Source organism: Barbatula barbatula, assembly GCF_947034865.1.
Source record: "Barbatula barbatula genome assembly, chromosome: 2".
NCBI lineage: Eukaryota > Metazoa > Chordata > Actinopteri > Cypriniformes > Nemacheilidae > Barbatula > Barbatula barbatula.
In genome coordinates, this window is record NC_136767.1 from 21,290,742 (window position 1) to 21,402,457 (window position 111,716).

At 37.1% G+C, this 111,716-nt stretch overlaps 12 protein-coding genes across 26 annotated transcripts in view; 6 read left to right on the forward strand and 6 right to left on the reverse strand.

The window, feature by feature from the left end:
* The first annotated feature begins 12,863 nt into the window (after window positions 1–12,863).
* Window positions 12,864–15,652, forward strand: lman2lb (lectin, mannose-binding 2-like b). Its single transcript, XM_079451154.1, has 8 exons — window positions 12,864–13,128; window positions 13,502–13,620; window positions 13,718–13,835; window positions 13,923–14,005; window positions 14,136–14,297; window positions 14,377–14,491; window positions 14,612–14,734; window positions 14,836–15,652. Exons 1-8 carry the CDS (start codon window positions 12,921–12,923, stop codon window positions 14,976–14,978), a joined length of 1,071 nt encoding a protein of 356 aa, XP_079307280.1. The 5' UTR covers window positions 12,864–12,920; the 3' UTR covers window positions 14,979–15,652.
* Window positions 15,653–16,765: 1,113 nt separating this feature from the next.
* LOC306889780 (leukocyte surface antigen CD53) lies at window positions 16,766–21,688 on the forward strand. Its single transcript, XM_079449074.1, has 9 exons — window positions 16,766–16,883; window positions 16,966–17,113; window positions 17,827–17,904; window positions 19,310–19,498; window positions 19,588–19,662; window positions 19,833–19,940; window positions 20,074–20,187; window positions 20,353–20,436; window positions 20,580–21,688. The coding sequence occupies exons 3-9, from the start codon at window positions 17,848–17,850 to the stop codon at window positions 20,646–20,648; spliced, it is 696 nt and encodes a 231-aa protein (XP_079305200.1). The 5' UTR covers window positions 16,766–16,883; window positions 16,966–17,113; window positions 17,827–17,847; the 3' UTR covers window positions 20,649–21,688.
* Window positions 21,689–24,357: 2,669 nt separating this feature from the next.
* Window positions 24,358–37,785, reverse strand: araf (A-Raf proto-oncogene, serine/threonine kinase). Of its 4 annotated transcripts, none has more exons than XM_079449036.1 (16): window positions 37,741–37,785; window positions 33,988–34,142; window positions 33,597–33,700; window positions 33,393–33,495; window positions 32,991–33,142; window positions 32,854–32,901; window positions 32,609–32,753; window positions 32,445–32,469; window positions 32,160–32,287; window positions 31,873–32,075; window positions 31,543–31,719; window positions 31,373–31,419; window positions 31,055–31,173; window positions 30,827–30,958; window positions 30,003–30,137; window positions 24,358–26,916 (listed from the first exon to the last, which is right to left on the reverse strand). In XM_079449036.1, exons 2-16 carry the CDS (start codon window positions 34,093–34,095, stop codon window positions 26,776–26,778), a joined length of 1,767 nt encoding a protein of 588 aa, XP_079305162.1. In that variant the 5' UTR covers window positions 34,096–34,142; window positions 37,741–37,785; the 3' UTR covers window positions 24,358–26,775. The 4 variants fall into 4 exon arrangements, with proteins under 4 accessions (XP_079305162.1, XP_079305160.1, XP_079305163.1 ...); XM_079449034.1 differs by having other exon boundaries at window positions 32,854–32,913; window positions 37,741–37,782; XM_079449037.1 differs by having other exon boundaries at window positions 33,988–34,197; window positions 37,741–37,779.
* A 180-nt stretch (window positions 37,786–37,965) lies between these two features.
* imp4 (IMP U3 small nucleolar ribonucleoprotein 4) lies at window positions 37,966–42,523 on the reverse strand. 2 transcript variants are annotated; one of them, XM_079475327.1, is made up of 9 exons: window positions 41,779–42,523; window positions 41,379–41,487; window positions 41,183–41,266; window positions 40,972–41,081; window positions 40,627–40,759; window positions 40,280–40,434; window positions 39,699–39,793; window positions 39,535–39,608; window positions 37,966–38,456 (listed from the first exon to the last, which is right to left on the reverse strand). In XM_079475327.1, exons 1-9 carry the CDS (start codon window positions 41,779–41,781, stop codon window positions 38,344–38,346), a joined length of 876 nt encoding a protein of 291 aa, XP_079331453.1. In that variant the 5' UTR covers window positions 41,782–42,523; the 3' UTR covers window positions 37,966–38,343. The 2 variants fall into 2 exon arrangements, with proteins under 2 accessions (XP_079331453.1, XP_079331454.1); XM_079475328.1 differs by lacking the exon at window positions 41,779–42,523 and adding an exon at window positions 41,688–41,776 and having other exon boundaries at window positions 38,131–38,456.
* On the forward strand, window positions 42,279–43,651 carry LOC306905022 (trem-like transcript 2 protein). The gene is made up of 5 exons (XM_079475351.1): window positions 42,279–42,379; window positions 42,520–42,816; window positions 43,138–43,227; window positions 43,406–43,425; window positions 43,526–43,651. The coding sequence occupies exons 1-5, from the start codon at window positions 42,340–42,342 to the stop codon at window positions 43,562–43,564; spliced, it is 486 nt and encodes a 161-aa protein (XP_079331477.1). The 5' UTR covers window positions 42,279–42,339; the 3' UTR covers window positions 43,565–43,651.
* Window positions 43,652–43,792: 141 nt separating this feature from the next.
* rabl6b (RAB, member RAS oncogene family-like 6b) lies at window positions 43,793–53,553 on the reverse strand. Of its 2 annotated transcripts, XM_079475306.1 has the most exons (17): window positions 53,369–53,553; window positions 52,436–52,860; window positions 52,084–52,218; window positions 51,385–51,432; window positions 51,118–51,147; window positions 49,741–49,793; window positions 49,539–49,630; window positions 48,925–49,065; window positions 48,548–48,653; window positions 48,127–48,230; window positions 47,617–47,990; window positions 46,521–46,686; window positions 46,207–46,401; window positions 45,747–46,068; window positions 45,486–45,669; window positions 45,234–45,289; window positions 43,793–45,128 (listed from the first exon to the last, which is right to left on the reverse strand). In XM_079475306.1, the coding sequence occupies exons 2-17, from the start codon at window positions 52,566–52,568 to the stop codon at window positions 44,937–44,939; spliced, it is 2,331 nt and encodes a 776-aa protein (XP_079331432.1). In that variant the 5' UTR covers window positions 52,569–52,860; window positions 53,369–53,553; the 3' UTR covers window positions 43,793–44,936. The 2 variants fall into 2 exon arrangements, with proteins under 2 accessions (XP_079331432.1, XP_079331433.1); XM_079475307.1 differs by lacking the exon at window positions 51,118–51,147.
* A 1,502-nt stretch (window positions 53,554–55,055) lies between these two features.
* Window positions 55,056–59,243, reverse strand: tcn2 (transcobalamin II). Its single transcript, XM_079482288.1, has 10 exons — window positions 58,925–59,243; window positions 58,607–58,676; window positions 57,202–57,385; window positions 56,937–57,103; window positions 56,679–56,831; window positions 56,391–56,563; window positions 56,122–56,296; window positions 55,715–55,895; window positions 55,458–55,576; window positions 55,056–55,375 (listed from the first exon to the last, which is right to left on the reverse strand). The coding sequence occupies exons 2-10, from the start codon at window positions 58,665–58,667 to the stop codon at window positions 55,314–55,316; spliced, it is 1,275 nt and encodes a 424-aa protein (XP_079338414.1). The 5' UTR covers window positions 58,668–58,676; window positions 58,925–59,243; the 3' UTR covers window positions 55,056–55,313.
* On the forward strand, window positions 59,239–62,802 carry ccdc117 (coiled-coil domain containing 117). Of its 4 annotated transcripts, none has more exons than XM_079482304.1 (6): window positions 59,239–59,372; window positions 60,194–60,421; window positions 60,513–60,563; window positions 60,646–60,915; window positions 61,034–61,177; window positions 61,431–62,802. In XM_079482304.1, the coding sequence occupies exons 2-6, from the start codon at window positions 60,273–60,275 to the stop codon at window positions 61,678–61,680; spliced, it is 864 nt and encodes a 287-aa protein (XP_079338430.1). In that variant the 5' UTR covers window positions 59,239–59,372; window positions 60,194–60,272; the 3' UTR covers window positions 61,681–62,802. The 4 variants fall into 4 exon arrangements, with proteins under 4 accessions (XP_079338430.1, XP_079338433.1, XP_079338432.1 ...); XM_079482307.1 differs by having other exon boundaries at window positions 60,347–60,421; window positions 61,431–62,796; XM_079482306.1 differs by having other exon boundaries at window positions 59,245–59,372; window positions 60,285–60,421; window positions 61,431–62,796.
* Window positions 62,803–72,344: 9,542 nt separating this feature from the next.
* Window positions 72,345–75,009, forward strand: rnf181 (ring finger protein 181; the record flags this gene model as incomplete). Of its 3 annotated transcripts, none has more annotated exons than XM_079477343.1 (6): window positions 72,345–72,557; window positions 73,036–73,137; window positions 73,351–73,484; window positions 73,683–73,798; window positions 73,917–73,991; window positions 74,121–75,009. In XM_079477343.1, exons 2-6 carry the CDS (start codon window positions 73,052–73,054, stop codon window positions 74,178–74,180), a joined length of 471 nt encoding a protein of 156 aa, XP_079333469.1. In that variant the 5' UTR covers window positions 72,345–72,557; window positions 73,036–73,051. The 3 variants fall into 3 exon arrangements, with proteins under 3 accessions (XP_079333469.1, XP_079333471.1, XP_079333470.1); XM_079477344.1 differs by having other exon boundaries at window positions 72,416–72,552; window positions 74,121–74,885; XM_079477345.1 differs by lacking the exon at window positions 74,121–75,009 and having other exon boundaries at window positions 72,414–72,557; window positions 73,917–73,997.
* On the reverse strand, window positions 74,746–83,001 carry tmem150aa (transmembrane protein 150Aa). The gene is given in 8 exon segments (XM_079477376.1): window positions 74,746–77,774; window positions 79,605–79,782; window positions 81,034–81,161; window positions 82,077–82,144; window positions 82,223–82,309; window positions 82,387–82,434; window positions 82,819–82,967; window positions 82,969–83,001. Coding segments are annotated over 8 exon segments (981 nt in total). The 5' UTR covers window positions 82,987–83,001; the 3' UTR covers window positions 74,746–77,469.
* Window positions 83,002–88,279: 5,278 nt separating this feature from the next.
* tango2 (transport and golgi organization 2 homolog) lies at window positions 88,280–109,985 on the reverse strand. Of its 2 annotated transcripts, none has more exons than XM_079486492.1 (9): window positions 109,777–109,907; window positions 109,001–109,120; window positions 105,384–105,472; window positions 102,997–103,116; window positions 97,588–97,705; window positions 90,602–90,669; window positions 90,259–90,409; window positions 89,962–90,066; window positions 88,280–89,863 (listed from the first exon to the last, which is right to left on the reverse strand). In XM_079486492.1, exons 2-9 carry the CDS (start codon window positions 109,054–109,056, stop codon window positions 89,743–89,745), a joined length of 828 nt encoding a protein of 275 aa, XP_079342618.1. In that variant the 5' UTR covers window positions 109,057–109,120; window positions 109,777–109,907; the 3' UTR covers window positions 88,280–89,742. The 2 variants fall into 2 exon arrangements, with proteins under 2 accessions (XP_079342618.1, XP_079342619.1); XM_079486493.1 differs by having other exon boundaries at window positions 88,528–89,863; window positions 90,259–90,406; window positions 109,777–109,985.
* Window positions 109,986–110,353: 368 nt separating this feature from the next.
* arvcfb (ARVCF delta catenin family member b) overlaps window positions 110,354–111,716 on the forward strand; it is a gene marked incomplete at its 5' end in the record, with an annotated part of 157,619 nt that continues 156,256 nt past the window's right edge. For 3 of the 4 annotated variants that reach the window (XM_079486516.1, XM_079486520.1, XM_079486522.1), the window contains 2 exons: window positions 110,354–110,724; window positions 110,841–110,958. Of the gene's footprint in view, window positions 110,959–111,716 lie in introns of all 4 variants that reach the window. The other variant, XM_079486521.1, reaches the window with a different exon arrangement.

Sequence of the window (111,716 nt, forward strand, 5' to 3'; positions counted from 1 at the left end):
GCAAGAACAGACAGCAGGATAGCATATTGACGCAATTGATGGTGTTTTTAAGACTGTCACGTTAAATTAGCCCTCCCACACACCTCCCACAAGACCACCCATAATCAATCTTACATCTGTAATCTAAATACAAAAGCAGCACAACAAAAATAGTACATGATTCATCCCACTAACTAGCTGTTTTTGGCTGGCTAAGACCAAAAGAACCTTCATGCACAGTTGCTTTTTGTCTTTTGCTCTCAGGCACCATTCCCTATAAGATCATGCTGTGACATGAGAGGAGTGTGACTGCGGATTCAGCCTCTCCAAAGCTGATTCTTTTGATTGGCCTGGCTGGATTAGGTGGTGTATTCAGTTACAAGTTTTTATTGCAGAAGAGTTTTGGCTGCACATTCTGTGAAGGCTCAAAAACAACACAGTAGACCGAGTGTGACCAGCACATCAAAACATTCAATCTTTAAAGCACCATTGGTAAAGTAACTTTTCTCCATGCTGGCAATTTTGTCATTCACATATTCATAATTCAACCACATAGTCAATCCCTTGGATATCAAGCTCTAAACTCTTTTTATACTTTATAGTTTAAGACACAAGGCTGAAACAAATCAGTGCTTTTTTTGACGCTCTGTCTAGGGAAGTCCCATTAGACACACGATTCCATTGCAGGCTAATGGGGATTTAAAATCGGTATTCTTCCCCTCAAGGCATCAGCACTTTAGCACGGCTTATAGGGAGGATAGCTGGCGTCACCTTTGTGTTGTTATTTATTGTTGTACATAATGTAGGATGTCTTGCAGCAGATGGCTTCAGTATCAGGGCAGTGTTAAATTACATAAGCCGCCTACATGTAAATACAGTCTGGTGCCATTTTATTACTCTGTTCAAAACTTAAATGTCTGATCAATGTCTTAACTTAAATAAAAGGCGATATTGTTATTATGTTAAATGAGTATCCAAAATTGAAGGTCACTATTTCATTTCTTAAAATGGATAAATGCGTTTTACTTTCTCTGACGTTCATTATAGTGCAAAACACAAATGTCTCCAAGTAAAGGTATCTGAGGGAGGATGTTGAAAACTTCCCTCATGGAGAAGCAGCTTAATTCCATGACCATTGCCCAAACATTTAAGTTATTTCACGCCCGTCTCTTTAATGAGTAAATCTGTGAATTTATGACGATGATCTGCTATGACAGTTTTATGTTCTGTGCTCAGCTGCTCTGTTATGGTGACTGCGAGTAAAAAGGGAGAGACCCACACACGGGATTAAGAGAGATATGCCATCTGCGGCCGTCCACTACTGATGACTCAATCTTATGGGCAAGGGGAAAACCAGCCTGTCAGTCATTCCTACTTCAAATAGGGATGGGCAGAAATCTGAAATGTCAGTCTGAAAGTTTGTGGGAAAACTAACAGGCATTGTGTGTAACGTAATACCGTGGATAAATAGTTGCCCTAAACTGTACCACCAATTCCCCGGAATTGAGCATTTAGCACTTAACTAATGTGGAGTTGTGGCTTTTTGTGAAGGCTTTGAAGCTAAACCTTTAACAGGACGTTTAGTGTGTGAACATCATGTTGAAATGAAATAATAATAATAATCTGAATAGTTAATATTTTGTTATATACCAGACAGAAACCTTGTATATCCAAATCCCCAACTTGTCAGGAAATTAAAAGGAGACTACATCTTTACATATTTGTACTTTACATATGGGTAGAATATTTTAAGACATACATGAACGGTGGCCAACAGTATGAGCTTTCACTCAAGAAAATGAACAATTGATTTCTTTTTTTTTCTTGGTTTATTGACATTGTGCACAGCAAAATGATAAGGAACTAAAGCGCATGTAGGGCATCTGTTGCAGAAGGACAGCAATAAACCATTAAGCATAATAGTAATTCATTTTGAGCCTGATATTAAGCAGATTTTTGTAAAGGGACCGATTTGTGAAAAAAGGAAAATACAGAATATTAGTATAAGAAGTAAATTAGAGTTTGTGATACTTCTAATCTATTATTTTACCTCAACGAATGGGCAGTGAGTGGTCTCAGTGTGCCCATCTCTTAAACACCTCAGCTGTTTATTTAGAAGGTCTGCGATGAATAGCCTGTCACTAACAGACTGGTGTGACTGGAACTGTTTACACAGTGAGGTGCGAGGAATTTAGTTAAACAGTGGCACTGAGAAAGTGTGAGAAGAGAGAGAACAGTAAGAGAGCAACAGACCAGAGCTTCACATCATGGCTGCAAGAGGAACATGAAAGGGGCAAAGGGGCAAACATAGGCTGCATTGAAAATGTAATTCCATTATTTAGAATTTTCCTCTATCATCTCTATGATGAAGTAAACTGAATAAATTTGGATATCTGTTCAGTCAACAAATATGTAAGCAGATAAATAAGGGAAAAGAAAGTAAATGACAGATAAGAGGATATAAGTCATCTGTCTGTTTAAAGAAAAATATTTTCAATAACAGATACAGGAGAGCAGAATATGTTTGTAGAGAATAAGACATTTGACAAACATGTATTTTATAAACCCAATAGAAAAAATCCTCTTTAACTGTGTGCTGTGGGAATTCAGTGTTTTACCAATGATCCTTTCAAAATCATTCTTACATTTGCAAGCCTGATTTTTATTTCATGGAGTGTTAATATCCGAACATTGTGTAATTCTACTTTTTATTTCCCTATGAATTTATCAAATCATATATTATAGATATCTATTCATATTGGATATAATATATTATTGTCGCATCAACCTTTGATGAGAAGAAATTTTGTATTTGTAAAAGAAATAAGAACTGGGTGTCTGAATCTAGTAAGAGCCCGGAGGTGAAAGGTGATTTTGTTCATATTTTCCTCATTTCAGGACAAAAAAGAGAGACACAATGACAAACCCTGTACTGAAGGTTATTTTTTGTACATACTCATAGGACATGCTTTATAGAGAAATGTAGCAACGGTACGAACAATTGTTTGGCACACTCTTTGGGGTGATGAGAAAAAAAACGTTATATGTGTTTGTACTTGATAAAGGAAGAAATCGATTTCATTGCCACATGCCGCACTTCAAAAATTAAATACAACTTTCTCTCTTTTGCACGCCCATTGATCGATGTTGGGAGGTCAATGATAACTGGCAGTGTAAAATGTACTTTGATTCAGATGAAGGTCAGTCCCTAAGAAGCGATAAAACAATTCTAATACTGGCTTTGCTCAGTTATTGCTGGACGAAACTGTGTGTATAAAAAGACAGGGGCTAGTTGTCAAACAGGGAAGTACAGTATTTCACAGGGGCTCAGTAAACTAAAATTCTATGAAAGGCAAGTTTGACAGTATATCTCATTTTTGTATTAATTTAAATAAATTATATATAATCACAAAAATGTAAAAAAGTAAAATTTTGTAAATTATGTAAATACATTTTACTTTCAAACACTCTAAAGTCAAGTGTATAATGAATTATCTTCTATTTTATACTGAAATCATTTATCTGATCATTTATGTGACACATGCAAATAAAACTGACTCTATGCAGAACACTCTTTTTACAGAACACAAAGTCTGTGTGGCATGATTGTAAGTAACACTGAAATGAAATCGGAGAGATTTAGTCATAGTCACTCTTTATAGCTGATCTGGGATCAGTATTAAAGTTTTGTTTCAAAATTGTTATGGTTTGGATTTTGAAGGGGGGAAGCTGGCCTCGGATCTGCTCTTAGCGGGGCGTTGTGTGAGGCTCAGGGGATATGGCTCATTGGAACACAACTAATCCCATGAACACTCGCGCCAAAAAGACAGTATTGATGTTTTTGAGCAGTGAAAACCTACTCTGGAAGATTAGGAAAGGTCTGCCAGGCTCAGTAAACCTGTGATTAAAAGCTGGAGTAGTCCTTAGAGTATTAAACATGAATCTGAGTAATGAACCGAGAGGGAAGGGGTAAATAAAGGAAGCTTTTCGGTAAATTAACTTAGATGTAAACATTTGTTTATTTGAGGGGTCTTTCGCAAGATATTTAATGTTCAGATATATTTGAAAAATAAAGACAGAAGCTTCTAGTCTTTCCTCACTTTTCAAATTGACAATTAAAATATAAAAAAAACATTCCATTCAAAAATAACTTTTAATAAAAATATTAAAAATAAGTATTTTCTTATTATTAATCGTCATGTTTCTATTAAAGCAGTGTTATCTGGAAATGTATGGAGTCATAACAATAAAAAGTAATGTGTTAAAATCTTTTTCAGAGTTTAGTGTGAAGAAACATCAGCAGTTTTGCTTTGCATTTTTACAACGATTTTCAGATGGATGACCGGAGGACTGCTGCTAGCACAGCATCTGAATGGCTAAATCAATAAGCAGCTACACTTATACGCTTATAGCAGATATACACATTTATAGCATACTCCTAAATTACTCCATTAGTGGTAATTCTTTCAATTAAATCCTTTTGTAAACGCTTTTATCACCGGGTAAAGTTCAAGATTAAAATTAAATGGATTTAATCTGTAGCATTTATTTTATGGCGTCTGATCAATGATTGTAGTTGAGCAATGACATTTCTACGTGGGAAATGTCTTTGTGAGGTTTTTGTTTGAGTACAAACTGGCATCATCCTTTTCTTAATAGTTCTAATGTGTTACATTTATTTACACAGACCTCTTGTATTGTTCTTATATTTCTCAGTCAAGTGATTTACTATCTTTATATCAATAAGCCTAGATTGATTTTGCAATGTAATAAAGCCAATACAACTATGTTTATTAAAGCTTTGTGAAGCCCTTGGTGTGTATATTTACCAGAGTGTATGACCAGAAAAGAACAAAAAGACAAATACTTAGACAACAAATAAGAAAAAATTATTTGAGAAAAGGAAGAAAGTATTTATACAGTTGATAATTCTGTAAATATAAATATACTATTCGTTACTATTAGTATTATTAGTTGATACAGTTAATAAACAATTATAAGATAGGGATAGTTAAATAAATATTGACGCCTACCTTTTATGTGTGTTGGTGTTTGTTTGTTAATTTTAGTTTCTAAGTGTGCATACTTCAAGGTAAACATTGAACCCAAACTGTACTGGAACTGTAAACAGCACCTTGAAGAAGTCTTTTTAACTTATCACAATATTAACACAGAATTCAGTGTGATTATAAAAAGTAAATTCTTTAGAATTACTGAACACTGCTTTGAGAGAAGTTGGGTTATTGTGAATATTGTTAACCACAATGTTAATAAGTTAACATTTATTGATGTTAGATTGATTTCAAGTCTTTTTTATTCAAAAATGGTATCGGTTCATTTTAGTTAATGACTAAATAAATTTAACCTTAATGAATGGAACCTTATTGTAAAGCATTAATTTGTTTTGTATTCATTTTTAAATCGATGTTATTTAAAAAACATATTTATTTTAAAATTTGGCTTAAATAAGCATCATTGTATGTACGTCTGAATACATGTTGTGTACAGTACAAATCTTTATTTTTCCTAAGCCTTTGAATATGATCTTACTGCCTGCACAAAGGTTCTCTAAGACCACAGAAGGATCTGAGAGCTTGAGAAATGTTTGGAATTTATCATGTCTTCCTGTGAATCTGTCATCAAAATTGTCTCCCAACATCATGTTTATCCTACAGTCCTTGTGCAGTATGATCTTAGAATTTATTCTGAAGTGACTATCCGTGTCACTCCCAAAAAATATTTTATGATGCTGTTCACTTTATTTAAACAATTAATTTTGTTTAAACACCATTGTATTAGGTTTTATGTTCAAACAATTGCATTGGCTTAACTCATGTGGCTCTTCTGTCCCCCTGCTGCGGCTCCCGGCAGTCTTTAAAAGGCCCCGTTTATGCCTGGTATTGAGATGCGTCTTGGTCGTTCGGATCACAAATGGACGAAAGCGGCACATACCCGTTTACACCTGCTGCTGTAATTCGTCAATCTTGTCCACTTTTGACCACAACTGTTCCCGAAACATTCTTAACGCTATGTCGTTCATATGTTATACCTTAAGCTGTACCTTATTGTTAATACGTGTTTCCCCCGAAACCTTCTTAGTTAAGTATACCTTCTGTAAGTCATACTTTCATAGGGTTGGTCTGGAGCGCTTTTAGCTATAGCTTATCACATTTGATGGTTCATACCGCTATGCAAAAAGCAGTTGTCATGATTCCGCTATCATGTCATGTTTATTCTTGGTCTTGCAGCGGAGTCATGGCATAGCCTTAGGTTTTGTGTGAGAAAGACATGGCTTTGTTTTGATTCTGACATGCCATGTGCTTTCTCGTGTCTCGTCAGTGTTTCCCGCCATCTCGTTTCCTCGTTAACCTTCCCTGAGTGTTTCAGTACCCGCACCTGACCCTTGTTAATTATCCTTTGTCTGTCTCCCTTTAAAACATCCTCGTGTTCATTGTCTTGTGCTGGTTCGTTGTATTTGTTACCCCGTAGTAGTAGCCTCGTTGACTTTCCTAGAAGCCTTGTCGTGTATAGTACTTAAGTTTATTCTAGTCTTTGTGAGTGTTTGTTTAGTCTTAGTGTTTTATAGTTGAGTTCTAGTTGAGTGTTTAGTTTTCAGTTTATCAGTTTATGGTGTTAGTTATTGTGTACTGTCTTTTTACCCCCTCGTGGGTTTTTGTTTTCTGTATTTATTAAAGTCTATTTGTTAACCCCTTCATCCCTGTTTCGCTGCCTGCAATTGGGTTCTCACACAGTTCATAACAGCTGTTCTACATCGCAGTTTAATTTCACATATTAAATGTAATTTAGTATTCAATTTAAATTTAAACTTTAACTTAGTTTTAATTTAACTGATAAAATACTCTCAGTATAATACACTCAGTTTATTCATGTTTTCATTAATAAAATTGTCGTACACTGATGGTTGTTAGCGTTTTTAATTACAGCCTATTATCCCAAGGCACATCAGCTGGCAAACCCTTTGACAGGGAAGGCGTAGTCTATATAATGTAAATTAATGTTATGGGGAGTTGGGTCAGCAGCGAGACAGCGAAGTCCCCTGGCTCCCAGTAGGGGAGTAAATTCTGCAGCTCTTGTATCTTGTTGGCTCAACTTTTGTTTGTCGAGACAAACTTGACGGAGCTACCCCCTCAGCCCCAAAAATGCTGTATGGTCGCTTTTCTTTTTAATGCCGCGGGGAGTTTTCTGGAGGTGTTTGGGGATGAATATGGGGTGAGAAAGACCTCGTTTTAAAGGTGCGTTCACTCAGTGACAAAAATCCTGCTCCGTCATTACATACGTATGCCTTTGGCCAGGCATGACGTGATGAAGGCACATCAACACTTTGATGCAATTGGGGGTGTCCCGCGAGTGATTGGCATTCTGGATGGGATACTTATCCCTATACACAATAGAGTGAATTACGCCAATAATGTGAATCAACACAGGTCGTGGAGAACATTAACACACGATGGCAAATTATGAGAATATAAATGACCCTTTCAAAAACAAGTGAAACCAAAAAGCCAGTTAATGTAGCTGGTTAACGCAGAAAACATATGGCCGTGAGGGTGCTGGATCGGACACTTGCAAAAATATAAATACATACATTCACACACACACTATCTTTCTTTCTTTATACTATTTCAGTGAGCCCTGATAAATGCAATTTCTAATATTTATCTAATATTACCCCACGGTGCAACACGATCTCACCATCCAACTTAGCAATTCCACAATCACTCCCTCCGAATCAGCCAAGATCCTCGGAGTCATATTTGATGAACAGCTGTCCTTCAATGATCACACTGCAAAGACAACGCGATCCTGCCGATATACGTTAACTAACTTTAATAATATAATACATGATAAATGAGCCTAGATGAATGGAGAGGTTGTGATGAATCATTGGTTCGGCCGGGATTACAAGCAGTTCTGTTTTCGCAAGGTTCAGCTGCAGGTAGTGGTTGTTCATCCAGAAACAGTCGGATCGTCAGGCTTTAATGACAGGTGGAGTTGTGTATCATCTGCATAGCCGTGATTAGAAAAGCCATGTTTCCGAATGACAGAACCTAGGGATGTCTTGTACACGGAACAGAGCAATGGTCCCAGCACTGAGCCCTGAGGCACCCTTGTATTGAGATGTTGTGACTCTGAGACCTCACCTCTTCAAGATATTCTAAATGACCTACCTGAGAGGTAAGACTTGAACCATTGTAGCACCATTCCAGAGACTCCCATAGCCTTGAGGGCGACAGGAAGATGTAATGGTTAATGGTGTCAAATGCAGTAGGATGATTACACAGAAGGTAGAGGCTGTTCTTGCCAGTCTCAGGGCTTCAATGACCGAGAGTAGCACAGTCTTGGTGGAATGACCGCTCTTGAAACCAGACTGGTTGCTGTCCGGGAGGTTGTTCTGTGTGAGAAAAGTGGAGTGCTGGTGAAATACAACACGCTCAAGAGTTTTGGCTATGAAGGGGAGGAGAGATACCGGTCTGTAGTTATCCAACAGTGCAGGATTAAGAGTGGGTTTCTTCAGTAGCGGTGTAATACGGGCCTCTTTGAAGACTGCAAGAAACGACCAGTGGTGAGAGAAGAGTTGATATCGTGGGTCAGAGCAGGAAAAACCGATGGAGAGATGGCCTGGAGGAAATGGGTGGGGATGGGATCTAGAGGGCAAGTAGAATTTATGTTTAATTTCTAAAATGTTAACTAAATGTATAATGTTTAAATTAGGTAGGTTTCTAACTTCAGTCAAAGTGTCACAGAGCCAAATGACAGTCCGCAGAACATTCATTTGTTTGATTAAATAAATAGGCTAAATAAAATAAGCAGACAACAGCTTGCTCTAATGTTAATGAGGCATATTGATCAAAGTCAACAGTAAAAATCGGCAGATAGAAAATGGGAAAGTGGAGGCTTTTCCTGGCACAAGACGTCACATCTGAAGTGAATAAGAGCCGTCTTTCAGGAAAGATGATTCAGGAAATATGTTGCAAGATAATGGACTGATATTCTTCAGCTGAAAAGAAGGTTAAATTTTTTTATAAAAATTTGGTATACAGACCATTATACGATTATTTTCAATTAATTGACTATTTATAATTATGTGTTTAGGTAAAATTATAATTTTTGTTTAATTCTGTGAACTACTAACCATATTTTTCCCAAATTTCAAATAGAAATTGTGTTCCTATTTGCATTTGATTCTAGAAAATGAACCCTGGAAAAACAGGTCAAAATAACAGAAAAGATGTTCTGTATTTTTTCAGACAAGTTCATATTCAGTAATTCAACAGTAACAGTTCTTCATGTGTTTAGGGAAGGTTATTTTAATGTGATGCCCTCGATTTTCATCACAGTTTTCATGTGTCTTGCATTGCTGTTGGATGACTTTATATCAATCCTGAGGTTTGATTTAGGTGAAATTCGACTGACACTGGACTGGAATGACCACAAAACATCTAAAGCTGATTAAATAAAAATTTGGAATGGTCTCTTATTTTTTACACCGCGGTATTGCACATAAATACTCATTTAACACCATAATAAACCAATCCAATAATTAAATATTTAAACAGCCCCCATGCATTCCAACAGAATGAAAACAAAACTATGATTTATTAGTGCACTGTTACGAAGACAAAACAATATAAATAAAAACATGCACTTTCACAGTCAAGCAGACACTTAAGGAATCACCATTGGTGTGAATTATTGATTGAGAAAGGCAACGTTCTGATGAGGATTGGTTTAGAGCTGCGCTGTTTAATTAAGAAAATGTACTCATTCTCTTCATTTCCCTTTTGTCAGCAAAAACAACTCAAATGAAGAAGAGGCGCTGAGGGCACTTCAGCACAAAGAGCCCATCATCCCTCATGTGGATCTCCTTCCTGCCTGTAATTATGGCCTCTGATTCACATAGTGTGAAAATTTATGTCTAAAGGTGTTCTGAATGTCAGCTATCTGCGCTAAAATATACAAGACAGACACAGCTGCGGATAATCCCGTGGACCACAGGCAACGCAAGCCGCTACACGAAGTATTAAGTACATATTAAAGTATGAAGTATTAAGGTATTATCAAATTATTAAAAGACAGACCATTGTCAATGGGACAGGCGAGTAGATGTTATGTGTCACATTCATCGGGAAACATTGAAGGTGTTCCATTTTCAGAGTGTAAATTTAAAAAAAAATGTTTTGGTGTACTCTGTGTATACAGAAATGTTCTACAAAATGAACAGGTGCAGTCTGGTGTGAAAGGATCTGTGTCAAGGATTATAGACCCTGAGTGATTGGTGATGGAGTATTAAAACAGCAGGCGATATTAACCTCACAAATATACATTACACTGAGGTTCAGTGAAGCAGCTGCAGGCAATGGTCTACTTACTGTACAAGAACAAAGAGCCTTACAAGGGTTAAAGTTCTGTGTGTGAAACTAGTTGACCCAATTCTGGATCCCTTACACAAAATATATCGCTTTTCTTTTAGAAAGCTATTACATTAATGTGCAAAGGCCGGTTGAAAGAAATAATTGTCCTTTTGTTCTATGCACAAGGCTAAACTAACAAATTTGTCAATCAAAATGTTTTGTGCCACAGTCACAGCTGTCTGTCCAGCTTTAACTGCTATATTTGCTGAGGAGGCGCTCCTTATAACCTTAAAATAATTTTCTAGCCCCAGGATACATAATCCATAGCTGTACACCTCCTTATCTTGTCCAATGGAAAGTGCCGGCCAAAACAAGACATACTAATCATGTTATGGTTAAAACAGAAAGATATACAGACATCCTGCTCGCTAAACTGAAAGAGACATGCCGGTTTGATTCTATAATTGAAAGTCTTACGCTCCAACGGCATCCCAAGATGGACCACCCACAAATTATTCACCGAGGTTTGGATTTAAGACTGAAATCATATCCCTCCGTAGTACATTTTTTTTAAATATGCAATGTTTATAATTAAGTATATAAGTAAAAGTATTAGCAAACGTATTTATGCTTAGTAATAAAAGTGAGAAAAAAATGAATAATTTGCAAGTTTTGATTCTACTGTATCTACGATTATTTGTATTTATTTATTTATAAACTAACTGAACATGATCTTCAATGACAATATGGTAAGCCTTCATTGGATAATTAGGTTGCATTCAACCACTTCTTCATAAACCCGGAAGAGGAAGATAGTGTGTGTGAAAAGCAGAAGGGGTGCACATGAAAGTAACCTGACCTGGAGTAAAGTAAGTAACAGTATTCTCTGTCTTGCCTGATTAGGTGTGACAGCTTGGGCGTGAAAACATTCCCTATGATTGTTGTCTAAAGAGCCCATCAGACTCAAAGACTCGCTTGAGTCCAGCATGCTGTCTGCTACAGCGTGACCTCCCACTGTATACAGTTACAGATGTTGGGCTCAACAAGGAAACCTAATAGTTTAACAAACACCTAACGAAATTAGCCAGAAACCAGATTTGATACAGATCATTACAGATCATGTAATGTCTGTAATGTAGGCTACTTTGCAACTAAACTTCATGTGCCTTCCATGTTTATACACTGTTGTGCACTTAACAAAAAGGAAAACTTGAACTTTTTCATATATTAACTTAAGTGCTTTCTATCAAATAAGAAAGTGTATCATAACTTATGACCACCAATTCTGTATTGTACCTAATTTTGATATTCACTTTTTCCACTGACTGATATACAGTACTTTACACAATAAATGTAAAGCATATTTGTATTCACATTAGTAATCCATAATACTTCTTAGTTAAAAAGTGGGTTACAAAATTAACCTTTACAAAGTTTGATATGGTTTGGGTTTGGATTTAGGCCAGCTCATTATATGAGCTGCGTCACTTCTTTTACTCACTCATTCTTGAATGTCTGTATCTGGAAAAGTAGCTGTATTTTCCAACCCACTGAAGTAGTGAGGATCGGTATGCAACATATTAACAAAAAATAAGGGGCAGCTAAATCCTGTTAAAAGAGCCTTCTAGTGGAAATCTTTTTTAGAGCAGACTTTACGTGACATCTAGTGGCGAGTTATGTGAACTACAACCATTGGCAACAATAAAACGTTTTTAAATAAAGATACGTTCAAAACAAGTAACCACCTGAAAAAACGTATTATTGGAAGTAATTTCCATTAACACAAGATTCCGAAGAAAAAAAACAAGTAGGCTTCATAAAACAATAGCCTTGGTCAGCCAAACTGATAAACAGCCTTTTAATAACTGCTTCAAAAACATGAATCTCATGTTGTTCTACATGACTTTATTTATGATATAACAGTTTGTATTATATTAATAATTAGATATAATTAATCATTATTATAATGTAAAGCTCCAATTATTTACAATTCCTCACTGCCTAGTGTTGCTGCTTTTGTAAACAATACACACTTTATCTTTTAAGCAAGCAAATGCATTTACCCAAAACCTTAAATAAAGAAAACATTCGGAGCTATAAAAATGCACAGATCTTAAGGGGTTACTCTAAACATGCAGTGGTCTCGAGGTTATCAGTCACTGCATCAGCTTACCTGTCGCGATTGCATTAGTTTCGTATGCCATTGAATGACAATATTTGCATATCAGCCAGTTTAACTTAACCTTTAAATGTTGTATACAAATTCTTAAACGGTATACAATTATTTTGTACAAAACATGCTCCAGAATCTTGTTATTCACAAATTGTTTGTAAATAAATATATTTTTGAGACGATCGAAATTCAACACAGTGAATAATCTAGTTTTTTCTGAGCGTATCATTTTTTATTGGCCCACATACAAATCAAACGAAGAGCACGAAGTTTGGAAGAACACTGTGAATGGTCGACACGGTGATTGACATAACCTCCAACAAATGATCGCCGCCCACGAATGAAAACCGACCAATAGCGACAAGGGGCGGACATTTTGAAGTAAGCGAGGAAAAATGGCGACCACGGCTGGTGTGAAGTTGAATCGGAGTATTTGCATAACGATAAAGAATTTACCACACAGTCTAGTAAACAAACTTAAAGTCTATGCGCTGGTAGTTTTAGTTCTCAATTTTGCGAGTAGAAGTTACGGAGAAAACACCTTTGAAGATAGTACTTATGAATTTCTCAAGCGAGAGTATTCGCTGAGCAAGCCTTACCAAGGTAAGCGTCTATTCTTATGTGCTCTGACGTTAAACCAGCTCATGCTAAAAGTGGCACCCGTTTCAACGAGGTCGACTAGCTATGAAAAACCATACATTAGTTAGATAACAGGATGTTTCTAAGCATATTCGCAGTGTTTTTACTCTTTACTTTCCTCTCAGCTTAGTGACAGTTTAATTTCGCAACTGCAGTGATTCAATCTGACGTCCATGGGGCGGAAGTACAGGACCGGTTAACGTTATAGATGTTCTGATTACATGTTTAAGGCAAACATACGTATATATCGCAAACTGTTTGTTCATATTCATTTCGTTTCACCCAACCCTTGCATTTTATGTGAAATCTCCATAAATCTTCAACTGTATGCACGCAGGACTGGGTTCGTCCAGTTCGTCACATTGGGAGTTTATGGGTAACTCAATGATCATGCCAGACACCATACGGCTGACACAAGACCTGCAGAGCAGACAAGGAGCCGTCTGGAGCCGTATTGTGAGTCAACACACAAACCTGAAACACCACCCAGCATTAACTTAAAATATCATCTCAAACAAATATATCTAGTTCATCATGTTTTTTGTATGTGTAGCCCTGTTACATTAGGGACTGGGAACTGCAAGTACAGTTTAAGATCCATGGTGATGGGAAAAAGAATCTGAACGGGGATGGGCTTGCGATATGGCTGACCAAAGAGCGAATGCAAATTGGTAAGACGCTATCTTTAATATATTTATCATCTTTTCAAAATAGTAACATTTTAAGTGAGTTTTTATTGTTTTTTGCTGTTCTTGTAGGTCCAGTGTTTGGAAACATGAACTATTTTACTGGTCTGGGTATTTTTGTGGACACATATCCCAACGATGACAAGCAGCATGATGTATGTGCCACTAAACATTAGTATGATATACAAGATTACTTTGCATGTCCTTTATTTATACATAATGCATTTCTATTACATTATATATATCTGTTTCATGTTAATAAACAAATAATCTTTTCTTGTTCAGAGAGTGTTTCCTTTCATCTCTGCGATGGTCGGGAACGGGAGTGTCGAGTATGATCATGACCGTGATGGGCGGTCTACTGATCTTGGTGGCTGCAATGGTCACATCCGAAATGTTGATCATGACACCTTCCTGTTGATCAGATACATGAAGAACAGACTTACGGTAAGTGACATTATTGTTTTCCTCACAACGGTCGTCTTGTGGATCCATACATACCTTTATTTCCTGTTCGGTCTTTTAGGTGATGACTGATGTGGATGGGAAGCAGGAGTGGAAGGATTGTCTGGACATCCCCGGCGTGAAGCTTCCGCAGGGTTATTACTTTGGAGCCTCATCGGTCACTGGAGATTTATCAGGTGTGTATCACTAAGAAGTTCTCATCTTTTCTGCACGCCCATATCAATCCATCATATTTAGTTTATAAGAGTCAAAACTGTAAGTCACGTGTTGTTGAATTCTATGTGATTTTTTTCTAGACAACCATGACCTTGTCTCCTTTAAGCTGTATGAACTTACAGTAGAACGCAGTCCGGAAGAAGAAGAAGAAGACCAGCTTGAGATCACGTTGCCTAGTGTAGACTACAGAGTGGACCCTAATGGTAATGCATTTAGAAAACACAGCTGTATATCAGCATGTGATCTGATGAGTAGGTGGATGTATCTCACATTTGTTTTCTGTACATTTGATTTCTTCACACAGCTCAGACAGCAGATGAAGGAAGGAGCATCCTCGCAACGTTCTTTATATTTATTTTTTCAGTTTTTGCACTGGTCGTGGTGGTCGTTGTTATTCTGTTTGCGTACAATAGCTATAAAGAGAACAGACGCAAGCGCTTCTACTGAGCAAACAAAAGAGATTTACTGGCAGAAAACGGGATGAGAGATCCAACGTGAGTGCGACTGGCGTGGGCCTCACACCAACAGAAAGGACCTGAACAATAAACTTAAAGCTGTGGCCTGACTTCCACAAGAGGAAACCCACCACCTCAATTGTGATTTCAGCATCCTCTCTTTTTAAACAAAAACAAAACCTTTAAAGAGAATTTTAGCGTGTCGGTCATTGAATGGCATATTGACTATGCTTCGCTCTCCAGATCATTTTGCCGAATTTTTGTACCTGACCAGTTACACTGACCTTGGCCTTTCACCCTTAGGCTGCGAAGAAAATGTGTGACAGAGTTTACTGACGTGTATTGCGTAAAAATGCTGTGTTCTCAGGTTGTCTACTAATACCACTGTAGAAATCCCAAAAGCTTCTCTTGATTTTTTTTATAGCACCGAAATGAATCAAAAGATAATGTGAACTATGACCATGAAATGTCACAATATTAGTTTTCACTGCATTTAAGTTTTAAACATTGTGTACATTTAATTCCCTTTATTCAGTTTTCTTTCATCCACAGTCTTCAGATAAAAAAATGTTGTGTGACTGGCTGCACTGTTCAAAATTACCAGCATTTTGAAATGTGACAGACTTGTCTCAAACTTAGATTGTAATAAATTATCTTTTGAGTGTTGTTTTTTGTTACATGTTTTCAAAGTTGCACTGAACTGAATTTCTCTCTTGATTTTATGTGTCTTATCCAGTAACTTTAAACCGTTAGTTAAAGACTTTACATGGCCTTCTTTGACTATAATGTTTAAAAGTCACGATGTGCCGATGGTGATGATATATCTTAAATTCATATTGGTTAAAGGAACAGTTTACCCAAAAATGTATAATGTCGTCATTTACTCACCGTCTTGTCAGTTCAAACCTGTATGACTTTCTTCTGCAGAACACAAAAGAAGGTGTTTTGAAGCATGTCGGTAACCAAACAATGGACATACCCATTGACTTACATTGTTTTTTTTGTCCATACAATAGAAGTTAATGGATACCGCCATTGTTTGGTTATCAACATTCTTCAAAATATCTTCTTTCGTGTCCTGTGGAAGCAGGAAAGTCATACAGGTTTGAAATGACAAGAGAAGAGGGTGAGTAAATTATAACATCATTTTTTGGGGGGGTAAACTGTCCCTTAAAATAATATTGATGCACGACTGCTGCTGTGACTTTGGTAACATCATAGTTTTGTGCGCATGTGTGTATAATTTCAGTGCAAGGGGTTCACTGCAAGGGGTTTTCCTTTTATTCAATATTTTCCATAACTTCTTGTCGCTGTTGTGTACAGTTTTGCCTCATCTAAATGTAATTATTGTACACAATACAGTGATTGTTTTGCTAAATCAAACTCATCTGTCATGTGCATCTTCATGGTCATCTTAATGATGATCGACTTCTGCTGTGACCTTTCTCCCCTAGTTTTGTTTGCAAGTCTGTTTAATTTTAGTATTGCAAAGATCTGCAAGGGGTTTTCATTTTAATCAATATTTTCCATTACTTCTTTTCACTGCTGTGTACAGTTTTGCCTCATCTAAAGGTCATTGAATTGCTGTCATGTGCATCTTCATGGTCATCTCCAAACAAATAAATGTATGTTTATAATTAAATTATAAACATTAAAATTACAAACACTTTGTAAAAATGAAATTAGCTTTTGCAGTTGAACTTCAAAACTCTTTACTCTTATTTGTACTTGTGATTTTATATTTTTGCACTCCCTGTGGTAGAGACCACCTGTGGTTTCAGAACACAAATGTGCAAACAGCAATGCCTGCACTTCATACACACTGAGCAGGTTCAGCCGTTTATTACGATTATCTGTAACAACAGTATTTTGGGCTTACTGTGCATTTTGTGAATAGGTACAAGAGACAAGAAAAGTTTTTTATACACTACTTTTTACACGTTGGTTTTTCGTTCATTTCATTTAACACTTCTGCACAGCTCTGTTAAACCACCACGTCACGCACAGAGGAAGTCAGAGAAGCTCATGCCCTCCCAGAATCTGTAACAGAGTCAGAAGGGCGAGTTTGACTGTCTGAGTTGAGAACAATTCTTTGGAGTATCTTTACAGAATACATTTCTTAACAAGGTAAGACAAAATCATCTCTGTAATGGTTATGATATTTATGTTCATCTTAGATTATTACATTTCTTTTGGCAGTTGTTTTTGTTCACAATATCTTTTACAAAGTTCTAATATGTTATCAATAGTAAATAAATGTGTTCCTGTTATCAATAGCAATTAAATCTGTTATAACAAACTATAAAATATAGTTTGTTTGGTCACAATTTTAGTCAATTTGCCCCTTATAAGAATACATTTTATAATGTGTTTCATAAAACTTGCTTGATGTTCTACTGAATTTTTGTTGGTAATTTTTAGGTGTACACATGTATGTATACTCAGTTTATACACCTGATAAAAGAGGAACTTGGATAGATAAACAGCTCCTGGAGAGTTAAATGTGTCATATATCCTCAGTTCTTGTTCACGATTAGTCTTTCACAAACTCATAATTTTGGTCCCCTGTGTATCTATATGACTAAATGGTAAAAAATAACCACCGACTGTTTCTGTAAAGGAAGTTACACAGGAAACGCATCTAATGAATATGAGGCTCCATTCGTCATATTGTTTTCCATTATATCAGCACCGCCTTCATGTTGTGACACAGGATACAAGCTGTCTGACCATTAACATTGAGTCAGTCATTTTTCATGTTGTGGGTACACATAGTTTGAGAAAAAACACTGCAAGACAACCGTTTATCCTCGAGTGTAATGTGTTCGATGACTTTGCAGAATTGAGCCACTTTGTGAAAGATGTCTTGCCTCAAGTGCCTGAAGTACACCATGTGTGCGGTGAACTTCGTCTTTTTTGTAAGTATCCATTTTAGGACTGTCACCTGATGCATGCAGCTATTTCATACTTAACACCATGAATGTAAAAATGGCAGCTGGGAAACCACCACACCAGAAAAATAGTGCAAACAGTTTTTTCCGTGTAAATGTATTTTTCTAAAATGTTAAGATCATTGACACTATCTTTTACATTATACTTGAACAAGTGTACAATTCTAGAATATTACAATTCTGGAACATTACGTTCAAATCAAAAAAAATTCAGGCTAATTTAACCCAACGGTTGGGCATTTTTTTGTACTTAAAGCAGCAGTTCACCCCAAAACAAAAATTCTGTCATCATTTACTCACCCTCTTGACATTTTAATCCTGTATGACTTTTTTTTCAGCAAAACATAAAATAATTTATTCTGAAGTCAAGTCAAAGATTATTTATAAATCACTTTTTAATAAACAGCAAGTGTTTATGACGTGCTGTACATGCATGAAGAATATAATTATCAATGATACAACCAATCACAAGAAAGACAATAAAACAATAAAAGGAAGCAGCTCTCACATATAGCGTCAAATGCCAGACTATAAAAACAGCAAGTGTCTGGGCCTGTCTAATGTAGATCTTCCAGATCTTCAGGGCTGCCACTGCAAATGCCAGGTCACCCCTACTCTCCAACTTTACCCGAGGGACAGCCAAAAGCAACATCAGACCTTAGCTCTCTTAGCGGCACATACGGGTTGACTAAGTCGGACAAATATTTAGGTGCTAAACCATTAAGAGATTTAAAAAGCTGAAATCTTAAAATGAATCCTACAATGGACAGGTAACTAGTGAAGAGAGGCGAGAAGGGGTAATATGTTCCCCGCTTTCAAGTATCAGTCAGCAAGCATGCAGCAGCATTCTAGACCATCTGCAGTCTGGAAATAGAAGGCTGATTTATGCCTATAGATAGGCTATAACAATAGTCCAGACGAGTTGAAATTAAAAAATGTAAAATTATTTGAATATCTTTAGGAGACAGGAATGATTTTACCATGCGAGTTGTCTCAGTTGGAAAAAACTAGATTTAACTACAGAGTTAATCTGTTAGTCCAATTTAAAATCACAATCCATGATAGAATGTTGGTAACATTCAACCGTTGGTCCCCTTTGACTTGCATTGGTTTTGTGTCTATATAATAGAAATCAACGTTTTTTTGGTTAACAACATTCTTTAAAATATGTTCTGTTGTGTTTCCCAGAAGAAAGTCATAAAGGCTTGAAATGACAAGAGAATTAAAATTTTTGGCTGAACTATCCCTTTATCTTGAAAACAACATGAATTATAAAACATATTAAACATTTATCTGAAAAATATCTGAGGGAATTGTGTTATACATGTTAGACATTTATACAATGTTTATTTTGTTGTTATGATCCTTACAGATCTGTGGTTCTGCCATTTTTGGACTGGGCATATTTTTGATGACGACCTCCAGGTTCGCAGCACTCCTTCCCAGCCTTAAAGCTATGAGCATAGCAAACAGTCTCTTCATCACAGGGATCATCATCACCTGTGTGTCCTTCTTGGGCTTCCTTGGGTCCCTAAAGGAAAACCGTTGCCTGCTCATATCTGTAAGTCACATGCAGAATGTTTGTCACTTACACTAAAGTGCATTTTGCCAGAAGTTGACAATTTTCTCTGTTTTTGTTTATTGGTTTAGTTCTTCATTTTGCTGTTCATTCTGATGTTGGTGGAGTTGACCGTTGCATGCGTTCTGCTCATGTTTGAGGCGCAGGTTATACAACACTCTCTGATGTAGATACAGTAGCATTGTAATATTGCATTGTTAATATATATTAATATTGCACAGTAATATTGCAGTCATCTGGAACTAAATGAGGACTCGCTTATGGAAGCAGAGAAAGTTATTTCAAAGATTATCAGATTTTTTTTCTGTATGTCCAGGTTGACAAATCCATTACTGAGGACCTTAACAAAGGTTTAAAAATTTCCGTGAAGAACAGACATGAAAATAAAACCAGTAATGATGACTGGGACATTGTGCACGATGCAGTAAGTGGCCATTCGAGGCGATATGTTCTCTTATAAGTGGTTTTGCTAACACATTGCCTAAATGTTAACTACCACACACATTTCTTTCACAACATTTCACTCAAAATTTTTCCTCTAATAAACTTTTTAACAGTTTGAGTGCTGTGGGATCAACAACGCTTCAGATTGGATGGTAGGAGAAATACCAAAGTCTTGCTGCAAGTCAATTGCCTGCAGACAAAATGGTACCGCATCGTACTGGACCAAGGTAATACAGCACTCTTACCCCTCTTTATGTCAACCAAAAACCTATTCAAAACCTTTATATTACTCTTTTCTGTGGAACACAAAATAAGATTGGATGGAGGTTGGATACATATTATTACAATAACATTTTTGATTAACATCACTTGATATGTCTTACTGCATTCAGGGCTGCTACACAAAGCTAAAGGACACATTTGAAAATAACCTCTTAAACGCAGGAATCGGTGTCATTGTTGTCTGCGTTATTGAGGTAGGACATGTTTATTTAAAATGAGTGTAATGTGAGGACTAGAGCTTGTAAAGTGCAATGTTTAGAAGTTTGAATGAATAAGTGATTTTGTTATTTAGCTGTTGTTGTTTTATGGTGGATAAATAATATCTCTTGTTTTGTAGGTCTTGGCTATGTGTTTCTCCATGACCCTGTTCTGCCACATAAGTCGCCCCAGTTTACAATACAAGTGATAACATATATTTTCTTTAACAGACCTTTAATAGTTAGTGCTAACAGTAAGCACTAGCCATTACGGCCCACTATCAGTAAGACGGCCAGTAAAAGATGGCATGCAATATAATTTGTCGCATATAACATTTGGTTTAAAGCTCAACGCTAAAGTTAGATGCTGATTTGTATAGTATACACAGTGCTCCATGTGACCTTGAAGAATCTATAGATAGTGATCTATTAACCAGAAAACTATTTTGTTCACTTCATATGGTCATTGCAGATATGTTTTCTCTGGCCATTTCTTCTTTTTTAAACACAGTTCGACCATTTAAATTTAGTCTTACTGTTTTACACAACTGAAAACTTCCAAGGGGATTTCAGGCTTTAAATTTACCCTTGCATAGACATCTGAAGGTCAAGTCTAGAATAGAACAGTTGTTCCAATAATTAATCATCTTCACATGCACATCTAACAGCACTTATATTACACTGTATATAACTTCATATATATAATGTTAAGTTTTAGTTGACCTAGTATGTTCCTTTGACAGACTACACTGTATTATATATTTTTGTATACAGAACAATGCAACGCATTTTTTTCTGATACTTCCTTTTCTTACTGAAGTGAAATCGTTTGATTTCCCATAATGTCTGAAACCACACATTTCCATCTCTTCCTTTTTTGACAATTACACCAGAAGTGACAATTTGTAATTCCCATAATGTGATGCTGTATTTCATGCTCTTTAAATGTAAATGAAACAAATTAAATCTAAGTTTATCTTTACACTTGTCAATTTTACACGTGTTCAAAAAGGTTATAGTTACAGACACAGGAAGTACCACCAAGTCTGCACTTCCTACTCAAATACCCACCACGCACATACACTGCAACACGTGTTGTGGTCATGATAAGTTTAAAATATTTTTAAAGATGCTTTTTCTTATGCCATCGGATACAAAGCATAGTGAATGAATCAATAAAAACAATCAGACAATCAGAATTTAAGTTTTATTTTTAGAACAAAATTCAGTCTCCACAATATTTAGGACTCCCCCCAAAAACTAAAAAATACTAAGATTTCCTTTACATGTTTTAATATAATTTTGTTCTTTTTGAGCCACCACACAAAACATAAAAACAAATACAATTTAAAGTCATCTTTAAAAAAAGTAACTGTACATAGAATACCATTTTCGCAACACCTCTTAAGACACACATTATTGCAATTTACTTTATATATGCAAATCTAGTCTTTACAAACAAAATTGACCATTCATTTCATTTTGTTCTCCAGTAATTGTGGCTTGTACACTCCTTTGAATTTGTGCCCTTGTATACCCAAATTTGGACTTTGGACATATTCAAATTTTCTTAAAATGCTGCATGGAAAATACACCCAAAATGTCCTTCTGTTGAACAGTTTTACAACAGGGTCTTTACTTGTACTTTCAGTTAAAGATGTGCTCCAGAGATCTAAGGACAAGAAAATCCTATTTACCTGACCCAGGGTAGATAAACTATATAGAACATTTATTTATTTGTATCATTTCAAGCAAGTATCTGCTACAATTCTAATGATCTAGGCCCAGTTCTGTAGTTTTCTTTTCAAGTGATAGTTCCCAAAAATAGAAAATCTTTCATCATTCAATCACCCTTATTTAAAGAACACGGTTAACCAAACAACATGAGTGAGCATCAGTGACTTCTATATGGACACAAAACCACAGAGATTCTTGTGGATACTTTTATGAAAATCTTAAAAATTGTGTGAATAAATGATGACAGAATGTTTATTCTTATCTGATCCATCCCTTTAAAAGGTCAGTTTCTTGGTAGCCTAATTTGTGGTCATCAAAAACCAGGCTGTTGCATTCAATCCTTTAAAATTAGTCCAAATATGTTGTTTTGATAACCATTATGAAAAGAGACATATTTCCATTTTGTACTAAACAATATTATTACAATTGGTTCCATAAGTAAAATCTAATATTTGTAGAGTACCACATCATGATTCTATAAGACCCCGAAAACACAAGTCATTTTCTCTAACCCAACAACCTGTTTCTAAGTAATGACAGAGGAAGTATAAAAAATAGAACAATTGTTAGCCAGGTTTGTCCAAAACTACTTTTCCAAGAGTTACTCAAAAAATATGAAACTACATTTTATATCCCACTCACAACAAATGCAGAATACTCTACAGTAGCGTTTCTTTATGGGGGGTTTCCTCAACGCCCTCAGTGGGCGATCAGATTTTTGAAAGGGAGGCATTCAGGTGTTCTTTGGGTGCGTTTTCAAGTTTAAACCAAATATCCAAGCAAGACTAAACAATAACATGCAAAAGATTACGATCTGCATCAGGAACTGTCGTTTTAATATCGCCATGAATGTTTTTGCCCACACACACCACTTGATCCCATCACCACCACGTGACGTGCACCCAATCCTGCCTCTTCACACCTGACACAGCTTTAACCAATTATTGAAAAACAAAAATCTTATTCTCTCCGAGATGCGAGCACCACATTGACTGTACAAAAAGCGACAGCTGAGTCCTCGCCACATGGCATGTGAAAAAACACTTCAAACCGTCCACTAAAAGGCCACGGAGAGTTGAATAATTTAATGGGTAATCCTTACTTTTTGGTAGAGCACGAATAAAGGCAACTATTAGCTGTTCTGAAATCCAAACAGTGATAACAGCGAGCCTGAACACAAATTGGCATTCTCTATTATTGAACACAGTTCGTCCTGTATAGGCTACATTCAGGTTAGAGAGGCGTATAAATGTGCTGCCAGTAATGTATGTGTTTGTACAATAACATGTATGTGTTTGTACAAGTAACGTGTTATAGAACTTTACCCCTAACATAGCCACCCGTGAACAGAAAATGTGCATTTGACATCGCGAGTTGCACAGACCAATCAGCATTCAACGCGAGAGACATTGAAGATCAAACTGCTCCATAGGCTTTTGAATCATTTTCACTGTGCTTTGATGTCATATGCCAAGTGCGGCAGACACACCAAGGGCTGGTTTCCCAGACAAGGATTATCTTAAACAAGGACTAGGCCTTAAATAAGGACATTTAAGGAGTTTTTACAATCATGCCTTACAAAAAAGATTTAATGACAAAACAAGGGCACTTGGTTTTAAAATGTCTCATTGCAAGCTATTTTAATTTAAGACAGCTCTAACATTAGTTTTAGTCCAAGACTAGTCTTAGGCCCTGTCCGGGAAACCGCCCCATAATACACTGATGTAGTATCATATCAAATTTGGGATCGGCACCTCTGTCACGCAAGAGCTCTGTCGTGTGACCTTGACGTCAGCTGCGTGTAGGGGCAGATTTAACTGAATAGTAAGTGTGTAAAAATGTGAACCCAAAAGGCTAACTACAAATTTCTCCATTAGATGTTCGTAACATCTGTACCTTTCCTTGCACATTATATGACAGAATTTTGCATGAAATACTTATTAGTAAGCGTGGGAAATTCTTTCAATCAATATCCACCTCCACTCCAATGGCACAATTTAAATGAATTACATTTAACTCCATGTATGGATGCATAAACTCAGACTAATATATTTGAATCATCTTTGGGTAGGATATGAATTCTCTACTTATCAAATCATTGTCATATCTGAGCCCAAAATGTAGCCATCACTGTTTGGACTTTTCCAAACCAATAAAAAATAAATACATCCAATACTTTCTACATTGTAATATGTGTTTATTCTTGTTAGAAGATTTTATTGTTTTCATTTGCCTAATTATGAACACAAATTATTAATGACAAACCTTGTATTATACCTCTGATGGAACCACACACTGGCGCACACACATTTAGGCCTTTAAACTTACACAAATCTACACACTTTTTTACAATTAAATTTTAAGTAAAGTGAATCTAAGCTGCTTTGGGGTTTTTATGCATTTAGGAGTATTTAAACGAAGTTCAAACCTTCTACTTCACATCGTTTTTGCTCTTTGGGAAAGTATGGTAATATTCCAACAGGCCAATTAAATCTGTTATTTGACTTTCAGTGACATGCTCTTAATTTATTTATATTGGTATTTCATGAGACAAAACAAATGGATGTTTAATCCGTTTATCCCAATTAAGTGACACAGTTTAAATTACATTATGATGACAAATAATTTATTATTATTATTATTATGATGAAGACATTTAGCCCATTATTTCTGTGGGGGGCGGTATGGGACCTGGAAATGGATTGGGGGGCCCAAAAATGGTTGCGAACCACTGCTCTACAGGCATCTTATGTGAAATGAGTACAGCTCAATGGGGTACCCAGCCCCATTCAAACATTGCTAATTACCAAAGCTCTGACTTCAGTACAACTGTCAGTTATGAATCAATAAGTTACAAATATTAAGACTACATTAAACGATCGCATAAGGCCCCATCGCTTTCAGTTTCAATCGGTCTTATTGAAACCAGATAAACAGGAGGAAAATAATTTTAATACTGCTTTCTCATTGCAATTTGGTTTTGGAATTAAATTAAACGTTTCACCAGAAATGTGCTCGACGTTTGCAAATTTGGCAGCTGCTAAGGATGTCACAGGCCACCGGTTGAACAGACATAACTAATGTAAGGTAAGAACCCAGAAATGTCTCACACCACGCTGCCACTTGTGCAAAAACTAATTTAAAATTAAATCCTTAGTTAAATCTAAACTATTATTGTCAAGAATGTGTAACACCATATTAACCAGAGGTCAGTAGCGCTTCTAGCAGCCTGAATTCCAAAGTGGCCATGATGCAAGCATTGCTTTAGAACTGCAACTTCAGTTATTGCAAAATTACAGTCTAGTTTCCCAGACACACCCCAAAATCTTTCATTGTTGGGACATACAGGTAGGTCCACCCCAAATTCATGCTATTGGCCAAGGTCATTTTGTTACCTTGGTCCACTTCAAAAAGCACCACCACAAAGATCTTTTCCTGCACATAAACTGGGCTAGAAAAAACATATCGATATTGAAACAAGATTACCCACAAAGTTAAGATCATACAACACCCTCCAAAATATTGTTTAAGACTGCAGGAACACGACTAAAATTACTTTTCTCTGAGCTTTCTGTGCCAATTACTAACACAATGCATTAGTTCAAAAAACAAACTGTGTCAGCATTATTCATAGTAATCCTGTTTACGGTCATCATGTCATTTCAGCTTAGATTGTAAATGATCACTTTGTTTTAAATGGAACAGTAAACAATATTCACTTTAAAAGCAATACGTACTCAGTTCATACTAAAAAAAGGAAATGATATGCTCAACTCTCCCTTCCCCATCACTTGCACCATAACAATCTGAGCAAAGAATTGTGCCATGTTTGTATATATACACACAGTGTGTATACATATAAAGCTCACCAAAATACAGAAAAGCCCGAAAATCAAATATAGCCAAGATGAAGATATTCAAAATAATCACAAATGCACAACACAATTCTTTAGAGCACTAGTGAAATGTGCATCCGACCTTATGTGAGTGTTTTAAAAACAGTTCCCATGAGAGTTTGCCATCAGACAAAACTTAAAAGATGATTATGAAAGTAATGAAATATAAATGTCAACAAGTGATTGCAAACGAATGTATAATTTCATCACTGTGAGCAGAAATGTGACACAGATGAACGGAATGAGTGTGCTACAGCTGGAAGATCAAGTAAGGGGAACAAAAAAAAATTTCATACTGAAGTCTGCAGCTTCTTTAAAAAAATGTAACACTACTTTCCTTAAAAACATTTGCATGCACAATCATTTCAATCAACAGACCTCAAAAAGGTTATTAAGATTGTGCCAATACTATGTACTAAGTGTAATGAGAGCACAGATTATTTTCTGTGTCTGAAAGCAGCTGAACAGAATTCCACTGTCTGACATTCTCTACAAGCAGCTTTAACCACGAGCAGCCTAGAGAATTCCAGAAGCGCCAAGGGGAGACCAGGAGTGCTATTGAGTTGATAAATGTAGGTTGTGTGCGTGTGTATATAAAGGACCAATGGAACAGCTTGGGTACTCTAAGAAACGTGTGGAATAACAGGAACTAGGGATTCCATGCTGGGAATGATGTTAAGAAAACAGAGCATCTCCAGGAGTCTCACAGAGGCAAGAGAAGCGTGGTGTGGAAGAGAAGCGGGTTCAGGTCCTCGGCATGTACAGCGCGGTGTAGAGAGGGCTCGGAGGCACTCCGTTCGATTTTTGGCAATAGATCCTGGACTTGCTCAATGCTCACCAAGATCTGAGGAATATCAAGATATAGAAACATGAGAGGGCTGTACAGTGCGACATAGTGTTCAAAATAATAGCAGTGTGTTTAAAAAACTCAAAAATCCTTATAATAACTTTTATTTCAATACACAAATGCATTGGGAACACTGCACATTCTATTCTAAATCAAAACAAGAAGAAAAAAGTATAAACATGTTATTCCTCTACAGAAAGTGTAGAAAAAGGGATGTTAAGTCCCGTTCAGATTGCCTGCGAATATTCGTGTGATTGCTCGTCACAATAACGTTTTAGAATAAAAACAATATATTCTTATGAAGCCTTTCATATAGACCGCGAATATCCGCGCTGCGAAAAAGCGAAGGCTTCTTTTTCCGTCTAGTGCGACGATTCTTTCCTCATTCGCAAAGCCAAGAAACCAATAAGATGTCCAATTAGAATCGAGCATTTTACACCAAACACCTATAGCCCTTGAAGGCAGTGCGGTGGTGCTAAAGCTCAGAAAGCTGTTGTGAGAGAATGGATGTCGAGATGTTACTGTCGTTGGTGTCAGAACAGACAGAACTTTTTGACAAAAGTCACAGCGACTACAAAAACCAGGACTAAGTAGCCATGATGCTTGCGCCACCATGCTTCACAGTGCTGTGGCTTGAATTCGGTGTCGCCTGAAAAACTGTCTGTGACCCCTAGACTATGGCTGAACGATTAATTGAAATTGAATCACAATCGCAATGCGATTTGCTAATCGCAAGAGGCTGTGATGTGGACGCGATGTGAAAAATATGAAATGCGACTGTTCTGCTTTGAGTGGCATTCAGCAGAATGCACACACAGCCTGTTTCGTAATGCTCGTTTATACTCCAGTCGGCTCGACACCTAAAGTCTCCACAAGCGTATCTGGCACTATGGCCGAGGCTTGATGCTCGCGCGCAGCCTGTGTCAACTCACTCCTGGCTCAGCCTTTCAAACGAATGTAAACGGTTTTGCTTATTAAACTTGGATGAAATGAAACATTCAACACATTTTCCACTTCACAAATACTTATAAATAAATAAATCAGCCTATGTAACCTATGTGCTTATTTAATAATTCACTAACACAATAGAACACTTCATGGATTTAAGGGTTATAATGGGATTTGGATTTGTTTTAATGGAAACTATAATAGTTTACACTGGTATTTGGATTATATTGGTGTGATGTAATCTGGCTGTTGGCAACTAATAGAACAACAGTAATTCCAGTTTGAATAAAGAAATTTTGTGATGGTTTTAATGGAAACAATTAGAATTTGATAAGTATTCCCCTACCAGCCAGCAAGAATTCTTACACCACAGACTGGTTATGTGCCTATATGGACCACAGATTAGTCCTGTAACTTTAAGAAAGTACTGCTAAGTAAGTTTATTGTGTATATAAAAGATGCCATTCCATTTCAACCTCTCCACCACCATGGTCAAGACCAAATAGGTTTCAAAGTTTAGATTAGAAAATTTGAAAAACTCAATTTGCTGAGCGACAGCCAAGAAACCTAGGACTAAAAACCTTACCTCTGTGCTTGCCAACAAGGGTTTCTCCACAAAGTACAAAGTTATGTTTTGCTCGGGGATCAAATTCTTATTTCACTGAATGAAATGTAAATCAATTTATAACTTTTAGAAAAATATTTTTTTATATTCTGTCTCTATCAGTTAAAATAAACCTACCATAAAAATGTATAGACCCTTCATTTCTTTGTAAGCAGGCAAACTTACAAAATCAGCAGGGGATACAATTATTATTTCCCTCACTGTATATTCTGTACAAACTCGCATCATCCATCAACTTTTCACATGTGGAATGGAAAATTCTCCAATGGCAAGATGCTTGCTTTTGCTTTATGTAATGTAATGTTTCAGTAAAGTTATAAAATAACACATGGCCGCAGTGTTTCCCACAGGATTTTGACAGACTTGTGAAGCTGGTGACGTCATGTACTAATAAGTAAATTTGCTTCGTGTAAAGTGTTAGCACTTGATATCTTGTTTTTCTTCTACTCTCCGATCTGTCACAGTATACTGTATTTTACAACTGAATGCCACCAGCAGTCACTTTAACTGCCGCTAAAATCCTGATTTATAAACACAACATCATCAGACAAAAATTCCAATACAGTACATCTTACATTGAAAAGCGGCTATATGCTGTATGCCCTTTCTCGACAATGTGTTGCTGTATTAAGAACGCTTCTTTGATTTAAATTGTTTGATTTAACAGTTAAATGTCAAACCGCCCAAGTAAATGCATTAGGGATGCACTGATATGTACATTTTGGCCAATAACAATAACAATAACTGATAATTGTTTTAACATTGGAGGCTGATAACCGTAATATTGGCCGATATACAGTATCTAAATAGGAATATACAATTTTTAAAGACTGAAAGAAAAAGAAAAAACTGCTTTTATTTGAAAACATTCACTGCAGAAAAAAGGTAACCATTGGTTCTCTTTTTCCCCCTGAAAATCATGTACGAAGCCTTCTTTACACTTTAAACAATTCTAACCATTTAACTTTTCTGGTATATTTCTTAACTTAATAAAAATTTTTAGATAACCAGATAAATGTTCTTAATAGTCACATGTCTTATAGGTCTCAAGACAGAAAGCATACAGCAGTCAGATTCAAACAATATGCTTTTGTTCCTATAATTTACACACTTAAAAACTGTACCTACATCAACAATGTTTTGCTAATAGCAGTAAGGGAATGATCACGACAGAAAGATACTGGATTGTATTTTAACTGTGAGCAGCGTGCAGCTAAAGCAGTTTAACCTGAAGAAATATATCGGAATAAGCTGTATTATTGGCCGATACGATAACATTAAAAATGACCATTTATCGTCCGATACCGATATGGCCGATATTTTATCGTGCATCCCTAAAATGCATTGTATGGGAAATGCTGTAGCCGTCAGGTTCTTGTTATTATTTCATGTCTATACTCTTTCCAAAACAATGGAGATTTCTTACAGATCCAACTCAACGAATTGTTTAATGAGTATGCATGAAGGATTTTCAAAGTGAGCCGATAATAAGTGTAGTAACAGATTATACCTGTGGAAAGAGAGGCCGTTCATCCCGTTTGAATTTCAGACAGTCGATGATGAGCCTCCTCACTGATTTAGGGCAGTTGCTGTATAACTTACTGAGGTCTGGCGACAAGTAACCACGGCCAACCATAAAAATGATCTGCAGGAGAATAATACATGAAAATAAAACACTGCTTCTTAAACCCAGACAACACAAATGGATAAAAAAGACTAACAAACACGGATTGTACATAAATCAGATCAGAAAACAGGGTTCTGGGCACATTTTCAATGTAACCCAATAGCTGAACTGGTCGAGCATGGTGAAGTATTTTATTGAAACTGGCAAAACATGGAGTATCTATAAGAGGCCATTCAAGACATATTTTAAAATTTACTAGCGTGTACGCTGTCAAAGTCCCTCATAGAGTACAATATTGTCTCTCACACACTACTATATTGTCTCTCACACACTATTAAACTTGCTCTCACATAAATCCAACCTCTCGCGCACACCATCAAACTTTCTCATGCACAGTATCAAACACTCTCGCGCACACCATCAAACATGCTCATAATAGCATTCCTTTATCCAAGTTAACAGTAGTGTTATAGCAAACTGCAATGTAAATCGACTAACGTGGAGCGTATACACTTTTAAAATGGTAAGCAGACAATCGACTAATAAACGTTTGTTCGAAAAAGTGTTTTCTAGTCAAATAACGAATAGTCGACAGAAAGGGGGCAGCCCTAGTGTGAGAGACAGATTAGTCGTGTATGAGAGAGTTTAACAGTGTGCGTGAGTGAAGTTTGAAATATGTCTTGAATCGCCTCTCATAAGTATCTTACCTGGTCCCTGTTGTTGATATTTGAATAAGGCAAAGTCCCAGACATCAGTTCATAGAGCACCACTCCATAGCCATAAACATCAGACTGGAAGGTGTATGGGTTAGTGTCCTGCATTCTGATCACCTCAGGGGCCTGAGAAACAACAGAATTGTAGAAACATTCATAATTTCAAGGGTCCTGCAGCTGGATACTTTTGTTCTATTGATACATATGATGGCGTTTACTCACCATCCACAGGATGGAGCCACTGGGCTGTTCAACCTGCTGAGAGCCACTCCAGCGAGACTTGACCGTGGCCAGCCCAAAGTCACCGATCTTAACCGTCCAGCCCTCATGCAGAAAGATATCTGACAAATGTGCTTAGTAGATGAACGACTTTTAATAGCATACTTTCATTCAAGACAGAAGACAAGTTCAAGTCTTCCAGGTAGTCAGGGTGCAGAAACGCTGCCATCTGCTGGCAGCACATGTGGTGAACACCTGGTCTATTATTGCCAAACATCTTTAACGAAAAAGATCTCTGCTAATGGATTAAAGAAAGGATACTATTAGATTTCAAGTCCCGATGAATTATGTTCTTAGCGTGAAGATAACTGTTTAAGAAAAAAGAAGTTTATGAAATAAAACCATTGCATTATTTTTTTTATATACTTTAGTCTCATCAGTTATTCAAACAGTATCATGAAGAACTATCCTGAAAACTCAAAACTTCTTACTCCATGCCCTGTGCAGTCTGGCGAGCGACATCGATGCGGCGCATGGTGTCAAACTTGGTCTCTGTAACATGCAGGTGGCGGTATAGACTGCTACCTTCACACCATTGCGTGATAATGGCAAAATTAGGCTTGGTCATAAAACCCATGAACAGCAGAATGTTGACATGACGTGTTTTCCTGAGGAAACAGAGTCCAAATATTAGAACTGGTGAAAATGTATTGTGTAGTTGCAAATGACATCATAAAACGTATGCATATTTATTACAGATCATCGCCAGCCTTTAAAACATTTTGATTTATATCAAGATGAAGAGTAAAAGAATGACTCACCGTAAAACCTGCATCTCGTTTTTAAAGGCTTGAAGCTGCTCTGGTGTCGGCTCTGTCACTTTAAGAATCTTGATAGCCACATCTCCATGCCATTTGCCTTTGTAGACGGTCCCAAAAGAGCCGGTTCCAATTCTCTTTATCCTGGTCACCTCCCCTGAGTGCACCTCCCAGTAGTAACTGGAGTCTCTGTAACCTCCCCGGTGCTAAAAAAAACTTTAAATATCAGAACTGCTGATTGTGACAAGCAGAATCATTCGGGGTTCATATCAACTGAAAGGCACACTAACCACTTTCCTTTTATCATCAGACGACGATGACTTTCGTTCCTTGGGCTCAGAAGGGGATTTTGGAGGTCTTCTTCCCGGTGACCCTTGGTGGTGCGGGCTAGTGGAAGACTTAGGAGAGGACTCTGGTCCTGTTGAAACGATTTAAACTCACAAACTTTACACATGATGATGTGTAGCTGGATGTGTGAATGTGCAATGATGGACAAGAAACTAAAAATAAAGGAATGTGTACTTGTGCGTATAATGGCCAAACATCACATACCAAAGGCAGATACAACCACTCACCTATTGTGCTGGTTTTGAATGGATCCTGAATGAGAGTGGAAAAAAAATGAATGAATGCATGCAATGATGGAGGAGAGATGAGTGTGATGCATACAAAAAGGTTATAGTTCCTACGCTTTTTCAATAGAATTAGGACCAACTAGTTGTTGGCCGTGTTCTCTAACCTCCCTGAGGAGAGCAGCTCCTGGATCCAGCGTGCTGACCATGTGGACATTTGGTGTTGAGGTGGAGCGATGTCTCTGGAGAGACTGACTGTCCTCCCCCCTCAACAAGAGGTGAAAGGAAGAGTTAGGAGATTGCATCTCCTCTCTACAAACGACAAAACATACATTTTATTGAAGAAACCATGTCCACTAGTTCATAATTTACTACTTGGGAACAAATAATATACATATGAAGTTAAACGTACACAGACTGATCTGAGGTTAGTGATATGTGGGGTATGGTGTCTTCTGACCTAGGAACACACCTGAGAGTTCAACAGATCAGTAACTGAAATGGACCACATTTTTCATGAGATGTTAAACACAGTTGCAAAACACACACCGTTTCATGGTATCCATGTCCACACATACAGTAGGAACTTTACTGCTGCAGTGCTGGTGAAACTTATAGCCACACGTCTGACACCTGAAGCCATTGAACAAGAACTTGTGGCAGAAGTCACAGTATGCTAACTTAAAGAATGTTTTACGAACCTGTGAAAACAAGATTGTGACATGTAACAAGGAAAGATACAATTTAAAACTGTAAAATGTTTCAAAATTGCTGTAGAGATATTGACCTCTGAGCTCTGGCTTCTATCTGTTCATTTTCAATTTTAATATCATTACAATTTTAAAATGATTAGAATATCATTGTACCACATGGTTTTACCATTAAACATTATCTCTGACTCTATCCGAGAACTCCTCCACCCTTTAGATTCTGTTGCGCAAGTACACTTACGAAGTTGTGCATGGTAAGGGGAACATCATCCAGCACTTCAACCAAAAGCTCCTCCCCTACAAGGGGTGTGATGTCAGTGTTCCAATCTGTAAGCCTCTTACGGCTGACCAGAAGAGGAAAGAAAAATAAACAAAAATGTAAGCATCAACTCAAACCCAAAATGACAAAATGTCTCCCTTTACTGAAGCCTTTATGGAGACGCACCCTTCAAGAAGCCGAAAGACGGCGCAGCAATCCTGGCTCAGGCCTCTGACTTTCAGTGCTTTGCCTAGACTATCATAGACGGTCTGCCCAGGTCGAACGTTTACCTGAACACACGATTACATGATGGCATCAACATAAAACAAAACACAGAATGTGATAAATCCTGTGTAAATAGCAGTGCTTTTGTTTTAGGTTCCTGTATCTCAAGAGCATTATGTAAGAACCCAAAAGATCTGATTCCAGGGAACACACATATATACTGATAAAATGTATATATCAAATACATTCTTTGGGTAAAAGCATCTGCCATAATGCAATGTAATGTAAATGTAAACATGCACAGTGGTTGGCATACACAAATAAATAAGACATGAATTCACGAAACCCTTACCACTGTTCGTTGCTTGTTAGGAAGGTAGACACGGATGGTGCCCCCACCTCGGGGCATGTCTTCAGGGCTGGTTTCCCCCGAGGAGGAACAGGAAGAGGTGGATGACATGGTGTCTGCTAAGGGGCAGCGAGGGCCTGGCTGCACTGGGACTCAAGCTGCATGAAAAGTTCACACATCAGGTCAAAACAGGAGGGAGCTCTAATCTGTAGCCTGGGGGGGGTGAAATAAAACATGCTCAATCTGTCGACTCTTCTAGAAATATCATGGAAGTTGTCTTGGCGCAGACATAAAGAAAGAATGTCTCTTCCTTATCCTTACCGCTACTTATAATTAGGGCTGTCACAATTAAATGTCTCTTCCGGTATAGGAAATTGTTATAATGCTCTAAAACGGACAATTAAGAACCATAATGCCTATTCATTTAGACAATCATCTGACGAATTTCAGAATTCATATTTACTTCCTTAAAGCAACTCTTTGTAGTTTTTTCAACCTTAAAATTATTTCAGGGGTAGATAGGGCTGCCCCCTTTCAGTCGACTATTCGTTATTCGACTAGAAGACACTTATTCGAAAAAAAAATTATTAGTCAGTGGTCTGCTTATTATTTTAAAAGTGTATACCGTTACATGTAAATACACACCACGCTAGTCGCATTACATAGCCGTTCGATCTAACACTACCCTTTACTTGGATAAAGGAAGGGTTCAGTTTAAAAACATGCAGGATTGATAATATACAGTACGGGACTGATGTTAAAAGAGTTATTAAGAGTGCCTTATTCACTTGGAAGGGCAGAGCTCTAGAAGTGAAAATTCAGAGATTGGCAACTGTATATCATAACGATATCGATCACACGGGCAAACTGAATAATAAATATAAATTTTCTCTTTATCCGAGATGACACTTTGCGTTCATCCCTTTCAGCAATGCTTTTCACGGTTGCAAAAATGACGTTTAGAACGCACATTTTTGTAGTGTATCTTTTGCCGCTATATCCTCCAATATCTTAATTTAGAGCCAAAAGCACTTCATTTTATCCCTTTCTGCTCACGGAAGAGCAGCAAACACGTGCTTATTTTAACAACACTAGTGCAGACACGCAGAGCAGGTAAATGGACGAACAACAGAAAACAAAATGCAGCGAATATCCGTCATGTTCCCGAGTCCTGAAGTGTATCTTCAAGAGAAGTAAACACAGAAAGTAGGATATGAGAGATAATGTGAGCGAGTGGAATTGTTGTTTCACAAAATCACCAAAAATTTCTTCTAAAACAGGCATAGTTAGGGGATTGCAAAGGCAAAGGAATGGTCACCCTTACAGGGTTCCAGACTGTGGTTAAAACAGTCGCATTGATGACAAAAAAATATTATCCATTAATATATTATTTTATTATGAAATTGAGCAAATTAACTCACTTTTGAAGTGTTTCCAACGGAAGCGCCAGGCAAGCGAGAGAGAGCTCCGCAAAATCTCAAGGAAGGTGCACTTCCCGACCTCAAGAGATGCTTAGTGGCAGACGCACCCGACAGCTATATGGAATTCCGAATTTTAGCGCTTGACAAGTAACACATTTTGATCGTGTTACCAGTTTGTTACAACTATTATACGATATTTGAGATGTATAAAACATGCGCTGTTTGCTGTGACGGATTTTAATGACCCTGAGGATGAACAATGTGATATTTGAGACGTATAAAACAAAACTAATCGTGGAGAAGTTTAGGGAACGCGTTTGTTAAAAGACAACTCTGTATCATTTCAAATCTGCTCACAGCAAGAATGAACAACAAATGATCTTGTTTATTTGAAGTTATCTTTACGTTGTGTTTTGAACATGCGGAGAAGTGTTATTATTACAAACATAATAACGTAACAACCCCTTTGGTAATAATATATATAGGCTAGCCTACTTTTTCTTACAGTATAAAGACTATTTTCACAGATTTATATTTACAAATGTAAACACATTTAAAATTATTCTGTGGAATTCAGCAGACTTTCCCCAAATTTTTGAGCAGCGCTTACAAAAAGTGTGGAGATTCCGTTTAACTGATCCTTAACACATTTCTTTTGTCTGGAGCCCTGCCTTATGAACACTCATAGGGATATTTCTCAAGGCATCCTAACTGAATATGACTTTCTTCTTGAAAAACAATGTAGAGTTATATTATCACGTGTCCTTCTTACTTCCAAGCTGTAAAATGGGAGTGAATGGGGTCAATTTGTTAAGCTCCAAAAAGTGCATCCATCCATCAAGAACGTCTCGAAATGGCTGCGTGGACTGAACCGAATCAATGCGTTTGTTTAAGAGAAATATCCATATTGACAACACTGTTAACGATAATGTCTAGCTTCCATTATCCCTCTGCTGCGTGTGAACAAGAGGGTTGTTTTTCAGGCAAATGACGCAGTCGTAAATTCTAACATTCTTCATTTTAAGGGCTCAGCATACTACATTAGAAATCGAAAAAACAACCGCCTGTGACCTGATTTCGAACAAAATCTGGTCCAAACGACAATTCGTTTCACTAGTTCGAGGCAGGAACACAAACAGATATAACGAAACAACGCTTCATTTTATTTCGCTGAAATGAGGTCTACATTAAAAAATAAAACGATAACATTTGAGCAGCATGCATGCTTTTGCCTCGTCTCTTTCCTTAAGAAATACCAAAAGGTTTGCCGAGCCCTTTAGGGTTGGGCCAATAGACGATTCCATCGTCGATGGTATATAGTCGGCATCGTGAAATATGCCAATATGAAACAATGTCTTGAATAAAGGAACATTTAAACACATGTAACATCTTGGTCTATACTGAAAGACTTTAAAGACAAAAATGCAAGCATATTTAACAGAGACAAGTAGCAACATGTATTTTTGTGACTTTTAAAGTGAGCATTCTGTGGTTATCTATTCACTACCCAGTTTTTACAACATAAAACCACATGATAAATATTCCACACAACCAGAGTGATGTTCAAGAAAGAAAATAATAGACATACAGGGAACTAAAGAAACGAATACAGCAAAACACCCAATATTAAAATATATCCATGGTTCACATCATTCACAGATGATAGTACGAAACCAGTTAAAGATAAAAGTTACTGTTAAAATATCTTGGAACAGAATTTTCCAACTCAATTTCTTTAACACCCGTAGATTCACATTTAACTGGAAACTTGCATACAGTCATCTTTGATTGTCGAATGAACATGTGTAAAAGTGACACCCTATAAATGTCACATCTGCGGCAGAAAAGCAGGTGAGACGGGATGACAACGATGTTTTATACAAACCTCTTCCCTACAAATAGCCCAACCACAGAAATGTGCTGCAGCCTGCAGTCAAGATGGGCTGGCTGTTTTAAGTTTGATCTTCCATGTTACTCTAACACATGCCATACATTCTTAGATTACCCAAGGATATTGGTCAACATTATGATCCGTATTCGTTTGATAAAAAACCGGCTATACATAACTCCTCAAGCCTTGTCAGGTGCCTTTTCGTGCTAAAGGAGGGAATGCTGTGTTCATGAGGCGGAAGGGGATTAGACGACTAGCAGCTAGCTAGCTTGTGTCGCTAATGCTGACCAACCCTTCTGTTTAGTAGTTGAAAAGTCTACTAAATCTTTTTTTCAGCCTTGTTGCTATGAATGACTACGACTTACATCTGTCACGATGCTACTACAGACTACGCTGTTAGTTTAGGAAAGTGAATAAAACATTTTCTGCAAAGTAAATACTCACCTGGGACAGCCATCTTGAATTCTCTCAGTCTCAAGTCGGATCAGCAAAGAATTTCAGGGAAAGCGGAACAGCGAAATCTCGCACGCTGATTGGACGGAATCTATGATTCGCAGCCCTGATTGGGCGAATATTGTATTACATTGTAGTAACGGAACGAGAGAGGGGCGTGTGCTGCTAGTAATGATTTCAATTTTCTTTCAAGGATAAAAGAAAAAACACAACTGTGAAGGGACATCCTTTATCAATTATTGCAGTTATGCATGTTTTAATTTGATCTGAAACAGGCTGCACGCTGATATTACGTTTATTCCAACACCATTCTGGTTTGAATCCTTTAAATATAAACATCACATGTTAAGAATAATGCACAAGAGACATTGTAGTACAATAAAGACAAAAAAACACAAAGTACAGGGTAAAGTTTTTTAATGTTTAGTGACCTCTGTACAAAGGTTGTTGGAGGTTTGTCAAAAAACAAACACTGTTGCAGAGGGCAAAATGCCCTATATTTCTTCCAAATATTCAATTGAAAAAAATCCAATATAACTGCATTGTAGGTGGATTTTAACATATGTCCATGCTGAGTGACTAATACACAACTGTTTAATCCACACTCAAGAATTTCCTCTTCTTGGAAGTGCGTGTGTAAAAATGACGCCGCCATTCAATTTCTGCAGTATTCTCATTCTCCAGTGTGCCCAGCTTGATCATGTACACTGAAAAATAAAATCTCAATTATGAATATGGACAAAGAGCAATTTGCATTGACATCAATTTATAATTGAGTTCCAAATTCATATCCTAGGTAAATATGATCAAAGGCGGCTGTACTGATAAATCTGTGTCAATAAGCTTTTGGATCTTTTTTACTTTTTTAATCTAACCTTTCATTAGAGAATAATAATTTTAAATGGGGAGGGGAATGTCATTATTAAATAAATGTTTTCTCTAATACACATTGCTCATAATTAATCATACCCTTTTATTCTGTACTTTTTGCAAACTTCTTTTCGCTCGGAGTCTTCACCTATAATGCCTAATGAGTTCAGAGAACACCTGATAGGAGATCAGAGACAATTCCTTCATCCAGAATCACTCCAGACCCTTCAGATTTCTATTTGCATGTTAGGGCTTTTCCTTTTCAGTTCTCCCCACTCATTTTCTATAGGGTTCAGGTCAGGGAACTGGGATGACCATGACAGAAGCTTGGTCTTGTGCTCAGTGACCCATTTTGTTTTGATTTTAATGTTTGTTTTTAGATCAATGTCCTTTTGGAAGATCCAAACTTGGCCTATTATTTTTTTTATCCGTTGATATTTGCTAGAATCCATGATGCCATCTATCTGAACAAGATATCCAGGATCTCCAGCAGAGAATTAGGCCCAAAACATTAAAGATACAGCAGTGTATATAATTTTACACATGGGGTACTTTTTATCCCTGTGTGCTTCAAACCCATCTTGAGTGTAAACTCATTAGGCATTATAGGTGAAGACTCAGAGCTGAACTCTTGGCAAAAAGAAGGTTTCAATAAGAACTGAATAAAAGGTTATGAATTATTGCGAGCAATGTGTATTAGAGTGTAAAAATTGATTTCATAATGAGATTCCCCTACCCATTTAAAATTACTATTCTCTAATGAAAGGTTAGACTTTTGTTTTTTCTTTATTTAATAAAAGATCTAAAGGCTTAATGATGCAGATTTATTTTTATAGCCTTCTTTGATCATATTACCCAAGGGTATGAATAATTCTGAGCTCAACTGTATCTATAACCAAAAACATAATTGCTTACATTTCATTTCAAATCTGGGACCAACTTCTGTCAACTCGATGTTCTTGTGGTCAGTTTTCTTGTAGGTGTGGTGTCTGCAATATACAAAGTCATTTCAGTCCAAAATAAAACTTACCAAGTATCTTATAGCTTTAAACACTTACTACAGCAGTTAATGTAACCACCTGAAAGAGATGAAGTCATCTTTATTTGCGAACGTAATGACACGTTTGCTATCCTCTTTGGGTACAGGAAACAAATACTTTAGGATGTTAGATGCCTACGCAGAAAAAAATTAAAAGCACAACACATACATTTAGATCAGGCAGAAACCAAGCAGCTATTAATTGTTTTTTAAGAGTAAAAAGCACATATTATTATTACATACATAATTATATTAAAAAGCCTCTTCCCTTTGAGTGGATTAGTAAAAAAGACATGCCAAATGCTCTCGTGAACAGGCATCGTAGACGGAGAAGAATTTATTGGTTACAGTCATAATTTTTTTCACACACAATCTATTGTCTTTGCTTCAACAAAATTCAATTGAGATACTGCGAGCGGATGGACCAATTTAATGATGTCCTTAGTACTTTTCTGGACCTTGACAACAACTACAACCATGATGTCCATAACAAGGCCTGGAAATCTCTCGGATGTCACCTAAAATATCTTTGTGTTCCGAAGATGTGGGGAGGTCTTAAAACATGTTGGACATCATGTGGGTGAGTAAAAATAAGAAAATGTTTTCCTTTAAGACTCTTACCCTTCTGCCAAGGCGTGATGAGAAGTTGTGAAATATCAGGTGAGGGTAGGCCTCAGACATTGTGCCAATGTCTGGAACATCATGTCTCATCACCACATTATACATTGTGAAGTAGGCTGTTGGTCCAAAAGGAAGATGAGATACCACCAAACCATCTAAAAAAGTAAAGTATAAAAAACACACATGAAAAAGACTCAAATACTTTCCCTGCTATACCCATAATTCAAGGCTGTACCATTAATTAAACATGAAAGTATTAAACTGAATCGGAAAATAGAGCGATTGACAAAGCAAAAACAATACAACACACAAACTGGATACTTGTACACTGTAAACCGTGTTTTTACCTGGCTGGCCTCTTGTCTCGTGGATGATGACAAGGTCAGTGACGTTGTTGGCTTTGCAAGCATGCACTAATGTTTTAACCTCATGGTTTCCTCTATTCATACGCTGGGCCCCTGGGAACATAAGCTTCATTTCCTGCATGAAAAAAATACCACAAATAAAATAACCACAACCACGCCATTTCTAAACACCATTTAGAAAGACAGTTTCCCTCTTCTCACTATGGTAACATGATCACAAAAGCAAAACATCTCTGGAAGAAAAATTTGAACTGTCTAAAATTATTTACACAACATTTGCTAATATAGACACTTTAGGATAAGTTAAATGTAAGTGGTGTAACAAACTTTGGAAAACATCTTGAGTCTCGAGCTCGGGTCTCTGGATGTTGTGACCATGATTTTAGGGTCTTCCACTCCGGCCCACTTGTACTCATCATCCATATGAGAGCTGACACCTAAACAATATGAAGAAAAAAGATAATCAAATTTAAATGGCAGACAGGTTTCAGCAAAACAGTCTTCTGATACAAGCATATAAAAAATTAGATCAACTCACCTTCCCCACCCTCATCATCAAACTCCAAAAGTTTCTGTAATTCTAACGCCTCCTTCCGAACCTCAGTGGGTATAAGACGATTTTCTGTAAAATATAAGAACGACATCGTAAAGTTACAAGTCCAAATGATAGCAGACAGATTACACGTAAATAAAAGACGAGAATGAACCGACGACTGATACGGATTAAGTCTCACCATCTAAAGCAGATTTGACCTTCTGTTTCTTCTCTTCGATGGTTCGCAATCGGTCCTCCTGAGCTTTTCTGTACAGGTATTCTTTCCTCAGTCTCACCTCTCGCCGCAGCTTATCACGAAAAAAAAAAAAAACACCGCCTCCTTAGTAAACATTTAACAGTTGACAAGAAGACAACCAAACCAATAGCTGAAAGAAAAGGTTTGTAACATATCCAGTTTGACCACACACAACAGCACAAAAAAGTCGTATTGCATTGCGTAACAAGTAACGTTAAACAATAATACTCTTAATATCACGACACGACATACCCCGTATTATTACATTTAAGCGAAAAATCACAATTATGTCTTATTAAGTAACGTATAGTGGTCAAATAAAATAGCAGAAACTAGAACTCACCATTTTCAAGGTTTACACGTGACGATACAGCCTCACGGGCTACTAATGCGACTTCCTGTTGGACAACGCGCTCATCCAATCACTGATTGGGACCAAAATGACGCGTTATTTCAAAATAAAGGTTCAAAATCGCCCCTGTCAATTGGCGGCTCTACAAAATTAAATTGACTTTAGAATCCACGTTTTATGCGTAAAAAGAATAACATAATACGACATTAACCTGACTCAAACACACTAAAAAATATGCAATACAGCTGAGGAGTTTAAATATGTATACATTTTAAATTTACTATATGTACCACACTAGTAAAATCTGATTTATAAATATGCTTAATAGAAAAAACCCTACTAATCTGTTTAATAGTGAAGTTCAAATCCGTTACACTCCGAAAACGGTTGAAGAATGCAAAAATAAATGAATAAAAAAGTGAACTAACACCAAGTTCCTGCTATTTATGGTTGTGGCTAGTTATTTCCTGTATGTGTTTCCTCCTTAAGCCATCATAAGAGCTGTAAAAACCCTTACACACTTAAAATTCAGTCTGCCTGCCTGCCACTACGATGATCCTATTAACAGCCTTTTTACTAATGATGATAACAGGTAAGCCAAATAATTATCTTAATAGTTAATTTCGTATGGCTATTTTTGCAAATGTACACACTTTTCTATGGACAACATTTGTTTCCGAAAAACCATATCATAAAGAATGAGCATAAACTCCAAAATAATTTTCTCCTCAGGACACAGTACATCAGAATATGTTCACAGTCTTCGCTGCACCTATGAGTCTAAGAAGAATGTGTCTGACACCAGAATATGGTGCAAGAGAGATGCCCAGAACAAAAGCTGCTGTACAGGGTTTGCATTTAGGCCAGGTGTCAGCACTTTAGAAGGTGGGAAAATAAACGTAAAGGATGACGGAAAGTCCTTTGTTGTGTCCATGTCGACACTGACTCAAGGCGAGGGAGTCTACTGGTGTGGGTTGCTGGATAAAGACAAGAAATCCATTGTTAAACTGAGCGAGGGTAACTTTTACCGTAAGTTGAAAGACTACCTTTTTCTTTCTTCAGTTCATATTTTGAATTAAACAGTTTCTTTGTTTTTTACCAAGTGTAATACAAATATATAATACAAAACATTAAATATAATTTATTAGATATAATACATTACATAAATGAACAGAATACTTTGTTTAACTCTTTAAAAATGTGTACAAAGATTGCTTCAATACAATAATTTTATTTAAAAATTTACCAGTATTACAAAATGTTATTACATTTCATTAAACTTATTACAATTATCTTAATTTTTTTAATAAACATTTTATCAAAGTTAATCTTAAATGATATCTCTTGCAGCTCCGCTCAACTTTTTCTGGTCCATACTTCGCTGGATTATATTTATTTTGCTTGTTTTGATGTTCATCTCAAATTACATTTACGTAAACAGTGAGTGCTCTAACATGCTCTTCGTTAAACATGACATAATAGTCAAAATACTTTTTTTATTGTTATTTATAAATTATTACTGATACTTTAATTGTACTTTAAAATTAAAATGTTGCAGTATTAATGTTTAATTTAATGTTCTATTTGCTAATCATAGAATTTTTATTTCCTAATTTAGGGAAATATGGAAATGAAGAAGTAAGATTTAAATCCTTTAGCTCATTAGATTGAGTTTTTCTAGTCTACAGCTGGGAACGTTGAAAAAAGTAATTTTTAACTAAAATCTTACATTTTGCAGAACACAAATGAAGACATTATGATGCGGGCGAAGGAATAAAGTTGGTACATTGTACGAAGACATGAAGAAAGCATGGTCTGGCACAGTTCTTAATGTATTTGTTTGTAAACTTTTTTAATGTGTTTTAAAATCTTTAAGGAACTGAAACTTCATATGAAGTTATCTATAGACCTTGAGGGTCAAGAAATACGCATCTGTTGTTAACATAAGTTTGTGTCTAAATAAAAGTAAACTATATGCACCTCATGGAGTAACAAAACTCAATGTGAATTTATGAAAGCATTTAATAAGCATTTAATCTTTTTTCATTTCGAACATCGGCAGCATCAAAGACTTTACAGAAGCTTTCAGTAAGAGCACAGAATACAACCAAAAATATAAAAATACAGCCACTGAATTTAGGTTTCGAACAATTAAATTTCAACAAAACATAATTTAATTGACAAAGTATTAAATTATTTTAAATAAGGCAGTGACAAATCTTAAATCATACCTCTTTCTGTTATTCATCATCACCATAATCCAATAACAGGACAAAAACAGATGGAGTGCAAAAAAATCAAATTCTACAAACAGAAGTAAAGGTAGGACAAATTTTGCATAACCACACTGCATGTATTGTTCATTAATTTATCTAAGAATAGATTATTGGTCCAGCGTTGCATTTTGAGCGAAGGCTCCTATAAGGCATTTCCTGAATTTAAGACCAATTTATTTGTTGTCGTATCTACTCCTGTTTTGACATAGTACATCCATGTATTCACCAGATCTGCAAGCCTGAACTGTTACATTGCTTAAATATATTAGGGGAAAACCATTACTCCTACCATGAAATACAGTATATTTTTTTTAAACACAGCAAAACTACACAATTGCAATCTTTCAGAACATCTATACATACTAATAAAGCAAAAGAATCTATGAAAACTCTTGTTTTAGAGTGGTAGTGGTTTACTTAGGAAATGCATTCCAAATATCAAAACAATTTGAAAACGCATAAAACCAAGCATGTAGACTTTACGTAAACTGAAGGTTACGATGAAGTGACAAATCGTTTCTATCTGAAAAATACAAAGGCTATATAACATGCAACATGTAAAATGTAGCAGTTTTGCATGGCTTTTCCATTTATTGCAGATTGAGCCCAAAGAATGCGGACTGCCCCTCCCCAACCCACTCCAGGTACGGTTGGAGTGTTTTTGGCAAATGGAAAACCAGTGTGCAACATTTTGGAATCTGACAGTAAATGAATCCAACTGTCATTTATTTCTTGTCATGTCACAGTTTAATGCTGGGCTGACAAATAAAGCATTTGTTGTTTTTCGACAATGCTTGTTTTCGTGTTTTATTACGAGCTTGTGATGTCGATGCACAAATATTTCATTACCAGAGAAGTGTGTATAGTTGAGCATTACAGTTCCTCATAGTCACCATCTTCTCTTTGAGCCGTGCCTTCTTCACCAGCCAGAAAAGATTCAAGATCTTCAGTTTTCTTGCTTCGTGATTTTCTTTTTTTCTTCTCTTTTTCATCTCCAGTTCCTCCTGCCTCGTCTTTCTCTTTTTTCTTGTGTTTGTGTTTCTTCTTGCTGCTCTTTTCATCCTCCTACAATAAAAGATAAACCAAATCAGAAAATAGGACAACAGGATGAATGATTTTAAGAATGATTTTAACTATAATCCAGTAACTAAAATTCTAAGTATAATTCACCTCTTTACTCTTCTTTTTCTTTTTCTTCTTTTCTTTAGGATGTTTGCTTTCTTTTTCTGTAACAAGAAAGACACAAAATAACCTAAACACGTTGGAATATTAAAGCGGTAAGCCAAGAGAAGCGGTGTGCTAAAGTGATAGTGATCTGATTAAATGAACAATCTGGTTCATCGAATCAGAACATAAAGTCCTATAAGCTTTATATTACAACACATTCTTATAGTTTCCTTTTACATTATTCAAGTAACTTGCCATCTTGGTCCTCGCTGCTGTCTCTACTTTTGATTGACCTCTCCTCGATACCGAGGCCAAAGAGGTCTTCATCGTTCTTGCTTTTGAAGGACAACACAGTAGGTTTCAGGGGCTCCGGGATTTTAGCCATTGAGATGTCATCATCAGACAGATTGGGTAGATCATCTCTAACTGGAAAAGAAACCTTAAGCAAACAAGACAAATGGTTATTTAAACTATCCATCTTGTCACATGTTTAAAATGTATCAAGTATAATGTCACCTTAGTCACTTTCTGAACAACTTCTTCCTCGCTCTCAAAATCAGGGTCATCCATGACGAAAGAAAGCATCTGTTTGGCCACCGGTGCATCTTGGTCTGTGTCGGAGGACTCGGCCTGAGCTGACCTCTCCTTCTCTTTTATGTGCTGTGCTTGGGGCTCTGCAGTTCCTCCTGATTCTGATGCCGTTTGCTGTGGTTGAGTAGCGTTTACTGCAATAGGGTTAAGCATAGAAGTCTCTACGTTCTGATTGTTGACCTGGGCCTGGATCAAGGGGTTTACAGATTGCGGTTTATCTTCCAGTAATAATGAATCCAATGCGTCCCTAAATGACCGATCAATATTATTATTGCCATGACAACCAGACTTTGATTCAAGTAACTGTTAGAAGAACTAAGTGCCTCATCTGTTCATTATCATAAATCTGGTAATAACAAAGAGCAGGAATTCCTGCCGTGCTTACAAGTGTTTGTGAGGTTCAAGATCCAAATATTCATCCTGTTCTACAGTAGGTTTTGGACCCTCCTCATCACTGGAGATAGTGATATCCAGGTCTTTATTGGTAACAGATCCTCTGGGCTCCAGTTCTACATCATCTGGGTCCAAATCATCCTGGAACCCAGTGACCATAGGGTTACCCTCTCTTCCTTCACCATCACTGAAATAAACATTGTACAAAGAGTAAATAATAATAAATGAAACTGACCAGGAACAGATGTTTAAAAACACAACCAAATAAAGAATTATAGTTAAAAATGAGAATCCCAATGATCTTGCCTGTCACTGTCTCCAATGCCTGTTGCAGATGGCTGATTATTCATGGCGTGTCTTGTGTTAGAAGGCACACTGTCGTCCAGGAAGCTTTTGTCTAGTCCCTCTTCTGGCACAAAATCATCCACGCTCTGAACAGCAGCAGGAGCGGCTGAAGCTGCTGCTTCGGACTCTATAAAAATCAAAGGAGTGAGACATCACATGATCTGTGGCAAGACATATGCAATGTCATGTACAAAGAATCCATTAATCAGCCTTTACCAGCAATATTTTATACTACAGTTTTTAATATGCATATTTACTTTATTGTCAGTTGTTAATATACTCATCCCGTTAAAGGACCAGTGTATGAAATTTTGTGACATCGAATTCCAACCAATGGCTCATTCCGTCCCTCCCTTTCGAAGTACTACGACGGCTGACATAGAACAAAGACGTCGTCATGTTGTCGCTTCTTTGCCTAAGGAGATAACGTATTTACGAAACGCGCTCTATAGGACAGTTTGTCCGTTTAGGGCTACTGTAGAAGCAACATGTTGAATTCCATGTGAGGGGACCCGCAGTGTATGTAGATAGAAACAGCTCATCCTTAGGTAATGAAACCATAACGCTTCATAACGTCTGTAGTTATGTATGTTATTGTGCATTTCTGTCAATAGATCCTCCCAAAAATGACAAACTGGGACTTAAGTGGGGTTTGGAAGTGATACAACCTCTCTAAACCTCTGGAAATAAGTCTTGTGACTTTCTACTGAACCACAATACACCCTTATGATCTGCACGAGTCCTAATCCGTTCAATTTTTTTCACATCCGTGTGGCTCTGGAAAATCCTCTTAAAGAGTGTGTGTGTGTTAATTCCTCTCAAAGTCCCTCTTGGAATTGACAGTATTGGGTCAATCTTTAAACAGTGAGTCACTGAAACATTTTGAGAGGAAAGTCCTAAAACTGTTAAACCTAATATTTGATATAATAAGTACACTAAGATGTAACCTATAATTTTTTCATTCAGCTTCATCAAGGCAAAAACTCAAGAACATCACACCTTCACCTGAACGACATAAAGAGACGAGCACCAAAAACAACACAGCACAAGAACTCACCTTCGGTGACATCTGAAGGCTCCTGGATAGAAGCTGTGCCAAAGAGCCTTGAAATGAAGCTGCGTTTCTGGGGTTGAGGAGCCGAAGCCTGCACTGGAGCACAAACAGCAGGGCTGGGGTGCGCGGGAGAAGGGGAGGGAGAACAAGCAGGCGCTTGGGTTGAGGGAATAATAGGAGGAGGAGGGGAAGGTGACGGAGACTTCTGGGTCTGGGAAGGAATGGGTGGCTGCTGGGGGCTACAGGGGCTGGAGCTGCTGGTGGAGAATCCACTCTGAGGTACGACGGGAGACTGCGAGCCGGAGGACGGGCTCTGTCCATTGGCAGGGCCGGGGGAGTTGTAGCCTTTACCGCGAGACTCAATCATTTCCAGGAAACTGCAAGTTATAACAGATCATAATAGTCTACACGATGCATACATACACAATGTGGCTTTTGTGAGGGACTGTATAATTGTATTTGCATAGCATGTCAGTGATATCTGCACATGAATGGTATATTTTAAAACCTTACATATCATAGTTCTGATCTTCTGTCTCCTGTTGGACTGTTAGCTCCTCTAGCGTGGCATCAATGTCCAACTGATTGGTCTCTAGTTGCCGAAACAGGGTCTCTCGCTGTAAAGGTTACATCATAATTTAAAATGAAAAACATAAAGACACAAGTTCCCTTTGTTACTCTTTCTTTCAATGAGTAGTGTATAGTAGTGGTAAATAGCCTAAGTTGCCAAGTTAGTGGATGCTGGGTAAGACCACTAATCTCCTTTTTGTTGGGCACATGACACAAACATGGGCTTAAAAACTAACACCAAATCCATGGAGGATGTTAAAATGTTATGTATTTCTTCTAGGACAGGGTTAACTTTTGATTTAAACCACACTGTAGTAAGTGTTTAATATCAGTGATATTTAGAGACTAGAGCATTGACTCTCACCTGAAGCTGTAAGAATGGAATGTTGAAAAATCTGTGCAAATATTTCAAACCAAAGCTGTTCTTCATGGATGATTCTGCATAATGGATGTAGGAGGAGCCAAGGGGCCTACACAATTATGGAGATACAAGAAACCATAAAAACAAACAGCAGCACCATATGCCTGAATTACAAGCTTAAATCTGACAGGTGGGATAATCAAGGTTTTAAATAGATTTTAAATCAGCTAAATCAGATTTAAAAAATCAGCCAATTTCCAGACCAAAGTTAATTCACTGAAACAGCATTCACTATTGGCAATTCATTTTACCACTTTAACATGATGCAATTTAAAACAAAGAGAATTTCACAACACATAGAAACATAGAAAGGACCCAACCTGTCAAGGCCAGAAATGAAGTCACGGATATCATCAGGCAAGACGACTCTGTGTTCTCCCATGTCACGAAAATTACCAAGAACACAAACCGGCACGTGAGTGGGTACCTTAGGCAGCTCCCGCAGAATATAATTGTAAGTCCTACAGAAGCATTAAACAGGGTTATGTTAATATGTATAAATGTGTGTTCTTTGCACATAACTCCATAAACCATGCATACAAAGTAACTTACTTTGAGAAATACACACAGCCAACTATTTTTATTATTATAATGTTTAATAATAATTTGATCTACAAAAAACGATAAAAGACAAGTCAGGCTGCTATATGACAGCTATTGAACAGCTGGCAGTTCTGAGGGAGTAGTCACTAGAAATGGTAGTTGACGAATAAATCGTAAATGTGTCCTATGGTGTCACATAGCAAAATTTACAAAACAAACTGTTTTAATTACATCGTTTATATTATTAACATTCAGTTGTATCATATTTTTATCATCTAAAATAGCATCAGAGAGATTTATCTTTATTTTTCTAAATTTATTAGGACAAATTAGCATATTCGTACCCAGATGCGTCACATGCCAGAATAACTGAGTGTCTCTGTTCACCTACCACTGTTTGGTGATGTCAAACATCAGGATCACACCATTGCAGTTCTTATACACGTCCAGAAACTCAGCATCCAAAGCCATTTCACTCTCTGCCTGTTAAAGGCACAGAGACATTTAAAGGTACATCCTTAAATTCCTGCAAAAATTAAGGCAGCGCCCCACGTAGAATTAAAAAAAGGATATAACAATTTTAATTGATTTACCTCTTGTGGTTCATTCTCCAACTTCAAGGTTTCACCCCTTTTTTTCCCCTTGCCTAAAAAATGGCACATCACAGAATATATTACTGAAAGTAATAAGTAAACATATAGCATCAATTCTGAAATTAGTTTGAAAAAACCTAATGTCATTAACTGTTATCAACAGCCAACAGTTAACTGTTAACAGCCAACAAAGTTTTAACTGCACGCAAGTTTGTGGTGTTTCCTTTCATACAGGAACTGATATAAGCGATACGAGTTCAAGTTCTGTAGTGCCTTTGAACCACACATCATCAGTAGATACGTTGGGCAAGACGCATGTGCAGTTTTATCACACAGCTGGTCAACACAAAATGTTTGCACTCAGATAATATACAGACGTGCTCAAATTTGTTGGTACACTTACAGCTCATTAAAATAATGCTTCATTTCTCCTGAAGAGTGATGCATTTGAAAGCTATTGTATCATCATATATTAGTATCTCATAGAATAAAGCAGAGAAGCTGTGAAAAGAGATGAATTATTGCTTATTCTGCAAAGATATTCTAAAATGGACACATTTGTTGGTACCCCTTAGAAAATATAGTACATAATTGGATTATAGTGATATTTCAAACTAATTAGTTTCTTTAATTATTATCACACATATCGTATCGAATCTTGTAATCAGTCATTCAGCCTATTTAAACGGAGAAAGGTAGTCACTGTGCTGTTTATTATCATCGTGTGCCCCACCAGAGAAAGCAAAGGATAGAATTGTCTGAGGAGCTCAGAAAGAAAATAATGGACAAGCATGGCAAAGCTAAATGCTACAAGACCATCTCCAAGCAGCTTGATGTTCTTGTGACAACAGTTGCAAACATTATTAAGAAGTTTAAGATCCATGGATTTGTAGCCAACCTCCCTGGGCGTGGCCGCAAGAGGAAAATCGACCCCAGATTGAACAGTCCAACAGGATAAATGATCCAAAACACAGGTAAAATCATCCAAGAATGGATAAAAAAAACATTGGACTATTCTGAAGTGGCCTTATCTGAATCCTATTGAACATCTATGGAAAGAGCTGAAACATGCAGTCTGGAGAAGGCACCCATCAAACCTGAGGTTGTGCAACAAATATAAGGTTAAAGGTCCCATCATTTCTGTCCATGACATTTTCATTTGTTTTATTACTTACAATTGAATAAAAAAAATCTAAAGCAAAGTCTGATTTCTATTAAACATGGAATAAACAATGGTGGGAGCCAATTTTTCTGCACTTTCAGAGAAAATTGTGAATTCTTTGTTTATTGTGGAGGGGTACCAACAAATTTGAGCACGTCTGTAACAAACAGACACTAAGTACAAGCCGATAGTCTACAATCTATGGAGTTGCTCACCTACACCTTCAGGAATGGGGATTTTTTGGCCTGGTTGGATAGCAGGTAAGAAAAATACCGTTAATATAAATGATTGGGGAAAATGGAAGTTGAAATGGCTTCATGTGTGACTATTAGAATGAGACGGAGGATATAAATGCAAGATGCAGTATCTGGTTTTGATTAAGTTTTAGAGATATTAGAAACACATAAATCGGTGATGAATTTGATGTTCACATGACATGGAATGTACAGGAAATCAACATAAATGGAGTAGTGAAAACGAACCTTTATCTACCACGTCCCACACCTCCACCTTCACGACATCATCAGTAGCTGAGGAAATATGAAAGACATCAGGGCAGTTCTGCGGAAAGTAATGTCACTTTTTTTACAAAGTTAATCTGGTTTGCTTTGTGGCTTTAGTTATATACATCTGAAATGTACTACATAAATGTAAACAAATACAAATCTTTAATGTCATAGGAACCAATGAGAGAGAATATATAATACTACTGTGTGGATTCAATAGAACAAAGAACAGGCAAAAAGATGTGCTTTCGAATGAGCATAAAAGTGACTTTGAAGCCATTAAATATGTACATGTACAGCCAAGCCTGGTATCAAAGTCAAATCATTAATTACAATGACCATGTTACATCATGTGATTATTAGGTAAAAAGTAATAGATGGATATGAATAGGAAAAACACACATTCTAGAAACCACTATGCCTCTAATCTTATACACTATTTAATGCTATAGATCTACATGTCTAATCAATTCATCTTGTGTTCAGAAGCAGCTCATACACCATCTATTTACCTTGATGCAAATCTATTTTAATGAATGAAGCATGGATAGACAGAAATACAAATACGTGAAGTTAAAGAATCATTTTATTTTTCAAACTTAAGTGCACAGGTGCATTTCTATTATTATGCTATCTTCCCTATAAAATACATTTCCAAGGGAAAACCAGCCTTACTTTTGTAATTCCAGTGGATACTAGTGGCCTGGATTTCCTGAGTGGGGATGTATTCTTCCTGAAACTTCTTGCCCTGGAGCCGATGCCAGAGGGTGCTCTTTCCTGTGTTTCTATCTCCTCTGATGACTATTTTCACTGTAGTGCAGACAGAAAACACGCAACATGTTAGAGCATGTGATAACCTTATCTCTAGCACACAGCACCCAGAGGCACGAATAACAAAGCTTCACAGATTTGTTATGACAAGTTGTGATTAGCTTTCACTAGCTTCATTCCAATTCGTATCTGTTCACCTCAATAGAAGGTTCAATAAAATCAAATGTGTTGCTTTGCAAAAGTATTGGTGACTTACTGTTGTACTGAACTCCTTTGGCGAATCGTCTCTGCAGACTCTGGTTCATGGACTGTAGACCGACAGGAATGTTCTTGTCCTTTACCTGACCAGCTGTCTCAGAGCCAACCAGCTTCTTTAGAGCGGAAAACATCTTTGCCTCTAGATGTGCCTTATAACTATAAATGTTCTAGTGTCGAACAGGCCTCTATGGTGTACTTTCCTCGTCTGTCTGTGGATGGACAGTTTTCTTGCAATGCTCATTAATCATTTTAACATGTTTGTGAGACAAGTAAATCCTCCTTTGGAATAGCATAACATCTTAAAAAATTCTTGATATATCTAGACGTTCATCTCTGGATACTTTGCCACAAAATTGTAGCACTATTGCAGTCCAGCATCACAAAGGTCTTCATTCAAGTGCATGGGGAGATAGTCATCAGCTTCTGCAGCAACAACATACAGGGAAAAAACATGGGTTGATGTCATGGATTGCGTCACATACTGTAAGCACAGCAGCTTAGACGCTGCTATTATGGTTCTTTCATATAATTTCTCTGTCAAATGTTGACACGTTGCCCTGCATTAACTCTGATTTGCAAGGATGCTTGTCGCTTATGCAATAAAACCTAGCGAGCTGTCCACGTACTGTGGAACCCATTTTTGCTGCCAAGTTGGGCAGCTCTGTATGGATTGATTCACAATCTGACATTGCAATTCTATCATTCCAGAAATATTATTTTACGTTTATACTTTCATTACTCATATGCAATATATAATAAAACAGCTTTTATAAAAAAATCAAGAACAAGTGTTTATAGAAAAGCTGCAATGATCTGAGAATCTGATATTTGACAAATGCATCTAACGTTAGCGATACACATACTAGCCTGCTAACACGGAACTGACAAACTGTACAAATTTTGACCTGATTTGTGATGTTATTGTACTTACACCGCAGTTGAAGTCTATAATAGAACTGAACGATTAACGTTAGTTTCAGCGTTTCGGATTTTACATTTCTGCCACACTGTGCAGTGTGTTCATACTAAAGCATTAGCAGCTGTACACATCGTAGTGCTACGCTGTATCGGTGAAGTGCACTGTGACTTGCACACACAGCCTCGAAATTTCAAAGTAAAAGTCACAATACAATCACGCACATAGATTTTTTTTCATTATTTACTCACTCTTATGTCATTCCAAAGTATAATGTAAATCTAAAATAATATTTAGGGTTCGAGCCCGTATTTGTCTGCTTTATTATTCTTCGTTATTATTCTTCCATAAAACTGAATGGGCAGCCCAAACCGTAAGGCCGACAGAGCTGAGACTCGGTCAGATGGTAGTAGTCCTTGTCGCTACTCAGATACAAGGACCCAGCCAAATCGGCCCATAGGTGGCGCTACAGCGATGAAAAGCGCGTTTGCGCTCGTAACCCCTTAACCGTTTGTCGCACACCCAAGTGTTTTATATCATTGTAATCATTGGCTCTAAACTTAAAAAACGTATATCTCCGATTTTCAAATTTTCCCGCTAATTTGCATTTTATGCAAAAATAGATAAATGAACTAGTCCCTGGATTTTTGCCCGATCGGATCGGAACCAAACCAACGCTGTTGAATTCTGTGTGAATGTAAATAATTATCAAAAAAAGTTGAAATTTCGATTCACTGTTGCTAGGGGCGCCAAAACGTCTGAACCGGAAGTGGCATATTTTACTAAAATTGCCATAACTCTTTATTTGAGATACCCCGTTTGAGATATCTTCACAAGTTCAACTTTTAAATTTGCGTGACCATTACAGGGTCCTTTATTATATTCAAGTGAACGGTGTACCTGAAAGCTCACTACTCCTTAACAAATAATCCAATTGACTTGCCATTAAGTAGTTACAATCATACATCTTATTACACTTAACACGCATGCAAAATATGATGGTGATCGGACAAGGGATACGTTTCCTGTCTCACGGGAACTCAGTGTTAGACATATAATGCATTATACATTAAACATTGCTCCATATTTACACATCTATAAATATAGAACATGTCTGGCTGGTTGTAAGATGCTGTTTTGCTAAAATTAACACACACCTTTATTATGTACACCAGTTTAATTGCATGTAAACCCAAATTGTTACTCAGCCAGTCACATGGCAGCAACTCAATGCATTTAGGCATTTAGACGGGATCATTTCTTAAATGGATGTGACCGAATGAACCTGTAAGGATGATTCCCCTGAAGTGTACTATATGTGCATATGTGTGTAATCATGCGTAGTGTCTATGAACCGTTGCTGACCGTATCTATAGTTTTTCAGGCGTTGGGAGTATCGTCCACTTGGGTGTTTTAGGATGAGAGTCCTCGGCCTACTTGATGAAGGCAAAGCTGCTTTAGATGCCTTAAAGTGCTCGAACCCACTAAAAGTTGCAGCTTTAATTCCTTTTGTATTCGACAGAAGACAGAGTCATATATGTGTTTTGAACCACATGAGGAAGAATATGACATATTTCTTTATTATTGGGTTATTCCTCTAAATGGGTATATTTCTTTAGCTAAATGTTTATTTGCTTTGAATTTGGGGTGATGAAGTAGTGTGTAGTTTAAACATTTTATCTTCATGGTGAAAACTAATGCCTTTGCATTGTCAAAATATTTATAATCTTTAATGTTTGTTTATTTTAAATGGTAGTCAACATACTTAAAAATATACAAGTTTGATCTTAAAGATACATTTATGTAAAATCAATACGACCAATACATTACGGTACAAATTTTTGTTCTGTTTCTTCAAACAACAAATTCTGGAAAATTGAGATGGATTAAATTAAAATCAAGGTCCTCCTATGTCCTCGTACTCATTTCTTCCTCCATTCGTCTTCCTTATGCAAAGGTCTCAGTATTCAGTGTTCTTAATGGAGATTTTTTGCTCCGAGTCAATTTTATAGTCTTTGATGGCTGAGGAGAAAACATTGCAGTTAAAGAAAATCAAGACAGTTTGAGATTATACAACCAAGATTCAGTAAAATGTGTTTCTTACCCTGTGTCAGAGAAATGCCATCTGAGGACACGTGCCAGTATCTACGATCACTTTGACGGGCTTGTTCGTCATTCACCACACTGAGAAATGTCCCCCATAAGCTCTCTTCTGTGTTGAAGCTGTAATGAATATCAGAAGAATCTCACAAAGTAAGTTCTGATTTAACACATCAAGCAGATATTTGCTTGGTTTTTGACAATATATTTCAAATGAAACATTAGATTAAGTATCATTATAAATAGCTAATCCAAACTCACATGAATCCTCTTTGCTTTTCTTGGAGAAGGCTGAGGGCTTGAAAAAGTGAAGAGCCCACGGGTACATGAATTGAATAGACAGATGCTTCACCACTTGATTTTATGACTTCCACCTGTAGAGAAACTCTTCCATGATCTTTGAGAACTTCTGCATCACTGTCAGCATCCAAAACAAGAGTGTCTAAAAGAGGGACATGAAACCCAGAAACACAAACTTATAGTATTAGGAATTAGCTATGTATGACTAAGTCATTTTTTTAAACACAGTTAAACTCACAGATTTTATTTTCCATATATATTTTGTAATAACTGTGCTGTGTTTTACTTAAAATGTTCTTAACTGTAATTTCACAGTTAAACATTGAAACATTTTATTATGAAGCTGTAAGTGGATGTGCTGTACGCACCATCCTCGTTGCGACATTCTTTGTTCTTCAGTTGGAGGTAAGATTGCTTCTGTAGGGCAGGCAGGACCTGGGAGATGGCCATGGTGTTATGGTAGGTTCCCTTTCTAGCATCTACCTTTAAAGCCTCCAAGGAAGGGCCAAACTCATCCATCTGACTACCCATAGCCAACAAGGCCTTGAAACAGACAAACCCGAGAACTTTTATTCTTGTGATAAAATTATTAATAGTTACTGCATTACGTTATGTGTACAAATAACGTTTATTTTACCTGTACTGCAGGTCCAGTGCTGAACTCATTGCCCATGTGGCCATCAGCTCTTTTAGAGTCAAGAAGCCTTTGCTTAATGGTGGCAAGGGCCCTGTCCAGCTCATCTACATCTTTAACAGAAGTTCCCTCATCTTCTAGACATTGGAGGGCCATGCCTGCCATAGCATGCGAGTCTGAGGAGGTGACAGAGGAGGTCATATTCAAATGTACAGTGTGATTTGTCTTTAATTGTCTTGATTTTGGACAACTTGGAACATATCCACAGCAAAAAGAAGACATTAAGCTTACCCACACATAAGGACTCTCCATGTTTAATCTGTCCATTTTCCACGGCATGGATGAGCTTGTGGCTCACATGGGCATTTACTCTAATGCCACTCACACACAAAGCCAGAATGCCTAGAGAATACTGATAGTAGCTGGTCTTTGGTCGGTGACTGACTGCGGAAAAGAAAAAAACAGCACATTTAGAAATATCACTTAAGTTTTTGTTGAATCCTACTCCATTTACACACCTCGATCATCTACAAAGCCATGTGTTCTTACATGCAATGTTCTGTTTCTCCTCCTCCATCTCTCTCTTGAGGTGAATAAGCACGGGTTCCCTCTCATTGCCAGTGAGATACAGGCTTTGGAGATCATAGCAGGAAGACCTCAAAGCCAAAATGTACAGGGCAAGACGGCCAACCGCCAACTCTTTGTTTTGGAGAGATCTTTTTAAAGTACACAAACAAAAATGAAAACTATCTTTTGACCACTTCATCAATCTTCAGAAGACCGAGAAGCACGGGGATTGTGAGCTGTTTCATACTTCTCAATATCATCATGAAGCTCCGTCTTAAGGCGGTTGAGATGTTTACTCTCTTTAGCTAGGTTATGGTGTGTTGAGAGCCTCAGGGCGATGTGCACACTGGGATTGGGTAGGTTCTCTTGCATGGCCACAGAACGCAGTAGCTGCTTATTGAGAGACAGGTGGAGTTCATCATGATCCGATGCTGAGAAATGAAACAGACACGTATATACAAACACAAATGAAATATTACTGATTTTAAGCATTGTCAACTAGGAACATTGTCTTGGACCCTGTAAAAAGTGGGAGTTGACTTATTTCCTTGTTGAAAATATACATACTACAGTGTATACAAAGTGTGTATGAGCCTATATTTGACTACGCTTTTCTCTAATAGTGCACAAGCGCGAGCTGGGACTGCTGGGATTTGTAGTGCATAAGTTTTTAAGTCTTTAGCCGGAAGTGCATAACAGTAAACAAACAGGCTGTTTGGAATGAGACCGAAATGTTTAAGTAAAAACATATTATTATTGTTATCTATATAACTATAGAGATTGTTAATCGACGTCACACAGCATTGAATGTTGCGTCTTCTTGGGAGGATGGCTGCTAGTGTGTTCAATCCAGTGTTTAGTTTTCTTGTTTGATTAGGAAATATAACTATGGTAGGTCGGTCTTGCTGTGTTAAAAACTGAAATGGCATTACGCAGAGTCGGTCAAGAAAATGCCATGGTTGTTTCACTTTTCAATTTGTCCATATATCAAACAAAATAAGTAATGGTACATATCAAAACAATAATAGCAGTTGAGTATTATCCTCCCAAGATGGCGGTGTCACTGCAACAGGCAACATAGGGCGTCACGTCATCTTCACAATCTCTATTGTCCTTAATATCACTGACCTGTTCGAAACTACATGAAAGAGAAATAATTTTGGTAATGTAAATCAGTGGCATTGCACAGTCTCACCAATGTGTCACAGTGACATTTAGCTGCCTATGCAATCCATAAAAAGGGTTAGTTGTCTCAAAACTGTCAGTGTGCAAAGAGAGGGCAAAGAACAGAAGGAAAAGAGTAATCTCTCCGCAAAATCTCTGCTGACAGGACAAATGGAAATGACCCAATAAGCATAAAAGGGTTGGGAAACAGTTTACTGAAGAGCATCGTTTTTATTATATATAAAAGAGGGGTACACACAAGAACAGCCTTTGACAACATTATCAGTGTTTAAAATCCCGCCACAGTATTTTTGGAAGGGGGCTACAATTGAAAATGGATTAAAGTATTGAGCAAGGATTACTCCAGAAAATGTCAAAACAACCATGACAAAAGACAAATAATAAATAAATACTAATTAAAACACAAAAACATGCAGAATTAAAAAAGTACATTTCTTAAATAAATTATTTGTCATACTAAGTCTTACCACAATGCTTGAAAGCAGTCAGCGACAGCAGCGCACTCACAAAGACGAGAGTCCCCTTCATTCCTTTGATCTGAAGTTGAAACAACACATAAAAACTAGTTGTAAGGCACATTATAATGTACTACAAAGTAGCAAACAAGAAATAAAAATGTATATTATATCAGGCTGACGTTCATCTGTAAAGAATACAATTTCAAAATCATACTTATATTTTTTGTTAGTTGGCAGTAGCTTTAAAAGACGTTAAAAGAATTATGTTGGTACGTTTTCTGTTTCAACATAAAGTTAACAAACACGTGTAACCAAACAGTCTCTTACCTTTCCAGAGGCTTCCAGAACAAAGTTATGCTGCTAAAATGAACAAGCGACTTTTACTACAAGAGGAGGGGTTTACGGTTATAGATAAGCATCCCGAGGTCAGTGAACTAGCTAGTTAATTATCTACAGAGAATGTTATTTTTACAGTATATTGTCAATGTGAGCGTTAAACCTTAATTGTCCTCACGTTTGGATTTAATTAATTTTTAATTCTGGCAAAAAAACCGCCCAAACAGTGCTTGCGTTTGTTTACTGTTGTTGTAATGCACTTCCGGTTAAAGAACTACAAAACTTCTGGACTACATATCCCAGCAGTCCCTGCTCGGGCTTGTGGGCCGTTCTAAAAAAGCGTCGTAGAATTCAGGCTCATACAACTTCTAATTCCAACTATCTTTAGGCATTTTTCCACATGCAGAACTGACTTTCATCTTTTAAGAAGGCGTTTGAGGTAAGCTCTTGTCTTCCTCGTGGAAGAACAGACGGGCTGTTGTTTTGTATGTGTTTTGGGGTGTGTGGCTTAAGGATATTTCAAGCTGCAGCGAGCAGTCAATGCCTTTATGGCTAGTTATATTAGGGCACCGCAGGTAAAGCTATTAGAAAGGTTGACTGAAGTCAGCAGAACCGACTCGCATCGTCATGTCATGTCATGGTCTACAGTGAGGGAAACACACACATTTACTAGCGACGAGCTAACGCACAGCACCACACAAACACTAGCAGCACTTAGCAGTTTGACAGCTTTCCTCTAGCATTTGATTATTCAGCTAGATCAGCAAAGCATTTGCTAAGAGTGCTAAAGTAAACAAGCATTTTAAATAGTGAAGTGATCTACTTTGCTCATTCTAAAGTAATTCTATTATCACATAAAATAAAAACACAAACTCATCTGCACAACCTTTTTCTTATGTGCAACGCAGGGAAGTTACATCGTAACTTAAGTGCATATTTAAACATTTCTGAAAATTGAAATGATATTAAATAGAGGCTAAAACTAAACGCCAACTAGAAATGTTGCATTCTAAATAAACTAAAGTAAGTTTAAGTTGGGGCACTTAAATAATACAATAAAAATAAATAAAAACTTTTCTTAGTTAAAATGGACATAGAAAGAAATTAAATCTTAATAGCAATAGAACAAAGATCAAACGCACATAACAAAAAAATGCAAAACAATAAACTCAAATTAAGAAGAAAAAAATAAAAGCAAATTCAAAACAAAATAAGGTAACTCTTTAAAACCATTGATAGATTGATTTGTCTGTTTTGCAGATTTTATATCAATCCAAACAGCTCTGCTGCAGTTGTCATTTCACCCTGATGTATTTTTTCACCACTCATCTTTGGTCACATGGTGATGCAGAGCCACATGTCAGCAAGCAGGGAGCTGGAGTTCATAATGTTTTCTCATCACGCACTCTTTAGTAACCCTAACTTGGACACAATTAGTGGGCCGACCAAAGGCTCACATCATTTAACCAGTGGATCTATGCCAAATGCGTAAGTGTCAGCTTTTATGCAGCCATATGACTCAAATGGACTTATTGAGCATGCAAAATGTTTCATTTTTTATCTTTGCTTTTAAACTTAGAAGCTGGGAGAGAAGATGTATGAGGAAGCAGAGAAGAAGGACGGACGACGGGTGAGCACATTCCTCACAGATGGATCTTCTGATGGATTTGCTATGTGTTATGTCGTATTTTTCATGAGCTCTTTCTCCACAGAAGCTACTGTCCAAAAAGGCAAAAGTTGATGGGAGAGGAAGGAGCAGATGTGGCAGAGCATCCAAGTTCTAAAGTGAGACGGGGATGGTCTGTGGATGTCACCAGTCCGTCATCAGAGACCGGCTTAGTTCAGCTACAGACCAGACCCAACGATGAACAGATGGGTCTGCCTTTTACAGCCTCTCTTTCTCCACTAGTCAGAGTTCATCCAGGGGGATCAGGCATGGAGGTAGAGACGGCTCAAAAAAGACTGCAGGAAATAGAAGAGAGGTGAGAACTATTACAAAAATACACACATGCATCCAAATGTATGTATGTAATCACTAACAACAGTGCTGTAATTTACATGTTTGATGGCAGTTTTCTTAATACCGAATGTGTGTTTTAGGATAACTTTGGAAGATGACAGTGATGAGGAGTTGGATGTAGAACCAGCCCAACGCAGACCAGTTCTGGTGATGTCTGACAGTTTGAGAGAGGGGCTACAAAGGGGGATTGGCGACATTCTTCCCCATACAGTAGCACAGTCAATGTAAGTGTATTCATTTACTACTACTAAATACTGTAACTGTTTTTCTGTAGTAGTCTAATCCTTGTATTTCTATACCTTGATACAGGTCAAACATAATAAAGAAATCTGCTTGAGAAATCTGTTCGTGTCCTGTAATTACGCAAATTTGTGATGTAATTGTGTCAAACAGGATTGCCTGGAGATTGACAGCTTCTACTAACAGCACTGAGCTCATTGTAAAAAAATCCACACTCTTTTTCCCTCATGTCTGTAGGAACCACTCTTGTATGGAACTGGTGCTATGGCGCCCCCCAGAGGACCCTCTCACCCAGAGGCTGAAGAACACTCTACAAAAACAGCAGCGCAAGCAGCTGTCAGTAAACAGACAGACACCTATACCAACTGTCAGCAGCCCCCTCAGCCCCCTGCCTGTGTATTTCACAGCAACCAATGAGCAAACCTTCACCCCTCCGTTCAGCAGCCCTTCATCCCTCAGCTCTGGAGAAGAAGACATGGAGTTATAGAGGGAAATCTGCAATTAGTTCATCTGACAAAGTTAACACAGGGCTTTGATGAGATTTGCTTGTGCCACGTTTGTTTGTTTCAACCGACACCTTGGCCATTGGAGATCAATTTATTGTGGTTGGGACAATACTTGCACTATTTACATGAGAAGTATCCTGTTTGAACCTGGTCAGTGATGTTTTTCTTCGTGTGGTACATTGGTTGAACATACGGTCGTAGTTTTATATTCATTGCACAGAATTCCAGTCTTCTGTTTGCTAGCACTATGTCATTCATGTCTGAACTCTTGAGACGTTAGTATCTCTCTATACAGTTTATACTATTGCAGTGGATTAGTATTAAAAACAGATTCAGATTGATTGATTTATTATAGACTGCCATATAATTTTCATGTATTGCTTTGTGAACGAACAGGCAAAACCTATGATTCATTTTTTTCTTATTCATGTTGATGGCCATATTGTTTTGCAAATCATAACAGAATATTTGGTAAGTGTCTGTTCAAGTTGATTAATGTCAATTTTTGTATTGTCTGAGAGCAAGGAGAGGTTGTTATAGGGACTGAATGTAATGTGAAATAGCTGTTATCTTTACAGCTGGTTTAACACAAGAACCCAGTTCATGTGATTTCAGCTATCTGCAAATTCTCACAATCTATACCCTTAAAAGACCAAAAATGTCACAACATATTGTTGGAGATAAGATGAAGCATGCACCTTTTAATCAAGCTATTGTTTTTTGGTTATCATTATCTGGTTATGTTTAACTAGTTAAAGAATAAATGGCACATATAACCTGATCATTAGAAATGGCTCTTATTGGCCAAACAGTAAAATAAGATGAAAATGCACTTGGCCTGTGGTTAAAATATGTTTTGAAGCTATTGCTATATTTGTTTGACCTTTTTTGTGGTTTATACATTTTGACTAAAGTCGAAATAAAGATATGTAAATAATTTTGATTGTACCACCTAATGACAGACAGAGTTTGTTTTTAAATAAAACCAGTTTTGCTTTATTTTCAATTTATTTCTGCATATTGAGAAACAATGATTACGTAAATAGTTCTGATATAAATTGGCACTGATTATGGAAGTTACAATTAAAATGATTAGTGCTTCTAAAAAGTCTAAGAGTCAATGATGTGTTATCAAACACACCTTGCGAAGTATACAATGCGTAAATGACAAGTTGTAAACTTTCAACTACATAAATTAATTTATTTAAGATTATCCATTTCAATTAAGAACAATGTCTTTATATAATCTAAAGGACCTTTTGTGAAACAGAAATGTTCTTTGGATGTTAAAGATTCATTGTCAAACCATACAGCCAAAAATGTATCATGAAGCACTGTCCTTCCAGACCCTGAATCAGTCATGAGATTTTCAAAGGAAATAATGAGTTGTATACAGTTTGCCCCATTAAATGAATGATGAACAATTCTAAGATAAGAGACTTTGAAGTAAACGTTAACTGGAGATGGTCCTTGCTGGTGAGCAACCTTTCTTATAGCTTTCTTGGTCTGGAGCAATCTGCCAATAAAATAAAAGTTTTTTTTAAAAACTAATGTTTATGTACATGTATTGGTAAGACATCAGACATATATATTCCATAAACAGTGATGTAAAATTGAAAAAAGATGTATTCATGAAATATATTCAACTTTGAATATAAGTTTCAGTTTCATACCGTATCCAGATAAGACCCGCCGAGGTTACTGGAATCCCTGTCCCCCTTTAAGGGTCGGGGGGTCTGTGTCTCTGCCTGCAGATGGCGAATGCGATTCTGGAGGTGCTGCAGAAGTTTATATGAGGTATAGTCCTGTGTACTTGAGTACTGTTGGAAGTCTGGGCCTTGAAGATCATTGGAGGATAATTGTGATTCTCTATAGTCTCTGCGCTGCTACAAGAAGCATGAGAAAAACATGAATTAGTTTATATGTTCTTTGACTATAATAAGTAATCTGTGGTATAACAACAAGGATGGTGACAAGAGAGGCAGAGTTATTTTATTTGGCTCATAAGACATGTTTTCTGTTCATATTGATTGATTTACCATAGACAGAAGTCTCATCTCCTTTTCTAGTCTCTCCAATCTTTTCTGCGGCTCTGCTTGTGGGTTTGGGATCCTTCTGTTTTGTGCAATAAAGGTTTAATAGAAAAATCGAATACAGATTAAGAAGGTAAAACGTAAATTAGCAGTAACTCAATCTGGCGGTTAGGTTAGTAACCACCTAGATACATTTATACTGAACTCATATCATTCTATTCATGATGTTACAGTCCATCATAAACTTTTGTTTTATGTTAACAGCTACTGTATGTTTTATTTCACTTTTTATTACACCTTTAATGAGTCAATAATGTCAATCTGCCCCCAGTGAGTGTGTGCGTGCTTGTGAGACCTCTCCATCTCAGCTGTATGCTCCAACTGAAATTTGTGTGCGAGTCTTGCAGTGGTTTTGCCCTTCCACTCGGCCATGTTTTTCTGTACCAGCCTGAGTTCATCATCTTTCGCCAGCAGCTGCCTGCGCAGACGTGCAAACAGTCCCTCTGTGTCGTCCTCATCCATGTGCAGCTGTCTTCTACATGGGCTGCCTTTTTCCTTCATGTGCTCCTTAATATTAAATACACAAATACACACTTAAGACAATGCTTTCATATGAATTATCAATAAATTGTACATAGTGTTAATACAAGTACACCTGTATAACTAATATTGTATATACAAGTACACCTGTAGAACTTCTTTCAGAGAAGCCAGTGCTTGTTCCTTTTCCTCAGTCAGCTTTTCTTTCACCAGGCGTAGCTCTTGCTCCTGAAGTAAACATATAAATAGAATTTACTAACAAACAATGTGTTGGTGTGAGTTTGTACATGTGTTTTTCCCACCTTGTCATGGCTAAGCTGCATTGCAGTGCGTCTTTGTGAGCTGATCTCATTCTTTAGATCATTTAAAAGCTGTTGTATGGCTTTTGTGACAGATTGCAGAGTCTGGAGAGCTTCAGGCATTGTGGGACTTAACCAGAGAATATACAATTTTAACACAACGCACTCCTGAATAATTGTTTCTGATAAATCAATCACAACATTTACTTGTATGAAAAACAAAAGAAGATATTTTGAGAAAGGTTTGTGTCCATACTATGGAATCCAATGTGGGCAGATTTTGTTGTGTTACCGGTTCTTTAACATATCTTCTTTTGTGTTCAACAGAAGAAAGAAAGTCATACGGGTCGACATGAGGGTCCCTTTAACACACATGTGTTTGTACACGCATCACGGGCAACCGCAAAGATCAAACTGAGCGCACCTGTCAGGCAGGTGTTTGCTTTCAAAAGTGAAGCCATTGAGCAACTCTTGTAGGCAGGTACACTCGATGTGTACGTCCTGTGCCCAGTTCATGTTCTGTCGCTCATGTCTGGCTGCTCTTCTCTGCTGTTTTTGGTCTTTCTCAGAGAGGGTTTCCCTGAGGTGCTGAAGCTCCTGTTCAGAGCGCTGTAAAGTCTCCTTCAGATGAGCCGCATCCTTCTCAGCCTGTTGTTAAATATAGTGTAAAACATAATTTAAGGGATAGTTCACACAAACATGAAAATTCTGTTATCATTTACCTACCCTCATATTGTTCCAAACCCGTTTACATTTCTTGGTTCTGATGAACACAAAGTAAGATATTTGGAAGAAAGTCAGCAACTAAACAGATCTAATTTCCCATCGACTACCATAATATTTATTTTCCCTACAACAGAAGTAAATGAGGCATGGGATCTGTTAGATCACTGACATTCTTCCAAATATCTTCCTTTGTGTTCAGCAGAAAAAATACATTTATACAGGTCTGGAACAACCTGAGGGTTGGTATATGATGACATCATTTTTGGGTGAACTATCACTCTAAGGGCTCAGGGCAGCTTTTAAAACAGAATAAATAGATGAATCTCATCATAAGTAAACATTAAAATATTTAGCATCTATAATATGTAACCTATTTTCAGCTTTTGTAGAGTTAAAATCATTGTTACTAACTGACTTCACTTACTTTCTGAAGCTCATTGACTTTCCTTTGCAGAGCTAGTGTGTTCTTTCTCTCTTTCTCCACCTCCGCTCTCTCTCTTTTTACTGCTTCTTCCATCCGCTCCTCCAGAATCCTACACTGCTCTCTGAGAGCCTTCTCTCTTTGCTCCTCCCAATTTCTCTCCTCTTGCTTCAGTGCCTTTGCAATCTGTTACAGATGATAGATGACATAAGATGACATGAGTACTGATGACATAACGGCACTGTTTTTAGGGAAAACAACATTGAGCAAAAAACTGAACAATGAAGGACAGCATCAAAAAAGAAATCGAATTATTGTCTGTGAAGGGTTTAAAATGAAATTGCTGTCATCATTTACTCACCCCCCTGTCATTTCAAACAAAATAATATATTTCGAAGAAAGTTGGTAACTGAACAGAGCCGGCACCCGTTCATTTCTATTGCATGGATACGAAACCAATGCAAGTCAATGGGTGCCGATTAACAACATTCTTCAATAAAGTCATACAGGTTTCAAAAGACAAGAGGGTGGGTAAATGATGACATAATTTGAATTTTTGCTAGAACTATCCCTTTAGGGACCTTTTCCTGTGTTTCTTTTCTCAGCTCATCTGTTTGCGTTCTCATCTTGTCCTCGTGCTGCTCTAGATCTGCTTTGAGTCTCTTAACCTCCTCATCTTTCATCTGGAGATAAAGGTGAATTTGAAAGGATCAGGAAAGTTAGTATTATATGAATTGTAATGACATGTAAGATACAAAAAACAAAATTCTAGATTTCTTGAAAGTCAACGTGTAAAGCATGGCACTACAGTAACAGTGGGTTCAATGTAAAGGGTTGCTGAATAAAAGCATCTGCCATATGCACAAAATGAGTAAAGTATGACTGTTGACCAGAATGCAGTTGTGTAAGGAGTCAACACTCTGTTTGTGGGCTTGAGTTTGTTCAGTCAGAGCAGCTGTTCTCAACTCATCTGCTTGTAGACGCACCTGGACACGCACATGCAAAGCAAACAAATGCTGAGTTTCACATTACATTTAAATGATCTGTGATAACTTGGTTAGTGAATGAATCTGTTTACCGTCTGCAGTTCTTCTTGGTGTCTTTTTGTTAACCGTAATGCCAACTGACTGATCTCTCGTTCCTAAGAAAGAATTAAACATGTGAAACCCATTGGTACATCCATGGTTGATTTGACAAATACATTTGACTATGTTTTCTACCTTCTCCTTTTTTGTTCTGTTCTCTATTTCTGTCAACTTTAACTTGTTTTCCTTTCTAAGAGAACAGAGCTCCAGGTGAAGGGCTTTCTTTCCTTCCTCAAGCCCTCGCAGCAGCAGTTCTTTCTGGGCAACAGTTCGCTCCAACGCTGCAGAGCGACTCACCTGCTGCTTTAGAGCTTCCTGTGAAGACTACACACATATCATACAAATACTGGATTATTTTGTTTACAAAATAAATATTTAAAATAAATCTTTAGAATTAAGTGTGAAAATCTTTAACATGTTCTCTTTCGTTGGCGGTATCAGCCAGCTGCTTTTCCAGAACATTGCATTTCTGTTGAAGGACCTTAAACTCCTCGTCTTTCTGCTCCAGCTCCTGACTCACCTCATCCAGCCTCTGAGTAAGAGATTGAGAAAAACATGGATGAAGAATAAACAGACAGATATACAGAGATATACACATGTATTGTGCCTTGTTTTACTAATCCATTTTGAGATCTTTCTGTTTTATTGTTTTGAAATACAAATATTACCAAGAAATTGAAAATCTAATTTACCTCTTGCATAGAGTCCAGTGTGTCCCTGAAACGCCTCTGTTCTGAGAACAGCTCAGATTTAGCATTATTCAGCAGTCTGTCCATCTCCTCCCTTTCCAGAATGGATACACTACGGCTTTTACACTGAAGATGTGTAAGAAATCGATCAAATGAGAGATATAAGATAAAGAAAAGAGATAAAATAAAACAATTATTTTACATTGTGACAGCTGATGTCATAGCTTGGTGAAGTCTTTTGCCTCTGAACTAAAGTGACCTGCTGGCCCTTCAGAACCCTGACCTGCTCCAGACATACATCCCTCTGGGCCTGCAGTTTGTGCAGCTCACACCTACAGTTCAATACACAGAGATTTCTAATAAATATAAATTGTTAAATGCATATTAGCCAGAAGGTTATGATATGTACAGTTTACTAAAGTTTGTTGTAATATCTTATGCACTTGATATTTACATCACAATGCAAACAGTCCTAATTGTGGTAAATATAATGATGTGCAAGTGGTATTCATGGAAACAGATTCTAAAAAAGTGTCCATTAAGACCAGAATGAAGTTTTTGTGGTATTGAAACATACTTTATGGTCTGGGCTTGTGCTCTGCTGTCCCTCATAATGATCTGTAGAGAGTTTTGCTCTTTCTTAGTCTGGTCCATTTCCTCTCTCAGCCGCTCCAGAAACTGAACCGCAGTCTGAGGATATAGGCTTGCTTAATAAATGAACTGACTAACATTTCGAGAGGAACTACGGTGTCATTCTTTTTGTGTGTGTATTTCTATAAAAAAGATCATACGATTTTTTGCTGCTGAAGCTTGGCAAGTGACAACCTCAACTCTGTAAGCTGATCTTTATCCATTCGGATCTTGTCCTGAGGTCTCTCTGTGCTCTGGAAAAAAACACACAAAGAACAATTTATATACCTGCAATGAATTATGTGACGACAGGATCCATGGCATTCATTCAATTCATTGTTTAAAGAAAGCAGACAGAATGCAAGGTGAGCTGTCAACTCGGTTATCTCACAGTGTTGGAGCCACGTCTTCCGCTCTTTTGAGAACTCTGTCTCTTTCCCTTCCTGCCAGATGGATGTCTCCTGCCTCCGGAGTACCGCTTTGAACCTTCACCACCCGTCTCCTCGACATCGTCAGAGCTACACAAACACAGAGAAATGTTTATTAAATATAAAACACCACATTAGTATTAAAATGCTTCAGATCATATGAGCATATTCTATATAGTAGCCTATTTCAATTGGACAAAGACTTGACCTTAAAGTGATAATTCACCCCAAAATTCTGTCATCATTTACTCTCCCACTTGTCATTTCAAATCTGTATGACTTTCTTTCTTCCGCAAAACAAAAAACTAAATATTTTGAAAAAAGTTGGTAACCGTACAGCACTAGACCCCATTCACTTCTATTGTACGGACACAAAACCTGAACCTGACAATGTGAATGGTGTCCAGTTAACAACATTCTTGTTTGAAATGACAAAAGGGTGAATAAATGATGACAGAAATCTCTTTAAATCATCGAGAAGCCTCATTACCTGGAGGATTGAATATTGTTTTGGATGACTGGTCCTGTATAGAACATATTTCCTCTGCTTGAACGAAATCCTACTGATACACACAGTACGTTTTTCTAAGATTAATAGCATTTATTAAATTGTACATGTATTCTGCACATTTATATGCAGTTAAGATTTGACACTGGGCAGAGCACTCTCACCTGGACTATTTTTGTTAGTGAATGCGGACTTCAGGTGCTGTCGAACCTTCTCTGAGCACACTGTGTCCAGATCAGTGTCAATAATGTCCGAATCAAAACTCTGCATGTGAATCCCTATAAGAGAGCACAATATTACAAACACTCTTAGAGCTTACCATATCTGCTTCTGTTTAGATCTGTATACATTTCTGTGTTCTGATGACAAATTATATCTGATGGTCAATTTGGAATAATGATTGTAACCAAACAGTTCTGGACCCCATTGAGTAAAACAAATTACTTTACACTATTTTTGTTCTGTTGAACACACAAGAAGATATTTTGAAGATTCTAGGACAGCAAACAGTTCTGGGATACCATGTTAGTCAATGGGGTTCAAGAACTGTTTGGTTAGAAACATTCGTCCAAATATCTTGCCATGTATTCAACCAAACAAATACATTTATACAGATTTGGAAGAACTAGAAAGTAATTCATGACGGAATATTCCTTTTTGGGTGAACTATCCCTTTAAAGAAGTTTCCTGATAACAACTGTATTTTAGAAAACAGGTCACAGAGATTCAAAACAGAGGTATAACTGTAACAAATATGAAAAGGGATAAAAAAGCTACCTGTGAGGTGCTTAAGAGGTGTTTTGGATGGATGCTGTGGGAAATATTTTGATCTTTGAGGATAGAGGCTCTGAGGCTCAGTGAGGTCTGCTGTGTCACTGCTGGTAATTGGAACATCTGGAGCTAGAGCCAGAGATCAAAATATTAGTCATGCGTGCTTTAAATTAATAATAATAATAAATTTACAGAATTCCTCTGATACATTTATATGTCAATACTTTGCACTGTCACTGTCAATTTATAAATGTTTTTTCCATGTTTTGTGACCTGTCATGAGATCACACCAGTACCCACTTTTCTTTGGTCTCTCTGTATACCTTTGTCAGACAGGTCAAGCATCTCGTCTCTAAAGCGTGCTGAGAAGTCCTCAGTACAGATGCTGTCCATCGTGAGCTCGTCCTCTTCATTTCCCATTCCTGCTACTTCTGAACTCTTCCCAAGAAGCTTCTCCAGCCTCCATCGGCACTGTTCAGTCCTGGACATGGAGCGCAAGCTGCCATTTACTCCAGAATGCCACACGTCTGACTCCTTCAGAATATCCCCTGTCTGATGTTCTGTTTGGTCATCTTTACCTTCTAACATTTAGAAAAAGAAATGATAGTTTATGATACTGTTTAAAGAAAAGCACTGTGTCCATTAAGAATGATTATTTGTTTGGGATGGGCAGTAATAAAAATACGACGCTATTTGTCTTCAGAACAAAAATTCTAAAGATTTATAGCCAGACCAAGACATTTCTGCCGAATATCTGTAATTTGTAATATACTAATGTTTATTCTGCAATGTTGCAAGGTCTGAAAGACTTAGATTATATTGTATCTTCTTTCCAACAAACTTTACTCTTATTATTACCTGAGGGGGTGGATGATGTTTTATCATTTGTTGGAACAGTGCTTCCCAAACCTGTGTCTTTACTTAAAGACAGACTCCCTTCAAGATGACCTGAAACATTATTAAACTAATACTATGTTATCCCATAAAACCTAATACTTTGCTGCACCATAATAAAATATTTACAAAACTGCCCACCTGAGGAAGGAAATTCATTTCTCTTGGAGTTCACTCCATGCATTTGTCTACGGCCCTGGGTCTAAGGTTGAAAAACAAAATCAGACTTGCATTATGTCCTTTCTGTCATTAAAATAAAACATATTTAACTATTTTAGTGAACTAAAAAGGACTGACATATAGATGACTCAGTTGTGCATCAATAGGATCCAGACGATCAAAGTAGTCATGGGACAGAGGCACGAGTCCATAACCATCAACACCCCCATCCACTTCTGAAAAGACACAAATCTTCATTAGTCATATAACAGCAGATTTATGCGAGCATGTTAGAGAGTGAATAGTTTTGACCTGCAGAGATCAGCTCATCTGTGTTCTCTCCAGAACATTCATGATCAACAGTTTCCATGACTGTCCTAAAAAGACACAACAAAATGAATTGGATAGTTCACCCAAAAATCTAAAATTTGTCGTGAATAATTGACTCTCTAGTTGTTCTAAACCTGCATAAATTTATTTGTTTGGTTGAACACAGAGAAAGATATTTGGACGAATGCTTGTAACCGAACAGTTCTTGGACCCCATTGACAACCATAGTATAGTAAAAATGACAATGGTATCAAAAGTTTGCTGTCCTATATTCTTCTTTTGTGTTCTACAGAACAAAGAAATATGAAGTAATTCTTTCTATGGAAGGTTCCAAGAACTGTTTGGTTACAGTTCCAAATATCTTTCTCCGTGTTCATCAGAACAAAAAGATTTGGATCAACTCGAAGGTGAGTAAATGATGATGTTTATTTTTGGATGAACTATCACTTTCATGCAAGCTTAAATAATAAATTAAAGCAAAATACAATCTGTCTCTTTGAACTTGAGAGCATTGATTCGTGCCTTTTTCATAAGAACAAAAGAAGACAGTTTTGGGGGAGATGTTGATTCCTGGTTGTCCAGGAAACACAACTGAAGGGACCCCAACAAAGAACCCATAAATTAATGACATCAAACATTTCACAGAGTTCACAACACTGAAAAATATTTAATATCCGTTTATTTAATGTAGATAATTACTGGGTTCATTTTGAGATGTATTTTAACAGACAAAATTAATACAAATATATATAATCCCCTAGAAGAAAGAAAAACAAACACTTTGGAAGATGACTTACAAAAACGTTTTAGTGACAGTGAGCATTGTATATGAATTCAGTTTTGCACTTACTGAAAGTAATTCCTCTCGAAGTTTCCTTCCAACGGGATTGAACATTTGTTGACTTGTAGAAATGCATGTGTCCAGCGTCATGGCAACCATTCACAGCTACTAACTGCTGGACCAGACGCCTTTGAGGGATTTTTGTTCGCAAAATACAACACATGTCGTACCATATTCAAAATGTAAAATTTAAATTCATTTTTATTATTAGCAAGATAATGTAGAGTCAGTAAATAAATACAAAGAAATTTGAAAATGTTAAATCAAATAAACAAGGCACATAAAACAGACAAGACAACGTGGTGAATTTTAACCCAATCTGGCAACTCACGTCAACCCGCAACTATCGCGATAGGGTTTGTTGTGTTCGCGCTGACAGTGCAGTGAAACAAGTTTCATCCCTGATGATAAGCACTTTCAAAACGAAAAGTGCATTTAAAAGACACATTTACAAGTTTCCGGTCGAATTAACTCTGTCATATGTTGCCCTTTTAAACAAGTAAGGTACGTACATTTTTATATTCTACGAGTATTGGTAAATTAGCTTAGATTCGTTTGAATCATTATGCTAACCAGTTGTTAGCAGAAGGACATTGTGGTATTGATACGGATGTCAGCTTGTGTCTATAAGCGTTTACATCGCTTGAATTAATACAGTTTTGCGCACAGGTCATATAGTGTTTCTATTATGTCTTTAATGGTAAAGATAAGCGATATCTATCATGAGAAGACTTAACTTACTTGCATTGTAACTAATAGCAGGACATACCTCTAGTAACAGGGTGGCAAAATCAAATAGTTATAAAAGGCATTGATAGTAAGGCAATATTATTATGATAGAATAGCGATTTTTAGTGTGTGAGAGTAAATCACCAACATTTTAAACCTCGAGTTAGAAACCCAGATCATTCTATCGTTACAGGCTGCTAGCATTCAAGTTTGATGTTAAATCTGATTCAGATTTTATTTATGCGTCTATCAGGTGAATAAGTTGAGAAATGGCCTCATACTTCGATGAGCATGACTGTGAACCCACAAATCCTGAAGAACAGTACCGACAGAATGCTTTGCTGGAACTTGCGAGGTAACAAAACGACGCCATCTAGAGGATTTCGAAAAACATTGTATTTATGTGCGGCTGGACTTGCTGTTCCTTTACATCCTTATAAAACCAGATTGATACTATATAGTTTTGTGATATACAAAGTATAATTTAAAGTAAATCTAAGCTCTATAGTTAAGGTTACGTTTGTCAGCGGTGAGGATGTAACCGATAACACATGTTTTCTGGATGTAGGTCTTTAATGCAGGGCCTCGATATAGACTCGGGTTCATTTGATTTGTCAGACTGGGACCAGCGACTTCCTCCTCCTGCAGCGAAGGCTGTGGTTCAGAGTCTTCCTGTGGTCATTATCTCTCCTGAACAAGCAGGTGACTGTCTGTTGTTTTACTGGCAGCTTTTATCTATAAGCTAGCTATACATTTATACAAAATAATGACTCTGATAGACAATCAAATATATTTATTGAATGTTATTGTTATAGAGGGGTAATGTTGATCATGTGTTGTAACATTGCCATTGCTTAAATCGATGTCTGCTAAATGTGGTTCACGTTCTTCGTTCGGCAGATAAAGGACTGAAGTGTCCGGTGTGTTTATTGGAGTTCGAAGAGCAAGAGACAGTAAGAGAGATGCCGTGTAAGCATCTGTTCCACTCCGGGTGTATTCTGCCATGGCTCAGTAAGGTACTATATAATTGTATGCTGTAGTGATAACAAGGATTACACCATGATCCTGAGACTTTTCTAGAAGAGAATTACTATTAGACAGTGCGACCTCATCATAAGAATTATAAAATTACAGACCAATTCATGTCCCTTGTGTCGACTTGAACTACCCACTGACAATCCAGACTATGAGGAGTTTAAAAAAAATAAGGTATGAAACAACTGTTTTCTTATTTAAGCAAATTTACTGTTATCTAGTCAGTTGCATATTTATTGTTTGTATATGGATTTTATGGTTTAAGACTCGACAATATATGTGTGTATGATGTATATTCTACAGGAACGGAGAAGACAAAGAGAACACAGGCTGGAAGATCTACATGGAGCCATGTATACATGACCTCTGAGACTTGAATATGCATGGAAGCGAGAGTTTACTCGGCAGGGACCAGACTTTGAATGATTGGGTTTGCTTGTTATTGGAAAAGAAAGCAATGTTTTAAATTATATTCTTTACCTGTTTGTATGAAATATGTCACTGAAATGTAGCCTTATAACAACTTTCAATTTTATTAAATGTTAAAAGGTTTTATTGCTTAAAGTACGTTTATGTTATAATGTGAAATCACATTTATTTGATCCATGACTTATACACTTTTCTTGAAGAGATTGCATTCCTTATTTCTTTATCGTCCCTATTATGAGCATTGAACCTTTAATTTAATGATATGATTAGAGATTATTTACATTGTCATCCTTTTTAATGAAGTATGTGGATTTTCGATGTAATGTAACTTATCATAGAAGCAGACATAAGATGTTGTGATCACTGCATCAAAGTTTTGAGCAGAACACACATCCATAAGTGTTTGCATTACTTTTCTTATATTCTCTTAAGCTTGTTGTCTACACATTTGGTTCATTAGTCATATATTATCTTAAAATCAAATGATCACAGACAGAGATACATATACACTTGTTTATTTCTCATTGTATGTTTGGTAGTTATTTCATATAAATTTCTTGTCAAAGAAAAATCTTTGAAATGATACATAAATCTGAGTACATATGTGATTTATAAGATAAAAATATTCTTTGTATTGTGTTCTTTTGATTTTGTAGCGTGAACCTTACATCTTCATTGCATTCCCAACAGACAATGTGTTGATAAAAAAATGTTCAACTATATCATTTAGAGGCATCAGAAAAATATCTATCCATACAACAGCTAAAAGTCAGAACATCAAAAAGAAACATTAAAACCAAAAGCCAGCTGTCTTGCCTGTTTTAAAATATCCATCAGTGTCTTGAATTATGCAGGGATACGTAAACCAATATAAAAGGATGCAAATAAGTATGCTCTTACATCATTGTCTCAGTACAAGTACACATACGTTTCAATAGTTGTCCAAAAATTAAACAAAATATCAGTAAATTTCCCCACCTGACGGTACAGTTTTTGACCAAACCAAACAGGTAAAAAATTATAATAATTCTAAAACCCTTACAACATATTTTGCTCTAAAGTGACCTATAAATAATTGACCTATAAGCCTAATAAAATATGCATTAAATGCAATGTTAAGTATTGCATGTCATTTATAATAATTGTAGAAACCAATTATATCAGCGCTCAAATGTGACAAAACCGGCAATACATGAGAAATTACATCAATGTTAGGTTCATATGCTGAAACCTTAACTTTTTCCTAAAAGTGTTGTTTGAAACAAATACGACCCATTATGCAATTATAACTGTATGTTTGCCTTGTGTTGACTTAGGTACGTTGTAATGACAAATGTAGAGGTAGCAATGAACCCCGAATCAATTGGATTTAACCGACACTTTCATCTATGCACCCCGTGAATCATCTTTCTCATGAGAGCAATTGAACAATGCATCAACAGCTCTCTGATAATATTGACAACAAAGATAAGCACATACTGTATGATGCCAAGTAGAGACCATGTCTAAATTTACAGCGTTATCATGAAACATAGATGCAGCACAAACACATTGAAGGGCAAAAACAGATATAGAAAGTATAACTGTCACATCTGTGTGACACAAAATAATTCAAGCATAATGAATGTACGGTCACCTTAAAAGCAATAGGGAGCCTCTGATTAAAATAATCACACAGACACCACAGTCACATTAAGGCCACCATAACCACTCAACCCTCAAAAAGTTCAAATATTGTTTCCTAGGTTCCAGCCTGGACACCAATTCACGAACCATTTTGAAATGTAATATTGCTGTACTGCATTGGCATAACTTTCTAAATGACACTGCTTTCTCTGTGGCTATGTGTCCTACAACACATAAAAGTAATAAAATGAAATGCATTCAGTGTATCTTTAACTTTGGCAACAACAAAGTATGAAAGACTTTGAAAAGAAATGTTGACTCATGTTACATAGAATATTACTAATTTCACACCATTTGTAGTTATGTCACAATGACACACAAAACTGTTCAAAGCAAACAGCAGAAATGTTTGGCGATATGCAGGCAGTCAGTCAGTCACTAGGTGACTAGATGTGGCATTTTGCAAAAGGGTTTAAATGACCCGTAAGACAAACACATTATTAAAAAAACAAAAGAAAACATTTAAAACCTTTTACCTGTCCCTTCTTTAAGGGAGCAGTAAGTACAAATGTAATTCCTCTAAAACGTATTAACTAACACGGAAGGCGGAGTTTAAGCTGGTGTCACCTTGCATCACGTTCCTTTTCTCAAAGTGGAAAAACGAGACCCACCTCATCAAGAAACAAAAACAGGACCAAAGCAAGCCAACATTACAATAAAAGGCCACAATTACCATACATGATTTTGTATTTGTATTAAATTATGATTTTAAGTAATTTAATGCTTTAAATTATATTTTAAATGTCTTTTTCAAAAGAATATTTTCCAAAATAAGGTTCTCAGATAGTTCCCTCATACTTAAGACACTCACTATTTCAAAATATAATACTTGAATCCTGATAGTCTACAATGAAAAACATTGTTTATAAATCACGACCCTGCCTGTGAAAACCAGACTAAATTCAAATAATTATGAAATATAAAGCATCAAAGTTTAAATTCCATTTGTCTTACCATTGCTCGGTCAATATTAAAGATATCCAGTTAATATTCTCACTTACTGTATTTTACATTATGAAGGATGATTTTATGTAGAAAACAATTCGTTTTAACTTTAGCTGGGTTTTCACCGGCAGGGTCACATCTGTGTTACGTGCAAATCGATTGCAACAGCAAAGTTGGGCAAACAGTAGCAAGCTCAACGAGAGACACCCCTGAAACATTTGTGCAAACGTAACCGTAAAAAATATATTGAATCGCCCAGTGCAACGGTTTAAGAAAAAAACAAACCATGTGACCAGGGCCCCTATTCGATCTTTAAAAAAGAACTATCCTGTCCTTCTTATCCACAATCAGCAAACAAAAGGACAAAAAAGCAGACAGATCTATCAGACAAACCTAAAATTTCAAATCTTACATCAATATAAACAGCCACACCTGTAAACCCAATAGATTTTTAATCAGTATTGACTTTGACTGGACGGTTCTTTTAAACCTTGATCACTTCAACCTTAAATTGTGCCTCAGAGCACCACTTTGAGGCTTTCCACCCGACAGGACGTGACCGTGTGTGCTGATGTGTGTGGTAATAAATGGATTAAAGCATTGCTATGTTTTCCGGAGTGCAGTTCAGATGGGTGGAGGTACTGCTTCCTCCTGGGGATTTTAACCCTTTGGTGGCACCACCTCCAAGGGCTCCTCCTTGGATATCGTCTCCGATGATGACACCGGACCCACGAGAGAGGCTCCGCTGGAGGCCGGCCAACATGGTGTTTGTTGTGACGGTGCCAAATTCGTAGGTGAAAGTTCCGTAGAATACAAGGATGACTACGGTGAAGACCCACTCACAAATTGCTGCTGCGTGCTGTAACAGGAAGCTCTCGTGGATGAAGAATACGCCGCCTGAAAGGGGGCCGGTCAAGGAGCGTAACATTTTTCAAATAAAAATGAGAAATGCACAAACACACAGCTGTTATAGTCTGAATGATGAGATCTATGAATATTTGGTGATATACATACCCAGACTATACCACATGAGAGTCCATGTCACTATAAGAGAGTGATAATATAACACTTACAGCCACGTGCATGAACAATCACAAAAAAAGCTTACAACTGGAAAATATAAACTGTCTAGTGTTATGTTGACCTGATGTGACAAGTCTTTAAAGCAGCCGTGCAACGGTGTTTCATTCATTCTGACTTCTTTACAATGTAAAACGTTCTGTCTTCTCATGCTCAACTTGTCACTCAAAAATGAGTAGTATTTCTTTGCTCAATACATTCCCCCAGCGATCGTACGGGTTTGGGAAAGTTTTTTCGGACATATAAAACTGTTTCGTAACTATTTTTCTTAGTCCCTTATTGGACTATTCTCATGGAAAAGCACGCGGCACGCCCACGCGGCAGCAAGGAGAGCAGGAGAAGGAGCATGCGCAGACGTCACTTTCACTTGTGTGCAGGAGAGAGAGAAAGAGCATTTGGGTGATGAATGTTATATAAATGTTAATTTATATATATAAATGACAGATGTCTGTGTTTTGTTGGCAATGGGTGCGCACATGCTATAGTTAGGCCTACCCCTCCCTCCGCACACGCCATATGCTCTCGGAAATAAACTTACAGCTGTATTTATCTTTTATAAATGTGATCAAACTAAATACTGAAGATACAAAGTATGCAATACTACTCTATAGGTACTCAAGATTTATATGAGATTGGAAGAAACCGTGTGTTACGGCCGCTTTAAGGTAAAATGGCAAGTCTTCACATACAAAAATTCTACTTAAAACTAAATTAGACTAAAAAATACAGACAAAAAAAACAAAACAGCATGTTAAAATTATATTTGTGTGTAGAGCACACAATTCACAGTAATATGGTAACTATGAATTTAGGGAAGAAATCTATGAATTGCTTAAGGCCAGACTGGCAAAATAGCTGTTCATAGTTACATCTCCCAGCCACCACCAATTTTGCTCCAGTTTGGAAAAAACTATTAATAAATTGAAGATAACAGGAGAGATAAAGCAGGAGGGCGGGAAGACTCCACCTGAGCTCATCCGCCTCTACGCCAACATTTATTGTTAAGAAATTGGATTATACTGGCACTATAATATAAGAGTCAAGGGCTTACTGATTGTGACAGAAACCTCATGAGCAAAAAGAGATAACAGCCGAGCAGTGAACACAGCGCAAAATATGACTTTTCTTAGATCTGATTGTGTCTAATTGTATAAGGTGTCAAGTCTAGAAGATTATCATTCAGTCGCCCTTTTATAACCTCTTCTTGTTCATTCCATGTTTGTGTGCAGGTTTCGATGTTTAACTCAAACAAGCAATGCTTGTCATGTGAAATTATGTAAAAAAAGTAATAGGTGTAGTATAGCCTAAAATGAGATTTATATCATAATTACTCAGCCTCATGTAATTTCAAACCTGTGTGACTTTCTTGTGCAGGACACAACATATATTTTGAAGAATGTAAATAAAAAAGGTTGGTCCCCATTCATTTCTATTGTATGGACACAAAAGCACGCAAGTCAATTTGGACCAACAGTTTTCTGTTACCAATAATCTTTAAAAAAATCTTCTTTTGTGTTCTGTCATACAGTTTTGAGATATCATGAGGGTGAGTCAATGATGACAGAATTTAAATTTTGGAGTGAGTGAACCATCACTTTAATAAATATTTGTGAACATTCACACATAACACTCAGCAAGTAAGGATACTAAGAACCAGCGTGATGACAGCACCAGTAGCCAGTGCCACACGCACGTGAGCCATCCAGTAGTCCAGAGCAGTGACAGCCACCCGATACGTCAACATGCACTGCAAACACACGAACAGAATGCCTGCTGGGAAGGCAGCGCCCGCTCCTACGTAGTGAAGCGTTTTAGCGTGGTCCACCTGGTCAAAAAGCATCAAGTATTATTCAAGTGCTAACACCAGACCACTGAAAACAAAACACAACAGATTTGGATGCTCTAAATACCTTTTAGAGCATTTACAAGTTTTATCTACGTCCAAATAGAAATTCCTTACTGCACACTCAGTGTAAGGCACTATGTAGGCAGAGGGAGTGAAATTCCTACTAAAATCCATTCTGAGGAATGAGGCTGCTTTCACGGATCAATATTAAGCACATTAAGAACATCAAGCTCTTTGAAACACTCTGATTCTGATGATCAGTCTGATGCACTGAATTTAAGTCGAAGTGTCAGCTCTTAATGTCTTCTTCTCATACAACAGCACATGCTAAACAAAAAGCTTCAGTTCACGTCCAGTAAAATCCAGGATATAAGCAACTTTTTGTCCTACCAGATCATAAAATGTGTGTTCTCTCTGTTCCAGGTACTAACTGATGGGATTGGTCGCTAGTCCGAAACAGGAATTGAATCCACAGCACAGACAAGTTTCAGGATCACAGCAGGGATAATTAAATCACACATGGAAGGAACACGACCACTGAAAATGCAGGTTAGGTTCTATTTGAACTAATACTTTTTGATACTTTGAATCTGATTAGTTTGTTAATAATTAAGACGAATCAATACTTTAGATAATTCCAAAATAACTTGCTGAGTGCATCTTCTTCGGTTACGTTTCCATATCGTTCTCACAGCTTCTGTCCTTTTCCAAAGAACTCTTTCAGCAGGGGGCGGAGCCCAACCTTTCACTTTATCAGCGCTTTCATCCTTTGTTTAAATTAGTTATAATTAAACAACAAACATTAATTGGTTTTTTCCTGACCTAGTGGTTTTCAGCAAAACCCAAGAAAAATACAATTATTTGCTAATATCTCTGACCTAGGCTATTGACCTTGGCTACATTAACCAAACAGTACCATTGTAGGAAAAGTGGCTTTTTGCTTTCCAACATTCTTCAAAATATCTTCTTTTGCGCTTAATGGAACAAAGAAATGTATAAAGCAACTTTTCCTACTTTGGAAGTCAATGGGGTCCAAGAACTCTTTGGTTACAAGCATTTTCCAAATATCTCTCTCTGTGTTCATCAAAGCAAAGACATTTATACAGATTTGGAACAACTTGGGGCGAAAAAATGGAGACAGAATTTTCTTTTTCATGGTGAACTGTTCCTTTAATGCAACAAAAAGAAATATATATTTATCAGATAACAATAATCAAAGAAGCCACTGACCTGGAAGTTGCCCACCATGACCAGTCCCAAAGCATTGGTGCATCCAGACACCAGTCCACAGGTGTTGAGCCAGCAGTGGTTCCTGTGCTCGATGATCTGAGCGTAGCGAAGCAAACACACCATAACCACTGGAAACAGAAGAACAGAAACACTGAAAAAACTAAACCTGCGTGCAACTTCCACATACACTAACAAATGTCTTTAGTGTAACTTAGCATAAACCCATAAAGGCTATTGCTGAACATATTGGCAGAGAACTATGCTTATTTGTATTGCTAATTTGGATTTGCAAACAAATGTCGCACAAACTGAGAACTCATTTAAATCTTCCAGGCCAAACAAGTCATTTGTTTTCAAAAGCTGCTTTAAGTGATAGTTCACCCAAAAATGAAAACACAGTCATCGTTTACTCACCCTCTTGTCATTTCTAACCTGTATGACCTTCTTTTGCAGAATACAAAAAGAAGATATTTTGAAGAACGTACCCATTCACTTCTATTGTATGACACAAAACTAATGCAAGTCAATGGGTATCGCCGTTATTTGTTTACCAACAATCTTTGAAATATCTTTGAAAGTCATACAGGTTTAAAATGACAAGAGGGTGAGTAAATGATGACAGCATTTTCATTTATGGGTGAACTATGCATTTAAGTGTCTAAACACTTTATGGGTCGACTTGTATATACATCACGTTTTACCTTTTAGCTATACACACACAGGATTCTAATTGTTGTAGTCTATTGTTTCTTTTGTGTGATAATCTGGTGTAATAACACTCCACAGACTTCTCAGAGAGATGAGAACCCAGGAAGCAATTGCACCATATCAGCTCTCTCAATACAAAACAAACAATGAAGCAACACAAACATTCATCAGTGTTAAAATACGCAACACGCCCCCTTATGCAGTTACAGTATATGTCTGTATGACACCCCTGCCACTGTGACTCAATCTGTATTGCATCCCTAAATAATTCTATTCATGCCTCTGTGCTTTGTTATGCAAGATGCCAGCGCGGAAACATGAGATGGCATTCTTACCCATGAAAGCTCCCACATTACCGATGAGACTGAACAGACAGCTCTCCGGAGGGTAAGATCCACACTTACTAAACCAAAGACAAAGATGACTCGGTCAGGTCACGCAGGAAATAATCACGAGCTGGAAATAAAGCAGGCATAACTACCTGATGAGGGGGATGTCTTGAACGGTACAGCATGTTTTCGGGAAGCCTGGCTTGGCCGTTTCATCTGTGCATGTCACGTTGTACGACCTTAAAATAAGCACAGTGGCAATGTCGATGATGTGAACTTCACATTCTACACACTGTGGAATAAAAGCTCCACTTACCAGTTTTCGACAGGACAGACGTGGTGGTTCATTACAGCCATGGCATATCTGAGGACAGAACTATGTGTTATTGTATACGTTTACAATTTAAAGCTACGTGTGAAATGACTTTCTTTCTTTCGGGGAACATAAAAGAAGATATTTTGAAGAAAGTTGTAACCGAAGAGAGATGGTACCCCTTTGTTTCTATTGTACGGACACAAGGCAATGCAATTGAATGGGTACCGAGAGTTTGGTTTCACAACATATTCTGCCGAAGAAAGAAAGTCATACAGGTTTAAAAGGACAAGAGGGCGAGTAAATGATGACAGGATTTTCATTTTTGGGCGAACTATCATCTTTCTATCACTGTCAAGAACAACTAATATGATGGGTAATAATATTCATATATAATCTACAGATTGTTGTTTGACAGCACATTTAAACACTCACACTATCCATATCCCAGTGATGCAGAAGGCAGCCAGGCTGACAGGCAGTATGATCCAGGCAGTCATTGGTCTGACAGTGAGGCGGCCGGTCTGTCCCAAGCATGAGGGGGAAGAACACGGAGGACTGACGGGGGGAGACACAGGGGGGGTGACGAGGGGTAACTGACATGCAAGGACACACAGGGAGGGGACATGAGAGGAGGAGAGGGATGCCACACTGTTCCTTCCTTCCGGCCGCCAAATCCAGGCCTAACCAATAGACAGGGAATCAGAGATGGATGAGAGGTACAGAATGTTATAAACAAACCAGTACACATGCACAACTTTGAATGGAATTTGCATGTTTTATGGGCGTGTTCACACTTGGTTTTTAATAAAACTAACACTGGTTTGATTGCTCTGTTAATGCAGTTCATTTGAACACGTGTGAACGATGCCAGTCGAATACCAAACAGGCAGACAAGACTGTGGAAAAGATGGTTCTCGGTCCACCTCTTCTCTGGTGCGGTTTGACTGACATTTAAATGCAACACAATTTAAAGAGAACTAAACTAACCAAAAATAGCAAGTCAAAAGATACAGTATATCCAAAAAATAACAACATGGAAAAAGCATTTTTTAAGCCTATATTTATTTATGTGTTTATTTTGACAGGATAAGAGAGCATACAGGAAAGTGTTTGTTGGAGATAGGGGAGCAGGATCGGCAAAGGACTTACGGGAAGTAAGTGTACAGGGACTTGAGATTTAGATAACATTGCAAGATGTAAACACTGATCCAAAGGCACTTCCGGTTTCATTATTTTTATTCTATTTTTAAATCGTACATAGAATTAAAGGTCCAGTGTGTAATATTGACGAGGATCTATTGACAGAAATGCAATATATATACCAGGGCTGTACAGTGCGACATATATGTTGCCATTCTCCGAAAAAATCGGTTCTGTGCTAAGAATGAATTTAATAGTGTAGCACGCGTGCGATAAAGATTTGAACGAGCATTAGACAGAGCCTGTTTGTGTGAGGTGCGTTTGTAGTTGTGCTTGTTCGTGTGCGAGGTTAAGTAATGGCGCACCACTATTTATATTTCGTTTTTCCGGCTGCATTAAGTCCATTTATCTAAAGCCCTATGCTCTTTGCGATGTGAGAAAACAAGGAAGGTATCACGTAAGCAGAATTTTACTATTTAAATATGTCCTCTGCACATTCTGTGTGTCTATGAGTGAATGAGTTGAACAGTTTAACATGTTACAAGTGTGACACTCGTGGATTTGTCTGTATCTCAATATTTGAGGACATAAACACATGAACTTCGTGATCTCCATAGAGGAAAGGCAATTGTGTCCACTTGGAAAATTCACTCGATAAAAAGGAGGAATAAAAACAACCTATATTTCTCTCTATTTTGAGAGATGTTTTGTGTGGTGTCAAACACACACTGAAGCGTCTTTGCAGCGACCTGCCAAAATACAAGTCTGCTTAATTTGAACAAGATGAAAAAATTTTTTTACTTGTTGTAAATGTATAAACTGTAATAAACACTACAGTATACTTTAGTATTTTTAACCTTACTATAGTAAATATTAAATACTATAGTAGCCAAGAACTTTACTATAGTGAAATCATTTTTATATAATTACTAGTATGCTAGTTTTGTTTATGGACAAATCCATTTATTATTGTATTGCAAAACATTACAAATACAGAACTCGGAACAATTAAAAAGGAAAAAACGAATTTGGAAAAAAACAAAATGATATGGCCCTACTTATCCATCTGTATGTAACATGAATGTCCTTTGGCATTTACCTGCCTTTTTTTGTGGTCTACCGCACTTTTTGTACTTGTGCTACAACTATTTGTCCTGTGCTACAGAACTTTAAACCTCTGTAGCACCATTGCTATGTCCAAAAAAAAGTGAACCTGCACCTACCAAATAATAGTTATCATTTAAACCCAGTGTTTCGGATTTGCCCTTTCGCAATCGTGATTGTTAGATAAGCGGCCTGAGATTGTATAGTGTATTGACTTTGGTTTTAAAAACATGGTATTCTGCACATGACTAGCACATGATGGCTGTGTTACGAAACCTACAAACCTTTACCACTAATGATAAAGGTATGATGTCAAACAATGCTGCCTAAGCAGTCACCTGACTAGGGTTTCAAACTCAAGCCACTGTCTGCTAAATCGTATTATTGACTTGTACACACTATAAAGAGATTGTACGAGGAAGCATTGTTATGTTTAAACTCAAAATCTAGATTGCTTTAAGACGTAAAAGCATTAGCCACTGTTGACATCACCAACTCAGGGAGGTTAACGTGCTACTTATGTCTTGCCACACACACACGCTCTCTCTCTTTTGCGTTACACTGAGCGGATTAACGGAGGTGGCTATCGCACAAATCGAAACATTGTGCATTTATTCCAGCTCGATTTACGTAAAGCAATTCCATGTTCGTCAAGCTAACTAGCAATGAAAGCTACATACACATGTTGCGTTTAAAAAAGGCTGTTTTCCTACACAACATTTTTCGGGCTAGCTTAGATGAATTTGCGCTTCTGATATTGAAAATAACGTCGAGGTAGGTAGCTAACTAGATACTGGAAACATTAGCGAGTCACACAAATCTTCGAAACCAATACCACAGTAGTATAAAGCACATGTATTACTCGTTTAGAAGCAATATAGACGACGAGACTCGGTTCTGCCGATGACAATCGTTGATACTTGATTGTAAACAAGCAAATAAGACGTTAACGTGCACATACCTTGCGTCCTGCTACTCCCTGCTTCCAACCTCACTCAACCTTGGTGTTGCTTTAAGGCACTGTTGGCTAAACCCTGCTCCTCGCTTTTCACTGTAATTGTAGTTTTTTGTCAGTTTTAAACACACACGTTTAAAGGCGTAGCGAAAAGCGCAAAACTACACTATCCACAATGACTCGCGCGCAATGCCACCCACAGAGACGGGTGCTGCAGCGCCACCTAAAGGAGAAAAACAGATGCGATATGAAGTTGATTTTATTTACCCGGTGAATTTGTTTGTTATAAGCTATTTCGTGTAGGCTATTTTTCTTTCATTAAAATATAATTTTAAATGCTGTATGGTTTGTTACATAAACCTCTTCAACGTACACTTTTACCAAGCGTCACTGGTCTATGCAATTGTGCAATCTGAGCCACTTGATCAATACTTCAAAATATAACATGGAGTCTCTGACAAAACATCAATATAATATACAGCACTGGTGTAGAAACTTGTTTAGAGAAGTTTAATACTATATAAATAACAAGGCAGGTTGTCACGTTTTCTGTTGGTAAAAGTTTTAAATGTGTTTTATGTAATGGAACACAATTCTTGCATTTTCTGTTGACCAATACAAAACTTTTTTGACACATTGTGACAACTTACCCCATAAACTGGAGGTTTTCAATTCACAATTCATTTTTTTTACTGGCAGCTGTGGAAATATTTACTGTAGGCTTTATTGTAGTCACTTTAAGGCTTACCCATAAATGTACCTTCAAAATGAAACCTACACTATTCACAGCAGTACAATTGTGTTCCATCATCACCCATCATAACCTGCCTGTCCACTAGACTGTTTATTTATTAAAGAAACCTCAATTGAATTCAAAGTGTGTAAGTATTGTATAAAGCGTAAGAACAAAACTCAACTCTTACTATTTATGTCTGACATTTGCTTCTTTTTCGCATGTTTGTTTTTGTTAAAAGTGTACCGGTGGTCTTGAAATGCACAAACATGTGGTGTCTAGTTTCACATGAGGAACGAAAATACTAAAATGGAGAATGCATTTAAATAAATCCACAGGTATCAGAAATCTTGGTTAAAAGCAACATTATTGACAAAGTACCGAATATATTTTATTTTTCCCTATCAGAATATGGGTACCATTATTAAACAACTTTTCAGAAATAAATCACGAGCTAAATAGACACAACAAGTCAACAAATGCAGTGATATGTATCTTTTTTCTTGTAAATGATTACACATTAACATTTGGCCTCATTCATAAATGACATTGACCATGGCCTATTAATGAGGAAACTGGAAAGATATGGTATAAGAGGCAAAGCCTATTCTTGGTTAAAAAGTTACCTTGATGAGAGATATCAATTTGTACAAATAAATGATGTTAGATCAGATTTAATGAAAGTCACTTGTGGAGTTCCACAGGGTTCGGTGTTAGGCCCCTTATTGTTTATACTGTATATAAATGATATTTGTAAAGTGTCGACATTTTTAAAAATGGTTTTGTTTGCTGATGACACAAATTTATATTGTTCAGGGAAAAATTTGGAACAGCTTCTGAATACAGTGGAACTTGAATTGATGATCTTAAAAAAATGGTTGGATGATAATAAATTGTCACTGAATTTAAGTAAAACAAAGTTCATATTATTTGGTAATCGAAAGAGTAATAATAAAGTTAAAATTAGGATTAACAATGAGGAAATAGACAGAGTATATGAAAATAAATTTCTAGGCGTTATAATAGATCATAAATTATGTTGGAAACCACACATTATTCATGTAAAAAGAAAAATGTCACAATCCATTGCAATATTACATAAAACTAAACATATTCTAAATGAAAATTCATTATATATTTTGCATTGTGCCCTCATAGTTCCATACATGACCTATTGTGTGGAGGTTTGGGGACATACATATAAAACCAATATAAATCCAATATATTTGTTACAAAAAAGAGCAATAAGGATTATAAAACACGTTGACTATCACGAACCAACAAATCAATTGTTTAGTAATTTAAAAACCTTAAAATTTGATGATTTAGTAAATTTCTATACCGTACAGACAATGTATAAGGTTTATTACAATTTGCTTCCAAACTGTATCCAGAGGCTGTTTGAAATAAGAGAAAGCCAGTACAAACTAAGAGGAATGCATATGTTTAAAAAAATAAGGGCAAGAACTAATACAAAAAATAGATGCATAGCTGTCAAAGGGGTAAATCTATGGAATAATTTGCATAAGGATTTAAAATTGTGTAATTCACTTTATGTTTTCAAGAAAATGTTTAAAAACAAGGTGCTAAATAATTATTTAATTCAATGTGTATAACGTCTTTTTCTTTATTTACTTAATATAGTATCCGAAATGTGTACCATGTTGTTTTATTTTTTATTTTTTCTTGTCTTGTATTAATTAATACCTGTGGAAAAATTATGTTTAATTGATTGATAATGATGTATAAAGGGTAGGCTTAATAAGCAGAGGCTTCAGCCTACACCTTTTTCGGTTATTATGTATAGCTTTATATTTATGATTGATTATTTGTGAGGAGTCTGAGGACCGAAATAAAAATCTTATGTTATGTTATGTTACATGCTGAATGTAATGTCTATGTAAATTGTCCACAAATTCATTCATGAGAGATTTAGATAGAAACAGACACATTTGATAACTAAGCTTCTATTCTGTGTATTTATACTTATGTCCTATAATGTACAAAAAGGGGAGGGAATATTATAGGTATAACAATAGTATCTTCTTTCAACACTCTCATGAAGATTGTCGTATTTTACATGGCTTGCAATGTTAATAACAACAAAAGAGTTGCAGCCTTAAGTCTAGAACTTTAAACATAATCAATCCCTTTAAATATGTATGTTTTCCTTTGCTAAACTACATTTCATTTCAATGAAATCCATTTTAAAACTTCACTTGTTTCTTATTTAATATAGTTATTTCAAAAAGTAATGTACATATTAACTAAGCTTTAACAAATACAAATTATTATGTATTGTAAACATCACACTGATTCTATTTCATTCAGCAACTTCACTAGTTATAGTACATTATCTCTAGATGGCAGCAGACTCCATTTTTTTACATTCATTCCTTACAGGGCAGTTGGAATATCTTACATAACACACAAATGTTCATGTTATGTAAAATGTGTTCAAAGTTTAGTTTAGTAACTCAAGTCTTTATTAAGAAGAAAGGGGCTTATTCATGACACACAAGATCAAGAGAAAATAATACAGGTCTGCACTGCACAGAACTGAGCTGGGGGCCAAATCTCCCACATCTGTTTTGAGTTACCCTGGTGCTGAAGTGACAAGATATTAAGGTCTGGTTGAACATGTGTGTGAGATATTATAAACAACAGAAGCAAAAACAGATGCACACGGCCAAAACAATCAAAAACTAGTTTTAAATGAGTAATTTGTCCCAAATGTTTCTTTCCATCTAGTAAACGGCAAGCAAAAATATTTAGATTTAAAAAACATTTAGTTTAAACAAGAAGGCTTGATTTTGTATGAACATTTACATATTTTGAAACTAATGAAGATTTTTTTCTCTCCTCATATTTTTGGCATTAGCTTTTCAATGTGGTCCTGAGGAAAACTTGTGCCATTACAGTAAATGAACACCATACCTCCTACGCAAGAAAAGTTTACAGTACATTGTGCAAGACTGAAGATTTATTTTCTTCTGTTTATAAACAGCCCTGACTGACAATGATTCTTTGGCAGTAAACACTTTGTTCCCACAAAAGATTTAATGCGACTGACACTTGATAAACCGTGGTTCAGTGGATTATGTGTATGAGGAATTACATCAGTTTCATATTCTTCATACTTTCTGCCTTTAATTTAGAGTTGCAGAGCGGATCACATGCACTCAAATCACATACCATTCTGAAGAAACCTAGAATGAAAAATTACAATAAAAATCAAAGTGCAATCAAGCCTTCTCCCAAAGGAGCAGTAGCAATAATTTAAAATCAATCCCAATCTCTAATATAGGAAAGTCACAGTAAAGTCATTTTGACAGATATAATACTGCTTCATGTCTTGAGCAGAGGGCTGTTAGAGAAAGGCACAGCGCGAGGTTTTTTCCTCCCTTGGCCTGACGTCTGGCCCTCATTCCTGCAGTTTGAAGTTGAAGCTATTGGTTCTCCACTGAGTGACGTCACAATTTAGCATGGTGCGTTCTGTGAAGCTCACGTTTTCCTCTCTGTCGATGAGGATTACCGTATTGGTCCTGTGACGGACAGATATAAAAACATTCAGACCTCACATTTACTGTAGTATTAACTGGAAGATTGTTACTGCTCTCCTCTGGCATGGCGGGACACTGACCTTGTGCCGTATCCGAGTGAGCGCACACACACTGCAGACAGAGCCTGAAGCATGTCTTTACTGTAGCCCTCGCCTTGACTCTCCTGTGCCGGGTCTGGGATGTTTCTAAAAAAGAAAAAGTACGTTTCTATTAGTACCAAATCATGCTTGACTGACATCTAATGCAGAGAAGTGCTAAATGTCTCCATTTTAAACTGTAAATCAGACAGATATTGGACGATATACTGCATGTCTTCAAAACAACATAACTATAGCAGAGCTGTTCTCAAAACAGAAACAAAACAAATGTCCACTTACAAATCTTCATTATTAAGAATCTGCAGCAGTTCTTCCACTAAGCCATTAGGGGGCAGTGTTTTACTCAGCACATTGGTGAACAGGCTTTTGCCATGCTGCAGTTTTCTCCACGGAGTTTCAAGAAGTGAATTGCTCAACCCATAGATTCCTGCTGAAACAAACATAATCATCCATCACTTCCTGTAAACTGTCTGTGCAAGCCACGCCCACAAATCTGGTGCTGAATGACTGAAACTAGTCTGCAATGTAGACATTACAGGTTTAAAGAAAAAAAAAACATTGGTGGTTTATTCAAGACAACTGGCATCTCTCCACAAAGTGCTAACTGAGGGTCTTAACAAACCTGCTTTGAGATGAATGGGCTCCGAATTGCCCTTGTTTCCATAGTAACACAATGTGTCTTCATTGGCCCTGCATCCAACAACATAATGAGAAAAACCAGTTAGCGCTCGCTGCTAAAACACAAATAAACTATATCAATTTATTTTCATCCTGGACGCAGATATCATATTAGGCATGTAATAAAACAAATCAATTCTATGCAGAAGTGTAAAATTTGAGTCAGCGCCCACATACAAATCAACACATATAACAATTAAAAGTACCAGATCATCTAAACATGCAAAAACATTTGCATAAAATGTGAAAATGAGACAGAGCTTAACATCTCCGCTGTGCGTTTGTTAACACAACATAAGGCAACGATCTTATTAAAAATATAAAGGTCAAGAGGACAAGATAATAAAACAGATGAAATTCGAATGATAAACAAAGCTCTACTCTCCTGGGTTCCTTCTAATCATTAGAAGCTGGTCACTGCTGACATTTGTTTATTACACAGTAAGCAATTATCTACAAAAAGACAAATCCATGGTATGAATCTCAATGCAAAATTCCATTATTACCATAATATATAATATATCCATATTATTTCTAATATACACATACTTTATGCCGCGACCCCTTGGTTTAGAGGAGTGGGCTACGTGCATTAATAAATGACAAATATCATTTTAGAGTTAAAGGGACAGTTCACCTAAAAATGAAAATTCGGTCATCATTAACACCCATCATCTTGTCATATCAAACGACTTGGCTTTCTCTCTTCTGTAGAACACAAAAGTATATAACTTGGAAATGTTTTTGTAGCCGAACAACAGCGGTACTCAATGACTCGCATTGGTCCATCCAATAGAAGTGAATGAGTACCGCTGCTGTTCTTCAAAATATTTTCTTTTGTGTTTTGTAGAAGACAGAAAGTAATACAGGTTTGAAATGATAAGACAAAATTGATCATTTATGAGTGAACTATCCCTTTAGAAATTGTGCTAGTTTGAAGCACTGAGGTTTCTACACACATAAATCTAGTGAACAAATACTGCTGCAAAAAAGTGTGATTTTCTTGAAACGTACATTTTTCTAGATTAGTCGGATCACTAGGATTCTTAAACTAAATTCTAAATAACCTACTATGCTTTAAGCTAGCCTCCAACTATTTAACCAACAAAAGCCAAGTTTTAGTCGCTTTCAGCATTTGGCAATTTAATTTTGTCCTCATCTCCCTTTCAGGAGGGAATTCTTAGTGAAGCTTTGCACTTTACATTTTATTGGCTCCGGAGACAGCAGGAGAATAGCTGTTGGGTCAGTTGTGGCCTGGGGGATAGAGCGTTGGGCTTGTGATCAGAAGGTTGCAGGTTCAAATCTCAGTGCCAGCAGGTCATTACTGAAGTGCCCTTGAGCAAGGCACCTTACCCCTGATTGCTCTGCAGTAATGTGTCACTGTAAAACACTACTTGTAAGTCGCTTTGGATAAAAGCGTCTGCCAAATGAATAAATGTAAATATATAAGAAGTGGCCAATTTAGGGGTTTTGAAAGCAATATGAGAGGCACCTCAATAGTGCTGGTCAAACACTTTGGCAGTGATGGCAAACCACAACAGAGAGACAGACAAACATAGACAGATAGGTGGAAAGCTTTAGCCTCTTGCATAAGTACAAGGAATAAAATAAGTATATAGCCAAGCATAAATATGCAGAATGGTGTCTTTCAGTAAAACCACTACTGGTTTTTGGAATCCTTAAATGAACGTTCCTTAATGCAGAGATACACTACTGTCTTTAGGACAGACTTTTGTTTATCTGTAAACCCAACACAAAGTTTATAATAAAGGGACAGTTCACCCAACAATAAACATTCTGTCATCATTTATCTTCGAGTTGATCCACATCTGTATAAATATCTTTGTTCTGATGAACACGGAGAAAGATATTTGGAAGAATGCTTGAAACCAAACAGTTCTTACCAGCATAGTTGGAAAAATTACGACTAGGGATGCACGATAAATTATCGTCCAAATCGGTATCGGATGATAAATTGTTATGTTTTATATATATATATATATATATATATATATATATACAGGATATTAGAAATTAGGCTAATATATTATAAATATTTTTCTCTGTTTAAACTTCTTCAGCTGCATGCTGCTCACAGTTAAAATACTGTCTTTCTGTTGTGATGATAAGCTTCGCTTATTGCTATTAGAAATTTTTTGATGTAGATACAGTCTTTATGAATGTGTAAATTATAGGAACATAAGTAGGGATGCTCCGATCCACCTTTTTTGCTTCCGATACCGATTCCGATACCTGAGATTCAGTATCGGCCGATACCGAGTACCGATCCGATACTAAGGTAAAAATTTTAAAGTGCACAATTACTTAATAAACTATGTGCATTGCTGTGCAAGACATCAGGCTCGACTTAACATAAATTTCCTGACCCCGTAAAACAAAATAACAAACTAATGATTCACAAATTTAGTAAATAGTTTATTAAACCAGCACCGGTGCAAAACAAATGAAAAATAAAACAAAAGTGTTCACTATCTTTGGACAAAAGACATTCAAAATTAAAGTGCAAATTAAGCAGCTGAATATAACAACAGCTTCACTAGCTTGATAAACAGGTATAAATAAATGGAAACAAAATCTCTTAATAATTTTTAAGAAAGTGCAAAAATAATTAAAAAATCAAATCGCAAAAAAAAAGCTGCTGAAATTGAGCAAAAAAGTAATAGCTTTACTGCTTTAGATATTCAAAGTAACATGAATCAGATCTTTTTAATGCTTTAGTCACTAAAGCAAAGTCCACTTAACTAAACTAAAGTTTAGAGAAAATAAAATTTAACATCCAACACAGAAACAGATGAATAAAACGCTAGCTTCCCTAGATTAGTAAAACTGCACATGTTTGTTGCATTTAACGTGGCATTTTGTGGCATCAAAATTCTCATCCAACCAGTGTGCGGTTAAACTTAAAAGCGACACAGGGGACAGGTCGCAGCTCCAGATATCTGTTGTAAAACTCACCGCATTGACATCTTTAATTTTTTCGGATATGTGTTTGCTTTTTGACTTTTCGGTACAGTTCAAGGTAGAGTTAAATATTTACGCTTCGGCGTGTCGTACTGCGGCTCCAGGTGGTTTATAAGGAGTCTGAAGCCATTATTCGCAACGACGGACAGCGGTTGCCCATCCATAACAATGAAAGCGGTGGAACTTATTGGCGTAGCTGTTGTAAAATAACTCCAAATGACTGATATTTTGGCTCGCTCCATGCTGTTCGCTGCTATATGTTCACTTGTTCACGTGCACTGCGTACAGAGCACGTTGCTAGCGTATGATGTCGCACGTTGCTAGCGTATGATGTCACACGTTGCTAGCGTATGATGTCGCACGTTGCGCAATGCGCAGCCGCCCACGAGAGAGTTTAAGCGCCGGTGTCTCCATGAACTTTTACATCGTCTAGCACAAATTTTATGTCAGATCGGGTATCGGTGACAAATTGCACCGATACCCGATCTAGAATTTTATTACGTATCGACGCCGATACCCGATACGAATATCGGATCGGAGCATCCCTAAACATAAGTATATTGTTTGAATCAGACTGCTGTCTGAATGCTTTCGGTCTTGAGACCTGTTATACATGTGGCTATTAAGAACATTTCTCAGGGTTGCTCTAGAAAAACATCTATAATTAGTTTATTAAATAAAAAATATAACAAAAGTGTGAAGGTTAAAGAATCTTCAACTACTGAAAAGTGGGCCTGGTACATGATTTTCAGGGGGAAAAAAAGAGTCAATGTTTTTTAAATAAAAGCAGTTGTCCACTTTTTACCTTTTGTTTCAGTCTTAGGGAATTTTAAATTAATATTTAGCTGCTGTATATCGGCCAATACATCGGTTATCGCCTTCCAATGTTAAAGAATTATCTGTTATCGGCCAAATTTTACAAATCGGTGAATCTCTAATTACAACGGTAATCAAAAGTGCCCCAGAAAGGTTCGTGCATTCTTCAAAATATCTTCTTTTGTGTTCAACAGAGCAAAGATATTAGACCTATTATGGTAGTCGATGGTGGCCAAGGGCTGTTTTGGTTACAAGCATTCTTACACATATCTTTCTCTTTGTTCATCAGCACAAAGACATTTATACAAATTTGGAACAACTTGAGGGCGAGTAAATGGAGACAGAAATCTTCCTTTTTGGTTGAACTGTTCCTTAAATAGCTAAGAAGCTGTTAGCTCCAATGCTGGATTCACTTAATGAATTTGCTTAAAACATAAAAAAATAATGATGGTCTTCAATCAATTATTTTATTATAGCAATAAGGCACTTGAGGCCATGGTAATGCTAATATATTTATGGCTGAACAGGGCTGTAACCACAGCGCTGGCCTCTTTCACCTCTGTTGGTTAAGTATTAAACCCACCATGTCAGCAAAGTCTATGAAAGCAAGCTGCTTTGACCAAAATGCACAGTCTCAACCAAAAGAGGTTTTATTAATGGCCTTGTCTAGATTCACTTAAACACCCTTGTGTAGGATTTCAATGAAATTAATGTATGAGCCAAAAAGCCCTCTTATTATGTATTAATGCAATACAATCGCTGCCAGCAAACCAACAACCCCACTCAAGCTATGGTTTTTGTATTAGAGACTTTGGTACAGTGGGACAATGCTACATATTTTCACTTATTTTAAAATACAATATATTTAATTGGTAGGGCTAAAAAGTGGAATGACAGGGTGTCTTTCAGCAAATTAGGAATTATTTTGAAGACACTGTTATTTGAGGCAAAGTACAGTACACTAAGTACAAGGACATTGAGTTTGACCTGAGGTTCAGTGGTACTTTTTCTGGTTAGCTTTAACCATTGTGCCAAACCAACCTTAGATGATTTAACTTTAAGATCTGAATCAGAAAGTCTTAGACAGCTAGTGCAGCTGGTCAACTATGGACAGTTGACAAAGAAAATGAAGGTTACACGAAAGTAAAAATTGAAGGATTTTGTTCTGAAATATCCAAAAAGATCACTTGCACAGTGTGATACATTTCATGCAGTTGTGTACTTACATTATCCCAAATGTTCCCAAGAAAGTGCAAATCCAGAGAAATTCCAATTTAAAATAACGACCCGTCGCTTGTCCCCCTTGTATTTGTCGCATATCAGTGACTTAATATCCAGTGCTCCGCAATACCCTCAGTTTCCAGTTGTAGAAACTACAGCAACACGCAAATGCGGAAGTGGTAATACAGCATCTGGGACGCAGCATCTGTTGTTTTGTTAATATGAATCATGATTAATCTTTGGCGAGTAAAGGAAACCCCCCAAAAACGACGACTGTATGACTGTTTTAAACACGTAAAACTGTGTAGCAGTACGCTACCAAATCAATTGATAAAGTCCAATATCATTCGCAGGCTAAAGTAGCATTACATTCAACGTTTCTTGCAACCTAATTCATTACGATGACATAAAACAAAATTAATTCATCACCTCGTCCATGAACATGATGGGCGATCTCCATATGCCTCTGGATGGTGAAAACGACATGTCCCATAATTCCACTCTCCCACATAACAACAAAAGGCGAAGCTAAATTACGTTGTTTCGAAAGTGCACCATCTAGCAGTCCAAATTTACATATTGTGGCTTTAAGGTTTAATTCATCATTGAAATGTAACGTTCATTCCCCTTTATGACAACTTTTTATAAAAGGTTAGAAATATAAGGTTTTGTTCCAACAACATTCACAATTTAATATTTTAAGACCATTTTCTACCCTCGCTCTCTGACTTTAAAGGGATAGCTCACCCAAAAATGAAAAACCAAACAAAAGCGGTACCCCACGGACTTGCATCAGATTTGTGTTCATAAAATAGATGTGAATGGGTACCAACGTTCTTAAAAATATCTGTTTTTGTGTTTTTATACGAAACAAAGTCATACACGTTTGAAATGACAAGAGGGTGAGTAAATGATGGCAGAATTTTCATTTTTGTTGAACTATCCCTTTAAAATATAATGCCTGACATCTGAAAACTGAGGAATACAGAAAGAGGACGATCTGAGCTATACAAGTTACACTATGAGCTTTGAACAGCACTGTGATTTTTTTATCTACATACCCTGCGCAAGCCAAACGGAATGCTATCGGAGCTCGGAGAACAGAACCTGATAATACACCGAAGTAAAATCTTTTAATGGGTCGAGATATCATATAAAACATTAGTCTTTTATCAGACGTGTGTCAGTCACATCCCTGTAGAGAAACAAACAAAACCTCTTTATTCCTACGGAAAGGCCGTCTCTATTTACAGGAGACTGCTGTATTGATTTCGGCACAAATGCCCATTGTAATTCTCAAGAGTTTATCAGGACATGTATCATTTTGTCCGTTGTGACTGAGGAAAGAAAAGGAGGGCCGATAAGCTCAATAATGGTCTTGTTTATTAAAAGGGTAAACAAATGAATAACACTCCCTGTGGCTAGCTTAATCCGTTTGATTACGTTGTTTGGGACACATATTCCGTTTATTAATACAGGATTGAGGAGACAGAGATGAACAGGCAAATATTACCCCTCCAGGACCCCAGATGACAGCACGGACGCAAGTAATACATCACTACATTAGCAAACAGCCTTTCAGCGAGCTAAAGGATGGGGTGATGTTGTTCTACCCTAAAACTCTAGTGCACGGCTAACCGCTGTGATTAATGTATCTGGGAAAAAGAAAGGAAATAAAGAGGACAGCTCTCCTTAAAGTACAGCGAATGGAAAGGAATAGTAACACTGAATCTCCTTTTTGTCCACATGGCAATTCAAATGAATGACAGTCGACATAAACACATAATCTAAAGGTTTCTCAAATTTAGAAATTTTTTTTCTAAATCATTTATATCGTCTCCTCAGTGTTCACCATTTAAGCACGGATGCTTACAAAATGCACCAACCTGAGAACTGCATTGCACAACTCACCTGAAGTCAGCAGTCAGGAGATTGAAGCCGTTATAATATAATTGACCCTCTGAGGAAACTTTACGGAGGTAAGCAAAACTGTCCAAGTTATCGGTCAAATAGTTGGACACCAAGGAACCTGAGTAGAAATGAGAATGAGAGGGTATCAATAATCCAATTTATTATGAGTGAGAATTGCGTAGGAGGAGAAACTGTGTGTGAACCGCTTTGCAAAGGACAGTTCATTACTCAAGACTCCATGAGACGAAACAGGTGCAATCCTCAATTAAAGTCATGTTAAACAACATGCAGTTGACCTCAGATACAACAGTTGATATGTTAAACCATGTGCATAACAGCTGAGATTGCATTATATTTAGGGACACAGCCTGGGAACAGAGCTGGGAGGACTGTTTGACATGGACGTTTGATGGTAGGTGGCGGTGAGGTGCATACTTCAGTATAGACAGTTTGAAGGATATAAACAGACATTAGAGTGATGCCAGTGAGAAGACCAGCTCAGATGAGAGGACATATGCAGTAAATGATGATAGAGGACTCTACACTCTAGCTATATATTATACATCTGTACATGAATGAATGTCAACAATAATTAAGAATCCAATCATTGAGGCATTAAATCCACTTGATGTTTGCTTTTAGTCTTATGAGTTTCAGTAAAGCCAGAAAGGACTTTTATTTATCAATATGAATATACATTAAGGGTGTGTTCACATATGCCATATTTGGTTAGATTAAAACAAACTCTGGTGTGATTGCTGCTTTTATCCCCACAGGGACTACTAGTGAGACTTTGGTCTGTGGACATAAATCAAGTTATTAGTATTGTAGTCATTGAAAATTGTTATCTATTCATACAGTATTTATATATATATAAAATAACTAATATTAATTAACATTTTTGCAATAATAAAATAACCAAAACTGGAAAAATGGCTCTAAACCATTGGTTTAGGATGTCCGTTAAGTTCCGAAGTTCCGTTTTACAATATAAATCATAAAAGTTGTCCAATCACATTGTGACTTTAGACGTAAGCTGTTAGATTCGATATATTTAGGCTCGCTGTAATGAAAAGACTTATATATTAATATATATATATATATTAATTAATTAATAAAAAGTTAAACATAATTGATTTCTCTGTCTGTGAGGTTTAGTTTGTTTTGTCATTATTTGTCTTACATTACGTCATAGTTTTAAGTGATAGTTCAGCCAAAAATGAACATTCTGTCACCATTTACTCACCCTCTTGTCATTTCAAATCTGCAGAACATCAAAGAAAGATATTTTGAAGAATGTTGGTAACCAAACAGAGACGGCACCCATTCACTTGCCGTGTTTCCCCTACCATTACCTTAGGGGGGCAAGTTAATTTTATTTTCTATATTGCGCTAGATAACGAGATACTGTAATTTAAGGTTACCTTTCCTATAGAACATGTCTATACGTTGTTTTAAAAAATGTTTTAACAAAAATGGTGGCACCACAACATGTTAAAAAAAATGGGCGGTATTATTATTATAATAAGAACGGCTACCTACGTCAGAAAGGGACCGAAATCTGAACGGCTTGTTTTCTCACAGGCATGCAGAGGATAGGCTCACATAAACAAAGTTACTGGGTTGTCATGCATCACGTTTTCTGTGTTGGCAGATGCACCAGACACCCGATTTTAGCACTTACACACATGGAAGTCCGATTTTCATGAAATGGCCCCTTTAAATCAGATTTATTTATTATTTTTTATAAATAAGATACACAACCAGTTAAAGGTTTAGGATCACTTGACAAAAATGTTTCTCATGATGTGGAAAATATTTTAATCTGAATGTGTATGTATCTTTCAATGTTTGAAAATACTTTTGAATACAAAAATATGACCGTGCCACCATATTGATTTTTTTCATTAGAAAACTAAACTAGAAAACTAAAACTAAACTTTCATTACTTGGACCAAATAATAAAAAAGGACTCTTTCCTTCAATACTGTTTAAAAAGCTTCCCAGGTTGAGACCCGAAGAAGCTGAATGATAAAAAGTCAAGTGTACGACGTTGCAGATTCTAGTCAAAGGGTGACTACTTTGAAGATGCTAAAATATAAGTTAATTTGTTTTGGATAACATAAATCCCACAGTTACAACCATGTTATTCAATGCTGTAACCTAAATGGTAGTGTATATTATTTATATATTATGGCTGTAAATAGTGGTACTTGCTGAGGCAAACATCACTAATATCATGGCTCATATTTGGGGTTTGTTCTACATTAACTCTTTAGAAGAGGCATTTACCCAAAGAGATGTACAGTCTATATGTATACATTTTCAGTATGTGTGTTCAGTATTTGTGCTAAACAGTTTTTTTCTAAACCCCTAACCATTGGATTGTGCCTAACTCGTCCCAAAATATTTGTGCTACATACATGATTGACAGGTGAAATTGGGCAACTTTTGAGAGTTGTGCTATTATTTGAGTGTTCAGGTGAAGGAGGGACCAAAGTCATATCTAGGGAGAACAATATCACAGAGACTGGACTCCTTTGATTTAGGCTAGTAAACAACCAAATAGCAACCACCCAGAACAGAACACCCTAGCAACCACACAGCAATGACCTGATAAAATGGGTAAAAAAAGTTACACACAGTGTTCAGATTCTAAACTTATCAAGAGTGTACCATAGTCAAGCAACCTCCTCAAAATCTAGTTTTGAATACGTTTTTTATTTGTGGGCACGTACTTTGTTCAAATGTTTTATACACCAAAATAATCGTTTTGACAAACACACACAGACAAGACTATCTATCTAATAGGGATGCAATAATACCGCTCACCCACAGTTCAATACGAACCTCGGTTTTCACCCACGGTTCGTTTCTGATGGCTTGGCACATTAAAGTGTTTCTCCATTGTGCTATGCTTATGTAACAGGAACAGCAAAAAGTTAAGAAATTGGGAACACTTTTTATTTTACTTGACTTGTTTTAATATCTTTAAGCAAAAATCAACTTGTACAAAATCCTGGTGTATTGAATAAATGTAAAGATTTACAGAAGTTTGGTTTACTGTTCATCAACATGCCATAAAAATAAGCTTCTTGAAGAGGTTTTGCACATCAGAGTATTTAAAATAACGTAATGCAAAACTTGCGATTGCTGTAATGGAAGTAAACGTGCTGTGCACGTAACACTGTAAACACCAGCGCTCAATGGGAAAGGACAAATTTAATATAATAACAAGGCCATTAACATTGCCATTGCAATAAATTGGAAGAAATGCAATGTTAAATACTGTAGCTGCCTGGAGGCGCTCTTGCTATGACTTTGGCATGGTGCTGTAGATGCTCTTTCTGCATGTGCTAGGTTAGAGCAACGCGAGCCTGCTGCTTTCGTATGCTGTGTAAAAATACATTCTTGATGTGAAAAAATTAGATCATTATTACTTTAGTACAAGGGGCATACGCTAAAGTCAGCCCGTGTCTGTTTGTCACCATTATATTCAACAGCAAATTGCTTATCGTGTTGCAGGCAGTCTCGCTTCACTGCCCCACCACCACTCGCTATAAGATATTACTCCAATCCATCTCAGTGCACAGACATAAGGACAGAGCCAGTTCACAGTGTAATTAAGCTCACGCAAATAATTTTTATACAAAACCAGAAAACCGCAATTCACTTAGACATATTGAACCATGGAGGTCGTACCGAATCGTTCAACATTATATTGAGAGTTGTGGCCCCGCTAGTCTCAGCTTCAGTTTCCATGGACCGTTGGAAACACTAAACTTTGGAAACACTTCAGCATGTTCGAAGTCGTCATCTGATTGGTTGAATTTCACAGGATTTCCGCTAGACATGCGTGTTGGAAACAACACGAAGCCATCTGATCTAAGAAGCAAGCAGTCGTGTTTACAACGGTTCCTATAAGAATTCATCACGATCAACTAAGTGCTTAATTCTTAAAAGTATGCTAGGTTCACGGCAGAAACTTAAAAATAATAATAAAATAATTTTGTTGTTGTTAACTTTTGACAAGTTCGCGAATTTACACTGCTCTGTTACTTCGGGGACATTTCCACGCCTCTAAAGATGACGCGGCTGAAAACGAAACGTGATTTGTTATGTCAGTCGTGTGGAATATTGGGTGGGCCTTGGCCAAAGAAAGCTGTGATAAGTTCCAGACCTTCAGGTTACTATATAACTAAAAAGAACATTGCTGCATTCATCTTTCCCTCTTTCCTGACTAGTCTACCAGTTCCTGCTGCTCAAAAACATCTCCACAGCATGATGCTGCCACCACCATGCTTCACTGTAGGGATGGTATTGACCAGGTGATGAGCAGTGCCTGGTTTCCTCCAGACATGACACTATCCATTCAGGCAAAAGAGTTCAATCTTTGTTTCATCAGGCCAGATAATTTTGTTTCTCATGGTCCGAGAGTCCTTTAGGTGCCTTTTGGCAAACTTCATGTGGGCTGTCATGTTCCTTTTACTGAGGAATGGCTTCTGTCTCGCCCCTCTGGCATACAGGCCTGATTGGTGGAGTGCTGCAGAGATGGTTGTTCTTCTGGAAGGTTCTCCTCTCCACAGAGACATGCTGGAGCTCTGTCAGAGTGACCATCAAGTTTTTGGTCATCTCCCTGACTAAGGGCCTTCTCCCCTGATCGGGGAAGAGTCCTGATGGTTCCAAACGTCTTCCATTTACGGATGATGGAGGCCACTGGGCTCATTGGGATCTTCAATGCTACAGAAATGTTTCTATACCCTTCCCCAGATCTGTGCCTCAATACAATCCTGTCTTGGAGTTCTACAGACAATTCCTTGGACTTCATGGCTTGGTTTGTGCTCTGACATGAACTGTTAACTGTGGGACCTTATATAGACAGGTGTGTGCCTTTCCAAATCATGTCCAATCAACTGAATTTAACACAGGTGGACTCCAATCAAGTTGTAGAAACATCAGTAGTAGCAGGATGCACCTGAGCTCATTTTTAGTGTTATGGCAAAGGCAGTGAATACTTATGTACATGTGCTTTTTTCATTTTCGTATTTGCAAAGATTTCAAACAAACTTCTTTCACGTTGTCATCATGGGGTATTGCTTTTTTCGAATTTTGAGGAAAATAATTAATTGAATCCATTTTGGAATAAGGCTGTAACATGACAAAATGTGGAAAAAGTGAAGTGCTTAGAATACTTTCTGGATGCACTGTAGCGTAAAGCTGAATATATGTGAAAAACCCAGGTACATAATCTTCACTTGCCTGGACAGAAAGTACAGATGATGAAGGGCTTTCAGAGGTGAATTATCGTCCTATTAAGTGTAATTTGTCAGAGTAATACATAAGTGTGCTAGCAAACTGCTCGGTAATAGAAAAATACATTAATTCTAATGGGTGAAAGATCAGCAATACCTCTCCCCTGAGCGTCTGGATTTTGCCGCCACTCCATGTAATTGGTCAATGCCGCCAGTTTTCCTCGCTTGCTGATTCCCAACCAGGAACCGCCTTCCTTCCCTTCTTCCATGTCCAGACCTAATGAAAGAAAACCGAAACTGACATAAAATCCTGCCTCCTGGCTATAATAACAAAAATATTTTGAAGTACAGGATGGCTCAAGAATGCTCAGAGAATGATTTACTCTCTTTTGTTCATAACTTGATATCTAAATTCCATTTAAAACACTAGTGTTACAACACTTAATGAAAAACAATTAACAAAACTGCAAAACTGGTTTTGGTTCTTCAGTAATCTCACTAAAGTCTCTCATCATCTACAGAACAACTGACCCAAAAGTCTCTGTTGAAACATCAAAACCCTTCATAATAGTTCTTTCCTCCCCACACTTCACCCCACCAGACAGATAAGGGCTTCTTTAACAGCAGAATTTATTTCTGCCACCGTTCATTACAGCAGCCATCAATAAAGGGGCGTCCCGTGCTGTCTGACCCAGAGATTGCAAAGGAACAAATGTCTGTAACTTCCTTTAGGAGCCAAGGATATGACTGATTTCTGTTCTGGGATGTGCTATTTAACAGAATAAAAGCAAACATTTCATTCGCACCGGTGTTACTCCTAATGGGAGGTCAGCTTAATCTGGACAATGGACACCCAACATATACCAACCAACATCCTTGACACTGACTGAAAAGTTAAATTATTGCTTATGTGTCAGGATATAAGAGACTTCAACATACAGTGCATCCGGAAAGTATTCCCAGTAGAGGTCTTCACGGGTCCACTTAGATCCGAAAATCCGAGATCCGGCCCGAGACCCGAGCGGGTTCGGGTCTAAAAGATTCACGGGAGCTTCGGACACGGGTCGGGTATATTATTAGTGTCTTCGGGTCTCGGGTAATATAAAGTAAAAAATTGTTTGCTTAATTGACCCGAGGAAGACCCGAACTATCCTGTACAATAACAGCGCGTCGCTTGTGTGTGTGCGTGTAGTTACCAACTCTCCTCCAACCCTCAGCCGATCAGTTGAAAGCTACGCAAATCTTCCGAAAGTCGCGGTGATCTGAAATCACCTTAGAATTGAAATCCCGAAGTTTCCAACGCTGCAGGGGTTTGCACTCGATGTAGTTACCATCGTATTCAGGAAAAACATACTTCCACCAGGCGACCAGAAGTAGATATTAAAAGACGCGCACATTTCAGTGCTACGCGGTTTGGGACACATTGTTGAGACAGAATGTTCGCGCGAGTGGTTGCCATGTCGTCACTTATTTAGATTTGATTCAGCTAAAACTGGCACAACCCATTTAGCCTCAGTTTGCGCAATTTGCCAGAGCAAAACAAGAGGATCAACGTGTTCATTGCCATATCAATTTCATTATTACACGTCGGTTTACATTCAGGTCTAGTCGGGTTTAACGTTATCGGGTCTGTCTCGGGTCGGGGCTTTAAATAAAAACGTTATCGGGTCTGTCTCGGGTCGGGGCTTTAAAATAAAAACGTTATCGGGTCTGTCTCGGGTTCGGGTAAAAAGTGTCGGGTAAAGGTCGGGTAAAGATCTTTGGATCCGAGAAGACCTCTAATTCACAGTGCTTCCCTTTTTCCACATTTTGTCATGTTACAGCCTTATTCCAAAATGGATTCAATTCCTTATTTTCCTAAAATAAGGAATATATTTTCCTGTAGAATTTTTAGGAAAATAATGAATTGAAATAAGGCTGTAACATGACAAAATGTGGAAAAAGTGATGCTGTGAATACCTGCCGGATGCACTGTATTTTTAAACTAGATAATTAATCTTCTAAAGGTTTCCTCTGGACAAAATAGTCTTTCTTTATTTGGACAAAAAGTAATCTTCTAAACTTGCTGGATAATAAAACGAAGACCAGCAGGAAGTAGCATGAGGAAAATGGATTAGTGGAATTTAATAAAAATCTAATTTAAGGTGGATAAAAAAACGATGATACCTGTATTACTTGGAGCTTACACTTAATCTTTTGAATTACACAACCAAAAACTAAAATATGATTAAATCATGATGGGTTTTCTCATTTCTAATAACCAAATGATGTCACAGTTATCTGTTCTGTGTGTCATCAACATGCAAGTAAAAACACTAAACAATAGTCATTAGAAAAAAATGACCTAGCTTCAAGGTCAGTACATTGTCTCTCTATTGTCAGGTTTGAAAAACTTTAATTCTGGAACCTGACTTTAGCCATGCAGTTTGTTTTGATTATAAAGAAACGTACACAGCTCCCAGAATGAGGATAAAATCAAATCCATTCATTAAATTTGAGATATTAAATATTACCTTAATTTCTAAATAATGAGTGTTTCCATACCGCTGAGAATCTCACTGTTGCTGCCCCAGAAGTCTGCAGCCTTGGATGGCCTGTTGTACACCTCATCTCTGTTAGCAGCCAGAATAAGCCTGCAGTAGCAAAAAAGGATGAAGGTCACATCACACAATCTCCTGCACAGCGTGCTACAATCATACACATGACATACAACTTCCATAACAACACATATCGCTTTTATATACTGTACAGTACAGTAACACAACCTTGGTAATAAAAACCTAATTTTATGACAAAGTGGCATGTTTTGCTTTGTGATGTCCTTCCACATGCTTTCCTGTAGCTCAGGGGTTAGGGCATGGGAACACCAAGGTCGTGGGTTCGATCCCAGGGGATTGCACATACTTAGAAACAAATGTATAGTACAATGAAATGTAAGTCACTTTGAATAAAAGCGTCTGCAAAATGCATAAATGTAATGTAAATGATATCTGACAATGCTTGATGAAAAGGCTGATTTTGGTTGGGATTCCCGTGTGTGTGGGAGAGATGGAGGCTGGCAGCGCTAGATGAGCTAAGAGGTCACATGTGCACCTAAATGTGTTTATCTCACGCTGATCCCATGAGAACGTTAGCTGATTTGCCAGCCGAACACCTTAAGCCCGGAGGAGCCTCTGCTATGAAACCGATGCTGCGTGTGTCCTTATTGTCTCCTTGTAGGTCTGTTGTTGTGTAACTGCCTTCTTCACTATAGCTTAGAATTTTAAGATTTTCATGTCCACACCTATAAATATGTTAATAATGGGGATGTAACAAAATCAAAATCTCACTGTACGATAATGCCTCGGTATGATGTTTATTCAAATATTAAAGATGACAAATGATGATTTAAAAACATTCCATATGAATCCTCTTTTCTTTATCCACTAATCAAAACTGTTGCTTAGAGGCATGGCCTAAAAATCCTTTTTAGAAAATAAAATAATTGGACCAGATGGACCTTGTCAAAGGTAACATTTTTTTTTTCTAACATTCTCTATGTTAGGCCCAGAAGACCTATGGTTGTACTGTAAAACTACATTAGCTGTAAATCTGCATTAGCCCATTATAATGTTATTGCATTCACCACAAAATTCCTTATCGGTGATCTTCTAATAGTGATGTACTGCATTTACGGCGAAAACGAGATCACAGGATCACAGTGTGCACTGGTCTCAGATTCTGCCTCGCTGCCCTCATTTGCAGCAAAGGCAAAACTTGCATTAGTGGCTTAATAAGAACATGGAGACTGCATTTCAAGCCTGCGGAACCTGACAGGCTGACAAAGAAGTGTAGCAGAGAGAAACAGAGAGAGAGAGAGAGAGAGAGAGAAAGAGAGAGAGAGAGATGTGATATCCTGGGGCTTCACAGATTGATCTGCCATGCTTGATGCTCCCCAGGAATATGTGCTCTCTGTACTAAAGACAGCTTGCAAAGCAGAAAAGCTCCTCTCCATATAAAAACAACTTAAGAGGCTGACAATGTCAATTACACCAGACCTTGGGCAAGGTTTTCACCCTCTTTGTCAGCCCAAATTGAGAGGTATTTATTCTTATTGAAAGAGAGAAATGGTTAAAGCTGGCTGGTCAAATAGAAATGGTGATCTAGAGGCAGGTTTAGGACACCAGAGGCAGAACAGAGAAATTGTGTCTGTAATTCAATCAATCAAACAGACAGACAAATATAGCATATACAAATGGTAAGAATGGTAGTTGCTATCCTCTCTCTATTACTGCAGAGAATTTGTTAAAGGAATAGTTTACAATAAAATTTAAGTTTTATGATTATTCACCCACATGTCATTTGGACCTCAACCAATAAAAAGTTTGCATTCGACAGAAGAAATAAACACACAGATGGCTTTATGACATGTGGTTGAGTGAATTATGACATTTGAATGTTATAGTGAACCACTCCTTTAAGTCACAAATTAAATCACAAGTTTTACCCATAATAAAAAAAATAATCTAAATCTTGCCAAGTACCCTGGGAGTTACAGTAGCAGCACCTCTGGAAACAAATCATTGGTCCGTGTGGATCTATAATGGCAATGCTGCTAAGTTACGCCTCTAATGTCAGTGGATTTTTTTGTGTACACATTTGCCTGCCCTTAATTATAGTGCATTGTAGTTCTGTAAACAAGGTCATGCTAACCTAAATCAGAGGAACCGCTGCAAGACGGTGCGGTGATTAGATTTTACCTCCTGGACTGACTCATCTGTGACACTGAAACGCTGTTACTGATTTAATATTAGATAATGAAATTACATCTTGCTGCGCAATAATGCTGATTAGCGTACCATGTTACAATCTGAATGCATTAACAGAGGTAACCTCTTTGTATTGAGAGGGAAGACGAAGCACACAAAGTTATTACATACAGAATAAAGGTTGAGAAACTCTAGGGATTTACTGATCAGCCAGCCACAATTATTGCGAAAAAAGATCAGCTTGCCTAAGAGATTGCTGGAATTCTGCAAACCTTCACATAGAGATGCATCCTTTGGGGACTGAGAGCTTAAAATTATGGTAGAGGTCAACTGGTCTACACTAATTGTTATCTGATTTCATAACTTTTTACACACCAGAAAACACGACATCTTACCACGATTTGTCGTCTGGCCTGGCAATACAGGCATAAATTCAGTGCTCGAATTGAAGGGGGACTGGGGGATCCGGGACCCCCCATTAGGCATTAGGGACTCCCATAAGAAGTTCAAAATAGACTTAGGGGGTTCCCTTAGATATTTTTATTAGAGTAAAAATTATTATGACAAACGTGATTAAATTCATGCAATGGATTTGTAAAATTTCGTGAAATAATTATTTACAATAATTTATATTAAGTTTGTTTATGGGCTAGTTGTCATGTCACTTTAAATTTGCAACGCCCCGCCCCACGTCTAAAGACCGCTAAGCGCAGGACATCGTTGACATGACTGCTTGATAAGCGTCGCTCCGGTGAAGCTGACTTCAGCTAAAAAATTTAGAATAATACTCTCTATATCTTTTCAATATATTTATCAACTCCATGTCATGGCTTTTGTATTCCTTGCGTAAATTATTACCAGACCTGGTTCTGAGTCTTTAGGAACAAACATTATTATTCAAAGTGTCAATCATCCAGTTGTTTTTAAAGAAAATAGTAAATACAACATTGGTAAATAATGCGTGAATTATTCTGTTGGGTATAAACTACTGTTCAAAAGTCATTTCTGTTCACCAAGCCTGCATTCATTTGATCCAAAATACAGTAAAAGCCTGTTCTTTTATGTAAGCCTGTTTTGTATAAATAGTATATAGTTATGCATATTATGATCAAATATATTGTGTATTTTGTATAAATTTTATATTTTCGAGATGAACCCTCACCCCCACAAAATAAAGTCTTATGGTGGGGATCCCCCATAAGACTTGATTCAATTCGAGCACTGCATAAATTATTATGTTTTGGTTCATGTAAATGGTTGTAAATGTTTTCTGGCGGTGGTCATCACATGTTCAATTCAGATAAGTAACTTTATAACGATATGAACAGAGAAAAGCAGTCAAATGCAGAAGACAGGTCTCCCGTCTACTCGTATCTCGAGATCAACCAGAATTTCTGGGAGCAGGTGCACTACCTGTAGGCATTTTTAGTTGCAGGCCGAGGGTCAAACTTCAGGAAGATGATGCACATGAGGAGGTCACTGAAGGCAGGAGTTTTCAATCACAGTGAAGTCGGAGGTCAGTGCTGGGACGTGCTAGGTGCCGGGAGAAAAGAATGAAATCATGAATTTTGGATTGAAGGAAAAGTTCTAAGCAAGAGGACAGTTCTGGAGCGTAACCAAAATAAAAATATCTGTCAGCTTCCTACACACTTCCAAGACACACTGTCCTGAATACCAAAAAAGAATTTGAAGCTCAGACAAGCATAAAATAGACTCTTTTGTTTCAGTGCAACAGTATTCAATATACAATATAAAAAGCAGTACTGTAATAACCGAAGAAAATATATGACATTATCCTTTGCCCCCGGCACAATACACACTGAACACATGCATGAAGCATACACCAAAACAAATTCCAGATTCAATTTTTGATACTGTATGGTTTGAAAGCTATGAAACCTAATACCAGTTAATAACTATTTACGTTAGCATCTTGCGACAAAAAACAGTGTTTTAATGTATCCCATTCTACATAAATTAATAATGCTTCCTTTGTAACCCCGTATGGGTTAGCCATGGGAAATTATTTAGTAGGTTTAATGTCAGACTTTTATGACAGTTTGACAGACAGCAGGCTTGCTAGCAGTAGCCTAACAAACTTGCTAACTTCAATTAAACAAGGACAAAACCTTCGCGCAACGAGTTTAATTTCTCTTTTGCTATAACAAATTATTTGAGATATTACTCACAGTTCCATGTGTTCTTGATCAAATCATTCTGCTGATATTGCGAGTGAGTGATAAGTTATCTAATAAGACTGACCGGCTACACGAAGGGCTAAACCGACCTCACGTTGACGTCTGCAGACAAAAGCGGTTCTGATTGGCTGGACTGTCATCCGAAAGCGAGGACAGCGCCGCCCAGATCAAAACTGTTCCGGGAGCAGCGATTCTTTCGCATTTAAAACCTTACTGCGAGTGGAACTTATGAGAAACTGAACTCAGATCAGAATCCTAATTCTGTTGTCAGCTGCAAATTAATACTTTATGAGAATTGTGTCAAGTGTATTAAGTAAATAGTATTTTATTTAATATATTAATTATACACAGCAACACAATTGTTTTACGCGTGTGTATTATTTGTTTTATTTAATTTGCATACGTATATAATTTGATGAGGAACTTTCTCTAAGCTATTGATCCGAAATTCAGATTTTTGTTGCAGAGACATTTAGTAACAGCGATTTAACCAATAAAAACGCAGTTTTTTAATGCAGAGATTCAATAAAAAAAAAAGGATAAATCATTGCCCTCAACGGCATAATAAGGGGCGGGATTTCGAAGGCGTCTTTCATTAGATATGCTGCTGTCTGTCTGATAATGTTTATTACGTTAATGATATCAAATCATTCTGTCTCTCGGACTGGTTACCAAGGTTGATAGCAATTTAAACCCCTTACTTATTATCTCCGATAGCAAATGATGGCGGGGCAACTTTGACAAATGTCTTGTTAAAATTTGGTGATATCAACTTGAAGCTCATTTTGTATGTGTACTGAACCGCGCGTGTAAATTGATGCAGTACCCAGATATATAAAAAAACGTCGCTTGTTCATCTGTGCACAAGAGCTGCAGCCCAGCGCACTTGTAGTAGCGTCCGCAGGCAGTCAGTCTCAGCTTCGGAAGAATCCAATAAAAGTGAGAGGGTTTCTTTGTGTTGCCTGTATTGAAAGCATCGTGACATTTTACCAGTCACATTTTCCATTTAAATTATCAAGTTTGTTTGATATTATAACACGTTTGGTTTGTAAAAGTGAGGAGGGAGTTGAAAAAGATCTGTGGAAGATGAAGCAAGCTCATCGTGGATTCATCCGCTCATACTGTTGACAAGTTGAAGAGTGCTGCCGCTGTCGTTGTAACTCACGGAGCGAGGTAAGATTCTTATTCTGTACCATTTGACCAGTGATTTCATTGCACAAACCCGAAATGTATACGTGTACTGCATTGGTAACGTATACATTAACTGACTGACCGAGCGAGCGTTCGGGTATTTTCACATCAGTTGCAATTGTTCGGCTCTATGTGAGATATATATTTGCTGCAGTGTGTTTTCATATACAATCAGTTAGCATTTCAATAATAATATGCGCGTTATGAATACGGGCATGCATCACTTGGTATATCCTAACTGGAACGTTGTTTGTTTTACGCAGCGCATCACATTTCATAGTAACACGCGTGCACGATTAGGTGTAGCCCTTTAATTTGACCGTAATACTCGTTTTTATTATGATTAGCATGCATTAAAAGCGTTCGAGAGCATTAGGTATACGTGGGAATAATGCGCAAGAGAACTAACCACAATGAAGTGTTTTGATCTGATTATCATCTCAATTTCAAAACACCGAGGTTTCAGCCTGTCGTAGTAAAAAGGTGGTCCCTAGTGCATACGGTATGACGTGAGATGAAGATGAAGCTTGGAGAGTTGGTTTATATTTTGTGCAAAATGAACGAATGAATGAGCAGTCTCGATCTTGTATAATTATTTTAAAATTGCCTCGCTTTGTTTAAAGGAATCATTCTGGTTTATTAAAATAGTGCGTACATTTATAGCCTCTCTCTCTCTCTCTCTCTCTCTCTCTCTCTCTCTCTCTCTCTCTCTCTCTCTCTCTCTCTCTCTCTCTCTCTCT

What these genes read in the sequence shown, in the direction of transcription:
- lman2lb (XM_079451154.1), top strand. Translation starts at nt 12,921, where the DNA reads ATGGCGACCACGGCTGGTGTGAAGTTGAATCGGAGTATTTGCATAACG. An exon ending in GCTGAGCAAGCCTTACCAAG is followed by an intron (nt 13,129 to 13,501) that starts GTAAGCGTCTAT and finishes GTATGCACGCAG; the next exon opens with GACTGGGTTCGTCCAGTTCG. An exon ending in ACGATGACAAGCAGCATGAT is followed by an intron (nt 14,006 to 14,135) that starts GTATGTGCCACT and finishes TTTCTTGTTCAG; the next exon opens with AGAGTGTTTCCTTTCATCTC.
- LOC306889780 (XM_079449074.1), top strand. Translation starts at nt 17,848, where the DNA reads ATGTCTTGCCTCAAGTGCCTGAAGTACACCATGTGTGCGGTGAACTTC. An exon ending in ACCGTTGCCTGCTCATATCT is followed by an intron (nt 19,499 to 19,587) that starts GTAAGTCACATG and finishes TTATTGGTTTAG; the next exon opens with TTCTTCATTTTGCTGTTCAT. An exon ending in TTGTTGTCTGCGTTATTGAG is followed by an intron (nt 20,437 to 20,579) that starts GTAGGACATGTT and finishes CTTGTTTTGTAG; the next exon opens with GTCTTGGCTATGTGTTTCTC.
- araf (XM_079449034.1), bottom strand. Translation starts at nt 34,095, where the DNA reads ATGTCATCCACCTCTTCCTGTTCCTCCTCGGGGGAAACCAGCCCTGAA. An exon ending in GTCTTTCGGCTTCTTGAAGG is followed by an intron (nt 33,496 to 33,596) that starts GTGCGTCTCCAT and finishes TCTTCTGGTCAG; the next exon opens with CCGTAAGAGGCTTACAGATT. An exon ending in AACGAGATGCAGGTTTTACG is followed by an intron (nt 31,720 to 31,872) that starts GTGAGTCATTCT and finishes CTGTTTCCTCAG; the next exon opens with GAAAACACGTCATGTCAACA.
- imp4 (XM_079475327.1), bottom strand. An exon ending in CGAGACAAGAGGCCAGCCAG is followed by an intron (nt 40,435 to 40,626) that starts GTAAAAACACGG and finishes TTACTTTTTTAG; the next exon opens with ATGGTTTGGTGGTATCTCAT. An exon ending in CATCACGCCTTGGCAGAAGG is followed by an intron (nt 39,794 to 40,279) that starts GTAAGAGTCTTA and finishes TTTTCTGCGTAG; the next exon opens with GCATCTAACATCCTAAAGTA.
- LOC306905022 (XM_079475351.1), top strand. Translation starts at nt 42,340, where the DNA reads ATGATCCTATTAACAGCCTTTTTACTAATGATGATAACAG. An exon ending in GAGCGAGGGTAACTTTTACC is followed by an intron (nt 42,817 to 43,137) that starts GTAAGTTGAAAG and finishes TATCTCTTGCAG; the next exon opens with CTCCGCTCAACTTTTTCTGG. An exon ending in AAATTACATTTACGTAAACA is followed by an intron (nt 43,228 to 43,405) that starts GTGAGTGCTCTA and finishes TTCCTAATTTAG; the next exon opens with GGAAATATGGAAATGAAGAA.
- rabl6b (XM_079475306.1), bottom strand. Translation starts at nt 52,568, where the DNA reads ATGTTTTCCGCTCTAAAGAAGCTGGTTGGCTCTGAGACAGCTGGTCAG. An exon ending in TGGAGAATGAACCACAAGAG is followed by an intron (nt 49,631 to 49,740) that starts GTAAATCAATTA and finishes TGCCTTTAACAG; the next exon opens with GCAGAGAGTGAAATGGCTTT. An exon ending in CTTGAACCTCACAAACACTT is followed by an intron (nt 46,069 to 46,206) that starts GTAAGCACGGCA and finishes TCGGTCATTTAG; the next exon opens with GGACGCATTGGATTCATTAT.
- tcn2 (XM_079482288.1), bottom strand. Translation starts at nt 58,667, where the DNA reads ATGAAGGGGACTCTCGTCTTTGTGAGTGCGCTGCTGTCGCTGACTGCT. An exon ending in CTTCATGATGATATTGAGAA is followed by an intron (nt 57,104 to 57,201) that starts GTATGAAACAGC and finishes TACTTTAAAAAG; the next exon opens with ATCTCTCCAAAACAAAGAGT. An exon ending in GAAAAGCAAAGAGGATTCAT is followed by an intron (nt 55,577 to 55,714) that starts GTGAGTTTGGAT and finishes TATTCATTACAG; the next exon opens with CTTCAACACAGAAGAGAGCT.
- ccdc117 (XM_079482304.1), top strand. Translation starts at nt 60,273, where the DNA reads ATGGTGATGCAGAGCCACATGTCAGCAAGCAGGGAGCTGGAGTTCATA. An exon ending in AGAAGAAGGACGGACGACGG is followed by an intron (nt 60,564 to 60,645) that starts GTGAGCACATTC and finishes CTTTCTCCACAG; the next exon opens with AAGCTACTGTCCAAAAAGGC. An exon ending in CTGCAGGAAATAGAAGAGAG is followed by an intron (nt 60,916 to 61,033) that starts GTGAGAACTATT and finishes TGTGTGTTTTAG; the next exon opens with GATAACTTTGGAAGATGACA.
- tango2 (XM_079486492.1), bottom strand. Translation starts at nt 109,056, where the DNA reads ATGTGCATCATCTTCCTGAAGTTTGACCCTCGGCCTGCAACTAAAAAT. An exon ending in CAACAGTGAGATTCTCAGCG is followed by an intron (nt 103,117 to 105,383) that starts GTATGGAAACAC and finishes TTCTTTCATTAG; the next exon opens with GTCTGGACATGGAAGAAGGG. An exon ending in CTCCTGACTGCTGACTTCAG is followed by an intron (nt 90,670 to 97,587) that starts GTGAGTTGTGCA and finishes TGTTGGATGCAG; the next exon opens with GGCCAATGAAGACACATTGT.